The sequence below is a fragment of the Carcharhinus amblyrhynchos genome, chromosome 22 (assembly GCF_965287045.1).
Source record: "Carcharhinus amblyrhynchos chromosome 22, sCarAmb.v2.hapA, whole genome shotgun sequence".
NCBI classification, from domain to species: domain Eukaryota; kingdom Metazoa; phylum Chordata; class Chondrichthyes; order Carcharhiniformes; family Carcharhinidae; genus Carcharhinus; species Carcharhinus amblyrhynchos.
The window spans coordinates 37,604,885-37,749,063 of record NC_137345.1 but is presented as its reverse complement, the minus strand read 5'-3'; the positions used below and the strand labels follow the sequence as shown (position 1 = coordinate 37,749,063).

At 45.7% G+C, this 144,179-nt stretch overlaps 2 protein-coding genes across 3 annotated transcripts; one reads left to right on the top strand and one right to left on the bottom strand.

Annotated features, from left to right (window-relative positions):
* Positions 1-21,640: 21,640 nt before the first annotated feature.
* Positions 21,641-37,143, bottom strand: LOC145357067 (putative methyltransferase YdaC). Of its 2 annotated transcripts, none has more exons than XM_080210151.1 (2): positions 36,621-37,143; positions 21,641-22,367 (listed from the first exon to the last, which is right to left on the bottom strand). In XM_080210151.1, exons 1-2 carry the CDS (start codon positions 37,060-37,062, stop codon positions 22,168-22,170), a joined length of 642 nt encoding a protein of 213 aa, XP_080066277.1. In that variant the 5' UTR covers positions 37,063-37,143; the 3' UTR covers positions 21,641-22,167. The 2 variants fall into 2 exon arrangements, with proteins under 2 accessions (XP_080066277.1, XP_080066276.1); XM_080210150.1 differs by lacking the exon at positions 36,621-37,143 and adding an exon at positions 25,221-30,025.
* Positions 37,144-59,685: 22,542 nt separating this feature from the next.
* Positions 59,686-122,273, top strand: LOC145356865 (transcription factor ETV7-like). Its single transcript, XM_080209823.1, has 9 exons — positions 59,686-60,130; positions 64,341-64,473; positions 78,874-79,038; positions 82,868-82,999; positions 95,339-95,512; positions 102,150-102,377; positions 112,346-112,488; positions 117,966-118,066; positions 121,874-122,273. Exons 1-9 carry the CDS (start codon positions 60,095-60,097, stop codon positions 121,986-121,988), a joined length of 1,227 nt encoding a protein of 408 aa, XP_080065949.1. The 5' UTR covers positions 59,686-60,094; the 3' UTR covers positions 121,989-122,273.
* The last annotated feature ends 21,906 nt before the right edge of the window (positions 122,274-144,179 follow it).

The window sequence follows — 144,179 nt, the reverse complement described above, 5'->3', positions numbered from 1 at the left end:
GAAGTCTTACAACACCAGGTTAAAATCCAACAGGTTTATTTGGTAGCACTAACTTTCGAAGTCTCAGGTTCCTTCATCAGGTCCTTCATCAGCTGAGACTCCGAAAACTACTGCTGCCAAAATAAACCTGTTGGACTTTAACTTGGTGTTGTGAGACTTCTTACTGTCCTTCCACTCAGCCAGTTCCTTAAACAAGCCAATGATTTGCCTTCAGTTCCATAAACTTCAAAAGTTCCTTACGAAGGACTTTATCACACGCATTGTAGAAGTCCATATTACATTTAATCATATTCATCAGGTCCCTCACAAATCCATGCTGATTCTCTGAAAATTTTCAAGATAAAAACGGAACAAGAAGATGGAATTTTTGATCATCCTATTCTTAATTCTAGATTCTAGCAATGTCCCCAACAGCATGCTAAGGCTATCTGGACTACGATTCCTTGGTTACCTCTACCACCCTTCTTAAGAGTGAGATTGATTTTTTTTGATTGAAAGGAAAAGTTCAGAAATTGAGAGAACTTGAAGCATTGCTAAGGACATCGATGATGTTCTCACCTAGTTATTTTAAAACTCTGATTCAATAATAGCTTCCTTGGGATGTTTAGCATGTTGACCTCTTCCTCTATTATCAATAGCAAAACAAACAAGCATTCACATGTTGTCTCATTGACAACATCATTTGTTATCAGTTTCAAAAGGCTCTTTTTCCAAATCCAATTGTGGATTTTGATATCCCTTGAACATAGTTAAAACAAAATTCAATAAAAACCACAGATCAATTACTATTTATATTAAGGAATATATCTACCCTACTATAATAATGACAAGATTCTTGCATCATTAAAATATAAAATGAAGCATAAACTCCCCAGTTGTATTTTTAATTAAATAGTTCATTTGTCACTGATTATTTGCCCACATAGAAGCCAGTAAATTCTAAGTATAATGTTACAAATGTTCCTCATGATGATAGCCAATGTGTATTTGAGGCTCAACTTTGCAGAGTTCTCGTGAACACCCGCAATAGTTTCACGGATTTTAGGAGCAGGAAGCGGTCCATCAGCATTCGAACTGATAAATCAATTCTTGTGTGCAGAAAAAAAATGTGATGAAGGAAAGGCAGCGGTCAGCGGCGATTCACCCATCCTGTTCAAAGGCAAATGTTTTTTTCCATTATTGAACCCACCTCACATTCTGCTAGTTGTGCTTGGCTAGCACCCCCGCCTCTCTGTTTCTAGATTAATTAAGTTGTGACCGTTAGTGTAGTAGAGTTTCCATGAGTTTGTTGTGCATAAAGTTTCTGCGCCAAACTCAGTTCAGATCACCCAAAATGGCGCCCTGGCCAGAAACGGAGGACTGCTTCCCGCCAGCCGGGCCCCGGCACTGCGCGTGCGCACCCCGGGCCGGGGCAGTGGTTTGAAAAGCTCGCGCCCGCGAGGCTCTTCAACCGTCAACGCTCCATTGATCTCTGACCAGCAACAAGAGTTGGTGCTAACGTGACAGCATCTGCTGGGAGAGAGAGCATAGAGTTACCATTTCGAGTCTGGATGACCCTTCCTCAGAGCTTCTAAATTTTTTTTTCATTCAATATGAAAATGAGAGAGGCTGTTTGGCTGACACTCAGGAGTCACCCAGTTGGATAATGAGTCTTTTAGCTCTCCAATTGTTGTTGGTATCACAAGGATGGATGTTTTGATTGATTGTTAGCTGGCGCATGGTGAGTATGTTGTATGAGGAAACCTCAGTTGGCAGGCCTATCAGCAATTGGTAATAGGTTATGACAACCGTTTCGTTTCATCTTTCAAGCACACAAAATCTTCCACCACATTGAGCTCGGAGCTGCTGCTTGTGGATTTGCAATAAAGAGAAATTTATCCCTTCAAACCTCAACCCCAATTTTTTTCCACTTTTTTTTTCCTTAGCGCAGCACCCTTATCCATAGTTTTGTTCTCCAATTACTTTAGCTGCTCTTGTTACCCGGATTTTTCATCTCTTCTATGCCTTAATTGTGTTTATCTGCTCAGCCAAGGAAGTCCAGCTTGCACCCTTGTGGAAATATTTTCAATGTTTTCCCCAAGGAGAACAACCTCAGCTCCTGACCTAACCTTATAGCAAAAATCCCTCTTCACTGGAACTATTCTCCTCTGGACTTTTTCAGGACCTTGCATCCTTCCTAAAGTGTGGTGACCAGAACTGATTGCAATATTTTGGCAGTAATCCAATCAAATAAAGGTTCAGCATTCCTTCTCTTACTTTTGTTGAAGTGCAGACTCAATGGGCTGAAGGGCCTTTTCTACATTGTATGACTCTATATTCTATATTCAATACCTCCATTTATAAAGCCCAAGACTCCATAAGATTTGCTATTCAATATGTCTGCCAACTTCAAAAATCTATGCAGATACACCCCAGGTGCTTCCATATCTGCAAAATATTTAAAACTGTACCAGTAAAGTCTAAGTTGCCTCTCCCTATCCTGCCACCTCAGTTTTTTATAATCCTTCTGCATCCTGATCTGCTTATTTTGCTAGTTTAAGTTTATTTGAGTGTCACAAGTAGGCTTACATTAACAGTGCAATTAAGTTACTGTGAAAAATTCCCTAGTCGCCAGCCTGTTCTGGTACACCGAGGGAGAATTTAGCATAGCCGATGCACCTAACCAGCATGTTTTTGGAACCATAGGAGGAAACCCACGCAGACACGGAGAACGTGCAAACTCCACACAGACAATGACCCAAGCCGGGAATCAAACCTGTGTTCCTGGCACTGTGGCAGCAATGCTAAGCACTGTGACATCTTACCGACTGAATAGTTTTGGTGAATTCTGCTAGCCAGTGTTGCTGATTATTGTTATTTCCCTCACTGTTCGACACACCTCTATTGAGAAGTTTTGAAATTGTACTCTATTTTAACTTCTAAATCATTTGTATGTATTTAAGAAGTACTGACCTGTGGATTCCTCCAGTCTGAAAACAACCATTTATCATAACTCATTGTTTTCTGTTCCTACGCCAATTTTTTAAGTCCAAGTTGACATTGACCTTCCTATGTGGTGTTTTGTCAAACTTAGTTAAAATCGTAGAGATAATGTTCACTGCATTCCCTTTATCAATCTTCTCTTCAAAAAATTGAATTAGTTCAATCAAGACAACGTGCCTTTTACAAATCTACGTTTAACTCAAACCATACCTGTTTTTTTTCCCTCCTGATTATTGTTTCTAAAATCTTATCCACATTGATGTTAAAATATCTGGCCTGTAGATCCTCATCCCTTCTTGAACATAAGTATCACATTTCCAACCCTACAGCATCTCTCCTGTATCTGGGGAAGATATGGTAAGCACATCCATTATCTCCAGCCCTACTTCCCTTAACAACCTGGAATATAAGCCTTTTGGGCTGGGTGACTCATCCACTCTAAGCATAACAAACCTTTCCAGTACATTTTTCCTATTAATTGTCACCCCAGCCACTACCTCTGCCATCTCAACTTCTACCTATATTTTGTCAATATTCTTTCCTTGGTAAACATTAATACAAGGTACTTATTGAGTATTCTTGCCATGTCTTGCAGCTCTAACTATATTACTATCTTTGTCTCCAACGGACCCGGCCATAACTTTTACTACCTGCTTACTACTACAAGGTGGTAGAATATTTTTGGGTTTCCTTGTATGTTAACTGCCATCTTATTCTCATATTGTGTCTTTCCCAGTATTTCTTTCCACTTCACTTTCTCACTCAATTTATTCTATTAGTTCTGACTTGAAGAATTTGCCCAGCAAACATACATCCTCCTTTTTGTTTCATCATATTCTCTTTCTCCTTCATCATCCAGAGTCCTGGCTTTGATTCCACTGCTTTTCTCTCTTGTCAGTGTAAACCTAGCCTGTACCGAAACATCTCATCCTTAAAGATCATGCATTGTTCCACTAAGGTCAAAGTTTGGTTTTATTTCACCCTAGCTGGGTCCACAATCATTCATTGAAGTGAGCCCTCTCCCGTTTCAGAAGTTCTAATTTAGATTATTCCTTATTTGCTCTCTCCTTTTTCTCACCACCAACATTTTCAAGGACAATTAGGGGTAGGCAATAAATTATGGGCTAGCCAGCAACATCCATATCCTGTAAACTAATTCTTTAAAACTCTCTTTTTCTTGTTTTTTTTCCCATGTTACATTGGGTCACCCGCAATCTGTCGATCAACTTTCATATCAACCATAATTTTTGAATTTGGCAGGTCATTTTATAGCCAGTTCCCTTTCTGCCACTAACCCTCTCCTGTGCTTGGGCTGGGCAGTATTGTACATGCTGGATTGTTCTTCATCAGTTGCTGGGTTCTTTTGTAGGCAACAAACCCTAGAGTAGGACCTGAACCCGGAGCATTTCAGCTCAGGGGTGCTAATGCTTTGAACCACAGTGGCTCTCTCCGAGCTAATCCATTACTAATCTGAACCTCATGATGTGATGATCACTTGCACCCAAGTGTTCTGCCTCTTGGGGTAGAATTGGCACAGCAGATGGGAAAAACAGCAAAAGATCTGCCAGTGCCAAAGGCAGCTTCCTTGTCGTATCTTTTGACACATTGCTGGTGGGGGAGTCTGCAACACCAGCTACGTCATTTTTAGAAGATCAGGAAGGTGCCCCAAGACAGAAAATATAGAACCACCACCGCCTTCCCCATCTCCCACCTGAGTGTCTCTGGCGGGTTCTGCTCACCTGGTGCATGTCATGGACGAACTGTCGTGAATGGGCAATCTAATAGGAGGGGACTATCAAGTTTAAAGTCCTGATAGTTATATTTAAATATATTCAAGCAGCTTAGAGTTATATAGACTTGATTTATTATTGTCATGTGTATTAGTATACAGTGAAAAGTATTGTTTCTTGCATGCTATACAGACAAAGCATGCTGTACATAGGGAAGGAAAGGAGAGAGTGCAGAATGTAGTGTTACGGTCATGGCTAGGGTGGAGAGAAAGATCAAATCAATGCAAGGTAGGTCCATTCAAGAATCTGATGGCAGCAGGGAAGAAGCTGTTCTTGAGTCAGTTGGTATGTGAGCTCAGACTTTTGAATCTTTGCCTCGATAGGAAAAGGTGGAAGAGAGTATGTCCGGGGTGAATGGGATCCTTAATTGTGCTGGCTGCTTTTCCGAGGCAGTGGGAAGTGTAGACAGAGTCAACGAATGGGACTGGTTTGAGTGATGGACTGGGTTTCGTTCATGACCCTGATGGTCTTGGGCAGAGCAGGAGTCACACCAAGCTGTGATTCAACCAGAAAGAATGGTGAATCTATAAAAATTGGTGAGACTTGTAGTGGACGTGCCAAATTTCCTTAGTCTTCTGCGAAAGTCGAGGTGTTGATGGGCTTTCTTAATTATAGCATTGGCATGGAGGAACCCGGACAGGTTGTTGGCAATCTGGACACCTAAAAACCTGAAGCTCATGACCATTTTTACTTCATCCCCATTGATGTAGACAGGGACATTTCCTCCACTACACTTCCAGATGTTGATGACTATCTCCTTTTTTTGTTGACATTGAGGAAAAGATTATTGTCATCACACCCCCAATTCACCAGATTACCTGCCTCTTTCCTGTACTCTATATCATTATTGTTTGAGACCCCGAACCACTAGGTTGTTATCAGCAAACTTAAAATTCGAATTAGAGGGGAATTTAGCCACACAATCATAGGTGGATAAGGAATAAAGTAAGGGTCGGAGGACGCAGCCTTGTGGGGCACCTTTACTTGGCAAAATGTCCAAGCCTCTTAACAAGAGTGTTATCAATGAAAAGAAAATTAACAACTTGCCACAGAAAGAGATATCAGGGCAAATGACTACTAGCTTGGTCAAAGAGGAGACAGAGACAGAAAGATTTAGGGATGGAGCTTGTAAATAAGAGCTGTCACTGGATCACAAAATGGCAGAAGGGGATGAAGCATGATAGTTGCAATTAGTGAGCCTGCGATGGTTTGTGCATTGATTGATGTGTATCATTATTTTTGGGCATTCAAATTAGTTATGCCTAATTCTGACTGAACAATTTATTATGATCTCAGTATCTGGGGTGCAGTCAGATTGGTATTTAATGATGGAATTTTTGTGCAGCGATGGGTGAACTTTTACATGTAATATCTGAAGCGTAAATGAAATGTTTCCTTATCAAATAATTTTGGATGTTGAGAATTTTAAAGTCAAAACATTGTTTAACTTGGAGCTGATATAGGTCAGCAAGCAGAGGGTTGATAAGGGAACAGGGATATGCTGTGGATTAAGACACAGACAGAAGAGTTTTGGGTGACCACAAGTTAACAAAGGGCAGAATGTGGCAGACCAGCCAGGAGTATGTTACAATAATTGAGTTCAGAGGTAATGAGGGTTTCAGCAGCAGATGAGCCAAGACGGGAGCAAAGTCGAGCAATGTTATGGAGGTGGAAATAGGTGGCCTTAGTGATGGCATGAATATGAGGTTGAATGCTCATCTTGAGACACCAATGTTGCAACCAGACTGATTTAATCTTAGACTCAGTTGCCAGAGAGAGGGATGAATTGGATAGTTAGAGAGTGGAGTTTGGAGCGGTGACTGAAAGCAATATTTTACCAATATTTAACTGGAGGAAATTTCAGCTCATCCAGCACTGGATGTTGGTTAAGCAGTTGAAAAATTGAACAATGGAAGTAGAACCGGATGCCATCAGAATAAGTTTGAAAACTAATCCATTGCCTTTCGATGGTGTTGCCTAGAGGCAGCAAGTAGATGAAAAGTAGCAAGGAAATTTGTTTTAGAAGCAGCAGTATTTTAGTATCAAATCTCAAGTCAGTTTGCACCAGTGATCAGATATTGGGGAAAAAATTAGAAAAAAGGGTGCCAGCAGATTCAAAATAAATTTCAAATAATAAACTGAATTGCCCTGATGCCTCAAAATGCATTTTCATGGCTCCTATATTGATAAGGGGCAAGATCTGTGGGATTTCAGCCTGGTAAAAAGTCTCATAACACCAGGTTAAAGTCCAACCAGTTTATTTGATAGTAAACCCACAAGCTTTCGGAAACACTGTTCCTTTGTCAGGTGTGATCAGAACTTTCCACGCACCTGATGAAGGAACAGTGTTTCCGAAAGCTTGTGGGTTTACTATCAAATAAACTGGTTGGACTTTAACCTGGTGTTGTGAGACTTTTTACTGTTTACCCCAGTCCAACGGCGGCATCTCCACATCAGGACTTCAGCCTGCCAGGAACACAACACTCTTCAGGACAGTGAAATTTCCTTGTGAAGTTCTGAAGAAAAGTAATCCCTCTGATTGCTTTTTTCTATCTATTTTCCCCTGGGAAATGCCATGATTATGATGAGATCGGTAGGAGTTACTATAGATTGGGGATGTGTGTGGGGATTTAATGCTCATTTTCTGGAGTCTAATTGATTTTTCTCTCAGGTAATGTTGGCAATACCGTGGACATTGGCAGGCAACTACAGCAAATCGGTGACCAACTAAATAACAATTATAATCGTAATGAGCAATTCATTGAACAAGCTCTCCTCGGCATCAATGAATTTGTAAGTATAAAGGTTTATGTCCTTGTCAACAGATCTGTTTAATTTGTGTTTTGAACATTTAAATCCTACAACTGGGAGGTAATTCAGAGGCAAAATTATGTATCTCAGAAATAGGGGATCAAACAAGAAGGAGATGACTTCATTTGTTAATCTTTTCAAAGAAAATTGCTGACAGAACTATATTGGAAAAACTGCACATTGTTTCTGTTCAAATAATCATCTAATGCCTTTTTGAATGCTTTGGTTGAACTTGCCTTCACCACATTCCAAATAGTGCATCCCAGTCCCGAACCACTCAATTTTTTTCTCACATCACATTTGCTTCTTTTGCAAATCCCATTAAATCTGTGCCCTCTTGTTCTTGATCTTTTTACAAAGGGGAACAGCTTCTCCCTATCTACTGTCCATTCCCCTTATGCTTTTGAACATCTCTATCAAATCTCCTCTTGGCCTTTGTCTCTCCAAGGAGAAAAGTCCCAACCTCTCCAAACTATCCTCATAACTGAAATTATAATAAATTTCCCATTACATAATGTATGAATTTTAATAGCACCAGAAATTTGAATTACATCAGTTGGTTTTTCGTCCTTTCCTTTCACTGTCACCTTTATCATTTTCCTTATCTACATGCTGTGCCATAGTGTTTTTATCCATGGCAAAGGGTCAGCTTTCATGTCTAGTCATGAAACATAGCTTTATCTTGTGACTTTAACCCTTTAACTCTTGACTTTAATCATCACCTGTGTGATGTCAGACTGATGGTCTGATATCAAGTCAAGGATGAGTCACAATTTTCCGCAACTGAAAGACCATCACAAACCTAAATGCCTTGTCATTGATTTCAATACCCATCCATGGCCTCTGACATTGATGGAATCGGACTCAAATTTTGTAACCTAAATCCAAATTGAATCAAACATCTACTCCACATCCTCTCCTTTAACAATCTACTTATTTTCACCTTCCTATGCTAGTTTCCATACCTCTGCCTGAACCTCAATCTTTCCACCACCTAAATGTTGTCCATAAGAACATAAGAAATAGGAGCAGGAGTAGGCCATCTAGCCCTTCGAGCCTGCCCCGCCATTCAATGGCTGATCAATGGCTGATCTGTTGTGGCTCAGTTCCACATTCCCGCCCTCTCCCCATAACCCTTAATCCCCTCGCTTATCAAAAACCCATCAACCCGTGTCTTAAAAATATTTAGCGAGGCAGCCTCCACCACTTCAACGGGCAGGGAATTCCAGAGATTCACCACCCTTTGAGAGAAGAAGTTCCTCCTCAACTCCGTTCTAAACCGCCCCCCCTTTATCTCGAGGCTGTGCCCCCTCGTCCTACTGTCCTTTCTGAGCGGGAAGAGTCTCTCCACCTCTATCCTATCCATCCCATTCATCATCTTATATGTCTCAATGAGATCTCCCCTCATTCTTCTAAACTCTAACGAGTACAAGCCTAGTTTATTCAGCCTCTCCTCATAGCTCAACCCCCTCAACTCCAGTATCAGCCTAGTAAACCTCCTCTACACTCCCTCCAAGGCCAAAATATCCTTGCACAAGTGCGGCGACCAAAACTGCACACAGTACTCCAGCTGCGGCCTCACCAATGCCCTATACAGCTGCAGCAAGACCTCCCTACTTTTATATTCAATCCCCCTCGCTATGAAGGCCAGCATCCCATTCGCCTTCCTGACCACCTGCTGCACCTGCAGGCTGGGTTTTTGCGACTCATGCACAAGGACCCAGATTCTTTTGGTCCAGTGTTCTTTACTGTGGCCTTGCTGTTTCTACACTCCATAAATTCCAACTGGTCCAAATCACACCGATTTACATCTGGCCCACTCTTAGTCTGCATTGGCTTTTTGCTTCCAGTGAATGTTCTAGTTCTCATCTTCAATCCTTTCATGCCCTCAATTCAGCTTATTTTTCCAACCTCCTGCAAATTTATCTACTGAACACTCTTCCAATTGAAATGTCATATTAATGACAAAAACTTTGGGGAGCAATTTCAAAATCCGATGACAGTCCAAAGGTATTGCAAACTGTGAAGAGGATAGTGTTAAACTTCAAAATGACACAGACAGGTTGAGGGAATGGTTAGACAACTGGCAGACGAAAATTAATTCAAAGAATTGTGAAGTGATTCATTTTGAAAGGAACATTGAGCGACAACATAAAATAAAGGTTAGTTCTGGGGAGATATTGTGACACAAATAAATAAACTTTAAACTCAGCTCATAAAGATAAGAATCCCAGAACCTTAGTTATCCACTAGTCCAGCCACTTTCAGGGATCTGTGGGCATACACTCCCTATACTTCTCAGTATCCTACCATTTATTGTATATTCTTTTGCCTTGTTAGCTTCCCCCAAATGCATTATCTCACACTCATCTGCTACTCTTCAACCTGGTGTCGTCTTGTAGTCTACAGCTTTCTTCTTTAACCACAGCCAATTTTGTGGTATTGAGTCCTATGGAACTCCCTTGGAAACAGGCCTACAATCGCAGAAAGTACCGATCAATCATTACTCTTTACTTCCTGCTTCTGAGCCAATTTTGGATTTAACTTTCCACCCTTGAATCTCATGGACTTGTATTTTTGTAACTGGTGTACCATGTTGGATCTAAAGCCTTGCAAAATTACTAAGACTATCTCAAAGAGATACATCAGCCTTCAATATTCTGACAACTTGAACTCGTACATTCAACCTCTAATTCCAGTGAAAAAATTACCTTTTGGTAACATATTGATCCAATTGAAAAACTCTGGGTATTTATGTACACCAGATATTGTCGAGTACATGATTATCAGGGGAATGAATTTTGTGTACGTTTAATAGAACTGAACTCAGTTGAACACTTTGACATTTCATATATCCTTGTAATCTGACAGGGTCATCGAGAAAGCATTATATTTGTTGCCAATTTGGTAAGGAATCTGCTTGCATTGGCTGGAATTCCAGTTGTTAGACTTCAGCCTCAAAGACCTCGATCAGTTTGGAGGACCTTGATGAGAATGGGGTTAGTGATTCTGGAAGAATTGCTTTATACATAGAAGCTTCAACTGTCCAGTTATTGCTGTGTCTTGTGAAAAGAGATGAACATTTATGAATAATGAATTTCAGGTTACTCGATCACTTGTAATTAATTTGCAATGTTCATTCCCTTGTTAAACACCAAGATCTGATTATTCAGAAAATTTGAAAGTGACGTTTATGGCGAGTTAGAATGGCACTGCACTCCTGTTTTCTGAAATGGACTATGTCACAGTTCATTACGTTATTAAGCTTGCAAGTGCTGCTGCAATGCAATACTTGGCTGATCAGTCAGTAAGTATTTCCTTTTTCAGTGTGGATTTACTGCATTTTTCTTTGTTTGCACATGAGAACAAAACAAGTTAGTGGCAGGATAGGCCCCTCGAAGCTTTCTCTGCCATTCAGTAAGATCATGTAAAAATTGCTTTACTATTTCTCTGCTGCTGTGGTGTCAGACAGCATACAACTACAGTAAACAGAGGGTTAACTCCAACCCTGATGAGGAGAGTTGTGTCCTGTGGTTAACTACTTTTAATATTCAGGAACCTTAGAAACTAGCCAGATTTATTCAAGATTTGAGTGGGGATGCAGTCTATTTCTGAGTGATTTATAGCTCCTGCTACTTTATCTAAGTATGCGCTATATTAGTTACAAGGCAATCTGTTCAATCCACCAGGCCAATGGTCTCAGGAAACACCAAGTGAGCAGAAACCGATCAAGATTGTCCCATGAATTCGGCCTTTACAATTTCCTGTTGTAAATCTAGCTAATGCCTGATTGTATGTGAATTTCAAACGTTTGTGTTAAACTTCAATGCAATTTTCCTAATTTCTTCAAGCTGTTCTCAAGTTATAAAAGGAGATGGAAATAATTACCTGAAATTTAATGATTTGCTCAATGTAAACAGAGGGTACAGTTTTTGGAATCACCCTGGAATAGGACTATGATAAAATGGACCAAAAACATGTGGGAGGGAGCCTTTGAAAATTGTCTAGGCTGGGCAGTTTTTCAAGGATTGCATTCACACCACAACTACAGCATCAATACATCATGGTTTCAATTTGCACCAATGCTGTAATTATAGTTTCAACTGCATGGAGCAAATCAGTATTAATTCTGTCAATTGATTTATTCTGTTTACCTTTCAATTCTGGAAGTTGATGTATTTGTGACATTTCCAGAGAATATTTATTTATTTTACTATAGATCTTATATTTATGATTAATGGCATATTTTCAAATTATTATTTGAAATTAATAAACCCTTTATATTGAAACAATTGTTCCAGCTCTTTATTTCTTCTGAAATAGCAGGCTGGAGTGACTGACATTGCCAGGCATGACTTTTAGTGATTTATGTTGTGTCAATGCAATAACTAACGTTGTCTATATGAAGTTGGTGGAGAGAGGAAACTTTATAGGAACTCTTTACTCAGGCTAATAAAATTAGGATGCAAGGCAACAACAGAAACTCTAACTGAATAAATAACTACAATCTCAGACTGGGAATGTTGTTGGAACCATGTGGCTGATAACTATGGAAATGACAGAAAATGTAGTACAGCAGCATATCAAAATAGGGCACGGAATCAGGACATCTGTCTTTTATTCAGCAAAGGTTTGGGATAGAAGCAGGTATATGCCTTGATCTGGTTGTGTTTTGTCATAGTTCCAGTGTAGATCCAGTAGCAAACATCAAACTGAATAAGGACCAGAAGAGTGCAATAGAAGCCAACCAAAATTAATTGCCTCATCTGCTGATAACATGGCTTTTGTCTGGAGAATTATACAACCAGATCATTGAAAAGAATAATGCAGGAATTCTCCAACCTCGCCTGTGGCTGGGATTCTCTGTGCTGCTGCAGTGAATGGAGTTTTGACTAAGCACCAAATTCTCCATTCTTTCTGGCAGTGGGGGTGGGACCAATGAGATAGGATTAAGTTTCCCCTTTCATTCAAACATTGGCATTTCAATGACAAATGAGTAAATCAATGTAACATCAGTGTGAAAATACAAGATTGGAGCGTTTTCCACCACCTTCATCCAGAAGTGCTGAATGGTTAATCCATCTTGGTCTCTGGCTAAGCCTCGCATTACTAGTTTACTCTCATTACCAATACACCACTTCACCAATGACCTTTCCTCTATCACTAGGACGGCATTGTAGCACAGTGGTTAGCACTGCTGCTTCACAGTTCCAGGGACCTGGGTTTGATTCCTGGCTTAGGTCACTGTCTGCATGAAGTTTGCACATTCTCCTCATGTCTGCGTAGGTTTCCTTCAGGTGTTCTGGTTTCCTCCCATTATCCAAAGATGTGCGGGTTTGGTTGATTGGCCATGCTAAAATTGCCCCTTAGTGTCCTGAGATGCATAGGTTAGAGGGATTAGTGGGTAAATGTGTAGGGATATGGGGGAAGGGCCTGAGTGGGATTGTGGTCGGTACAGACCCGATGGGCCAGATGGCCCCTCTCTGCACTGTAGGGTTTCTATGATTCTATGAAGGTCAGAATGGGAATGTTCACTAATGATTGTACAATTTTCAACATCGTTCGTGACTCCTCAGATACTGATATTGAAGGAAGCAAGAATTCAGCAAGATCTGGACAACATTCAGGCTTGAACTGATAAACGACAAGTAACCTTCACGCCAAACAAGTGTCAGGCAATGACCATCTACAATAAAAGAACATCCATCCATCTCCTCCTAACATTCAATGGCATTATCATCACTAAATCCTCCCATCATTCACATTCTGGGGGTTACCATTGACCAGAAACTGTCATATAAAAAAGAGGCTGTGAATTCTGTGCTGAATAACTCACCTCCTGGCTCCCCTAAGGCCTATCCATGACCTATAAAGCACAAGTCCGGAGTGTAATGGAACTTTCTTTGCCTGGATGAATGCAACTCCAACAAAACTCAAGAAGCTCAGGACAAGGCAATCCATTTGATTGGCACCCCACTCCTACCTTCACTTAACATTCACTCCATCACCAATGCACAGTAGCAGCAATGTGTATAGTCTACAAGATGCCCTGAACAACTCACCATGGCTCCTTCAACAGCACCTTCCAAACCTATGACCGCTATCAACTAGTAGAACAAGGGTAGCAAATGCAAGGGAATACCAACACCTTCAAATTCCCCTGGAAGCTGCACACCATCCTGACTTGGAACCATCTTGCCATTCCTTCACTATTGTTGGGTCAAAATCCTGGAACTCCTTTCCTGAGCAAAGTGGCTCCACTGCAGTGGTTCAGGGAGATAGCTCACCCCTACCTTCAAGGGTAATTAGGAATTGGCAATAAAGCTGGTTAAGTCAGTGATGCCCACGTTCCATGAAATAATAAAATGATGTCAGCTTTCTGGTTCAATATGAACTCAACAAGAGTTCTGCTGCATTGAAGATGACAACTTCGATGCACTTGTGGATGCTTAGAAACCTTTCACACATGGAAATGCTTGCAATCATTATTAAAACAACATGGAGGAGTCTGGCATCAGTGGTGCCTCACAGTGCCAGACAGCTGTGTTCAATTCTTGCTTTGGATGACTGTGTGGAGTTTACACATTCTCTGTGTTTGCATGAGTTTCCTCCCACAGTCCAAAGATGTGCAGGTTAGTTGGATTGGCCATGCTAAATTGTCCATGGTGAGCAGAACTTTACTGGCACATCTGTCCCAGTTTCTTACAATCCAGCCTGAGGCCAATGGAGAATGTCGTTCTCTGAGCCTCATCTGGCCCCTGGAATTGGGATGGGCGTGCTGGTAAAATTCTGGCCAGTGTCTCAAGATATGTAGATTAGGGGGATTAGTGGGGTAAACACATGGGGTTATGGAAATGTGGAGAGTCGGTGCAGACTTGATGGGGCAAATGGCCTCCTGCATTGTGGGATTCTATGATTCTAACTTGGCATCAAGGTTTGCACAGTGTTTAAACCCTATCCTTACCAGTGTGTAAATGATGGGCAATTTTATGAGAACACCTGTGGACTCAACTATAATGCAGTTATAATGGGCCCAATTATAGTGCAGAGTTTGATAGTCAATTTTTTAATTCTTATTGCCATGCAAGCAGAAGTTATTGAACATCTGAGTGCAACAGTGGATGTTATGGCTGCTCAGCTTGCTGCTGTCCCGTCTCAGTCCGCTGCCAGCGTGACTGTGGACACCAGTGGTCAAGGGGCTTTCAGCATTTCTCAACAGTCCAGCACTTCATCCTCCAGCGCATTGCTGGCATTAACTGAGGGGCTGGTAATGACTTTGTGGAGCACAGACCTTTAAAGTTATTCATTCATGGGATGTGGGCATTGCAGGTTACGTTGGCATTTATTGCCCATCCATAATTGCCCTTGAGAGATGGTGGTGAACTACCTTGTAGATGGTGGATAGGGAGTCAGGTGAGTTGTTCACTGTAGGATTCCCAGCCTCTAACCTGCTCCTGTATTCACAGTATTTATATGGCTAGTCCAGTTCTGTTTCTGGTAACCCCCAGGAAGTTGAGAGAGAAAATGTTTGCTGGAGCATTGTGATCAAAAGTGGCACAACTGGTGTCCAAACAGCATAATCTGCCTACTCTGCATGCTTATGATGCACATTCCTAACACCTGGCATAGCCTGAGGCAGAAGTGTGTTCACTCAGCACAGGAAGACAAAGCAGCATCCATGGCTCCAGGAAAGCAGGCTAAATTGTACAGCCCAAGCTACTCATGATGTGCATACAGGCTGGTTAGAGTAGCTCCATAATCCACTTGTGCCAACTTGGTCTCCATGCGTGCTGAACCATTGCACATATTTTTAAAGTTTACTAGTCACAAGTAAGCTTACATCAACACTGCAATGAAATTACTGTGAAAATCCCCTAATTGCTACACTCTGGTACCTGTTTTGTCATGCTAAATTCTCCCTCACTGTACCCAATGTACCTAACCAGCGCGTCTTTCAGACTATGGGAAGAAACTGGAGCATCCGGAGGAAACACACATAGATACTTGGAGAATGTGCAGAGTCCACACAGTGACCCAAGCTGGGAATCGAACCCGGGCCCCTGGCATTATGAGGCAGCAGTGTTAACTAGTGTGCTGCACGTAGAGAAGAGATCACCTGTGATGGATTATGTGGGGACGTTCTGATCTCCAGAAACTTTACCAATGTCTTTTTTTTGTTGTTTTTCATGATTTAAAAGTTTCAACTTCTGACCACAAACTGACATCTTCTGTAGTTGAACAGGGACTATCTAGAGGAGTTACAGTCCCTGTAATGGTGCAAAAACCAAAAATTGCATCAGAGTTATGCGCAATGTTTGCTGAGCTATAATTGCAACATATGAATAGGACGATGGGGCAATAACAAATACAACTCTATCTCAGATCAGTTTCCGACCCACAGAGGAACTTAGGCCTCTCTTCTCCATTTAAAGTTTTTCTAAAATAAAGTTTATCTATTAATGTCTCAAGTAGGCTTATATTAACACCGCAATGAAGTTACTGTGAAATCCCCTAGTTGCCACACTGGCACGTGTTTGGGTACACTAAGGGAGAATTTAGCATAGCCAGTGCATCTAACCAGCAAGTCTCTCGGACAGTGGGGAGGAAACCAGAGCACCTGGAGGAAACCCACGCAGACCCGGTGAACGTGCAGACTCCGCACAGACAATGACCCAAGCCAGGAATCGAACCTGGGTCCCTGGCGCTGTGAGATAGCAATGCTAACTACTGTGCCACCGTGCTGTGTTGCTCTGCATCTCGTGACGATCGTGATGTGGAGATGCCGGCGTTGGACTGGGGTAAGCACAGTAAGAAGTCTCACAACACCCAGGTTAAAGCCCAATAGATTTATTTGGCAACACTAGCTTTCGGACCCTCAAGCTCCCTCATCAGGTAGTGAGGACTTGTGTTCACAAATAGGGCATATAGAGACAAAACTCAATTTCTAAGATAAAGGTTGGAATGCAGGTCTTTACAGGTAATTAAGTCTTAAAGGTACAGACAATGTGAGTGGAGAGAGGGCCAAGCACAGGTTAAAGAGATGTGTATTGTTTCCAACTAGGACAGTTAGTGAGATTTTGCAAGCCCAGGCAAGTTTTGGGGGTTACAGATAGCATAACGTGAACCTGAGATCCTGGTTCAGCCCATTCTCGTGTGCGATTCTGCATTGTCGTGTGTCATGAAGGCCACCTTGGAGAACACTTATCCGAAGATCAGGGGCCGAATGTCCATGACTGCTGAATTGTTCCCCAACAGGAAGAAAACTAGTGCAGTCAGCATAGAGTAAGGGGATTGGTACACCTGGTGTACCAATGCCTGGTGATTGTCAAGCAATGTTCATTTATGGTAGGGTCTGCATGGGCTCCCCAAAGTACCATACCTCGGGACTTCCTTTCCTACAGCGTATCACGTAGACAACGTTGGCCGAGTCGCAAGAGTATGTACTGTGTACCTGGTGGATGGTGTTCTCACATGAGATCTTGGTATCCATGTTGATGATCCAGTACATCTTGCAGAGGTTGCTGTGGCAGGGTTGTGTGGTGTCGTGGTCACTGTTCTCCTGAACACTGTGTATTTTGCTGTGGACAATGGTTTGTTTGAAGGCAAGAAGTGGGGGTGTGGGGATGGGCTTGGCGAGATGTTCGTCTTCATTGATGACACGGGATCTTGGGTTCATGTCACACTATCTGTAATCTCCATAACTTGCCTGGGCTTGCAAAATCTCACTAACTGTCCTGGCTGGAGACAATACACATCTCTTTAACCTGTGCTTAATTCTCTCTCCACTCAAATTGTCTGTACCTTTAAGACTTGATTATCTGTAAAGACTTGCATTCCAACCATTATCTTGTAAATTGAATTTGTGTATGCCCTGTTTGTGAACACAACTCCTCACTCACCTGAAGAAGGAGTGACACTCGGAAAGCTTGTGCTACCAAATAAACCTGTTGGTGTTGTGACACTTCTTACTATGCTTACCCCTGTCCAATGCTAGCATCTCCACATCATGGCTCCAGTTAAAGCCCAGAGATTTGACAAAGGCTGCTGCAGGCACTGTGGTGTACCAATCCCCTTACTCTATGCTGACTGCACAGCATTTTGCATCATTCAAAACTCCTCAGATACTGAAACATGCAGCAGGGCATGGATGAGATCAGACTTGGACTGAGAAATGACAACAGTCATACTGCACCCAAGCCATCATTACCATCCACAATTTCCCCTCAAGTCCATGGCATTATCATTGCCAAAATTCCTAACATCAACTTCTTGGGTTCACCACTGACTAGAAATGGGTCTCGATAGATCACATAAATAGCATTAATATTACAGCAGGTTATAGACTCGGCTCACTCCTGGCTCCTCAAAACCTCTCTACTGACAACACACAAGTTAGGGGTTTAATGGATAATTCGCCACTTGACTGGATATGAAGCTTGATATCATCCAGGACAAAGCAGTCTGCTTGAGATTTGATAACATTTAGATATCTCAGTGAAAATAAATCCTAGTGAAATATATTAGCAAGTTATTTGTCCACTTGTTTCTGAGGAAGGTGTTAGGATGGAGCTGCAGTTTTGGGATTGATAAAAGTTGCCAATATTGTATTGTAGACTTTGTTGCTCTTAATATCTGGATGGACACAAACTTTAGCATAGATGAGATACTGAAAACGGTTGGCAATGCCTTTCAATGTTGTCTGGAATACAGTCCTTACAAATCCTTCCTTTGCTCAGTGATCATGCAGTTCCTCTTTGATTGCCATCTTGAGTAGAGAAAGCGCTTGCATTTCTTTTGCAAACTTAGGATCCAAAAGCTTCTCAATTAAATATATTTGAAGTGTAGTCGCTATTGTAATGTAGGAAATGCACAGCAAGGTTCCAGAAATCAATTTGTGATAATGATCAGGATTGATACCTTTAGTGATATTGGTTCAGAGATAAATACTGGCTAATTAATAAATAAAGTTCTGTGGAAAAATGTCATGTTCCCCTCGGGACCCTTTTGTATCTCTCTCTTCTTACCTTAAACCTATGCCTCCTGTTTTAGACTTCCCTACCTTTGGGAAAAGATATTGACTATCTACCTTATCTATGCCCCTTATTATTTTTATAGATCTCATCTCTGACAGTGCAGCGTTTCCTCAGTGCTGCATTATTGTAGTACTCCCTCTGTACTGTGTTACAGTGTCACACTAGATTTTTCTGCTCAAACATCTGGAGTTGAACTTGTAGCCACAATCCACTGACTCAGAGGCAGGAGTGTTAGCACTGTATCCCAGCTATCACAGATAGACAAGGAACAGGCAGCCTTTTGATTTTCCTTGCTAAAGCTTCCATACAGAGAACGGAGCTCAAAACGACTGAGAAACATCATGCTTCCTCCAAGTCACATGGCTCACATCTACAGCTGCTGATTGGTTGGGATGGATGTTCTTAAAAAGCAAAGTTTCATCTCATTGTCATCCGTCCCAATTTCTTACAACCAACTGCGTCACACTACAGAGTTGCTCAATCATTAAAATGAAAGCTTAATATGGGTTCAAAATAAAGACTCTAAATCACATTTACAAACTCCAAATGTACTTTTAATACAATTGTTAATAAAATTGTTAAAATTATAGCATGTTAAGGCACAGAAATAGAGCATTTGGCTCATCAAAGCTATGGAGGCTTTTTTTTCCATTAAATCAACTAATTTAATCCTTAATTCTAAATCATATGATGCCCTAGGACATACGGAACAGATAAAGACCATTCAGCCCAAACAGTCACTGCCATTAAAGCTCCACTCGAATATTTCCCATCTTACCTCATATGAATCTATCTCTGTAACCGTCTATTCCCATCTCCCTCAAATGCCTGTCTAGCTTCCCACAAATGTATCTTTATTATTCACTTCACTCATTCTCTGGTAGTGAGTTCATGTTCTCAACACTCTATGGGAAAGTGGTTTCTTTTCAACTCTCTGTCAGATTTCTTGACCTTTTGGTTATGCTGTTCCCCATAAGAGGAGACATTCTCTCTGTCAGAACCTTTCATCGTTTTACAAATCTTGAATCGGTCACCCCTCCAACTCTTTTGTTCAAGAGAACAGAGACCCAGACTGTCCATCCTTTCCTGATGAATATACCCATGTTTTTCTGGACCATTCTTTTAAATCTTTTCTGTACCCTCTCCAGTGCCTTACATCCTGCCTCTAATATGGTGACCAGAACTGCATGCGAAATGTGGGCTAATGTTCATTCCTGGTTTACCATAACTTCCCAACTTTTCAATTCTATCTCTCTAGAAATTAAATCTAGCACTTAGTTGTGTTTTTTTTTATGGCATTGCTAACTGGTGACACAACTTTTAGTGAACTTTGCACTTGTACTCCAAGATTCCTTTATTCTCCTATGCCAGCTCAGCTGCATTCTCCAAGTAGGACAGATGGAACATTCTTTATCCAAAACTCTTATGCCCAGTGTATTTTGGGTTCAGATCATTTCAGTTTCGAGATACCATAAAAAGACCAGGATTTTCCAGATGCACTTGCTCCAAGGTCCGAAATACCCGCCTGAGATCAATGGACCTTCTTCCCAAGGTGAGTAAGACTGGAAAATTCTACCCATAAACTTACATTACATTGGCCTAAGCCTCAACTAGCTACATGTAAAATGGCTAGAAAAATAAGATGTATCACCAAATAATAAATACAGGGTTCCTGTAAAAAGTTTATTTTTGACATGTTGCCATAATAGTGACAAGGTAAACAATGCAAGGTAAACAAACAGTTAGAGGTCAGTAAAGGTCGTTGAGGTTCATGGAAAGCACGGTTTTTGGATGAGTTTGATTCTGGGATTTATGGATAAAGGATACTTGACCTGTAAGTGACCCTGTTCCTCTTCGTGCCAAAATACGCTCCTCGCATTTATCTGTGTTGAACGTCGTTTGCTAATTATTTATGTTTATTCATGTCCTCTTGTAATTTAAATAAATGTTAATATTATTATCCCCAACTTCACCCCCACCCTCCTCTCTCAAATTCAGTTTTCCTCTATTAACTTGTTTTTCTTGTCATTAGTGGCATTTGAAGGCATTTATATTATATTTTCTCACTATTGCCTACATGTTCCTCTACCGTTACTTCTCTCACTTGCTTTATATCATTCCTCATTGCTTGATCCAATAGGGAATCTCCCTTTATTTTTCTTATATCTTGGGCAGAATCTTACCATTTTTTCCCAAGGCTGAAATTTTCTGGCCATTCATGCCAGAGGGATTCCTTGGTACCGGCGTGGTGAATGGAGATTTGGCAGAGCGCCAAATTCTGCCTTCTCGGTTGCAGCTGCAGCAGGGCATAAATGATCAGATAATTCCAGCCCAATTATCAAACTCTGGCTGAAATTTGGCATGTAGCTGTCCGGCTACATAGACCAGATTTCTCTCCAGATTTTGAGACTCTCTGAGTAAAAAGGTGAATGGAGATGGGATTTACGCTGTTACTCTGACAAGGCGGGGCCTGATAGAGATGGCAAGGCCTGCTCCACATATTCAACTCGCTTACTTGAACATACTCCCCAGAGACTGAGACGCCGAACTTCATCACTCTGTTGTAAGCTTGGCGAGGTTCCAATATTCAGTGAGAGTGGACCAAGAGGCGGCGAGGGCAAGCCTGGATAATAATATTAACATTTATTTAAATCCACTAAAATATGGTTCTTACTCTTTGTGGGCATGAACATTGTGATGTCACCAGGAAGGGGCATGGAAAATCAGGAAACCTGATGTCTCCGGACAGAATCGCATTTCCTGATTTTCTCTGGATTTTCCGCCCGTATCAGTGATCCTGCGGACTGCTAATACAGGCTCAGAATGGCTTCCCGGGTTCGAAAATAATTCTGTCCACATTGCAGGAATTCCATTTTGTTATCCCTTTAGCTCCCCCTTCTATCTGATTAATATCAAGGTGATTGAAATCCCCAATAATAACTATCCAGATTTTTACTCAATTCCTGAATTTATTTGCATCTTTATTTCCACACCTTTAGTGTGATTATCTTTTTATTGCTATCCATATGGATTTGATTTTTGTTTTGCTGACAGCTGTGTCTCTTTTCTCTATTCGATTATATTCTCCAGAATAAGTAGAGTTATTCCCCCTTTCCCATTTTTACAAAATCGGCCATATCGTGCAATGTTTAACTTTCCAAAGGAGCAGCAGAGTCTTTAGTAAAATTATTCTCCTGATCTGATGTTTCTAAACCTGTCTGGGCTAAATGGAATATAACTGATATAAGTGATTGTATCCCCATTTAATTTTACATATAATAAAACAGCTTTAACAAATTATTCAGCCATAAAAGCAAATTACTGCGGATCCTGGAATCTGAAACAAAAACAGAAAATGCAGGAAAATCTCAGCAGGCCTGACAGCACCTGTGAAGAGAGAATGGAGTCAACATTTTGCATCTGGATGACACTTCGACAGAGCTGCTCTGACAAAGACTCATGCAGACTCGAAACGTAGGGTCTATTTTCTCTCCATAGATGCTATCAGATCTGCTGAAATTTTCCAGCATTTTCCACAAATTATTCAACCATTAGGCCTTGTTTGCTGTGGCAAAGATGGCCTGAAATGTTCTTCCCTTGTCTTGTTTGTCCACCATACGCACATCAACAAATCCTGTGTCTCGGAGAACTTTCATGTATGGTTCAGGTGGCCATTGTGTACCCTTTAACACTCCAGCAGCAACAATCTTCTCCAGAGCTTCCAGGTTGAGAGTGGTAACCATCAGCCCGCCTGTTGAATGAAAAATAAATACCCAGTTCTCTGATGTAAGATTACATTGGAAGGTATTTGAAGAAATAATCTCAGTGTCAATAGAATGAGAAAGTAATGCCAGTGGAAAAGGGATGGCACAATTTTGGAAGCAGACACATGGGGATGGATGTTCCATTGCAGCAAACTGAGATTGTCAAGAAACAGACACTGGGCAGGATTTTCCAGCCGTGCTTGCCCCAAGACTGGAAATCCCACCTGAGGTCAATGGACCTTTGTATGGTCCTGTCCAGTCCTCTATAATTCATGTGGAGGGGTGGGATGGGAAATTATACCCAGTGATTGGGATTTTCATGAAAATATCCTGGAGATATTAAAAAAATTAAAAACATTGCAGGATCAGATCGCATGATTTGATTGTGATATCATTAGGGTGTTGCAGGCTGCTGTTTTACTTTCAGATTTTCAGATGTAAATTGCAGAGGACATTTCTTTCAATAAACCTGTTGTATGTTAGTTTGAATCTGCATACACAAGCCTCACCTTTTCTTTTTGTCCAAAACTCACAACACTATTCATTTATTCATTTATAGAATGGGCCAGCATTTATTGTCCGTCCCTAATTGCCCTCCATTTCAGAGGGTAGTTGAGAGTCAACCACATTAATGTGGCTCTGGAGTCACATTTAGGTCAGACCAACTATGGTCAGCAGATTTCCTTCCCTAAAACTCATTAGTCAACCAGATGGGGTTTTTTCACAGTTGGCAATGGCTCCATGGTCTTCAGTAGATTCTTAATTCCAGATTTTTAGTGATTCACATTTCACCTTCTGCCATTGTGGGATTTGAACCTGGGTCCCAGAACATTAGCTGAGTTTCTGGGTTACTAATTCAGTGACAATTACACTATGTCCCTGCCTTCCCTTAACCCCTATCATAGTTGCAGCATTACAAGAGGCATTCTGCTCTCCAACTTTTGCGAATCTTTAATTTAATTCAGCAGCCAGGCCACTACACTGCCTGGGGTTTCCAGGGGGAGGGGATCCCTCTTCAGTGTGCCTGACCTATGACTGCTGTTGTCCCAGGCTGGCCTTTCTGGTGCACTAGACCCCTTAGCCTGCCACTGGGTGCCCACCTTCAGGCACCCAAACTGACCCATACTGGTCTGGGAACCTGGAGACACGGTCCAAAAATGGTGGGGCGGTTGCGAATGGTGCAAATTTTGGGGGTCTGGGCTCATTGTCCTAAATGGAGCTCTCATCATTGCCCAGCCCGAGCAACCAGAGTATCAGACCAGGAAGGTAGGTTTTAAAACCATCAGAACTGTTATTTCCCGGTTTTTCAAAAAGCCTGTCAGGAACATATGAAGCTGCCCAAAGGTCTTTCCTGCTCTCAGCAAATAGCCATTTTTTTTTAAATTAACTTCAGTTAAACTGTCAACGAGCAAAAGGATTGATTCCAGTCACAAAACCTGTGAAGAAATCCTTCAGGAAGAACAGGGTATACTGGTCAATATTGATGGGTGTAGTGGCGTGAGGGGGACTCAAAGGCAGTGGTCAGGAGCAGCAAGCCCAGGTTCCTGCCATGTGTGAATGGGAATTAACCGTCAGCAAGGTAAACTGGCTTTGTCTAGGCACTTTCTTATTGGGATAGAGGGAAAGGACCTTGTGGTTTGACAGACAATTACATGTTTTTGGGATCTCAGGTGATCTGATAAGTGCCAAACCTGGCTGCACTTCCAAACTGGTCAGCTATTGGAGAAGGCACACTATCCTCTTTGACATAACCTCACAGACATGAACAACACCACATATCAGAGGCCTAAATAAATAAGTCTGAAAGAGTTTTGGGGGTAGGGTGTCAATTACGCAGGGATTTTACTCCTGTTTCTCTAATGCCCATTTGTCTCTGCATGTCTTCCCCCTCCCAAAAACAATTCTACATGTCAAACCGCAGCCTGCAAAACATAAACAAATTCAGGGTGGAATTCTCCAAATAAACGGTGTCAACTTTTGACTGTTTTTCTCCAGATCTTCTGACACTATCAAAAAAGGCAGGGTAGGATGAATATGGAGAAGCAATATAAAACAAAGAGGGAAACTTTAAAGGAGATACAGGGACACCGGTGTAAAAGTACATAAGACATTGAAGATGGCAGGGCACATTGAGAGAGCAGTTAATAAAGCATATAGTATTGTAGGCACTGAGTACAAGAGTAAGGAGGTCATGTTGAACTTGTATAAGACACGAGTTATGTCTCATCTAGAGTGTAGCACCCAGTTCTGGGAGGTAAACTGGAGGAAGGATGTAAAGGGTTGGAGAGAGCATAGGGAAGATTCGTAAGAACGATTCCAGGGATAACTGCAGCTATGAAGATAGACTGGAAAGGTTGGAACTGTTTTCCTTGGAGAAAAGAAGGCTGAGAGAAGATTTGATAGAGGGATTCAAGATCCTGAGGATATGGACAGAGTAAATAGAGAGAGACTCACTCAAGAGCGTCTCAAGAACAGACAGCACAGATTCAAAATAATGGGCACAAAGAGTGAAAGTGATGTGAGGAAAAATGTTTCACTGAAATGGAGATTGGTTCAACCAAGGTATTCAGGAAAGAATTGACTTGCTATCTGAAAAGAGAGAATGTGCAAGGTTACAGGGATAAAGCAGAGGAGTGGGACGTGATAGAATGCTCTTTTAAGAGAGTCTGTGCAGACCCAAAGGGCCAAATGGCTTCCTTCTATGTAAAGATTTGGTGATAATCAGTGAAAAGTCAGGAAATGGTTTGTGTGCCTGAACGATTATGCGCTCATCATTACGATGCTGACATTCACAATTCCGACCCTCTCGAGCCTCAACATTTATATTCACCAAACTGTACCTGGTTTCATGACTCTGTGGATCTCTTTGCTCCCAGCATGTAGATCAGGCCAGTAGTAGTAACAGTTACAGTGAAACACTCTGCTCACCACACTGTCTTCTAGAGGGATCTGTTCCACACTTCCGAAAAACAGGGTCACCTTCCCTGTCTGAATGTCAGCCTGTAACCTCCTGCTGGCTATACTATGCATGTAGTCTGAGTAATCTATACCATAGAGTTTCCCTTTGGGGTGGGTGAGATATTTCACAGCTTCCTCCAGCCCGAGACCTGGTCCAAAGCCCAATTCCAGCACTGTATTCTCAGGCTGGATGTCACACAGTCTGACAGCATTCAGCTCCAGAAATCTGTTCTTATTCTCCAAGAACCTAGTCACCAGCCATCCCCACAGACCCTGGCTCGGTTTCCCGAGCTGCTGGGTTAGATGTTGAACAAGCTTATTCATCATTAAATGGCATTAAAGTGGCTCCTCCTGCTATTACACAGTCAGAGCTATAACTTTACCCCCTGTCATATGATTGACAGCATTGTCAGCCATCCAGGGAAGTGCAGTCCAAACATTAGTGAACCAATCAAGCTGGGTTGTGCCCATTATGACATTACAATAAGAGGTGGAACACTCAGTGTCACATCGACTAAGAGAGAGAGACAGGGAGCTAAAGGATATGGACACGTTACCAGAGGTTGTATTACATTAGTATGTGAACACTCACCATCCCTATTACAGAATGCTGTCTGACACATTAATGTTACTTCAACTCATATCAACTAAACGTTCACTAAGACAGGAAAGCAGATCTCCAACCTCTTGTGCCTGTGACGGAAAGAGAAACCTCAAAATATTGCAGGGAGGAGGGAGGGAGGTCACAGAGACTATCAAACAGGGGAGGAAGGCACTGAGAATGATAGAACAGCTACAACAAAGAGGAAAGACATTAGCCTGTCAATGATGCTAGCCCTCTGAAGGAGCAATTTACTTAGTGCCACTCTCCTTACTTTTCTGAGTCATCCCAGATTTTTCTATTTGTCAAGAAATGATTCACTTTTGAAAGCCGCAGCTCATGCTGCCTTTGCCATGCTCTCAGACAGTACATCCCAGAACCTAACACTCATTGTATGAATCTGTCTCTACCACACTGCCAGATCGTGCATTCCAGATCCTAACCACTCATTTGTGAATCTGCCTCTGCCATACCCTCAGATAGTGCATTCCTGATCCTAAGAATTCACTGTTTGAATTGGTCTCCATCTCTCAGACAGTGCATTTCAGATCCTAACCACTTACTGTGTGATTCTGAGTCCAGCACACTGTCAGACAGTGCATCCCAGATCCTCACCACTTGCTGTGCGAATCTATCCACCACACTCTCAGACAGTGCATTCTTGATCCTAATCACTCACTGTGTACATCGGTCTCCATCACACTCTCAGACAGTGCGTTCCAGATCCTAACCACTCACTGTGTGATACTGATTTCACCGCATTCTCAGACCATGCATTCCTGATCCAAATCACTCGCTGTGTGAATCTGCCTCCTCCAAACTCTCAGGGAGTGCATTCTTGATCCAACAACTCACTGTGGGAACTTATCTTCACCACACTCTCAGACAGTAACTTCCAGAGCCTAAGCACTCACTGTGTGCGTCAGTCTCCATCATGCTCTCAGACAGTACATTTCAGATCCTAACCACTCACTGTGTGAATCTGACTCCATCACACTCTCAGACAGTGCATTCCTGATCTGAATCACTCGCTGTGTGAATCTGTCTCCACCGCACTCTCAGACAGTACATTCGAGAGCCTAATCAGTCACTGTGTGAATTGATCTCCACTGCACTCTCAGACAGTGCATTCCAGATCCTAACCACTCACTGTGTGAATCTGTCTCCACCGTACTCTCAGACAGTGCATCCCAGATCCTAATCAATCACTGTGTGAATCTGACTCCACCACACTGATAAACAGTACATTTCAGATCCTAATCACTCACTGTATGAATCTGTCTTCATCGCACTTTCAGACAGTGCATTCCTGATCCTAATCACTCGCTGAATATGAATCTATCTCCACCGCACTGATAAATAGTACATTCTTGATCCTAACAACTTGCTGTGTGAATCTATCTCCACCACACTCTTAGACAGTACACATTCCAGAGCCTAATCTCTCACTGTGTGAATTGACCTCCACCACACTGTCAGACAGTGCATTCCAGATCCTAACCACTCACTGTGTGAATCTGTCTCCACCGCATTCTCAGGCAGTGCATCCTAGATCCTAATCACTCACTGTGTGAATCTGTCTCTACCATACTGGTAAACAGTGCATTCCAGATCCTAATCACTTGCTTACGAATCTATCTCCACTGCACTCTCAGACAGTGCATCCCAGATCTTAATCATTCGCTGTGTGAATCTGTCTCCACCTCACTGATAAACAGTACATTCCTGATCCTTATCTCTCGTTGTGCGAATCTGCCTCTTCCAAACTCTCAGGCAGTGCATTCTTGATCCTAATAACTTCCTGTGTGAATCTGTCTCCTTCACACTCTCAGACAGTACATTCGAGATCCTAACCATTCACTATGTGAATCTGTCTCCACCACGTTCTCAGATGGTTCATTCGAGATTCTAACCATTCGCTGTGTGAATCTGTCTCCACCATGCTCTCAGACAGTGCATCCCAGATCCTAATCACTCACTGTATGAATCTGTCTCCACCACACTCTCAGACAGTACATTCCTGATCCTAATCACTTGCTGTGTGAATCTGCCTCCAGCACTCTCAGACAATGCATTCTGGACCCTAATCATTTACTGTGTGAATCTGTCTCCACCACACTCTCAGACGATGCATCCCAGATCCTAACCACTCACTGTGTGAATCTGCGTCCTCCATACTCTCAGACAGAGCATTCCAGATCCTAACCACTCACTGTGTGAATCTGCTTCCTCAACACTCAGATACTGCATTCCTGATCCTAACTACTCACTGTGTGAATCTGTCTCTGCCAAACTCTCAGACTTTAGATAGGTGAGATATTGAAAACTGTTCTCAATACCTTTCGATGTCCTCTGGAATACAGCCCTTACAAATTCTTCCTTTGCTCATTGATTGTGCAGTTCTCTTTGATTGCCATCTCAAGTAAAGAAAGCGCTTGCATTTCGTTTGCAACCTTAGGACCAAATGCTTCTCAATTAAATATATTTGAAATGTAGCTACTGTTGTAATGTAGGAATTGCAGTGACCAGTATGTGCACAGCAAGATTCCAGAAATCAATTTGTGATAATGATCAGGATTGAAAACTTCAGTGACGTTGGTTCGGAGATAACTATTGGCCAAAGCTTTGTGGGGAAATGTCATGTTCCTCTTGGAAAAGTACCATGCTTTTACATCCCGGTGAGAGCAGAGAGCTTAACATCTCATAGAGTCATGGAGGCTTACAGCATGAACACAGGCCCTTCAGCCCAACTTGTCTATGCCGCCTAGCTTTTAACCGCTAAACTAGTCCTAATTGCCCATATTTGGCCCTTATCCCTCTATACCCATCTTACCCATGCTTTTGATTTGATTTGTTTGATTTGATTTGATTTATTATTGTCACATGTATTAATATACAGTGAAAAGTATTGTTTCTTGCATGCTATACAGACAAAGCATACCATTCATAAAGAAGAAAAAGAGATCGTGCAGAATGTTGTGTTACAGCCATAACTAGGGTGTAGAGAAAGATCAACTTAATGCAAGGTAAGTCTTCAAAAGTCTGACAGCAGCAGGGAAGAAGCTGTTCTTGAGTCAGTTGGTACATGACCTCAGACTTTCATGGTCTTTTTCCTGAGATAATGTCCAGGGTGCGTGCAGGCCTTAATTATGCTGGCTGCTTTGCCAAGGCAGCGGGAAGTGTAGACAGAGTCAATGGATGGGAGGCTGGTTTGTGTGATGGATTGGGCTACATTCACAGCTTTTTGTAGTTCCTTGATGTCTTGAGCAGAGCAGGAGCCATACCAAGCTGTGATGCAACCAGAGAGAATGCTTCCTATGGTGCATCTGTAAAAGTTGCTGAAGAGTCGTAGCTGTCATGCCAAATTTCCTTAGTCTTCTGAGAAAGTGGAGGTGTTGGTAGGCTTTCTTAACTCTAGTGTCAGCATGGGGGGACCAGGACAGGTTGCTGGTGATCTGGACACCTAGAAACCTGAAGCTCTTGACCTTTTCTACTTCATCCCCAATGATGTAGACAGGGGCATGTTCTCTTTTATGCTTCCTGAAATCAATGACAATTTCCTTCGTTTTGTTGACATTGAGGGAGAGATTATTGTTGCCGCACCAGTTCACCAGATTCTCTATTTTATTTCTGTACTCTGTCTTGTCATTGTTTGAGATCCGAGTGGTGTTGTCAGCAAACTCGAAAATTGAATTGGAGGGGAATTTGGCCACACAGTCATAGGTGTGTAAGGAATATAGTAGGGGGCTGAGAACACAGTCCTGGGGGGCACCAGTGTTGAGGGTGATAGTGGAGGAGGTGTTGTTGCCTATCCTTACTGATTGTGATCTGTGAGTTAGGAAGTTCAGGATCCAGTCACAGAAGGAGGTGCCAAGGCCCAGGCCACGGAGTTTGGAGATGAGTTTTGTGGGAATAATGGTGTTGAAGGCTGAGCTGTAGTCAATAAATAGGAGTCTGACATAGGTGTCCTTGTTATCTAGGTGTTCCAGGATTGAGTGCAATTTGAAAATTACCTGGGATCCTACTTACTAATTAGTAGAGACCACAACAAATGATTCTTCTCTTTAGATAGGGGATACAGGTAGTGTGACATGAACCCAAGATCCCGACTGAGGCTGTCCTCATGTATATGGAACTTGGTTATCAGTTTTTTCTCAGTGATTCTGTATTGTTGTATGTCGACACACAACAACACAGAATTACGGAGCAAAAGCTGATAGCCAAGTTTTGCAAACATGAGGACAGATTAAACCAGGATCTTAGGTTCATGTCACATTATCTGTAATCCCTATGACTTGCCTGGGCTTGCAAAATCTCACTAACTGTCCTAGCTGGAGACAATACACATCTCTTTAACCTGTGCTTAACCCTCTCTCCACTCACATTGTCTGTACCTTTAAGACTTGATTACCTGTAAAGACTCGCCTTCCAACCATTATCTTGTAAATTGAGTTTGTAGTTATATATGCCCTGATTTGAACAGAACTGCCACTCACCTGATGAAGGGGCAGTGCTCCGAAAGCTTGAGGCTTGTATTGCCAAATAAACCTGTTGAACTTTAACCTGGTATTGTGAGATTTCTTACTGTGCTTCTCCAAGTAGTACTGGTGAAGCATCCTTTATCCAAAATCCTTTGGCCAATTGGATTTTGGATTCAGATCAGTTCATTTCCAGATACCACAGATAGAGGGCGATTCTGCCATTCATCATGTTAATGTTTTAGTTCTGGCAGGCCAGAAGAATCGCGTGTTGGTCGATTCACGCGTGCATTCCCACGCACACACATCTCCCGTCGCCAGATATCCAGCACAGTTGGAACCACACTGGAAATCGGAGGGAACAACAAAGTCACTTAAATCTATTTTTAATCCGATTTAAATGTGGTTATGAGGCCTGGAACTGAAGTCTCTGAGCCGTCTAGCATCTCCCACTCCGCCATTACAATTTCATTCTGGTGGGGTTCAGACTTGCTTCTCACTTTCGGGGAACTAGCAGCCTGATCCCACTGGAGTGAAGGGGGAGCAATCAGGGGCCCACCAGAGAGTAGGGCAGTTGGTGGTGAAGCCCCTTGGGCATGGGTACCCTGGCAATGCTAGCCTGTGTCCTCTGGCACTGCCCAAGAGGCAAAATGCCCATGTCCAGGGAGCACCTTGGCATTCCCATTAGGCATGGGGCAGTGCCAAGGGGGAGGAGCCAACTGGGGCGTGGTCTAGAGGTGACATGTTTTGGGGGGGTGGGGGGATTGTGGGTCCCGCTGCCACTCTGGATTGGGATAAATCAGGGCTGGAGGGAGGCCTGCGATTGGGGTGGCCGGGAGAGTGGGAGGTGCGTCTGCTGGGTAGTGGGGTCTGCCGGGATCGGGGGGGGGTCTGCTGAGATGGGAGAGTCTGCGTCCCTCCCCAGGGAGAGGGTGATTTGGCCGGGGTTGGGATTGGGGGATGGAGATCAGGGTGTTCCTGGATGGGGGGGGGGGGGGGGGGGGGGTGCCCGGTGTGATGGTCGGGGCTGATTCAGGAATGCTCGAGGAGGTGCCACAATTGGCTGGAGGAGAGGAGGGCAACACTGCAGGGTCCTGGGCTGGCCAATAATCAAGCTGGTCAATAATAACTGTCAGACTTTGGCATGAATAGGCCCTGCTCCCCACAACCTTTTAATTACATTCACGATTGTGACCTCTGCATTGCACACACTGAGGGACATTTGTATGTGAACTCCCACTGAAAAAGCAATCGTGATTTACACCAATTTTCCTGCAAATTCAGCACTGAGAACTTTTTGTGAGAGCCGCCCATGATTTTCCAGACCCCCCACCCTAAAAGTCTAGAAAATCCCGCCTGAGGTCAGTGAACCTTTGTGTGGTCCTGTCTGGTGCTCTACAATTTCCATGGGGGTTGGGATGGGAAAATTATACCCACTGATTGGGATTTTCATGGAGATATTAAAAATTTAGAAAAGTTGCAGGTCAGATCACATAAGATCAGATCACATGATTTGATTGGGATGTCATTAGGGTGTTGCAGGCTGCTGTTTTATTTCAGTTTTCAGTCTGTAAATTGCAGAGGACATCTCTTTCAATAAACCTGTTCTATGTTAGTTTGAATCTACATGCGCAAGTCACATCTTTTCTTTTTGTCCAAAACCACAACCCTATTAATTCATTTATGGGACATGGGCATTGCTGGATAGGCCAACATTTATTGCCCATCCATAACTGCCCTCCATTTTAGAGGGCAGTTGAGAGTCTACCACATTACTGTGGCTCTGGAGTCACATGTAGGCCAGACCAGGTAAGGATAGCAGATTTCCTTCCCTAAAGAACATTAGTCAACCAGATGGGTTTTTCTGACAATGGTGGCATAGTGGACAGTGAAGAAAGTTATCGGGATCTTGATCAATTGGGCCAGTGGGCTGACAAATGGCAGATGGAATTTAATTTAGATAATGCAAGGTGATGCATTTTGGTAGATTGAACCAGAGCATGACTTACTTAGTTAATAGTCGGGCGTTGGGGAGAGTTACAGAACAAAGAGATCAAGGGCACATGTTCATAGCTCCTTGAAAGTGGAGTTACAGGTGGACAGAGTGGTGAAGAAGGCATTTAGCATGCTTGGTTTCATTGGTCAGAACATTGAATACAGGAGTTGGAACGTCTTGTTGAAGTTGTACAAGACATTGGTAAGGCCACACTTGGAGTACTGGCCACCCTATTACAGAAAGGATATTATTAAACTAGAAAGAGTACAGAAAAGATTTACTCTGACGGCACTGGAATTTGATGGTTTGAGTTATAAGGAGAAGCTGGATAGACTGGGACTTTTTTGTCTGGAGCACAGAAGGCTGAGGGGTGATCTTATAGAGGTCTATAAAATAATGAGGGGCACAGATCAGCTAGATAGTCAATATCTTTTCCTAAAGGTAGGGGAGTCTAAAACTAGAAAGCATAGGTTTAAGGTGAGGGGGAGAGATACAAAAGGGTCCAGAGGGACAATTTTTTTACACAGAAGGTGGTGAGTGTCTGGAACAAGCTGTCAGAGGTAGTAGTAGAGGCGGGTACAATTTTGTCTTTTAAAAAGCATTTAGATAGTTACTTGGGTAAGATGAGTATAGAGGATATGGCCAAATGCAGGCAACTGGGATTAGTTTAGGGGTTTAAAAAAAGGGCGGCCTGTTTCAATGCTGTAAACTTCTATGACTCTATGACTATGGTTTCATGGTCATCAGTAGATTCTTAATTCTAGATTTTTATTGATTCATATTTCACCATCTGCAGTTGCGGGATTTGGACCTGGGTCCCAAAAACATTAGCTGAGTTTCTGGATTACTAATTCAGTGACAATTATACTACACCACTGCCTTCCTTTAACCCCTAACATAGTTGTGACATTACAGAAGGCATTCTGTCTCCAACTTTTGCAAATCTTTAATTCAGCAGCCAGGCCACATTCTCTTAAGGTTAATGTGCAAGTTCAGCTGGCAGTTAAAAAGATAAATTTTATATTAGCATTCAATTCTAGAGGGCTAGAATACAAGAGCAGGAATGTATTGCTGAGGCTGTATAAGGTTCCTGTCAGACACCATTTGGACTATTGTGAGCAGTTTGGGCTCCATACCTAAGGAAGGATGAGCTGGCCTTGGAGAGGGTCCAGAGGAAGTTCACAAGAATGATTCTCGGAATTAAAGATTTGTCATATGAGGAGCAGTTGCAGTCTATTCTCGATGGAGTTTAGAAGAATGAGGGGGGATCTAATTGAAACTCACAGAATATTGAGAAGTCTCGATAGAGTGAAAGTGGAGAGGATGTTTCCACTAGTGGGATACACTAGAACTCAAAAGCACAACCTCAGAGTGAAAGGACTGAACTGAGGAGGACCATCTTCAGCCAGAAGCTGATGAATCTGTGGAACTCATTGCCACAGATGGCTATAGAGGCCAGGTTATTGGGTGTCTTTAAGACAGAGATAGGTAGGTTCTTAATTAATAAGGGATCAAGGGTTATAGGCAGTAGGCAGGAGAATGGGGATGAGAATCATATAAGCCATGATTGAATGGTGGAGCAGACTCTGCTCCTATATCTCATGAACTTATGGTGTTAGGGTCACACTGGGTATGGGTTGCAGGGGGAAGGGTCCCTCATCTGGGTGCCCTATTGCTGATCTTGTCCCAAGCTGGCCTTTCTGGTGCACTGGACCCCTTAGCCTATGACTGGGTGCCCGCCTTCAGGCACCCAAACTGACCCATGCTGGTGTGGGAACCTGGAGACACAGTTCAAGAACAGTGAGGCAATTGCAAATGGTGCAAATTTTGGGGGACCTGGGCTCATTGACCTAAATGGCGCTCTCATCATTGTCCAGACTGAGCAGGCAGAATATCAGACCAGGCTTTAAAAACATTGGAACTATCATTTCCTGGTTTTTCAAAAAGCCTGTCAGGAACACATGAAGCTGGCTAAATGTTTTTCCTGCTCCCAGCAAATTGCAGTGCTTTAATTAACTTCAGTTAAACTGTCAACGAGCAAAAGGATTGATGAAACTTGTGAAGAAATCCTTCAGGAAGAACAGGGTATACTGGTCAATATTGATGGGTGTAGTGGCGTGAGGGAGACTCAAAGGCAGTGGTCAGGAGCAGCAAGCCCAGATTCTGGCCATACATGATGGGAATTAACCATCAGCAGGATAAACTGGCTTTGTCTAGGCACTTTCTCACTGGGATAGAGGGAAAGGAGCTTGTGGTTTGACAGGAGGTCCTGTGGTTGAGACAATTACATGTTTTTGGGATGTCAGGTGATCTAATAAGTGCCAAACCTGGCTGCACTTCCAAACTGGTCAGCTGCTGAAGAAGGCACACTATCCGCTTTGACATAACCTCACAGACACATATCAGAGGCCTAAATAAATAAGTCTGAATGGGGTTCAGGGGTGGGGTGTCAACTACGCAGGGATTTTACCCCTGTTTCTCTAAGGCCCATTTGTCTCTGCATGTCTTCCCCCTCCCAAAAACAATAGTACATGTTAAACCACAGCCTGCAAAACATAAGCAAATTCAGGGTGGAATTCTCCAAATAAATGGCAAAGTGTCAGCTTTTGACTGAAAACCATATGTTTCTCTCCAGATCTTCTGACACTGTCAAAAAAAGCATGTAGGATGAATATGGAGAAACAGTATAAAGCAAAGAGGGAAACTCTAAAGGAGATGCAGGGACATCAGTGTAAAAGTACATAAGACATTGAAGAAGGCAGGGCACGTTGAGAGAGCATATTGTATTGTAGGCACGAGTAAAAGAGTAAGGATGTCATGTTGAACTTGTATGAGACACGAGTTAGGCCTCATCTAGAGTATAGCACCCAGTTCTATAAAGGGTTGGAGAGAGCACAAAGAAGATTCACAAGAATGATTCCAGAGATAAGGAATTGTAGTAGCTATCAGGATAGACTAGAGAGGTTGGAACTGTTTTCCTTGGAGAAAAGAAGGCTGAGATAAGATTTGATAGAGGGATTCAAGATCCTGGGGGATATGGACAGGGTAAATAGTGACAGACTCACTCAAGAGCACATCAAGAACAGAGAGCACAGATTCAAATAATGGGCACAAAGAGTAAAAGTGATGTGAGAGAACATGTTTCAACCAGAGGGGTGGGGTTGGAGTCTGAAATTAACTTCATGAGAAGGAGACTGGTTCAATCGAGATATTCAGAAAATAATTGGCTTTCTATCTGAAAAGAGGGAATGTGCAAGGTTACGGGAATAAAGCAGGGGAGTGGGACTAGATAGAATGCTCTTTTAAGAGAGTCTGTACAGACTTGAAGGGCCAAATGGCCTCCTTCTGTACAGTAAGGATTTGGCAATAATCATAGAGTCGTAGAGCTTTACAGCCTAGAAACAGGGCCTTTGGCCCAACTTGTCCATACTACCCTTTTTTTTAAAAACCCCAAAACCAATCCGAATTGCCTGCATTTGGCCCATATCCCTCTATACCCATTGTACCCATGTAACTATCTAAATGCTTTTTAAAAGATAAAATTGTACCCTCCTCTACTACCACCTCTGGCAGCTTGTTCCAGACCCTCTTTGTGAAAAAATTATCCCTCTGGACATTTTTGTATCTCTCCTCTCTTATTCCTTATCTCTCTGGGGTGTGGAATTCCAAACACTAACCGCTCTCTAAGAAATAAACCCAACATATGTGGGAATTTATTCTGCTCTGATTTACTTTACGTCTGACGTAGTTTTAAAATACGGCACCTAATTACTCCCTGGCACAATATTAAGAAATTCTAGACCCTCTCTTTCTTAATTTAGCAACCTGACCCTCAGAAATCTCTATTTAAACAAATATGGGATATGAATGTGGTGTGGATAGATTATGATTATATTATTAACACGATTACAGATTTAATTTTTCTCTTAGACTTTGCCTTAAGGCATCCCAGGGCCAAGGTAAAGAATAAAAGAAAAGGCAATGCAACAATTAAATACATATGTGGTGTACTGCATTGGTTGGGGGGGGGGAGTCTCCTAGTTCTGGCCCTATCGAGTTGGTTGGAACACACTGATGTCCTGAAACAAATCAGTGAAAAGTCAGGAAATAGTTTGTGTGCCGAACCATTATGTGCTTATCATCACGATGCCAACATTCCCAATTCCAACCCTCTCAAGCCTCGACATTTATATTCACCAAACTGTACCTGGCTTCATGACTCTGTGGATCTCTTTGCTCCCAGCATGTAGATCAGGCCAGAAGTAGTAACAGTTACAGTGAAACACTCTGTCCACCACGTTGTCTTCCAGAGGGATCTGTTCCACACTTCCCAGGAACAGGGTCACCTTCCCTGTCCGAATGTCAGCCTGTAACCTCCTGCTGGCTACATTATGCATGTAGTCTGAGTAATCTATACCATAGAGTTTCCCTTTGGGATGGGTGAGATATTTCACAGCTTCCTCCAGCCCAAGGCCTGGTCCAAAACCCAATTCCAGCACTGTATTCTCAGGCTGGATGTCACACAGTCTGACAGCATTCAGCTCCAGCAATCTGTTCTTATTCTCCAAGAACCTATTCACCAGCCATCCCCACAGACCCTGGCTCGGTTTCCCAAGTTGCTGGGTTAGACGTTGAAGAAGCTTATTCATGATTGAACAGCATTAAAGTGGCTCCTGCTGCTATTACACAGTCGGAACTGTAACTTTACCTCCTGTCATATGATTGACAGCACTGTTAGCCATCCAGGGAAAGTGCAATTCAAACATGAATGAACCAATCAAGCTGGGTTGTGCCCATTATGACGTTGCAGTAAGAGGTGAAACACTGCCAAGAATACAGAATCACAGTGGCTGAAAGAGAGAGAGAGAGAGAGAGAAAGGGAGCTAAAGGATAAAGACACATTACCAGAGGCTGTGTTACATTGGTGTGTGAACACTCACCATCCCTATTACAGAATGCTGGCTGACACATTAATGTTATCTCAACTCACATCAACTAAACTCTCTCTAAGACAGGAAAGCAGATCTCCAACCTCTCGTGTCTTTGATAGAAAGAGAAACCTCAAAATATTGCAGGGAGCAGGGAGGTCACAGAGCCTATCAGACAGGGGAGGAAGGCACTGAGAATGATAGAACAGCTACAACAAAGAAGAAAGACATTAGCCTATCAATGATGCTAGCCCTCTGAAGGGTCAATTCACTTAGTGCCACTCCCCTTACTTTTTTGCGTAATCCCAGATTTTTCTATTTGTCAGGAAATGATTCACTTCTGAAAGCGCAGCTAATGCTGCCTCCGGCATACTCTCAAACAGTGCATCTCAGATCCTAATCACTCACTTGTGAATTTGTTCCCACCTCACTGTTAGACAGTACATCCCACATCCTAATCACTAACTGTGTGAATCTAATTACACCACTCTCTCAATCAGTGCATTCCTGATCCTCACCATTCGCTGTGTGAATCTGTCTACAGCACACTGTCAGACATTGCATCCCAGATCCTAACCACTCACTGTGTGAATCTGACTCCAGCCCACTGCCAGACAGTTCATTCTGATCCTAACCACTCACTGTGTGAATCTGACTGCAGCACATTGTCAGACAATGCATCCCAGATCCTAACCATTCATTGCGTGAATCTGATTATACCGCTCTCTCAGGCAGGGCATTCCAGACCTAGCTACTTACTGAGTGAATCTGTCTCCGCCTCACTGTCAGGCAGTGCATTCTGGATTGTAACTACTCACTGTGTGAATCTGCCTCCACCACTCTCTCAGACAGTGCATTCCAGATTCTAATCACTTATATAGAAAAAAGGCCTTTCCTCATTAGGCATTGTCTCTTCTGTCTACTGCCTGAAATCTGCTTCTCGATCTACACTAGGGAGTGGGATGGGTGATGGCCTAGTGGTATTATTACTAAACTATTAACTCAGAAACTCAGCTAATGCATGGCAGATGATGGAATTTGAATTCAATAACAAATATCTGGAATTAAGAATTTACTGATGACCATGAAACTATTGTCAATTGTCAGGACAACCCATCTGGTTCACTAATGCCCTTTCGGAAAGGAAATCTTCCATGGTTACCTGGTCTGGCCTACACGTGACTCCAGAGCCACAGCAATGAGGTTGCCTGTCAGCTGCCCCCTGAAGAAAGACAACAAGAGATGGCCAATAAATGCTGGCCACTCAGCGATGCCCATGTCTCACTCATAAAAGCTGGCTCCTTTAATGGACAGGCATCAGAAGGGTCATAACCTGATCACCCAATGGGGAATGAGCATAGAGTTCTTGATGCAGAGTGCAGCCAGAATAGATTTTAGAGCTGGAAGTGTTAACGTTGTGAAAGCATTCTGTATATTTATCTGCTTGTAAATAAACTGTTACAGTTCGTTATTTTAACTGGTGGTTGCCAACCCTTCTGATTGCTACATGATCTTTGCACCAATGGAATGGTTTCTCCCTGTCCACTCTGTCTGGACAACTCATTGGGGGGGGGAGGTGGGAGCGGCGATTCTCCTAGCCCAGGAGACATAAGCAGAGGCCGTGTAGTGGGCTTCCCGCTAGCCACTATGGCCTCCTTGGGTCTCCAGCCGTCGGATTTCCAGTGTTGTCAGCTCTGCACCAGAAATCGCCAAGGGCCAAAGTGGAAAGTGGGGCACCTTGGCACTGTCCACTGGGCAGCGGCAGTGCCAAGGAGATGGGGCCTTTTTGGGGTGGGGCATATTGTGGGTGATCGTGGGGGTAGGGGGTCCCGCTGCTACTCTGCAGTCAGGATCGGTGACGGAGGAAGGAAAAGGCTGATCGTCGGGTGAGGGATTGAGATGGGTGCAGAGAGGGGGTTTGGCGAGGCTGGCTTGGACCTGTCTGGGAGAGCAATGATCGAAGGGTGGGGGTGCCAACAATGTGGGTCATGGTGTTGGCCAGTGATTGGGAGGCTGGCAGTGTGAGGCTGCTGTCCATACACTGATCTCGGCTCTGACAGATTGGTGCATGCGCAGTGACCCACTCAGCGCTATGCTGCTGGCCTCTCCACCGGGAAAAGGCCCTGCTTCTTGATTTTTATCGAGCTTCACGCTAGTGCAGTCAGCAGTGCAGGGAGTTTGGGAGATCCATTTTGAAAATCCAGCTGAAAAAATCAGCAGGATTTACTCCAGGTTAAACACAAATTTAGCACTTAGAATTTTTTTGCAAGAATCTTGGCCAATGATTCTGATCACCTCTATCAAATCTCCTCTCAACTTTCATTTCTTCAAAGTTCCAACTACTCCATCTTTTTACACAGCTTTTTCTCATTCATTTATAGGATGAGAGCATCGCTGGCTGGCTAGCATTTATTGCCCATCCCCAGTTTTCTTTCACAAAGGGGTTGGTGAGCTGCCTTCTTGAACCGCTGAAGTCCATGAGGTGTAGGTACACTCACAGTGCTGTTCGGGAGGGAGTTCCAGGATTTTGACTCACTGAAGGAATGGTGATATGTTTCCAAATCAGGATGGTGAGTGGCTTGGAGGAAAACCTCCAGGTGGTGGTGTTCCCAGGAATCTGCTGCACTTGTCCTTCTAGATGGTGGCAGTCGTGGGTTTTGAAGGTGCTGCCTAAGGAGCCTTGGTGAGTTGCTGCAGTGCATCTTGTAGATGGAACACACAGCTGTCACTGTATATCAGCAAAGGAGGAATTGAATGTTTGTGGGAGTGGTAGCAATCGAGTGGGCTGCTTTATCCTGGATGGAGCCATACTCATCCAGGCAAGCGGAGAGTATTCCATGTTGGGGAGGCAGTGATGTAGTGGTGTTGTCACTAGACTAGCAATCCAAAGACCCAGGGAAATGCTCTAGGGACTCAGGTTCGAAGCCTGCCACAGCAGATGGTGAAATTTGAATGGCTTCATGGTCATCATTAGACTTTTAATTCCAAATTTTGGAATTAAAAATTGGAATTAAAAGTCTAATGATGACCATGAAGCCATTCTAAAAACCCATCTGGTTCACTAATGTCCTTTAGGGAAGGAAATCTGCTAACCTTACTTGGTCTGGCCTACCTTTGACTCCAGAACCACAGCAATGTGGTTGAATCTTAACTGAAGGGGAAGTAAGGATGGTCAATACAACAATTACAATTGTTGAGAATGTTTATTTTTTGAACATGGAAATTCTAAAGGGGAGCCTCACACACACCTCCCTGATTATCCTCCAGGTGGTGCTGCTGGCCACAGATTTCTGAAATCTGCCACAAGTGAATCACCTTAAAGGGACAGTCCTCCTTTCTAACTGGATCTGTTTTAAAGATACAAGAAATAATTCGAGAAAAATGCTTATGCAAATTTCCACTTTTAAGATTATTATCTGGAATATCCCGACAGTTGATGTGAGTACCAGAGCACGGGTCAGTCTTCAGTTGAAGCTGAAATACCTTAAGAAGTCCCACAGCCCCAGGTTAAAGACCAGCAGGTTTATTTGGCAGCTTTTGGAGTCTAGCTCCTTGGAGAATGCTTATCTGAAGATCAGAGGCTGAATTCTGCTCAGATGAGGAGGATTGCAACAGACACCTAGATGCTGAGAGATGCCCTCATAAGAACAGGATATGGTGCTCAACTCATCGATTGATAGTTCCGACGTGCCACAGCGAAAAACCGCACCAACCTCCTCAGAAGACAAACGGGACACGGCGGACAGAGTACCCTTCATTGTCCAGTACTTCCCTGGAGCGGAGAAGCGACGACATCTTCTCCGGAGCATTCAACATGTCATCGATGAAGACGAACATCTCACCAAGGCCATCCCCATATCCCCACTTCTTGCGTTCAAACAACTGCACAACCTCAAACAGATCATGGTACACCGCAAACTATCCAGCCTTCAGGAGAACAGTGACCACAACACCACACAACCCTGCCGCAGCAACCTCTGCAAGACATACTGGATCATCGACATGGATGCCATCATCTTACGTGAGAACATTATTCGCCAGTGTACCTGGTACACGGTACATACTCTTGCGACTCAGCCAACGTTGGCTACCTGGGCAGCAAGTTGTCTGAGTGAGTGCTGGGCAGAGAACTGTGTGAGTGCTGGGCACAGACCTGTCTGAGTGAGCGCTGGGCAGAGAGGTGTCTGAGTGAGCGCTGGGCAGAGACCTGTCTGAGTGAGTGCTGGGCAGAGACCTGTCTGAGTGAGTGCTGGGCAGAGACCTGTCTGAGCGAGTGCTGGACAGAGAGCTGTCTGAGTGAGTGCTGGGCAGAGACCTGTCTGAGTGAGCGCTGGGCAGAGACCTGTCTGAGTGAGTGCTGGGCAGAGACCTGTCTGAGCGAGTGCTGGACAGAGAGCTGTCTGAGTGAGTGCTGGGCAGAGACCTGTCTGAGTGAGTGCTGGGCAGAGAGTTGTCTGAGTGAGTGCTGGGCACAGACCTGTCTGAGTGTGTGCTGGGCAGGGAGCTGTCTGAGTGAGTGCTGGGCAGAGACCTGTCTGAGTAAGTGCTGGGCAGGGAGCTGTCTGAGTGAGTGCTGGGCAGAGACCTGTCTGAGTGAGTGCTGGTCAGGGAGCTGTCTGAGTAAGTGCTGGTCAGGGAGCTGTCTGAGTAAGTGCTGGGCAGAGACCTGTCTGAGTGAGTGCTGGGCAGAGAGTTGTCTGAGTGAGTGCTGGGCACAGACCTGTCTGAGTATGTGCTGGGCAGGGAGCTGTCTGAGTGAGTGCTGGGCAGAGACCTGTCTGAGTAAGTGCTGGTCAGGGAGCTGTCTGAGTAAGTGCTGGGCAGAGAGCTGTCTGAGTGAGTGCTAGTCAGAGACCTGTCTGAGTGAGTGCTGGGCAGAGAGCTGTCTGAGTGAGTGCTGGGCAGAGAGCTGTCTGAGTGAGTGCTGGGCAGAGAACGGTCTGAGTGAGTGCTGGGCACAGACCTGTCTGAGTGAGTGCTGGGCACAGACCTGTCTGAGTGAGTGCTGGGCACAGACCTGTCTGATTGAGTGCTGGGCAGAGACCTGTCTGAGTGGTGGGCAGGGAGCTGTCTGTGTGAGTGCTGATGTGGATGTGCCGGCATTGGACTGGGGTAAACACAGTAAACGTCTGACAACACCAGGTTTTAGTCCAACCGATTTATTTGATAGTAAACGCACAAGCTTTCGGGTTAGTCCCTTCGTCAGGTGAATGGAGAGTTTTGGCCTCGGACAGAGCATATAAAGCACAGACAGTTTAGAGATTACTGATTAGAATGCGAATCTTTACACCTAACCTGCTGTTCAAGTCTTGAAGTGGCTGACAATGTGTGTGGAAGGAGCACTGATCACAGGTTAAATAGATGTGTATTGTCTCCAGACAGTACAGTGAGTGAGGTTTTGCAAACCCAGGCAAGTGTTGGGGGTTACAGATAGTGTGACATGAACCCAAGATCCTTGTTGAGACCGTCCTCATGTGTGTGGAACTTGGCTATCAGTCTCTGCTCAGCGACTCTGCGCTGTCGTGTGTCGTGAAGGCCGCTTTGGAGAATGCTTACCCGAAGGTCAGAGGCTGAATGCCCGTGACCACTGAAGTGTTCGCCAACAGGAAGGGAACAGTCTTGCCTGGTGATTGTCGAGCGATGTTCATTCATCCGTTGTCGTAGCGTCTGCATGGTCTCCCCAATGTACCATGCTTCGGGACATCCTTTCTTGCAACGTATCAGGTAGACAATGTTGGCCGAGTTGCAAGAGTATTTACTGTGTACCTGGTGGATGGTATTCTCATGTGTGATGATGGTATCCGTGTCGATGATCCGGCATGTCTTGCAGAGGTTGCTGTGGCAGGGTTGTGTGGTATTGTGGTCACTGTTCTCCTGAAGACTGGGTAGTTTGCTGCGAACAATGGTCTGTTTGAGGTTGTGTGGTTGTCTGAAGGCAAGAAGTGTGGGTGTGGGGATGGCCCTGGCGAGATGTTCGTCTTCATCAATGATATGTTGAAGACTCCGGAGAAGATGTCGTAGCTTCTCCGCTCCAGGGAAGTACTGGGCGACGAAGGGTACTCTGTCCACTGTGTCCCGTGTTTCCTTCCACACACATTGTCGGCCACTTCAATACTTGAACAGCAGGTTAGGTGTAAAGATTCGCATTCTAATCAGTAATCTCTGAACTGTCTGTGCTTTATATGCTCTGTCTGAGGCCTGACGAAGAGACTAACCCAAAAGCTTGTGCGTTTACTATCAAATAAATCGGTTGGACTAAAACCTGGTGTTGTCAGACTTTTTACTGAGTGAATGCTGGGCAGAGACCTGTCTGAGTGAGCGCTGGGCAGGGAGCTGTCTGAGTGAGTGCTGGGCAGGGAGGTGTCTGAGTGAGCGCTGGGCAGGGAGGTGTCTGAGTGAGTGCTGGGCAGAGACCTGTCTGAGTAAATGCTGGTCAGAGAGCTGTCTAAGTGAGTGCTGGGCAGGGAGGTGTCTGAGTGAGTGCTGGGCAGGGAGGTGTCTGAGTGAGCGCTGGGCAGGGAGGTGTCTGAGTGAGTGCTGGGCAGGGAGGTGTCTGAGTGAGTGCTGGGCAGGGAGGTGTCTGAGTGAGTGCTGGGCAGGGAGGTGTCTGAGTGAGTGCTGGTCAGGGAGCTGTCTGAGTGAGTGCTGGGCAGGGAGCTGTCTGAGTGAGTGCTGGGCAGAGACCTGTCTGAGTAAATGCTGGTCAGAGAGCTGTCTGAGTGAGCGCTGGGCAGGGAGGTGTCTAATTGAGTGCTGGGCAGAGACCTGTCTGAGTGAGCGCTGGGCAGGGAGGTGTCTGAGTGAGTGCTGGGCAGGGAGTTGTCTGAGTGAGTGCTGGGCAGAGACCTGTCTGAGTAAATGCTGGTCAGAGAGCTGTCTGAGTGAGCGCTGGGCAGGGAGGTGTCTAATTGAGTGCTGGGCAGAGACCTGTCTGAGTAAATGCTGGTCAGAGAGCTGTCTGAGTGAGTGCTGGGCAGAGACCTGTCTGAGTGAGTGCTGGGCAGGGAGTTGTCTGAGTGAGTGCTGGGCAGAGACCTGTCTGAGTGAGTGCTGGGCAGGGAGTTGTCTGAGTGAGTGCTGGGCAGAGACCTGTCTGAGTAAATGCTGGTCAGAGAGCTGTCTGAGTGAGTGCTGGGCAGAGACCTGTCTGAGTGAGTGCTGGGCAGAGACCTGTCTGAGTGAGCGCTGGGCAGAGAGGTGTCTGAGTGAGTGCTGGGCAGGGAGGTGTCTGAGTGAGTGCTGGGCAGGGAGGTGTCTGAGTGTGTGCTGGGCAGAGACCTGTCTGAGTGAGTGCTGGGCAGAGACCTGTCTGAGTGAGTGCTGGGCAGAGACCTGTCTGAGTGAGTGCTGGTCAGAGAGCTGTCTGAGTGAGTGCTGATGTGGAAATGCGGCATTGGACTGGGGTAAACACAGTAAGAAGTCTCATAACGCCAGGTTAAAGTCCAACAGGTTTATTTGGTAGCAAAGCCACTAGGTTTTGGAGCGCTGCCCCTTCATCAGGTGAGTGGGAGGTCTATTCACAAACAGGGCATATAAAGATACAAACTTAATTTTCAAAATAATGATTCAGTAATAATAAGTGAGCACTGGGCAGATTGTGGGAGGAAACCGGAGCACCCAGAGGAAAAACCCACAGACACGGAGAGAACATGCAGATTCCACACAGACAGTGAAAGAGCCGGGAATTGAACCTGGGTCCCTGACTGCTGGGCACGGATTTGTTTGAGTGAATGCGGAGCTGGGCATGGAGCAGCTTATAAGCAAATGGGTAAATCAGGATTGTGAATTTGGGAATGGGATAGGGATGATCCTGAGACTATTAAAGATATCCAAGCTGGGAATTATTGTTGTGTGATACAATTCAACATACATGAGCACAGAGACCAAGATGTGGGAAAATGTGTAAAGATTTTCTAACATGGGTGTATTGAAAATTTCTTTGCAGAATCACAGAATGTCTGCAGTGCAGAAAGAGGCCATTCAGCCCATTGTACCTTCACCTGAATGAGCAATTCACCAAGTCTCGTAACCCTGCACACTCCACTTTTTCAGAATGTAATCTGATTTTGAGTGCTTCAATTGAACCTCCTTTCAAGCCAGAACTCCAGGAGAGTCAGGGGGAACAGGTGAGAATAGTGGCCGTCACTAAAGAGAAGGTTCTGGGGAATCTGAAAGGTCTGAAGGTGGATAAATCAGCTGGACCGGATGGACTACACCCTAGGATTCTAAAAGAAATAGCTGAGGAAATTGCGGAGGCATTGGTGATGATCTTTCAGGAATCACTGGAGGCAGGGAGGGAACCAGAGGACTGGAAAGTAGCTAATGTAACACCGCTGTTTAAGAAGGGAGGGAGGCAGTAGATGGAAATTATAGGTTGGTTAGTCAGACTTCGGTCATTGGCAAGGTTTTAGAGTCCATTATTAAAGATGATATTGCAGAGTACTTTGAAGTGCATGATAAAATAGGACTGAATAAGCACGGCCTTGTCAAGGGGAGGTCATGTCTGACAAATCTGTTAAAGTTGTTTGAGGAGGTAACAAGAAAATTAGATAAAGGAGAGCTCGTGGATGTGATTTATTTAGATTTCCAGAAGGTCTTTGACAAAGTGCCACATAAGAGACTGTTAAATAAGTGCCCATGGTGTTAAGGGTAAGATCCTGGTATGGATAGAGGATTAGCAGACTAGCAGAAGGCAGAGAGTGGGGATAAAGAGGTCTTTCTCGGGATGGCAGCGTGTGACTAGTGTTGTGCCTCAAGGGTCAGTGCTGGGACTACAACTTTTCACAATATACATTAACGATTTAGAGGAAGGAACTGAAGGCACAGTTGCTAAGTTTGCAGGTGATACAAAGATATGTAAAGGGACAGGTACTATTGAGGAAGCGGGGGGCTGCAGAAGGACTTGGACAGGTTAGGAGAGTTAGGTTAGAAATCTAAATAAATCACGTCCACGAGCTCTCCTTTATCTAATTTTCTTGTGGGCAAAGAAATGGCAGATGGAATACAATGTGGAAAAGTGTGAGGTTATGCACTTTGCAAGGAGGAATGGAGGCATAGATTATTTTCTAAATGGGAAAATGCTTAGGAAATCAGAAACACAAAGGGACTTGGGAGTCATTGTTCAAGATTCTCTTCTGGTTAATGTGCAGGTTTAGTCAGCAGTTAGGAAGGCAAATGCAATCTTAGCATTCATGTTGAGAGGGCTAGAATACTAGAGCAGGGATGTACTCCTGAGACTGTATAAGGCTCTGGTCAGACCCCAAATGGAGTATTGAGAGCAGTTTTGGGCACCTTATCTAAGGAAGGATGTGCTGGCCTTGAAAAGGGTCCAAAGGAGGGTCACAAGAATAATATCTAGAATGAAGTGCTTGTCGTATGAGGAATGGTTGAGGACTCTAGGTCTGCATTTGTTGGAGTTTAGAAGGATGAGGACGGATCTTATTGAAACTTACAGGATACTGCCAGGCCTGGATAGAGTGTACATGGAGAGGATGTTTCCACTAGTCGGAAAAACTAGAACCAGCGGGCTCAACCTCAAGCTGCAGGGATGATCCTTTAAAACAGAGATGAGGAGGAATTTCTTCAACCAGAGAGTGGTGAATCTGTGGAACTCTTTGCCACAGAAAGCAATGGAGGCCAGGTCATTGAGTGTCTTTAAGACAGAGATAGATAGGTTCTTGATTAATAAGGGGGTCAGGGGTTATGGAGAAAAGACAAGAGAATGGGGATGAGAAAAATATCAGTCATGATTGAACGGCGGAGCAGACTCGAAGGGCCGCATGGCCTAATTCTGCTCCTGTGTCTTATGGTCTTTACCACACTCTCGGGCAGTGTATTCTAGACCATAATCACTCGCTGGGTGAAAAAGCTTTTTCTCAAATCACTTCTGCTTCTTTGACAATTATTTTAAATCTGTGCCCTCTCATTCTTGATTCTTTTACAATGGGGGACAGCTTCTCCCTATCTACTCTGCCCAGGCCCCTCATGATTGTGAACATCTCAATTAAATCTCCTCTTAGGTGATCCAAGGAGAACAACCCCAACCTCTCCAATCTGTCCTCATAACTGAAGTTCCTCACCCCTGGAATCATTGTAAATGATATAAATCATTTCTGCATTCTTTCAAATTGGGCATCACTGAGCAGGTGCTGCTTGGTAGCACTATTGATAACCCCTTCCATCACTTCACTGATGATCGAGCATAGACTGATTGGATTTGTCTTGCTTTTTGTGTACAGGACATATCTGGGCAATTTTCCTGGGTAGATGCCAGTGTTGTAACTGTACTGGAAGACCTTGGCTAGGGGAGCTGCAAGTTCTGCAGCATGAGTCTTCAGGACTATTGCCAGAATGTTATCAGGGCCCATTGCCTTTGCAGTATCTTGTGCCTTCAACCGTTCTTGGTATCATGTGGAGTGAACTGAGTTGGCTAGAGACTGGTATCTGTGATGCTGGGGACCTGCAGAGGAGGACAAGATGGATCATCCAGTTCTGACTGAAGATTGTTGTGAATGCTTCAGTCTTATCTTTTGCACTGATGTGCTGGACTCCTCCATCATTGAGGATGGGGATATTTGTGGAGCCCCCTCCAGTGAGTTGTTTAATTGTCCACCACCATTCACAATATAATGTTGTGACTGCAGAGCTTGGATCTGATCTGTTGGTTGTGAGACTGTTTAGCTCTATCACATACTGTTTATACTGTTTGGCAAATAAGTAATCCTGTGTGTAGCTTCACCAGGTTGATACCTCATTTTTAAGTATTTTGTAAGAGAACTTTTCTGAGGTGTCCCACTGGAGTATCTTGTACTCAGTCGATCTCACACAACCAATATATAGATTATGAAACACAGCATGTAGTTAAAAGATGAAAAGGAGTTTTATTTGCTAATACATGCATCAGGAGAGAGAAAATAGTTAATGACGGTTGACTATCCTCTCTCACATAATAATAAAAATGTGAGATTGATAACTCTTCTAACATTTCAATATCCCACCCAATCTGTCACCCAAACTGGAGGGTCCAATTACAATATTACACAGTATTACCTTAGCCAATAACGTTCCACCTGTCAATAATAGGAGCTCAATGATCCATGGCACCTAAAGGCCCTTCTGTCATTACTAGAAAACCTAATCACGTAAAACCCAGTAGATTCAAGGATATTGCTAATATCTACATTTTAATTGGTAAAAGGAGTCATTCTTTTGCCCCTTTCTGGCCTCTCTTATCAGTTTAAGAGACTGCACTAGCATTGCTACTCAGGAGTGAATATACACTCATTCTTTCCAGACCTCTGATTAACTTGCAGCTGCCTAACCCAGGGTGATGAGAACAAATTGCTCATTATGCTTCATTGTCTCAAAAAATGAGGCATGTCTGCTGCCATCTACTTCCCATCATGCTGAACAATCAGATTATTGTTTGGCCAAAGTTCACAGATACATTCAAAACTACACTTTAATTACAATACTTGTTTAAAAATTCATTACTGATTGATTATATGTGATTAATAGACAATACCTTTGCCTATATTGTATTCAGCACACAATGAATCCTTATTCTATATATAAAGCATTTTATAATTACCTTAACCTGGTCTACTTATTGAAGTAAATCTAAAATGAAGGCCTTTATACTAAGAATTCTATACTACCTCCATACATGCCGTCCTGCACTCTCCATTGAACTAGGTTGACCCCCTGACTTGATGGTAATGGTTGAGTAGGGGATATGCCGGTTGCAGATAGTGCTGGAGTACAGTTCTGCTGCTGTTAGTGGCCCACAGCGCCTCAATTTTGAATTGCTAGATCTGTTCAAAGTCTGTCCCATTTAGCACGGTGATAGTGCCAAACAACACGTTGGGGATATTCTCAATGTGACGACGGGACTTTGTCTCCACAAGAAGTGTACAGTGGTCACTCTTATCGATACTGTCATGGACAGATGCATCTGCAGCAGGCAGATTGGTAAGAATGAGATCAAGTATGTTTTTCCCTTTTGTTGGTTCCCTCACCACTTGTCCCAGTCTCGCAGTTATATCCTTTAGGACCCGACCAGCTCGGTCTGTGGTGTTATTACCGAGCCACTCTTAGTGATAGACATTGAACTATCACCCAGAGTACATTCTGCGCCCTTACCACCCTCAGTGCTTTCTCCAAGTGATGTGCAGCAGGGAGGAGTACTGATCTATCAGCAGAGGGGGACAGTACTTGGTAATCAACAGGAGGATTCCTTGCCCATGTTTAACCTGAAGCCATGAGACTTCACAGGGTCCAGATTCAATACTGAGGACACCCAGGGCAACTCCCTTCTGATTGTAAAGCACTATGCCGCCATCTCTGCTGGCTCTGTCCTACCAGACACGACATACCCAGGGATGGCAATGGTGGTGTCTGGGGTGTTTTCTGTAAGGTATGATTCTGTGAGAATGACTATGTCACACCGTTGCTTGAGTAATCTGTGAGACAGTTCTCCCAATTTTGACACAGACCCCTGGATGTTTGTAAGCAGAATTTTGCAGGTCAACAGGGCAGGGTTTACCATTATCTTTTCCGCTGCCTAGATCGATGCGAAGTGGTCTTTGCGTTTCATTGCATGTCCAATTTTCTCTAATGGTTTGATACAGCTGAGTGTCTCACTCGGCCATTACAGTGGATAGTTAAGAGCCAACCACACTGCTGTGGCTCTGGAGACACATATAGGCCAGACCAGGTAAGGACAGCGCATTTCCATCCCTAAAAGACATTAGTGAACTGGATGGATTTTGATGACAATTGACAATGGTTTCATGGTCATTTAATTCTAGATTTTTATTGAATTCAAATTTCATCATCTGCCATGATGGGATTCAAATCCGGGTCCCCCAGGTCTCTGGATTCCTAGCCCAGTGACAATACCACTGTGCCACTGCCTATCCTAAATGATGGTTCTATTTTATAAAGGTGTCTCATATTTCTACCAAAACACTTCTCCTTCTTCACTTCATTCGTTGCAGGATGTGTTATCCAGCTGCTATTGCTATTGTTGCTGAAATAGATATCCCTCTCCAGGGATTCTCACAGTTTTTCGCTCTCTCTGAGCTAATAGAGATTGTTGGCACAGTTTCTGCTGAAATGACCTATTTGGCAGCTTGGTGTATAGTTTCTCTTTGATGCTGCTTTGTTTATTTTCACTAGGTTCAGAAACAGGCTATAAAACTGCCCAATATATCCACATAACCAGAGATATCCGGGTTCCTTTACCACACTGACGCTGCTGTCTGTGTTTCACACAGACAGAAATTGTCAGAAATTGTCCTGCGTTTTTGAAATGTGTGCAGAGTTATGGATAGAGTGGACAATTTGCATTGACATAGTGCCTGTAATACAGCAAAATCCCCCAGAGTGCTTCACAGGAGTCATTCTCAAATCAAATCTGATTTGAGATGAAGAGACCAAGATTAAAACAGCGTCTTAAAGAGAGATAAGTGCCCCATTCCTCCCACACGCCCCCAACCCCATACATTCCCACTCCCCAACCCTACACACTCCCACCCCACTCCCACACCCCACATGCATCCCCCACATCACCCCACCACTCCAGCCCCCACACCACTGCCAGCCCCTCACACCATTCCACATTCTTCACTATTCAGAACCCAATAATTATTTATTCTAATGTCTAAGTGGTTTCAGACATCATTATTCATTTATGGTATGTGGGTGTCGCTGGCTAGGCCAGCATTCATTGCCCATCCCCAACTGCCTTCAGAAAGTGGGTGAACTGTCTTCCTGAACTGCTGCAGTCTCTGAAGTGTAGGTACACCCATAGTGCTGTTAGGAAGGAAATTCCAGGATCTTGACCCAGCAACAGCAAAAGAATGGTGATATACTTCCAAGTCAGGATGGTGAGTGACTTAAAACTTTAAGTTTATTTATTAGTCATAAGTAAGGCTTACATTAACACTGCAATGAAATTACCGTGAAATTCCCCTAGTCGCCATGCTCCGGTGCCTGTTCGGGTCAATGCACCTAACCAGCAGACTTGTAGGGGAACCTTCAGGTGCCGATGTTCCCATATATCTGCTGCCCTTGTCCTTCTAGCTGGTTATGGTCATGGGTTTGGAAGGTGCTTCCGAAGGAGCCTTGGTGAGTTCCCGCAGTGCCTTTTGTAAATGATACACACGGCTGCCACTGTTCATCAGTGGTGGAGAGAGTGAATGTTTGTGTATAGGATGCCAATCAAGTAGGGCTGCTTTGTCCTGGATGGTGTCGAGCTTTTTGAATATTGTTGGAGCTGCACTCATCCAGACAAGTAGAGTATTCCATCACACTTCCAACTTGTGCCTTGTAGACGGTGGACAGGTTTTGGGGAATTAGGAGGTGAATTACTCACTGTAGGATTCCCAGCCTCTGACCTGCTCTGATAGCCACAGTATTAATTTGGCTAGTTCAGTTTCTGGTATATGTTGACACCCAGGATGTTGATAATGGGGGGTTCAGCGATGGTAATGCCACTGAATGTCAAAGGGCAATGATTAGACCTTCTCTAGTGGGATACAGTCATTGCCTGGCACTTGTGTGGCATGTATGTTCCAACCCACAAGATGCAAATCTATAATCAGTCAGTCACTGTAATTTTTAAAACTGCCCTCTGACATCCCCTTTCCCCCATCCTCCTCGTGGGTCTAAACTTCCTGCTGGCCAGTCTGCACTGCAATGCTGAAGGAACCCTATGTCCATTGGCAACATCGCACAGCAAGCCCAAACTCCCACCACTGCTCCTCAATAGGTCATCATTCCTCCAATCAGGAAGTTTTATTCCCAAAAACCCATGCGCATGTCACTATCTGAAAGAAAACCCCAAAATGCAGAAATACTCCACAGGTCTGGCAGTGTCTGTGGAAGCCACAATGTCTTCACCTTCAACAACCAGTCCTTCATCCAGACGCATGGGACAGCAATGGGGACCAAATTCGCACCTCAATATGCCAACATCTTCATGCACAGGTTCAAACAAGACTTCTTCACTGCATAGGACCTTCAACCGATGCTATACACTAGATACATCAATGACATTTTCTTCCTTTGGACTCATGGTGAACAATCACTGAAACAACTATATTTTGACATCAACAAGTTCCATTCCACCATCAGACTCACCAGGGACTCCTCTCCAGAATCGGTTGCATTCTTGGACACATGCATCTCCATCAAGAACGGTCACCTCAGCACTCCACTGTACCGCAAGCCCTCAGATAACCTCATGATGCTCCACTTCTCCAGCTTCCGCCCCAAACTCGTTAAAGAAGCCATCCCCTACAGACAAGCCCTCCAGATACACAGGATCTGCTCAGATGAGTAGGATTGCAACAGACACCTACAGATGCTGAAAGATGCCCTCATAAGAATAGGATACGGCGCTCAACTCATCGATCAACAGTTCCGATGTGCCTCAATGAAAAACTGCACTAACCTCCTCAGAAGACAAACACGGGACATAGTGGACAGAGTACCCTTTGTCGTCCAGTACTTCCCTGAAACGGAAAAGCTACGACATTTTCTCCGGAGTCTTCAACATGTCATCGATGAAGACAAACATCTCGCCAAGGCCATCGCTACACCCCCACTTCTTGTCTTCAAAGAACCACGCAACCTCAAACAGACCATTGTCCGCAGCAAACTGCCCAGCCTTCAGAAGAACAGTAACACGATGCACACAACCCTGCCACAACAACCTCTGCAAGACGTGCCAGATCATCGATATGGATGTCATCATCTCACATGACAACACCATCCACCAGCACACGGTACATACTCTTGCGACTCAGCCAACGTTGTCTACCTGATATGCTGCGGGAAAGAATGCCCCAAGGCATGGTACATTGGTGAAACCATGCAGATGCCATGACAATGGATGAATGAACACTGCTTGACAATCACCAGGCAGGAGTGTTCCCTTCCGTCGGGGAACACTTCAGCAGTCATGGGCATTCAGCTTCTGATCTTCAGGTAAGAGTTCTCCAAAGCAGCCTTCATGACACACAACAATGCAGAATTGGTGAGCAGAAACTGATAACCAAGTTTCACACACATGAAGATGGCCTCAACCAGGATCTTGGGTTCATGTCACACGATCTGTAATCCCCCATGACTTGCCTGAGCTTGCAAAATCTCACTAACTGTCCAGGCTGGAGACAATACACACCTCTTTAACCTGTGCTTAACCCTCTCTACACTCACATTGTCTGTACCTTTAAGACTTACCTGTGAAGACTCGCATTCCAACCATTACCTTGTAAATTGAGTTTATGTCTATATATGCCTTGTGAACACAACTCCCACTCGCCTGATGAAGGGGCAGTGCTCTGAAAGCTTGTGCTGCCAAATTTATCTGTTCGACATTAACCTGGTGTTGTGAGACTTCTTTTACTGTATCTGTGGAGTAAGAGACAGAGTGATGTTTGGGCTGGGATTAACATACAGATTGTTTAATCGGTGATGACACACAGTTTTCACAGCAGTACCACAATATACAATAGTATATTACAATATACTACATTCTCCTCATTTACAAAAGAATTCAAACAATTAATACCACACAATTGTTTTTCTTATTTTAAGTGTAGTAGGACATGTACGTTATTTCCCAGAATAGAACATAACTAAACCGATATCAGCAATTCCTGAAATCTAGCAGTTAGGGATGTTGTAATCACAGCTCACACAGACACATACACTCACACACACACACACATACACACATGCACATACACACACACACATACAAACCATTATTACCAGAGTCATTTAGCTGTTAAAAATAAGTTGTTTTTGCTTGACACCACTAATTTCTGAGGCAGACAGTGAGTGTCATTAGTTTAGTTTATTAGTGTCACAAGTAGACTTACATTAACACTGCAATGTTTCAGAACGGAGTTGAGGAGGAACTTCTTCACTCAAAGGGTGGTGAATCTCTGGAATTCTCTGCCCGTTGAAGTGGTGGAGGCTACCTCGCTAAATATATTTAAGTCACGGGTAGATAGGTTTTTGACAGACAAGGGAATTAAGGGTTATGGGGAGAGAGTGGGAAAGTGGAACTGATCCACTTCAGATCAGCCATGATCTTATTGAATGACGGGGCAGGCTCGAGGGGCTAGATGGCCTACTCCTGCTCCTATTTCTTACGTTCTTATGTTCTATGAAAATCCCTTAGTCGTCACACTCTGGCTCCTGTTCGGGAACACTGAGGGAGATTTTAGCGTGGCCAATGCACCTATCCAGCACATCTTTCAGACAGTGGGAGGAAACCAGAGCACCGAGCAGAAACCCATGCAGACAAGGGGAGAACTTGCAGACTCCATACAGACAGTGAGCCAAGCCAGGAATCAAACCTGGGTCCTTGGTGCTGTGAGGCAGCAGTGCCTCTGTGCCACCTGTGCAGGCACGGTGTATAGAAATAGCATATAGAAATGAATTCACAGTCAACATAGTGACTGAGATTGAATCAGTCTCCATGGGAAATCCTGTGGGAAATGTCCACATGGGTATACTCTTAGGCCATTAAGATTAACATCCCTGTGTGAAACCATGCTGACACCATGGGGGGTATCCCCATCTTTGACCCCATTCTGATTGTAAGATCAGTTAATAAAGTGAATCTCCTCCCGTTCAGATAAATGTGGAACTTAATAACTCCAAGTATGATGGTGGTGTCTCCTTCTCAACCTGTCAGTACTGTTGCTCCAACTTCTTTAACATATGCGAAACATTTGTCATGAGACTCTCCACACTGTCTCCCCGCAGGCCTCCCTCCCCACCTCCTCCCCACAAACCTCTCTCTCCCCTCCTCCTCCCCACAGACCTCTCTCCCCACCTCCTCCCCACAGGCCTCTCTCCCCACCTCCTCCCTACAGGCCTCTTCCCACCCCAACAGGCCTCTCTCCCCACCACCACCCCACAGGCCTATCTCTCCACCACCTCCCCACAGGCCTCTCTCCCCACCTCCTCCCTACAGGCCTCTTCCCACCCCAACAGGCCTCTCTCCACACCACCACCCCACAGGTCTCTCTCTACATCACCTCCCCACAGGCCTCTTTCCCCACCTCCTCCCCACAGGCCTCTTCCCCCCCCAACAGGCCTCTCTCCACACCAACCCCCACAAGCTTCTCTCCACACTACCCCCCCACAGGCCCCTCTGATACCAACTCTCTATAGGCTTCTCTCCCCTCAATCCTCTCACAGCCTCTCTCCATATGACCTCCCCAAGGCCTCTCTCCACACCACCTCCCCACAGGCCTCTCTCCCCACCCCCTCCCCACAGGCCTCTCCCTCCCCCCTACAGGCCTCGCTCTACACTACCTCCTCACAGGCCCTTCTCCACACCACCCTGTCACAGGCCCCTCTCCACACCATCTCCCCACAGGCCTCTCTCCCCACCACCTCCCCATAGGCCTCTCTGCCCCCAATCCCACCACAGGCCTGTCTCCGCACCACATCCTCACAGTCCTCTCTCCACAACGCCTCCCCACAGGCCTCTCACTACACCACCTCCCCACAGGCCTCTCTGCGCACCATCCTTCCACAGGCCTTTCTCCCCGTCACCCTCTCACAAGCCTCTCTCCACACCACCTCCCTACAGGCCTCTCTCCACACCATCCTTCCACAGGCCTTTCTCCGTATCACCCTCTCACAAGCCTCTCTCCTGATTACCTCCCCACAGGCCTCTCTGCCCCCAATCCCACCACAGGCCTTTCTCCACATGACCTCCTCACAGGCCTCTCTCCACACCATCTCCCACAGGCCTCTCTCCCCTTCTCCTTCCCACAGGCTTCTCTCCCCACCACCACCCTCAGGCTTCTCTCCCATCACCCCCCCCCCCCCACCCCCCAGGCCTCTCTCCACACCACATCCTCACAGGGCTCTCTCCACACCATCTCCCCACAGGCCTCTCTCCACACCATCTCTTCACAGGCCTCTCTCCACACCATCTCTCTACAGGCCTCTCTCCCCATCACCTCCTCACAGGCCTCTCTCCACACCACCTCCCCACAGGCCTCTCTCTACACCACCTCCCCGCAGGCTTCTCTGCACACCATTCTTCCACAGGCCTTTCTCCCCATTACCCTTTCACAAGCCTCTCTCCACACCACCTCCCCACAGGCCTTTCTCCCCATCTGCCTTTGAATCAGATACCGAACCAAAACGGAGTTACTAGTCAGCACTTCCTTCACTCCTTCAAATGCCTTTTGGCACTCCACCGACCATTCCCAAGCTGTTTCATCCACAACCTCGACCTGATGCTTGGTGATTAGATGGTTCTTGGCTACCATGGCAATGATTATAATTTGCATGTGTACTTGGCTGTTGTAGTCTGGGTCCCACTGAAAGCTGTGGGTGGCACATTGGTTAGTACTGCTGCCTCATGGTGCCAGGGACCCAAGTTCAATTCCGGCCTTGGGTGGCTATCTGTCTGGAGTTTGCATGTACTCCCAGTGTCTGCATGGATTTCCTCCCATGCAGACATGGACATGCATGATTGGCCATGATCAATGCGAGGGCATATGAGGATAGGGCCTAGGTAAAATGCTCTTTCAGAGAGTCAGTGCAGTTATGATGAGCTGAATGGCCTCTGTGTTTCTTTGCAATTTCCTATCTCAGCCTTACATACATTCATTGATGGATTCACCGTCTATGAATGTATGTGAGGCTGAGATAGGCTTATTATTGCTTTGACTGGGAATTTCTGGATGCAGGAAGTGGGTGAGAAAATAGAGTTGAAGTCCAAATCAGCCATGACTCCATTACAATCTGCAACTATTGCTTTCTACCATTTCTATCTCAAGCCTCCTTCCAGCTCAGCTTATAGCTTTTACTCAAAAGCTTAACCTGGATTGCATTGTTCTTTAAGTCTCCTATGAACATGTCTGTAAGGCCAACTACTCACAGAGACAAGTTGCTACAACTCAAGGTTATAATCCATTACAGTCTCACTCACCAACTGTTTCCACTGATGGAATGTGCAACCTCATTTTCAATGCTGCCGTAACAGGAGATCAGAATCTCTTTAATTTTATTGTAATGTGGTCTGTGTGGTTAAACACTACAAAGGCTCCGAGCCCCATCACACTGAGGAAAGCCTTATCTTCATTATCTATTTGATTTGTTTTCACCCAAATGTTAAGTCTTTCAGACTTATCTATTGGAATGAATTTCCCCATTGGCCCCAAATAAACATTTTGCTTACACAGCACTCAGTCTAAATTCATTTCTGATCACATAGAATACAATCATAAAATAGAATCCATCTGGTGTAGAAGGAGACCATTCGAGCCTGCACTGACAATAGTTCCACCCAGGTTCTATTCCTGTAACCCCACATATTTACCCTGCTAGTTCCCCCTGACACTATGGGCCAATTTAGCATGGCCAATCAACCTAACCTGCACATTTTTGGATTGTGGGAGGAAGCTGGAACACCCAGAGGAAACCCATGCAGACATGGGGAGAACATGCAAATTCCACACAGACAGTGACCCAAGTTGGGAATTGAACCCGGGTCCCTGGTGCTGTGAGGTGGCTGTGCTGACCACTGTGCCGCTATGCTGCCTACAATTCATGCAGTTGTACTGCACAAAAGCAATCGTTTCCACACCACTTACTGCCTGCTGACTCAGTGAATTATTCAGAAAATGTGATACATGGATTTGGAGAAATCTTTTGAAATGCTCAAATCATCCTCAGATTTAACTTTAGAAGTTCCAAAAAATGTGGAACCTTTCCACGGCATTGTCCCACTCAAAAGGAGCAACAGCTCCCCCTGTACCGCCTCCCTCCTCGCTATCCAAGGCTCCAAACACTCCTTTCAAGTTAAGTGGCGTTTCACTTCAATTTGATCAATTATATTGGCTGTTCCCAGTACAGTCTCTTTTATATCAACGAGACTAAGTACAGACTAGGGTGACTGCTATGCGGAACATCTTTGCTTGGTCTGCAAGCATGACACCAACCTTCATGACACCAACTTAACTCAGCATCTCGCCCTGCTGTCCATGTGTCTGCCCTTGTCGTGCTGTAATGTTCCAGAGAAGCCCAGCACAAACTGGAGGAACAGCACCTCATCTCCTGATTGGGCACTTTACAGCCCTCAGGACTCAAAACTGAGTTCAACAACTGTAGTCTGTGACCTTTCCCCTCTCTCTTGACCCCCCACCCCATTTTTCATAACCTGCCCCTCCCCTGCATGCTCACATATCCCTTGTTCAATGTTGCTCCCAGCTGCGTACTGACATTTGTTCTCCTATTAACACATTCCACTGTCTTTCCTTTTGCCATTATTCGCATTCTTCAGTTAATGAACCATTAACACTCCCTTTGTCTTATGTCCATGACATCTTTGTCAATCTCCCTGTCGCTCTGACCTAGCCCTGACCTTCCATTCAGCCCCACCCCCTTTCCACTATATCATTTATCATATCTAGTTTCCTCTTCATTTCTGGGGAAGGGTCATTCCATAATTAAGGATCTCACACACTCTGGACATTGTCTCTTCCATCTTCCTCGGGAAAAAGGTACAAAAATCTGAGATCACCTACCAACCGACTGAAGAACAGCTTCTTCCCTGCTGCCGTCAGACTTTTGAATGGACCCACCTTGCACTAAGCTGATCTTTCTCTACACCCTAGCTATGACTACAACACTGCATTCTGCACTCTCTCCTTTCCTTCTCTATGAATGGTATGCTTTGCCTGCATAGCAGGCAAGAAACAATACTTTTCACTGTATATTAATACATGTGACAATAATAAATAAAATCAAATAAGAACTGTTTTAACTCTGAATTAACTGTTTCTCCTCACAAACACTGTCAGACCTGCTGAGTTTATCCAGTTTTTTCCATTTCCAATTCAGATTCGCAGCATCCATAATATTTTGCTTTTATTCATCCAAATACTATAGAACCATAGAACATTACAGCACAGAAACAGGCCTTTTGGTCTTTCTTGGCTGTGCCGAACCATTTTTCTGCCTACTCCCACTGACCTGCACCTGGACCATAACCTGAATGATAGATGTGGGGAGATATGACAGGTTACAGAACTGGAACATTAACTCTGTTTCTCTCTGCACAGACGCTGCCAGACCTGCTGAGTATTTCCAGCCGCCGCTGTTATTTTGCTGCACTTGTGGCTGATTCACCTCTTGCCCTCTCAGAGGGTGCCCAGTTTGAAGAGGTTCTGCTCTTATCTCTCGATCCTGAGGAAAGATCAGGGACCTAAAAGGTTAACTCTGTCTCTCTCTCACACACACACAGATATTGCAGAGTCTTTTCCTGTTCTGTCCAGGTGGGAGCAGTTTCCCTGTTTCTATGTGGAGTTGGTGCAGTCACTGCTGTTTAACATTGAATCCTCCCCTTAGCTCTGGGAAGGTGTGTGTCCCTGTGAGAACTAACTCAGCAATAAGCTGTTCAGAAACGGCTGCCAGCCTGGGACTTTCACCTTTAACTCTGTGTCAATGCAGACAATTCCTTCCTGAAGTGTAAGGTGTCAGTGTGTCAGGGTTGAGCTGGGCAGTTCTACCTGTTTCAGTGCCGATCCCTGGAAGTGTCCCTCCCTCTCGCATCTCCTCCAGATCCGCTGCTTTCGTTTCTGTTTCCCGGAAGAATTCCGATGGGCGAAGTGAGCGCACTCCGAGCCTGCAACTTCCCTCCTCCCGGGGCTGCAAATCCGCACAACTTTCCGCAAGTGCCGGCCTGAACTTTAGGAGAGAGAGCATGGCAGATTGTCAGGGGCATTCCAGCCTGCAGCAGGTAAGTGGAGCGGATGCTGCCATTCTCAACCCCAATCAGAAACGCTCAGCAAACCCGACAGCGCCTGTGGAGACACATAGAGAGAGAGAGGGACAGAGAGGGAGGGAGGGAAGAGGGGGGAAGGGGGACGGTCGTGGGGGGGGGGGGGGCGCAGGGAGACGGGGACAGGAGAGAGACAGAGGGGAAAAGGGAGAGAGAGGGAGAGACGGACAGGGACGAGGGAGAGAGAGAGACAGACAGATAGAGAGAGGGGTTGAGAGAGGCAGGGTGAAAGTTTCAGCTCTCCAGCTTTTCCATCCGAGCTGGACATATCTCATTTTCCCAGTGAGAACCCTCACCCCCTGACCTCCCCCGTCCCCAAACCCCTGTCCCCTGGGGCAGCACGGGTGGCACGGTGGTTGGCACTGCTGTCTCACCGTGTCAGGGACCCGAATTCAATTCACAGCTTGAGTCACTTTCTTTGTGGAGTTTGCACGTTTTCCCAGTGTCTGTGTGGGTCTCCTCTGGGTGCTCTGGCTTCCTCCCACAGTCCAAAAGACATGTTGGTTGGGTACTTTGACCATGCTAAATCCTCCCTCGGTGTATCCGAACAGGAGCTGGTGATTAGGGGATTTTCAAAGTAACTTTATTGCAGTGTTAATGTAAATCTAATGTAAAACTAACAAATAAACTTAAAACTTAAAAAAACTGACCCCCCGACCCCCCCCCCCCACCTCCAGACCCTTCCCCAGTCCCTGATCCCCTAGTCTGCTTGTTCATTGACCCTGTGTCCCCAAATCCTCTCCCAACTCCCTCTTCCATCTCCCTGAACCCCGTGTGGTTCCCCCTTCCTTCCACCATCCTCTGGCTCCAGGTCCTTATCCATCCCCGGAACCTCTTTCCCATCTCCCTCACCCTGTGTTCTCATTACCCTCTGCCCCGGATCCCACCCCTCAGCACTTGAGATCTTCAATCTCAGAACCACCCCCCCTACCACCACCACAAGGCCCATCGCCCACCCCACCCCGGACTCCATGAGTCCCAAGGAAATGACACTTGAATCTGAACTAGATGCACCAAATCACTGAAGCTTAGAATGATCACATGTAAACCCATGTTATGAATTGTAATGTAATTGGAAGGAAGGTGGTCCGTGTGCCGTTCGTGATATTCTGCTTTTAAACAGGATATGGAAGTGAATTCATGCAGTCTCAGTGAAGCTTGCAGTGGGAAGTCCCGAGCTCAGCATTTTACTGGGTCAGAATCAAACAGGACGGATGGGGAAGTGGCAGGGCTGGTGTTCAAGGAACTGGGCACTTCCTATCAGGGTCGGAGCCTGCAACAGGGACTGTTCTGGTGACTCAATCCGAGAGAACAGGAACTGAGCCGGAACATCCGTCTCCTCTACATCTGCAGAAGCTGAGGCCAACACCAGATTAATCACCAATCTCATTACCTGCACTCTCCCAACGACACTGTACAATGTCCCTGCTTTGAGGTGTATTCCTCCTGTATATAACTCTGTACATTTACTCTAACCTGCCTGTCAAACAGAACGAGGTACTGATAGATTGCAGAGGATTTCTTGATGTGATGGATCCCATAAACACTAAAATCCTGAAAACTCCCTTACTTATAGAGATATACAGCACAGACACAGGCCCTTCAGCCCAGCTCATCTATACCGACCAAATTTCCTAAACAGAACATTGCTGGTATTTGGCCCATATTCCTCTAAACCTTTATCATCCGTGCACTTGTCCAAATGTCTTTTAAATGTTGTAATTGTACCCACCTCTATCACCTCCTCGGCAGCTCATTCCATACACGTACTACCTTCTGTGTGAAAAAGTTACCCCCCAGGTCCCTTTTAAATCTTTCCCATCTCACTTTGAACCTATGCCATCTAGTTTTGAACTCCCCTACCCTGGGGAAAAGACCTTGGCTATTCACCTTATCTATGCCCCTCATGATTTTATAAACCTCTGTAAGGTCAGCCCTCATCCTCCTACATTCCAGCCTATCCAGCTGTCATTGACCCACAGGACCTGGAGGGCTTTGCAGTTGAGTTGCTCTGATGAACAAGCCTCAGATTTCAATGCAATGCTGATGAACTGTTGCATTGTGGGAGGCCCTGCTACTTAGCTCAGTCACTCAGTCAAGCCCCTGTCTGCCTGTTCGTGTACAAACATTAGATTGGCTATCTGAGGGTAAGACGGGGAAGTCTCCTCATGCCCCGCTTAACATTCCTTCCTAGCCAACACCATGAACTGATTATCTAGTGTGTCAGCTCATTCGGGGTTGTGGGATCTTTCTGTGTAAAATAAATTAATTGCTGCACTTTCCTAAACAACACCAAAAATTCCAATTGAAAGAGAAGATATTGTTAGCAGCACAGCATCTTCGGATGTCTTGAGAATGTGAAAGGTGCTATATGAATGCAATTTGATTTGTTCTTTTGCATTGTCACAATGTCATTTAGAAAAAAATCCTTTCACAGGGTGTGACCAGCCTAGCATTTATTGCCCATCTCTAATTATCCTTCACTAGGTAATAGTGAACTGCCTTTTTGAACTGCTGGAGTTCATATGGTGCACCCACAGTGCTGTTAGGGAGGGTATTCCAGAATTTTGACCAGTGACTGCGAAAGAACAGCCGATATATCTCCAAGTCAGGAGAACTTCCAAGTGGTGGTAATCCCAGGTATCTGCTGCCCTTGTCCTTCTAGATGGTAGTGGTCATGGGTTTGGGAGGCACTGTCTAAGGAACCTTGGTGAGTTCCTGCAGTGCATCTTGTAGGTGTTGCACGTAGCTGTTACTGTGAGTTGGTCATGGAGGGAGTAAATGCTCGTGCTTAGGATGACAATCAAGTGTCCTGGATGGTTTTGAACTCCTCGAGTGTTGTTGCAGCTGCACCCATCCAGGCAAGTGGAGAGTATTCCTTTACACTCCTGGCTTGTGCCTCGGAGATAGTGGACAGGTTTTTGGAGGAGGTGAGTTACTCGTCACAGGATCGCTAACTCTTGTAGCCACAGTATTTATGTGACTAGTGCAGTTCAGTTTTTCGTCAATGGTAGTCCCCAGGATGTTGATAGTGGGGGTATTCAATGATGGTAATGCCATTGAGTGTCATGGGAAGATGATTAGATTCTCTCTTGCCGGTGATGATCATTGCCTGGTACTTGTGTGGCGTGAATATTGTTTAGAAGTTATCACTTCAAAATCTGCTTTTACAAACTCTGGCAGAGGTTTCAGGATTTGTGATACTGTATCCACATTATTTTGGTGATTATTCTTGTGTTGAGGTGACTCACCCTAATGACCTTTCAGTTCCTCAGCCAGAGTTGCTGCACTCTAAACCACAATGGACCAAACCTGCAAGAAGGTGGCTCAGGGCAATTAGGGATGGGGAGCAAATACTGGTCTGTTCAAGGAGGCTCATGCCCTCTGAAAGAAAGTTTAACAAAAAGGGAACACCCAATGGTCCTGAAAAGGTCAGCTTATTTCCCATTTCTCTGGTCAAGAGCAGTGAGGTCAGTTACAAAACTGGAGCTAGGAACATTAAAGTTGGGAACAGGAATATGCTATTTGGCCCAACAAGCATGCTCTACCATTTAGTACGATCATGTTCTGTCCCATGGTGTTGTTATGCATTAGTCATTAAATTAAGGGCGGTACAGTGGTTCCCACTGCTGCCTCACAGTGCCAAGGACCTGGGTCCGATTCCCAGCTTGGAGTCTGCACATTGTCCCTGTGTCTGCATGGGTTTCTCCGGGTGCTCCAGTTTTCTCCCACAGTCTAAAGATATGCAGGTTAGGTGGATTGGACATACTAAATTGCCCTTTAGTGTCAGGGGAACTAGCTAGGGTAAATGCATGGGGTTAAGGGGATAGGATTGTGGTTGGTGTAGGCTCAATGGGCTGAATGGCCTTCTCCTGCACTGTAGAATTCTATGAATCTGAATGGAAGAAGCCCTGTTAATTTGATTGACAGGTACTGATGTCAGACAGAATTGCAATAACTTCACTTGTTAAGGAATGAAAATTGTACATTGTCAGATAGTGTTGATGACTTCACTCTTTGTGGGTGATTTGTTTTCATTCACAGAGGGCTAACAGTTAACCATGCCACGTTCTACATGCAGTCTGGCTGTGATTGGATTGGTCAGCGCTGAAGCACTGGTCTCACTTTTAATGAAACTATCATCAGCTTTGGATTTCTGTCTCCACAGCAAGGGCAAGTGTGTGAAGTGCCAATCCACGGCCCAATGCCAACGGCAGTCTCTCCCTCAATTCAGCCGAAACCAGTTCCCAACGCCGATAGTCGCTCTCAGGGCGAGTTCAGCTACTTGCCCAGGAAGTTAAGTGAGTATTGGTTGCATCAGCGTTGAGTGTGCATGTCTTTCACCGATTGTAAAACTTGACCTCGTGTTCCAGTTGCCACAGTGTCCCAGTCTAAAAACTGACCCAAGTCCTCCTGAAGCTATTGCATCTGGCCAATATCACCACATATACAGCATGTATGTTATATGTACAGAAATGTGTACCCCCATGTGTTGTAATCTGTTCACACATATGTACTCCCCCTGTGTGTTGTATAGGCATCTTTGTTTCATATTGGTTCCTGGAATGTGGGTGTCACTGATTAGGCCAGCATTATTGCTCTAAGTGTCCCTGAACTGAGTGTCTCGCTCAACTGTTTCAGAGGCCAGTTATTGCCTGGGTGATTGCTGCCTGGTGTGCTATGCAGTAAATAAGCCCAAGGTTTTATATCTTTATTATAACACAACATCATCTACATAGGCATAGTTCCAAAATTGGTAACCATATAGCTTACAGAGGGTGATTTTACTACTGTCTCAGTAGTCGACCACATTGCTGTGGCTGTGGAGTCACATTAAGCCAGACCAGGTCAGGACGGCAGATTTCCTTCCTTAAAGGACATTAGTGAACCAGATGGGTTTTTCTAACAATTGACAGTGGTTTCATGGTCATCATTGGATTTTTAATTCCAGATTTTAATTGAATTAAAATTTCACCATCTGCCATGGTGGTGTTCAAACCCAGGTCACTTGGCTCTGTCTATCACTTGCTGCTTATGCTGTTTGGCATGCAAGAGGTCTCTGTTGCTGCTTCAGCAGGTTGACACCTCACTTTTAGGTGTACCTCGTGTTGCACCCTGACCCTCCCAGCCACTGTCCATCCTGCTCCAGGATCTGGATGCTGCTGGCTCGCGGGCTGTGATTTTAAAATAATTCTGTGGGACATGAGTGCCACTGACTGTGTATGCAGGTGTGTACTCCCGTGTGCAGTAATGTGTATGCAGGCGTGTACTCCCGTGTGCAGTAATGTGTATGCAGTTGTGTATTCCCATGTGCAGTAATGTGTATGCAGGCGTGTATTCCCATGTGCAGTAATGTGTATGCAGGCGTGTATTCCCATGTGCAGTAATGTGTATGTAGGCGTGTATTCCCGTGTGCAGTAATGTGTATGCAGTTGTGTATTCCCATGTGCAGTAATGTGTATGCAGGCGTGTATTCCCATGTGCAGTAATGTGTATGCAGGTGTGTATTCCCATGTGCAGTAATGTGTATGCAGGTGTGTATTCCCGTGTGCAGTAATATGTATGCAGGTGTCTATTCCCATGTGCAGTAATGTGTATGCAGGTGTGTATTCCCATGTGCAGTAATGTGTATGCAGGTGTGTATTCCCATGTGCAGTAATGTGTATGCAGGTGTGTATTCCCATGTGCAGTAATGTGTATGCAGGTGTGTATTCCCGTGTGCAGTAATGTGTATGCAGGTGTGTATTCCCATGTCCAGTAATATGTATGCAGGTGTGTATTCCCATGTGCAGTAATGTGTATGCAGGTGTGTATTCCCATGTGCAGTAATGTGTATGCAGGTGTGTATTCCCATGTACAGGAATGTGTATGCAGGTGTGTATCCCCATGTCCAGTAATATGTATGCAGGTGTGTATTCCCATGTGCAGTAATGTGTATGCAGGTGTGTATTCCCATGTGCAGTAATGTATATGCAGGCACGTATTCCCATTTGCTATAATGTGTATGTAGGCGTGTACGCTTACCTTATTTCTTAGTGTCACAAGTACGCTTACATTAAGTTACCGTGAAAAACCCCCAGTTGCCACACTCCACACATCTTTTCGGCTACACTGAGGGAAAATTTAGCACGGCCAATTCACCTAACCAGCAAGTCAGACTGTGGAAGGAAACCGGAGCTCCCAGAGGAAACCCTCGCAGACATGGGGAGAACGTGCAGACTCTGCTCAGACAGTGACTTAAACCAGGAATTGAACCTGGTATATGCAGTCATGTGTATGCAGGTGTGTACTCACATGTGCACTGATGTGCATGCAGGGGGGAATTCCAATGTGCAGTATTTAGTGTGACTTTGAGAGGAGAATCTTCCCAATCAGGAGCAGAAGGATTGTTTTCTAGGGATTTACCAGGATGGTGATTCCGAAGAAGTTGAGTTTTCATTGGATGTGAACAGCTCCACCTGATTAACAATTCAGCTTTTAATGCTGCTATTTGCTACACACGTGGTTTGTTCTCTTGTCTCTGTCATCACCTCCCAGAATCTCTGATCAGCTTCCAGCCTGGCTGCTCTGCTTTATTTTTGTAGTAACTGATCTTTTGTGTACATTAAGGAAGTTTCCAAGAATGTTGATCCCCATCTCAAGCCTGCACAACTTTACATATTTCTCACTTTCCTTGCAGTACATTACCTCCCATAGAATGAACTGGTTATGCCTGTTCTTCATATCCACTTGCCCGGGTAATGTCAGCGTTACTCATGGATGATTAATGGGGAACTGCATTTGGCTCCAACTGCCCACAGTAGGATGGAGGGAATGGGCCAGATTACTCTTCCCTGTATGTTATCCAAAGATCTCTGCTGGAAAGGGGCTGTGGGGGCACGGTACAGTTCAACAACCCATCACGATTTTTGACAAAAACTACACATGACAAATGGACACTGACATGAGAGATGTAAAGGTGTCAGACACATGTGACTGGTATCCTAGCAACACGTCAACACTTGCACGGGAGGAGTGAGAGGAAAACAAACTGACCAGAGGACCTGTAGTGGCAGCAGTGTGTACCATTTACACTGACGCACAGTGGCAGCAGTGTGTATTATATACACTGATGCACAGTGGCAGCAGTTGTACCAAATACACTGGGGCACAGTGGCAGCAGTGTGTATCATATACACTGACGCACAGTGGCAGCAGTGTGTATTATATACACTGATGCACAGTGGCAGCAGTTGTACCAAATACACTGGGGCACAGTGGCAGCAGTGTGTATCATATACACTGGGGCAGTGTGACAGCAGTGTGTACCATATACTCTGGGGCACAGTGGCAGCGGTGTGTACCAAATACACTGGGGCACAGTGGCAGCAGTGTGTACCAAATACACTGGGGCACAGTGCAGCAGCGTGTATCATATACACTGATGCACAGTGGCAGCAGTGTGTACCATATACACTGGGGCACAGTGGCAGCAGTGTGTACCAAATACACTGGGGCACAGTGCAGCAGTGCGTATCATATCCACTGATGCACAGTGGCAGCAGTGTGTACCATATGCACTGGGGCACAGTGCAGCAGTGTGTATCATATACACTGATGCACAGTGGCAGCAATGTGTACCATATACACTAATGCACAGTGGCAGCAGTGTGTACCACATACACTGACGCACAATCGCAGCAGTGTGTACCATATACACTGATGCACAGTGGCAGCAGTTGTACCAAATACACTGGGGCACAGTGGCAGCAATGTGTATCATATACACTGATGCACAGTGGCAGCAGTGTGTACCATATACACTGGGGCACAGTGGCAGCAGTGTGTACCAAATACACTGGGGCACAGTGCAGCAGCGTGTATCATATACACTGATGCACAGTGGCAGCAGTGTGTACCATATACACTGGGGCACAGTGGCAGCAGTGTGTACCAAATACACTGGGGCACAGTGCAGCAGTGCGTATCATATACACTGATGCACAGTGGCAGCAGTGTGTACCATATGCACTGGGGCACAGTGGCAGCAGTGTGTACCAAATACACTGGGGCACAGTGCAGCAGCGTGTATCATATACACTGATGCACAGTGGCAGCAGTGTGTACCATATACACTGGGGCACAGTGGCAGCAGTGTGTACCAAATACACTGGGGCACAGTGCAGCAGTGCGTATCATATACACTGATGCACAGTGGCAGCAGTGTGTACCATATGCACTGGGGCACAGTGCAGCAGTGTGTATCATATACACTGATGCACAGTGGCAGCAGTGTGTACCATATACACTAACGCACAGTGGCAGCAGTGTGTACCATATACACTGATGCACATTGGCAGCAGTTTTACCAAATACACTGGGGCACAGTGGCAGCAGTGTGTACCAAATACACTGGGGCACAGTGCAGCAGTGTGTATCATATACACTGATGCACAGTGGCAGCAGTGTGTACCATATACACTGATGCACAGTGGCAGCAGTGAGTACCATGTACAGTGGGGCACAGTGGCAGCAGTGTGTACCATATACACTGGGGCACAGTGGCAGCAGTGTGTACCATATACCCTGATGCACAGTGGCAGCAGTGTGTACCATATACACTGATGCACAGTGGCAGCAGTGTGTACCATATACACTGACGCACAGTGGCAGCAGTGTGTACCATATACACTGACGCACAGTGGCAGCAGTGTGTACCATATACACTGACGCACAGTCGCAGCGATGTGTACCATATACACTGACGCACAGTGGCAGCAGTGTGTATCATATACACTGATGCACAGTGGCAGCAGTGTGTATCATATACACTGATGCACAGTGGCAGCAGTGTGTATCATATACACTGATGCACAGTGGCAGCAGTGTCTACCAAATACACTGGGGCACAGAGGCAGCAGTGTGTATCATATACACTGATGCACAGTGGCAGCAGTGTCTACCAAATACACTGGGGCACAAAGGCAGCAGTGTGTATCATATATACTGATGCACAGTGGCAGCAGTGTGTACCATATACACTGATGCACAGTGGTAGCAGTGTGTACCAAATACACTGGGGCACAGTGGCAGCAGTGTGTATCATATACACTGATGCACAGTGCAGCAGTGTGTACCATATACACTGATGCACAGTGGCAGCAGTGTGTACCAAATACACTGGGGCACAGAAGCAGCAGTGTGTACCATATACACTGGGGCACAGAAGCAGCAGTGTGTACCATATACACTGGGGCACAGAAGCAGCATGGTGTACCATTTGAATTGCTGCCCATCCAAATTACAATCAGGACACAGGATCCTCATCAATCATTGTTGGAAAAACCTATCTGCTTCATTGATGCCCTTTAGGGAAGGAAATCTGCCATCCTTACCTGGTATGGTCTATGTGACTCCAGAGCGAAGGCAACGTGGTTGATTCTTAACTCCCCTCTGAAATGGCCAAGCAAATCACTTAGATCAAAGGCAACTGGGGAATAAAAAAGTATTTCATATCTACATCTGATATCTTTCCCCAAATGTCATACATATACCTCTGTTATATATATTGTCTTATACATATACCTATCTGTCATATATATATCCATAATCTCTTGCCTATCTATCTATATAATCAGACTAATGTATCTTTATATCATACTTATAGATAGTATTACAGACATGGGAACCAAAGAAATTGATATTTATCATGTAATTTTGAAATTTGAAATCATCTCCTTTATAAAAGCATTTATTCAGGACTTTTACAATTTACTGTTGAAGGTATTCCGTTCTTGGCCAAAATACTGTGTTTGTCAGAGAGTGTCAGAATACGAAGATAATTAATTGCTGTGTCATTACTCGAACTTAGTATTAAGTAGTCGCCGTATATGTGATGCATTTATATTCCTGTAACATGGGTGCACAACATTGTTTAACAGTCAAACTTGGAAATGTTTCAAGCAGGAAGTTGCTGCAATCGGCAGAAGACCTTTTAGTCAGAATCATAAATTCCACCTGCCTTAGATGAAGGAGCTTGTAGAGGCACAGACGCTCTGTAATGTACCAGGAATTGGCCCTGGCTCTCAGTAACACTGGCTTCTAAATGCACACAGGCTCACAGTTTAAAAGTTTATTTATCAGTGTCACAAACATTAACACTACAATGAAGTTAGTGTGAAAATCATCCAGTCGCCATACTCCAGCGCCTGTTTGGATACACTGAAGGAGAATTTAGCATGACCAATCCACCTAACCAGCATGTCTTTCAGACTGTGGGAGGAAACTGGAGCACCCGGAGGAAACCCTCAGAGACACGGGGAGAATGTGCAGACTCCACATAGTCAGTGATCCAAGCTGCGAATCGAACCTGGGTCACTGGAACTGTGAAGCAGCTGTGCTAACTACTATGCTACCACGCCACAGATGGACACTGGTTCACATCTAGTCATCAGCTGAAGCATTAGCATTGACAGTGCTAAGTCACAGTGATGCAAACAGTTTCAATCAACAACACTACTTTGCAGATGGACTGATCACTGGTGAGGACACTGGCTCATACAGTGTCACTGGCAGTGACTCACACAGTGACACTGGCTCACGCAGTGTTACTGGCACGTGCTGTGTCGCAGGCACTGGCTCATGCTGTGCTGCAGGTGCTAGCACTCGCCGTGTAGGGGGCTCGCGCCATGTCACGGATTCAAAAAACATTTTGAAAGTTTGTCATTGACTGGAAATTTTTTTGGGAATTCCATGTTCCTCTGAAGCGTGTTCTACTTACTCATTTCCATTTTTGAGTGGTTTGTAAACTAGGGCCTTTACCTGAATAGTGCTGCTTTCATTTTTATTTTAGCGCATTTGTCAAGAAACACACTGTCCTTGCACATGCTCAGTCTTTGTTTGAACAAACAACAAAACAGCAATCCATTGACCCCTCTCTGTACTTGAAAACTACATCCCATCTTCAACATCCCTTTCCTATCCCAACTCTTACATCATGATTCTGCTTCCTAAATCTATCCGTCTTTTCTGGAACTCCATTTCTGAATCCATGTAATCAGATTTTTGTCCCTGCCGCACTATCAAAATGGCTCTTATCAAATTTACAAACTGGATGCAAGGTGACTGTGACCCTGATAAACTATTCTTCCTTTTCCCTCTCAACCTGGCTTCAGCCTTTGACCATACTAACCTTGACCATCCTCTCCACTGTTGTCCAGCTGGATGGGAGCACATGTGCTTGTTTCCGTTCTAACTGATCTAACCATAGTCACAGTGTCTCTTGCACATTTCTGCATTGTTATCTCTGGTGTTTCCGAGGATCTATTGTTGGCCTTCTCCTCTTCCTCATTTATAGGCTGCCCCTCGGCCACATCCAAAGGTGTAGCATTAATTTCCACATGTGGTTGATGACCTAGCTCAACCTCGCCAGTATCTTTCTCACTCCCCCAGCATTACTAAATTGATCAGAATGCTTATCTGGCATCCAGTATTTGATCAGCAAAAAAATTCCTCCAGCAAATATTGGGAAGACCAAAGCCATTATATTCAGTCTTGCTCTGTACATCTCAATACCATCCCATCCCTCTGTATATCATCTCTCCATCCCTCTCACCATCACTCCGTCCCTCTCACCATCGCCCCGGCCCTCTCACCATCGCCCCGGCCCTCTCACCATCGCCCTGTCTCTCTCACCATCACCCTGCCCTCTCACCATCGCCCCGATCCTCTCACCATCGCCTCCTCCCTCTCACCATCACCCTGCCCTCTCACCACTGTGCCTCCCTCTCTATACCAACTGTCTGAGACTGAACCATATTGCTTGTAACCTTGAAGTCATATTTGACCAGATCTCCACATTAATGCTGTCAAATTCCATCTCGGTTACGTTGCTTGAGTGCACGCTGGCCCAGCTCATCGGCTGCAGAAATCCTCGCCCAAATCTTTGTTCCTTCCATATTTGGGCAACCAGCTGCTCTCCGGTGCTAATTTCCCACATTCTCTCCTCCATAAACTTCAGCCCTGCAAAACACTGCTGCCTGTGCCCTATCTCACACCAAACCCCACTCACCCACACTCCTGTGCCCTATCTCACACCAAACCCCACTCACCCACACTCCTGTGCCCTATCTCACACCAAACCCCACTCACTCATCACTCCTGTGCCCTAACTCACACCAAACCCCACTCACCCACACTCCTGTGAACTAACTCACACCAAACCCCACTCACCCACACTCCTGTGCCCTAACTCACACCAAACCCCACTCACCCACACTCATGTGAACTAACTCACACCAAACCCCACTCATCCACACTCCTGTGAACTAACTCACACCAAACCCCACTCACCCACACTCCTGTGCCCTATGTCACACCAAACCCCACTCACTCATCACTCCTGAGAACTAACTCACACCAAACCCCACTCACCCACACTCCTGTGAACTAACTCACACCAAACCCCACTCACCCACACTCCTGTGAACTAACTCACACCAAACCCCACTCACCCACACTCCTGTGAACTAACTCACACCAAACCCCACTCACCCACACTCCTGTGCCCTAACTCACACCAAACCCCACTCACCCACACTCCTGTGAACTAACTCACACCAAACCCCACTCACCCACACTCCTGTGAACTACCTCACACCAAACCCCACTCACCCACACTCCTGTGAACTAACTCACACCAAACCCCACTCACCCACACTCCTGTGAACTAACTCACACCAAACCCCACTCACCCACACTCCTGTGAACTAACTCACACCAAACCCCACTCACCCACACTCCTGTGCCGTAACTCACACCAAACCCCACTCACCCACACTCCTGTGAACTAACTCACACCAAACCCCACTCACCCACACTCCTGTGCCCTAACTCACACCAAACCTCACTCACCCACACTCCTGTGCCCTAACTCACACCAAACCCCACTCACCCACACTCCTGTGCCCTAACTCACACCAAACCCCACTCACCCACACTCCTGTGCCCTAACTCACACCAAACCCCACTCACCCACACTCCTGTGAACTAACTCACACCAAACCACTCACCCACACTCCTGTGAACTAACTCACACCAAACCCCACTCACCCACACTCCTGTGCCCTAACTCACACCAAACCTCACTCACCCACACTCCTGTGCCGTAACTCACACCAAACCCCACTCACCCACACTCCTGTAAACTACCTCACACCAAACCCCACTCACCCACACTCCTGTGAACTAACTCACACCAATCCCCACTCACTCACACTCCTGTGAACTAACTCACACCAAACCCCACTCACCCACACTCCTGTGAACTACCTCACACCAAACCCCACTCACCCACACTCCTGTGCCGTAACTCACACCAAACCCCACTCACACACACTCCTGTGAACTAACTCACACCAAACCCCACTCACCCACACTCCTGTGAACTAACTCACACCAAACCCCACTCACCCACACTCCTGTGAACTAACTCACACCAAACCCCACTCACCCACACTCCTGTGCCGTAACTCACACCAAACCCCACTCACCCACACTCCTGTGAACTACCTCACACCAAACCCCACTCACCCACACTCCTGTGAACTAACTCACACCAAACCCCACTCACCCACACTCCTGTGAACTAACTCACACCAAACCCCACCCACCCACACTCCTGTGAACTAACTCACACCAAACCCCACTCACCCACACTCCTGTGAACTAACTCACACCAAACCCCACTCACACACACTCCTGTGAACTAACTCACACCAAACCCCACTCACTCACACTCCTGGGAACTAACTCACACCAAACCCCACTCACTCACACTCCTGTGAACTAACTCACACCAAACCCCACTCACCCACACTCCTGTGCCCTATCTCACACCAAACCCCACTCACCCACACTCCTCTCCCCTCAAACCAAACCCCACTCACTCATCACTCCTGTGAACTAACTCACACCAAACCCCACTCACCAACACTCCTGTGAACTAACTCACACCAAACCCCACTCACCCACACTCCTGTGCCCTAACTCACACCAAACCCCACTCACCCACACTCCTGTGTCCTAACTCACACCAAACCCCACTCACCCACACTCCTGTGAACTAACTCACACCAATCCCCACTCACCCACACTCCTGTGCCCTAACTCACACCAAACCCCACTCACCCACACTCCTGTGAACTAACTCACACCAAACCCCACTCACCCACACTCCTGTGCCCTAACTCACACCAATCCCCACTCACCCACACTCATGTGAACTAACTCACACCAATCCCCACTCACTCATCACTCCTGTGCCCTAACTCACACCAAACCCCACTCACCCACACTCCTCTGCCCTAACTCACACCAAACCCCACTCACCCACACTCCTGTGCTCGCTGACCTACATTGGCTCCGAGATAAGCAATGCATCAATGTTGAAATTCTCATCCTCATTCTCAATTCTCTCCATGGCTGTGCCTGTCCTGTCTTCGCAATCTCCTCCATCCAATGAACCCTCTGAGCTGTGTGTTCATTTGAGAATTTCGAATACTAATCATTCGACTATTGGTGACTGTGCTTTCCACTGTAAGGACATTAAATTCTGGAATTCACTCCGTAAACCTCTCCGCCTCTCTTTAATCCTTGCTCCTCCAACCCTACCTCTTTGATCAATCTTTCTGAATATCTCCTTGTTTAGCTTAGTGTCCAATGTTGCTTTATAACTCTGCTGTGAAGCATTTGTGAGTGTTTGCTATTACAGTCACAGTCAGAAACATCCATAGAATTAATAGAATCCCTACAGTACAGAAAGAGGCCATTCGGCCCATCGAGTCTGCACCGACCACAATCCCACCCAGGCCCTATCCCCATATCCCTATATATTTAACCCACTAATCCCTCTAACCTACTCATCTCAGGGCACTAAGGGGCAATTTTTGTTTAGCATGGCCAATCAACCTAACCCGCACATGTTTGGACTATAGGAGGAAACCGGAGCACCCGGAGGAAACCCACGCAAACACGAGGAGAATGTGCAAACTCCACACAGACAGTGACCCAAGCCAGGAATCAAACCTGGGTCCCTGGCGCTGTGAAGCAGCAGTGCTAACCACTGTGCTACCATGCCACCCATACTTCATAAATCTATTCCAGGCCTGTGGGAGTTGATTTTATTTTATTATTTTCACATATATTGAGATACAGTGAAAAGTATTGTTTCTTGCAAGCTATAAAGGCAAAACATATAGTACTTTGAGTACATTGGAGAGAGGGAAAGGATAGCGTTCAGAATATAGTGTCACAGTTGTAGCTAGGGTGTAGAGAAACATCAGGTTAATATAAGATAAGTCCATTCAAGAGTCTGATGGCAGCAGGGAAGAAGCTATCCTTGAGTTGGTTGGTATGTGTTCTCAGAGTTTTGTCTCAATGGGAGAAGGTAGAAGAGAGTATGTTCGGGATGCGTAACGTCCTTGATTATCTTGGCTGCTTTTCCGAGGCAGTGGGATGTATAGACAGAGTCAATGGATGGGAGGCTGGTTTGTGAAATCGACTGGGCTATGTTCACAACCCTTCATAGTTTCTTGAGGTTTTGGACAGAGCAGGAGCCATACCAAGCTGTGATACATTCAAAAAGGGTGCTTTGTATGGTGCATCTGTAAAAGTTGGTGACAGTTGTAGTGGACATGCTGAATTTCCTTAGCCTCCTGAGAAAGCAGAGGCTTTGGTGAGTTTTCTTAACAAAGCGTTAGCATGGAGGGACCAGGACAGATCGTTAGTCATCTGGACACCTAGAACTTTGAAGCTCTCAATCATTTCCACTTCATCCCTATTGATGTAGAGAGGGTTATATCCTCCACTTCGCTTCCTGAAGTCAATGACTATCTCCTTCATTTTACTGACATTGAGGGAGAGACTATTGTCACACAGTTCACCAGATTCTCTATCTCTTTCTTGTACTCTGTCTCATCATTGTTTGAGATCTGACCCAATGCAGTGGTGTCATCAGCAAACTTGAAAATGGAGTTGGTTGGGAATTTGGCCACATAGTCATAGGCATATAAGGAGAATAGTAAGGGGTTGAAGACACAACTTTGGGTTTTCTTAAACCTTCTATAGTCCCAAGAAAAGAAGGACAGGGATCCAGACAGCAACCCATTGTCAACCTCCAATCAGTGTACAATGTGACATGCTTGTGGACTCATTCAATAACTGTCGTGCTACGAATTTTTAATCTTTATTCTCTTCTTAGCCATAGAGCCCATACTGTGCAGAAGGAGGCCACTCAACCCATCAAGTCTGCACTGACTAAATAAAAAGAAAGTCTCACGTTTTAGACAATTGGAATGGGCCCATGTCCAGCTTGATTAGCTTCTTCCCCATTCCTGTCAGTAAATAGATACTCATTTTCAAACTTATCCTCCTTGGCCCCCTTCTCAATCTGGATTGATTGCCTCTGGCTGGATGCTTGCTATCTGCTCCAGGACCTCTGCCAGCACTGATAGCACTTGGAGTCATTCGATCTGATTCATTCTACTTTTCTTTTCCTTTCACTGGTTTGTGAGTTTGTCTCTTGCTCACAAGATGACTCTTCAATGGACAGTTTACTGCATTGAGTTTCATTATAAAAACTGTTGTTCCCACACTATATACCTAACAATTTCACTTCAAGTTATTTCAGTGGCTTATATGTAGAGAAAGCTATTTTTTAAAGACTCCTTAAGGAGTGCTGGATACACCCAAAGGATCGGGAGTTTCCTGCTTGAATCAGGTAAATGACCAGTTGGGTTTGTGCCAAGCACTGACATTTACTTGGCTAGCTGAGAGCATTGCATCATTGAGGCAGCAAAAGATTAACCAAGCCAGCCCTTTGAAATAGGCCAAACCCTCCTTACACAGCCAGGAAATATATAGGCGGAGAGACATTACAATCAAAATGAATGGCATGTGTCTGATTATAGGCCAGTTACTCTTACTTCAGTGGTCAGTAAGTTAATGGAAAGGGTCCTGAGAGATAGGATTTATGACCATTTGGAAAGATGCAGTTTAATCTGGGATAGTCAGCACGGTTTCATGAGGGGTAAGTCCTGCCTCACAAATTTGATTGAATTCTTTGAGGAGGTAACTAAGTGTGTAGACGAAGGTAGAGCAGTTGATGTCATATACATGGATTTTAGTAAGGCGTTTGATAAGGTTGCCCATGGTAGGCTCATGAAGAAGATAAGGAGGTGTGGGATAGAAGGAAATTTGGCTGATTGGATAAGTAACTGGCTGTTTCATAGAAGACAGAGGGTGGTGGTGGAGGGAAAATTTTCAGACTGGAGGCCAGTTACCAGCGTGTACCACAGGGGTCAGTGCTGGGTCCTCTGCTATTTGTGATTTTTATCAATGACTTGGAAGAGGGGGCTGAAGGGTGGGTTAGTAAATTTGCTGATGACACCAAGATTGGCGGAGTAGCAGATGAGGTGGAGGGCTCTTGCAGGCTGCAAAGAGACATTGATAGGACGCAGAGCTGGGCCAAAAAGTGGCAGATGGAGTTTAACCCTGATAAATGTGAGGTGATTCATTTTGGTAGGACAAACTTGAATACAGATTACAGGATCAATGGCAGAGTTCTAAGGAATGCGGAGGAACAGAGAGATCTTGGGGTTCGTATCCACAGATCTCTGAAGGTTGCCACTCAAGTGAATAGAGAAGTGAAGAAGGCGTATAGTATGTTAGCATTTAGTAACAGGGGGTTTGAGTTTAAGAGCTGTGGGGCTATGCTGCAACTATACAGGAAGTTGGTGAGACCACATTTGGAATATTGTGTTCAGTTCTGGTCACCTCACTATAAGAAGGATGTGGAAGCATTGGAGAGAGTGCAGAGGAGATTTACCAGGATGCTGCCTGGTTTGGAGGGTAGGTCTTATGAGGAAAGGTTGAGGGAGCTGGGGCTTTTCTCTTTGGAGCGGAGGAGGATGAGAGGCGACTTAATAGAGGTTTACAAGATGATGAGAATGATTGATAGAGTGGATGTGCAGAGACTATTTCCTTGGGTGGTTGTAGCTGTTACTAGGGGGCATAACTATAAGGTTCATGGTGGGGGATGTAGGAAGGATGCCAGAGGTAGATTCTTCACTCAGAGAGTGGTTGGGGTGTGGAATAGACTGCCTGCTGCGATAGTGGAGTCAGACACTTCAGGGACTTTCAAGTGGTTATTGAATGGGCACATGGAGCACACCAGAATTATAGGGAGGGGATAGCTTATCTTGGGATTGGACATAGCTCGGCACAACATTGAGGGCCGAAGGGCCTGTACTGTTCGTAATGTTCTATGTTCTATGATCCATGAACCCAAAGCTCGTTGGGCCAAATGGCCTCCTTCTGCACTGTAGGGACTCTCCGATTAGAAGAGGATTTTGATGGTTGACGGGACCCGGTATGATGTTGAGTGATCGGTCAGGTTCTTTTTAGATTGTTTTGTAGAGGGTATGACACAACTGAGTTACTGTCCAAGCCTTTTCAGAAAGAGCTTAATAGTCTGAATCACATGAAGGCCAGACAGAGTAAGGACAGCAGATTTCCTTCACTAAAGGATGTTAGTGAAGCAGGTGAGATTTTAACAATTTCGTAGTTTCTTGGTTACCAGAAGTGAGTGTGTTTTAAAGGCTGGTGGTAGTGTCAATACAGGCTGGGTATTCCTGTAACACTGGATGTGTTTTGATCTGTAACAGAAACTCAGCCTTCTCTGTGGAGCAAGGCAGATGTTATGCAGTGGCTGAAGTGGGCGGAGAGAGAATATTCCCTGCGATTTATTGAGGAAAACAAGTTTGAAATGAATGGAAAGGCCCTCTGTCTGCTTACTAAAGACGACTTCCGGTACCGGTCGCCCAGTTCAGGTGAGAACTACACAAACTTTCACTGGGAATTTGTTGCAATTGTTTGCTGCTTGGGATATATTGAAAATGGGGGGAGTAACACAATGTACCAGCCTGGGGTGTATGAGGGAATATCAGGTATATGGAGAGAATAGGTATATGGAGAGAAATGTGTGCCAGTCTGGGATATATCGGCTATAAGGGGAGAGAAGCACAGTGTATCAATCTGGGATATATCAGGATATGGGGAGAGAAGCACACTGTATCAGTCTGGGATATACCGGGTATTTGGGGAGAGAAGCATAGTGTATCGATCTGGGATATACCAGGTACATGGAGAAAGTAGTACAGTGCACCAGTCTGGGATATATCAGGTAAATGGGGAACATAGCACAGTGTACCAATCTGGGATATATTGAGTAAATGACGAGAGTAGCACAGTGTACGAGTCTGGGATATACTGGGTATACGGGGAGAGTAGCACAATGTACCAATCTGGGATATATCGGGTATATGGGGAGAGAAGCACAATTCACTGATCTGGGATATATCGAGTAAATGGGGAAAGTAATATAGTGTATCAGAATGGGATATACATGGGGAAAACAGCACAGTGTACCAGTCTGAGGTATATGGAGAGAGTAGCACAATGTCCCAGTGTGGGGTGTATGGGAAAAGTAGCACAGAGTACCAGTGTGGGATATACCAGGTATATGGGGAGAGTAGCACAGTGTACAGATCTGGGATATATCGAATATATGGAGAGAGTAGTACAGTATACCAGTCTGGGATATACCTGGTAGATGGGGAGGGTAGCATAGTGTACCAGTCTGGGATATATTGAGTAGGTATGTAGTGTGAAGATCGCAAGTGGCAGGAGGTTGGCAGGGGACGGCGAGGTTGGTGAGTGGCAGGAGTTGGCAAGTGGTGGTGTGGCAGGGTGGCGAGGATCATGAGTGCTGATGGTCAGATAGTACTCTTGATGTAGAATAGAAGTTGACTCATAGAATCATAGAATCTGATAGTGCAGAAAGAGGCCCTTCGGCCCATCAAGTCTGCACTGAACACATTCCCACCAAGGCCCTACCCCCATATCCCTACATATTTTACCAACTAATCCTTCTAACCTACACATCTCAGGACACTAAGGGGCATGATTGATAATGTTGCCAAAGTGGAGCATGTAAGTGAGAATGAGAAGGGGGATCTCTTAGATTTCCAAGGTGATCTTCTGATCTGGGAAGAAAATCCATTAATAGAAATATTCTGTTGTACAATGAGATCAGAAAGAATGGGCCCAGGTGAGTGCAGACCACCAAAAGGTTGGTGAGTTCGGACATTGGGAGTTTGCCATGAATATGTAGAGATTAAGGGTGGAATTTTGTGAGATTTTTTCTAAGTGATAAGCTGGCGTGAAAATGGGGGAGTCCCCGATCTGATTTTTCATCCCCAATCTTATGCACTCCATCAGTCACAAAATGATCTGGACAGTTTCCAGTGGATTGGCTTAATTTGTCAGCCTTCCTGTAGAGACCTCTGATCCTGCACACGCTCGATATGAAGCGCAGAGTCTGACATAGAGAGAGAGCTGTGAGGCACCTGTTACTGCAGGCAGCTTCAATCAGTTCTCCCCACACCACAATCACGGGGCCCATGGCCCTACAACGCATGGGCATCTAAACCCCCTGTCATCCAAATTGCCCCACCCTCACGTTCCGACCGATTGGGTCCCCCCACCCCTGCGATCAAATCCCTTTGCAGAGTGTGCAGTGGATCCCCTCTTCCACCTCCTCGAAACTACCTCGCCCCAACACTGCCCAAGAGGCAGTGCCAAGATGCCTACTGGGCATTGCCCAGGAGCTAAGCTGGCAGCGCCAACATGCCAGGCTGGTGGTGCCAGGGTGGCAGTAACCCCCCTTGCCCTCAGCATCCCCGGACAGACTCAATGCCCTTTGGTTCCAACACTACTGTTCACTGTCCTTGGAGAGCAGGTGTTTTCGTTGCTGAAGAAAACCTCTCCTGGCAAAGCCATAAAGGCAAGTGAGTGCCGGCCTCACTAAACACACGGAAATTAACATTTAAATATACCTAAATAAATTATTCAGATCATCCAGAAATGGACAAGAAGCTGACCTTGCCGGAAATCTGGCTTTCATAAAATCGAGAGCCGAGAAATTGGGCCTGATCCTACTTTCTTGCCTCTTGTGCGATTTTATTGGTTTGCTATGTCCATTGTTGGGTGGGGCGAGCTGGTAAATTTCTGCCCAAAGTCACATTACAAAAAATGTCATTGATGAATTTAGGCAGAGATCTTTCAATACCAGATTGGAGTGATTCAAACCATATTGATAGGAACTCAGTGTGAGACTCTGATATGTCTTGTATTGAAAAATGGGTGCTGTTTGTAACAACCTGAGATACTCCATACTGATGGGGCTAGGAACTCTAAACCTCTATAAAGCAGTACCATTGAACACTCACCCTGATAACCAAGGGAAGAATAGAAGGGGGCTCATTGCAACTGACCCTGTGCCTCCACCAATGACTGGCTCCTAGAGCTAAAACAGTGGGGGTAATGTAAATGGATATGGTATGATAATAATGTTTTTTCTCTTTTCATTCACAGGTTTTAAGTCGGTCCACCTCGTGTCCAACGAGGGACATACACACGATGGGTCGTACTGGGGCTGCTCTTGGTTGTTCGAGATTGGCCTAGTGCTTCATGTCGTTAGTGTGTGCCTAAACTGGACCAGATACTGGGCAAGACGACAGCTCAGTGACTATCACTGATTGCTGTGCAGACACATGGATTTGGGCCGGTGTCTGTGGGAGTTTGCGCATTCTCCCCGTGCTTGCGTGGGTTTTCTCCGGGTGCTCCGGTTTCCTCCCACACCCCAAAGATGTGCTGTTAGGCTGATTGGCAGGAATAAATTGTCCCTAAATCAGATTCCCTCAATCTGGATGGCCATAAAACATTAGACAAGGGTCGTGGGTGGAGTAGGGGGACTGGTGGTGTTGAGATGGTGGCGCGGGCTCATTGGGCCGAAGGGCCTGTTTCCTGGGCTGATTTTGTTCTTTGTTCTTTGTTTGTTCTTTGGAAATCTGGGAACAGCTCACCTGTTTATCCATGGGATTGGGAATGTGGTTAGGGATGGGGCGGGGACTGGGATGGGGAATGTGATTGAGAACAGGATGAGGAATGGGAGGAAAGGAGGGATAGTTCTTTACTCTGTACCAAAGTAAACCATAATATATCAAAGGTCTATCTGTTTATAATTCTGAAAACCTCTAAGCGTGTGTCAGTGGGCAGGAATGAACTGGCACAGTGGTTAGCACTGCTGCCTTATGATGCCTGGGACCAAGTTCGATTTCCGGTTTCCTGTCCCATTGCGAAAGATGTGCTGGTTAGGTGCATTAGCCATGCTAAATTCTCCATCAGTGAACCTAACAGACACTGGAGTGTGAAAACTAGGAGATTTTCACAGTAACTTCATTTGTGTTAATGTTAAGTCTCCTTGTGACACTCATAAATAAACTTAAACTATAAACCTGGCTGTTGTTTGATGCCATGCTTCCACAGCTCTCTGGCATGTTAGCCAAGGGTTATTCTTCATGTGAATCTTGATAACATATCTCCAGGCTCTTTGTCTATGAAGGCTGGAGCAGAAGGACAGAGATTGGTTCAGTCTGCAATCGAGACCAGCAATGCTTGCCCTGACTTTGAATCCATAGTCTTTAAAGGCTTCCCTTGCACACACCAGCTGCCAACACTGAGACAATCCTTGCAATGATGTTGGTAAAATCCCGAAATCCTTGAATAAAAAGGATTTGTTTTGCTTTCTCTTTTCAGGGGATGTACTGTATGAAATACTTCAACAGATTAATAACTACAGGAGCTTTGCACAAAGGAATTTCATGAAGAACCCAGCAGCAGAACAGGCTCCGCACACCCCACATGTAGCTCTGCACAGAGCCTTCGAAGGTAGGATCAATGTCCTTTGGGTACCTTTTTCCCCCGACTCTACTCCACCCCCCACCTCCCCCCCAACCCCAAGTCATCCCGACTCGAATGACAGCATCACAAAATCTAAATGTACAACATTAGCCAGCTTCATTTTCTTTCATAAGATGTGAGTGTCATCCCTCATTACCCTGGAACTGAAGTTAACAGTTAACCACGTTGCTGTGGGTCCTGATCTTTATGAATTTGAATTTAACATTCTAGTGGCTGCCATGGTGGGATTTAAACGTCTCGACTAGGTGACATTACCCCAACACCTCCCAATCAATATGCTTAATGGCTCACTCATCCCCAGTAACTATGAACAAGAGGACTGGAATCTGATGAGATTCCTCCATGGATTCTGTGGGAAGAAATCACAGTAATTATTCTGTGAAGTTATATTGAGAGTTCTACATGCCAGAGTTTGGGAGAATGAGCTTTGTATATTGATATAGGGTGAGCACAGGTAATTACAGGCCAGTTAGTTCAAATTCTCTGTCAGGAACATTTTTTGGATCTTTAATTAAAGATAGAAATTCATAAGTCCTTGATGAATGAAAAATAGTTTGGAGCAGCCAATACAGTTCAAAGTGAAAGATTATGATCTATAGATCTGAGAGACTCTGTGAGGATGTGCTAGATATAGTAAACAGGGAAAATGATAAATATGGATTACAGTCACTCTTTGCCAAGGTATAACACAGGAAACTCCTCGAGAAGATAACATAAGAACATAAGAAATAGGAGCAGGAGTAGGCCATCCAGCCCTTCGAGCCTGCCCCGCCATTCAATAAGATCATGGCTGATCTGTCGTGGCTCAGTTCCACTTTCCCGCCCTCTCCCCATAACCCTTAATCCCCTCTCTTATCAAAAACCCATCAACCCGCTTCTTAAAAATATTTAGCGAGGCAGCCTCCACCACTTCAACGGGCAGAGAATTCCAGAGGTTCACCACCCTTTGAGTGAAGAAGTTCCTCCTCAACTCCGTTCTAAACTGCCCCCCCTTTATCTTGAGGTTGTGCCCCCTAGTCCTACTGTCTTTTTTGAGCGGGAAGAGTCTCTCCACCTCTATCCTATCCATCCCATTCATCATCTTATACGTCTCAATGAGATCTCCCCTCATTCTTCTAAACTCTAACGAGTACAAGCCTAGTTTATTCAGCCTCTCCTCATAGCTCAACCCCCTCAACTCCGGTATCAGCCTAGTAAACCTCCTCTGCACTCCTGATGGGAATCTGGATTTAATTTGATTTATTATTGTCACGTGTATTAGTATACAATGAAAGTATTGTTTCTTGTGCGCTATACAGACAGTGCATACCATACATAGAGAAGGAAAGGAGAGGGTGCAGAATGTAGTGTTAGAGTCATAGCTAGGGCATAGAGAAAATCAGCCTAATGCGAGGTAGGTCTATTCGAGAGTCTGATGGCAGCAGGGAAGAAGCTGTTCTTGAGTCGATTGGTACGTGACCTCAGACATTTGTATCTTTTTCCCAACGGAAGAAGGTGGAAGAGAGAATGTCTGGGTGTGTGAGATCCTTAATTATGCTTAAGTTAGGAAGGAAGTAGCAAATTGGTTTGAGAAGTTGATTAGAATGTCAGAAACAGACTACAAGTTAAGATTACTTTCTGCATAATTTGAAGTGTGCAGTGACCCACAGGATTGAAGAAGTGGGGATGTTACATTTTAGAGGAAGTCGTTTGATGTTCAAAGATATTTGTGGCTCAGGTTCACCAAGGCACAAAAGACAGTCCCTCAAGTGGATCAGGCCATAAAGAAACCTAATGGAATCATGGGTGTTGGAGCAGCACAATGACACAGTGATTCACGCTGCTGCCTCACAGCGCCAGGGACCCGAGTTCATTTCTGGCCTTGGGTGACTGTCTGTGTGGAGTTCTCCCCGTGTCTGCATGGGTTTCCTCTGGATGCTCCCGTTTCCTCCCACAAAGATGGTTTAAGGTTAAGTAGATTGGCCGTGCTAAATTGCCTCTTAGCTTTTTTTTATTCATTCATGGGACACTGGCATTGCTGGCTGGCCCATCTCTAGTCCAAGTGGCTTGCTCGGCCATTTCAGAGGGCAGTTGAGAATCAATTACATTGCTGTGGTTCTGTGTCATACGTATACCAGACCAGGTAAGGATGGCAGATTTCCTTCCCTAAAGGACATTAGAGAATCAGATAGATTTTTCTGACAATCGACAATGGTTTCATGGTCATCAGTAGATTTTTAATTCCAGATAATTTTTATTGAATTCAAATTCCACCATTTGCTGTGCTGGGATTCAAACCTGGGAGCCCAAAACATTAGCTGAGGTTCTGGATTAATAGTCTAGAGATAATACTATTAGGTCATCACCTTCCTTAGCGTCCCAAGATGTGTAGATTAGGTGGGTTGGCCACGGTAAATGCATAGAGTTATGGAGATAGAGTGAAGGGGTGGGCGTGACTGGAGGTGGGCGTGACCCTCTTTTGGAGGGTTGATGGGCTGAATGGCCTCTTTCTGCACTGTAGGTTTTCTATGGTTTTATTGTAAGGAGTATATTAATACATGAATATTAATGCCAATGTGTAAAGTTTAATTAAGTTTCAGTAAACCACATTTGGGCAGTTTTGGACTTGACACTATAGGAAGGATGTGAAAGTATTAGAGAAAATAATTTCGAGATTCACTCGGATGCTGCCTGCTATCAGGAGAGATGAAATGGATCTGTTTCATTAAATGGGACAAAATATGAGACGATTGATTAGCTAAAATTAAATTACCAACGACTGACCGAGGGGCTTAGGAAAAGATGTCTTCTTCTTAATGCCATTTAAAACTCTCCATACTGCACTGGGATTTCTCGTAATATCCTTCTTTCGAATCATTCAAATTTAGATTGTCTAATCTTTCCTTCTGCTTATTTCTGTTACATTGGAGATCAGTTGCATTGCTAGTTTGTGGAGCCTATTAAATAAATGCATTTCCCTTTTTAACTGTGGTGACAAAAATTAGAGTTTAGTACACGCATATTTGGCACCTGCCATTTAAAACAGTAACTGGCCAGACCAGACCACCACCTCCCCTGACACTGCACCATTTCCAATCTCCCCCACCCTTCCTAGCTGAGGTGATGATGAGGGTCGGGTGGTTTTAAAATCAATGATGTCAAAGTGAATGGTAGGAATAACAGCAAAATGGACTATTATTTAAATCGTAAAAAATTGCAGCATGCTGCTGTGCAGAGGGACCTGGATGTCCTTGTGCATGAATTACAAAAAGTTGGTTTGCAGGTGCAGCAGGTAATTAAGAAGGCAAATGGAATTTTGTCCTTCATTGCTCAAGAGATGGAGTTTAAAAACAGCAAGATTATGTTGCAGCTGGATAAGATGCTGGTGAGGCCACGCGTGCAGTACCGTGTATAGCTTTGGTCTCCTTACTTGTAAAAGGATATACTGGCACTGGAGGGGGTGCAGAGGAGATTCACTAGGTTGATTCCGGAGTTGAAGGGTTGGCTTATGAGGAGAGACTGAGTAGATTGGGGCTATACTCATTGGAATTCAGAAGAATGAGGGGAGATCTTATAGAAACATATAAGATTATGAAGGGGATAGATAAGATAGAAGCAGGGAAGTTGTTTCCACTGGCAGGTGAAAACCAGAATTAGGGGGCATGGCCTCAAAGTAAGGGAGAGCAGGTTTAGGACTGAGTTGAGGAGGAACTTCTTCACCCAGAAGATTGTGAATCTGTGGGATTTGCTGCCCAGTGAAGCAGTTGAGGGTATCTCATTGAATGTTTTTAAGGCAAGGATAGATAAATTTTGAACAGTAAAGGTATTAAGGGTTATGGTGAGCAGGTACGTGGAGCTGAGTCCATGATCAGCCATGATCTTATTGGCCTACTCCTGCTCCTAGTTCTTAAGTTCTTATCTGCCACAAAGGCAGATAAGTTGTTGCTTGCAGCTTACCTCGAGATCAGAGACTAGGAATCCTGCAGTGAGTAACTCACCTCCTGACTCCCCAAAGCTTGTCCACCATCTACAAGGCACAAGTCAGAAGTGTGATAGAATACTCTTCACTTGCCTGGATGAGTGCAGCTCCAACAACACTCAAGAAGTTCAACACCATCCAGCGCAAATCAGCCCACTTGATTGGCACCCCAGCCACAAACATTCGTCTCCTCCACCACTGATGTTCAGTGGCAGCAGTGTGTATCATCTAGATACACTGCAGCAAGGCTCCTTCAACAGCACGTTCCAAATCCACAACCTCTATTAACTAGAAGGACAAGGGCAGGCGATGCACGGGAACACCACCACCAGCAAGTTCCCCATCAAATCACTCACCATCCTGACTTGGAAATGTAACACCGTTCCTTCACTATCACTGGGTCAAAATCCTGGAACTCCCTTCCTAACAGCACCACATCAACTGCAGCGGTTGAGGAAGGCGGATGACCACCACCTTCTAAAGGGCAATTAGGGATGAGCGATAAATGCTGCTTTGCAAAGCATACCCACATCCCATGAAAGAATTTTAAAACAAACCATATCGGGACAGCTTTATCTCTCAGTAGCAGACTTACTGCATTGTTGTTGGAGTTAAATGAAGCTATCAATCTGATGAGAGGCTGCTTTCAAACAAAGGCATAAATAAAGGCTGAGACTTTCCTCTCAAAGCCCCTGCAGAGAACCATGAGGTAACTTTCCACGTTATGTGAGGAATTTTAATTGATTTTTACTTCAAAAACCCCTTCACCTTAAATTCATACAAAGTCCTTGTAACTTGGAGTTGAGTAAGTCTTGTACCCACACAGAAGTGACAGACACACTGACAGAGAGAATGAACACATTGAGAAAAGGATCAAACCTCTTCTCCACCAAGTCCCTGAGATTCTAGTGGCTGCCCAGAAAAATTGGAAATCAGTCCAATCAAAAATTGGCTGCAGTTTTCACCATTTCCTGAAACAGACAAGTCTGGAACAGATTTCGGACACAATTTTGAGCAAGAGGTCAGTAAGAACGTATCCTCCAGCCTGGAAACCCTGGATGAGCCTGTATCTGGGGTCACCATTGCAGATGTCAGAGCAGCCTTCTCAAAGGTCAGCTTGTCCAGATGGGGTATCTGGACGTGGACTCAGATCCTGCGTGGATCAGCTGGCAGGGGTATTCACAGACATCCTCAACCTCTCACTACAACAATCTGAGGTCCCTATCTGCTTCAAGAAGATGACCATTATCCCAGTACCAAAGAAAAACCAAGCAGCGTGCCTTAAAGACTATCATCTGGTGTCTCTGACATCCATCATCATGAAGTGCTTCAAAAGGTTAGTCATGGCATGAATCAATTCCAGCCTCTCGGACTATCTGGATCCACTACAGTTTGCCTAATGCTGCAACAGGTCCACAGCAGGTGCCATCTCCCTGGCCCTGCACTCAACCCTGGAATACCTAGATAACAAGGACATCTTTGTCAGAGTCCTATTTCTTGACTATAGCTCAGCCTCCAACACTATTATTCCCATGAAACTTATCTCTAAGCTCCGTGGCCTGGGCCTCGGCACCTCCCTCATTGACTGGATCCTGAACTTCTAACTCACAGACCACAATCAGTAAGGATAGGCATCAACACCTCCTCCATGATCATCCTCAACACCGGTGCCCCTCAAGGCTGTGTTCTCAGCCCCCTACTATACTCCCTGTGTGCCAATGACTATGTGGCCAAATTCCCCTCCAATTCAATTTTCAAGTTTGCTGACAACATCACCGTAGTAGGTCGGATCTAAAACAATGACGAGACACAGTAGAGGAATGAGATAGAGAATCTGGTGAACTGGTGCGGCAACAATAATCTCTCCCTCAATTCAACAAAACAAAGGAGATTGTCATCGACTTCAGGAAATGTAAAGGAGAACATGCCCCTGTCTACATCAACGGGGAGGAGAGCTTCAGATTTTTAGGTGTCCAGCTCACCAACAACCTGTCCTGGTCCCCCCGTGCTGACACTGTAGTTAAGAAAGCCCACCAACACCTCTATTTTCTCAGAAGACTAAGGAAATTTGGCAGCCTCGTCTCTCACCAACTTTTACAGATGCACCACAGGAAGCATTCTTTCTGGTTGTATCACAGCTTGGTATGGCTCCTGCAGTGCCCAAGACAACAAAGAACTACAAAAGGTCATGAATGTAGCCCAATCCATCACGCAAACCAGCATCCCATCCATTGACTCTGTCTACACTTCCAGCATAATTAAGGACCCTACATATCCTGGACATTCTCTCTTCCATCGAGAAAAAGATACAAAAGTCTGGGGTCAGGTACCAACCGACTCAAGAACAGCTTCTTCAGACTTTCGAATGGACTTACCTTGCATTAAATTGACCTTTCTTTACACCTTATCTATGACTGTAACACTATATTGTGCACTCTCTCATTTCCTTCTCTATGAATGGTATGTTTTGTCTGTATAGCACACAAGAAACAATAGCTTTCACTGTATGTTAATATATGTGACAATTGATTTGATTTATTATTATTTGCTTGTGTGGAATTCTCATTAAGATCTCAGTACTCACTAGCCTTACGTTCCTTTGTATTCAACCTGTGAGTGCACTATAAATAATGTACTGTGCTTGTTTAAAGTGGCACAATGCCAGGGTTCGCTGTAGTAAACTGATGACTGAATTGGAAAATATACAGCGAGAATACTCCTGGGAAAACAAGTTAGAGCTGTTTGATACAGGGAATTTTAGAAAGTTTCCAACTGGTTTGTGTGTCACTCAATGGAATGGACTCTAACCCGGGTTATTGTGCAGAAAAATTAGTGTGACACACCTCAACCTGGCAGCCAATAGTGTCCATAACATTGCTTGCCAGAGAGCTTTGTGTTGTCAGTTAAACATGAAAAAATATACAACCCTACTTATCATCTGCTCTGTATTGATATTGCAAAGATCCTAAGTCCAGGAATTGTTGTTCACTGCCAGAAAACACAGAGTATCTCGGAAATGCAAAAGAAAATTTTTCTTATCAAGTAGTAGTGTTTTAACACAATTCCTGTGTCATTTCCTCTCGTACAGTTTCCCTGCTAGAAGAGGATTATTATTTGACCTATTAGCCAGTGCGTTACTGCTGACTCTACATGAGCAATCACTTCTCACATTGCTTCTCCATATGAGTCAGTGCATTTCCCTGTTACTGATTTCTCCTAGTTCCCATCAGCCACCCGCCTCACATCTATCTCCACATCTGATCCGACCAGTTCTGCTCTTCCCCACAATAGCCAGTGACAGTTGCAGCTTCAGCAGGAAGTAGAGATTGTTGTCAGGGTGACTCACTCAGTAATGTAACAAAATGAGGATAGAATAAGCTCCATCTTGTTCTTTTACAGAACCTGTTTTAATCAGAACAATAGATCACCGAGAGGAACGTCATGCCTGCTTCGATGGAGCTTTTCCCCAGAGCCCAGCATTTTTACCCTTTGATTATTTCTCCAATTCTCTTTTGAATGTTGTCACTGAAACTGCTTCCTTTACCTTCCAGGCAGCACGTTCCAGATCAGAGCAACTTGATGTGTAAAAAAGATCCTTCATGTTTGTTGCCACTGGCTCTTTCGTCAATTACTTTGATCAGTGTCTCCTTGTCATGAATCCTCTATCGGCAGGCTCTATCTCCCTTACTTACACGATTGAAAGCCTTCATGATATTGAACACCCCAACCTAATCTCCCCTTTTCCATAAGACTATAAGAAATAGGGACAAGAGGAGGCCATTCAGCCCTACGAACCTGCTCCCATTTAATAAGGTCAGGGCTAATCTAACACTCACCAAATCCACTTTCCTGCCTTCTCTCCATAACCCTTAATTCCCAACTGATTAAAAACCTATCAATCTCAGCATTAAAAATGTCCAAGGACTCGGCCAATCTCAATATTTTGAAGAGCTTTTTGAATGTAACACTATGACTGTAACCGCCCCTGTATCGACCTTCATCCTGGGTGATCTGCATTTACCAGCGCGGTTATCTCTATTGGGGGATTTTACATATCTGGACCTGGTTTCAAGTGAATGATTCAGATCCCCTGCCGGGCTCCTTATCCAATTTCTTCTAGGAAGTTACCTTTTTATTGTACTTTCTGTACTGGTTGCTTCGCTCTGCACCATACTTTTAAATAAACTTCTCTGTTGCAGCTGAAACACACACTTGGTGCACTGGAAAACTTTTTAGGAGTGTAGAAAAACACGCTCCAGCCCTTACTGTTGCACTCCCTGTCTCAGGCTCTGCTGCACCCACTCCTGGACTGTTATTTACAATAGCTGTTTGCTGTGTGGCATACCTTGCAATCGCTTACACCCTGGTCAGTGCATTCATTGGGCCAGCCCCACAGCATTTCATAAGAGATTTTGGTCTCAGCCAGTAACTACTTTTGTATGATTAGGTTGTTTATCCCAGCCTAGGACCCTAGCACTGCCCACCAGGCACCAGTCAGTGCTAAGGGGACAGGGCAGAGGCCTGAAGGGGAGGCAGCACATGGGAGCTGTGCTCTCTGCATTGAGGATTGCTGGGGCGGTGATTGACTTGGGGCAGGGGGAGAAATGAATGGGGACAGTGATCAGCCGGAAAAAGCTGAATGAGAGCGGTGATCAGCTGGGGGTAGCTGTGATCGGGGGTGGCAATCAGTTAGGGGCACATTCAGGGGGTGGGGGTGCAATGTCCACAAAGGGTGAGAGGAGTGACAATCTCCCAGTGCACTGTGCATTCTTGATCAGCACTTTAGGAGATCAGGGTGCATGTGTAATAGCACATCCTAGCAACTGGCAGCTGACTTCCTGCCATGAATACTCTGAATCCACTTCCCCTACTGGTGAAAATCACACTGAGTCCAATGTTTTTTCAAAGTGTCATACAATGTGATTTCTTTCTCTCACTGAACACGTTTGAAAGACTCCTGTTTTCGCACTTGTTCAGCACTTAGAATTTTTTTGGTAAGATTATCCCCTGTGTCCGGAGCTTCTCATTAAACTGTAGGTCTGTGAGCAACAGACTGTGAGCAAAATAACCTTTCGCTTTTCTCCAACTGTTATTTCGTTCGCTACAGAGAAATAACATTGCCTTTCTATAAACTGTCTCCTGTTTTCCATTTCTGAGTCAAATGATTAAGTTTTTCCAATTAAAGACTCTTTAATGTTTATATGTACCTTACTATTACTTATTCTCAATGCTCAAGCCTCCTCCTCCTCTAGCAGGACACTGACGATTTTGAAAGTTTTTCCTCATTCCCAATGTAACAAATCAAGGGTGACTCGATGTGGTTCGAAGTAACAAAGGATTTTTGCCAACAATAAATAATTATATACAACTAAACGTCAGATAGAATCAACTTTGCTACTGAACATCTCTCGTCTCAGGCTCCAGCTACACACCTCCTCGATCCAGGGGGCACACCCTCACACCTGATTGGCTCAGCTTCCCACCTTGACAATCTATTGGGCCCAATGTGATCACATGGCCCTCAGATAATGCTCCTTAAAGGGCCACACTACTACAGTATCCATAATATCCAGTACTGTATACTACAGTATACACTATCCCTTTAATCTGAATGCTCTGTGCCTTTGCTAACAGTTAGGGGGATTTATATGAATAGGCTAATTCAGCCTGCTCAGGAACACTGATGTCTTTCCTTTGGAGTATAGGACCACAATTTTATGGGGTAGGCATTTAACAGTATGTGGATGCCCAAAGTTGGGAACATTGGATGGGAGTCCTGTATTCTGGGAACACTGGGGCAGATGCAGGGATCACCAGAGGAAAGGTCCTGGAATTGGAGAACATTAGAGCTAGTTCAGGGATCCAGTAGGAGAAGTGTGCTGTGACCTGGGGAAGGAGATCCCAGGATCTGGGACTGTGGGGTAAAAAGCCTGGGAATGCAATATTGGAGTCCATCAGGACTGGGGAGGATAGTTGGCATTATCAAGGTGGTTGCAGGATCCAACAGCTTCAAGTGGGTGTCATCCTGATGAAGATCATCCAAACTGCCTTTGAACCTTCTTGTACAATGGAAATTTCTATTCATCATTCAAAAAATCACAGAGCACAAAAAGAGGCCATTCAGCCCATCAGGCTGGTGATTCACTGTGGCTTCAGTGACAAAGGGTTTTTTAACTAATATAAATATATACAGGATAAGGATCTGACAGAAACACTTACACAAATCTACTCTGTTCTCCTCCCTGCCTCCCACTGCAGGACACACACCCACATTCCCGATTGGCCAGGCTTCCCACACATCATCTCCATTGGGTCTGGCCCAGTCACATGACCTGCGACAAATTAAAGGGGCCTTGTTCTCACGGTGCCTGTATTTCCTCTTTTTAAGAGTGAGCTTTTTAGCCCCTGTTCTTTCTCTGTGACTTGCAATTTTTCCTTTTTAAATATTATAGAATTCAATCTGCTTCCATCATCTGTTCAGGTCGTAACCGCTCACCTGCATCAAGAATGATTGGACACAAAGGCCTGGATTTACACTCCCGAGGTGGTTATGGAGATTGGCGAAATCTCCCAGCTTGCCACTCCTGCCTCAGGGAAGTGCCCCGAATGGTGGGATCTCTGTTCCTGGATCACAGATCAGCAGATCAGAGGCACCCACAGGGTTGCCAAATACCAAAGCAGAGTGCTTAATAGACCTGCTTAGGTTGCTTAGGACTTCAGAGCAATTGTTAAACATTAGGCCGTCTAGCCCACACACCCACTGTCCACGCTGATACATGCCAACCGAAGCTAACTCATGATCCCTCACCCACCCACTGGACCCTTATAGCCTCAATGCCAAATTGGTACCCACTCAGGCCAATAGATGTCCCACTCACTCCCCTTATTGCCCATGCTAATGCTAATTTTATGCCAATTCATGCCCTCCTCCACCCCATGACCTCTAATAGCCCCCATACCAACCTAGTGCAAACTCATTCTCCTACCCACCCCTATTGTCCCTTATGTCCCCGTGCCAACTCATTTCCCCACCCTGTGCCCTTACACTATCCATGCCAACTCAACCAGTATCCACTATAGGCTGATACCAGATGAAATAAAATATTTTAAATATCTACTGCAAACTTGACTATTTAAAAAACATTCATTCATGAAAGCCCACTCAATAATTTAACTCACCTCAGGTATTTAATCCCTTATGAAAAAACAAATATTTATATTTGTAGCCCCACATCAAAGACAGCTAATCTGTAATAACCTCTTTGAGCTGTCAATCAAACTGTCAACTCATAGATTCCCCCATTGTGATAATACTAGGTTGTGGAAGGCAATCAAGCAGTAATAACGCTATAACACTGGATCCCTTATGGTTTGTGATTTATAAAGAATATAGATGAGAATTTGGGGGAATGATATGCAAGCTTGCGAATGACATGAAGATTGACAGGGTAGTTAACAGTGAGAAAGAAGGTCTTAGGTTACAGGAAGATATTGCTGGGTTGGGCAGATCAGTGGTAGATGGAATTTAACCCTAAAAAGTGTGAGGTGATGCACTTTGGAAGGAGTAACAAGACATGGGAATTCTCAGTGAATGGCAGGGCACTAGGAAGTTCAGAGGAACAGAGAGGGATATAGTGCTTGTCCATAGATCCCTGAAGATGGCAGGACAGATGAATAGGATAGTTAAGATGGCATATAGGACATTTGCCTTTTTCAGTTGTGCCATAGATTATAAGAGAAGTGAGATTATGTTGGAGCTGTACAAAACTTTGGTGAGGCCGCTGCCTGGGATGGAGCATTTGAGCTATGAAGAGAGGCTGGATAGGCTCAGGTTGTTTTCTTTGGAACAGAGAAGGCTGAGGTGGAACCTGATTGAGGTGTATAAGATTATGAGGGGTAAGAAGCAGCTGTTCCCTTAGTTGAAGGGTCAGTAATGAGGAGACATAATTTTAAGGTGAGGGGCAGGAGGTATAGAGGGGATTTGAGGAAAGATCCTTTTCATTCAGAGGGTGGGGGGGGAGTCTGGAATGCATTGCCTGGGAAGATAGTAGAGGCAGGAAATCTCACAACCTTTAAAAAGATGAATGTCATACCATTCAAATCTAAGTGCCAGGAAGTGGTTTAAGTGTAGTTTTGTCAGTGCATACTCAGTGGGCCGAAAGACCTCTTCTGTACTGTATCATTCGATGACTCTATGATAGCACTTAGGGATACTTAAACGGTTGTTAAAACTTTTTTTTTAATTCAGACACAGGCAGACCTTTTCATATTTTAAAGGGCAGGCTACTTAAATAACTTCTAAATAACTTTAGCTGTCATATTCACTGACATGGGCTTGGATTTTGTAGGTATCCAAGAACCGGCACCAATATTCCTATCATCTCGCTATGTGTCCAGCAGGCCTGTCCAGTCGCAGAGAAACACCTCTCCAATGCAGCCTCCAGTGCGATCAGGCAGAGTAATGCTGGATGGAAGAGAAAAGACCAGCATGGGACCATTTCCGAGGTTCCCGTTGCACACAGGTAGGCCGTGAAGTGCATGGTCACGAAGAGAATGGTTATCAAGGGCATGGTCACCGAGGGCATGGTCACTGAGGGCATGGTCACTGAGGGAATGGTCACCAAGGGCATGGTCACCATAGGCATGGTTACCAAGAGCAAGATCACGAAGGGCATGGTCACTGAGGGCATGGTCACCAAGGGCATGGTCACCAAGGGAATGGTCACCAAGGGCATGGTCACTATGGGCATGGTCACCGTAGGCATGGTTACCAAGAGCAAGATCACCAAGGGCATGGTCACCGTGGACAGTAAGGGCATGGTCACTGTGTGTATAGTCACTGTGGGCATGTTCACTGTGGGCATGGTCACCATGGGCATGGTCACTGTAGGCATGGTCACCAAGGGCAAAATCACCAAGGGAATGGTCACCAAGGGCATGGTCACTATGGGCATAGTCACTATGGGCATGGTCACTATGGGTATGGTCACTGTGAACATGGTCACTGTGGGCATGGTCACCAAGGGCATGGTCACTGTGGACATGGGTCACTGTGGGCATGGTCACTGTGGGTATGGTCACCATAGGTATGGCTACCATATGCATGGTTGGACAAATCAACCAACACCACTGAAGCTGTTGCTGAGATTCATACAAATACTTGAAATTACTGTAATCATTTTCATACTCATACTGACAACTCATACAAAAGGGGAGATGGTGGTGTAGTGATATTGTCACTGGACTAGTAATCCAGAGACCCAGGGAAATATCTAAGGACCTGGTTTTGAATCCCATCATGGCAGGTGGCAAAATTTGAATTCCATAAAATCTGGAATGAAAAGTCTATTGATGACGATGGAAGCATTGCTGATTGTTGTAAAAACCATCCAGTTCACTCATGCCCTTCAGAGAAGGAAATCTGCTGTCCTTACCCAGTCTGGTCTATATGTGACACCAGAGCCACAGCAATGTGGTGAACTCTCAACTGCCCCCTGAAGTGCAGGACAGTTAAAGATGGGCAATAAATGCTGGCCCAAAGAAAGAGAATTAAGGTTTTGGGTTGATGACCTTTTGTTAGGTGAAACAGCTGGAAAGAAACTGTTTCTTTCTCCACAGTGGCCGACACTCAATAGCTACATTCAGTTGGGCTGTGGAAAATTCACAGAGGAAATAAATTTCTAATTCACTCAGATTCATTTTGATCTGTTATTTCTTGTTGCCCATTGGCTATAAGCTGGAGAACTGTTCCATTCTCCAGCATCCTTCACTCAAACAAAAGTCCCTCTGAGGATGCAATCTCCTCAGGCCTCCATCATCAATCTATGTCACTTGCTCAGATCCCGAGAGTGAGACTTCCTCTTCACGTTGTTTGACACAACAGCTGAAAATGAAAGTAAGATTGACATTGAGGCCTATTGCTACGTCTGTATCCATACCAGCAGCAGAGAGCTAGGCAATTCGAACACACGGTATGCACCAAACCCAGGGAGAGGGGAAAAGCCCTGGGCCAGTGATAGTCCCCTGAAACCTCTTTGGGAGGGAGGAGTCCCGGGAATGGTCAGCTGACTGTCTCCTCAGCTTAGCTCTGCGAGCCATTCCTGTGTTAGTCTTTGGTTTGCTCTGAGACATGACAGTAAACTTCCTGTCAGACCTCCGTGGCTCTGACTCCCCCACTAATTACACCCTCACTTTTTAACAGCATCCTTGAATCCTTGAGATTTCCCCTTTTATGGCAGTGATCTCACTGGGTGTGCACTCAGCACATGGACAATTACACAGAACAATTCTTATTGGCAGTGGTGAGAGGGCAAGTTCAAATCAGAAGAGGCAGCTGCCATCCTGAAACAATGATGGAAACACACCACAATCACCAGCCAATGGTGAAGCCCTCTATAAAAGGGATCACGGATGGTGAGACTCTGTAAAAGGGGTCTCTCTCTGATGGGGAGACTTTCTCTATAAAAGGATTTCCCAGTGGTGAGACTCTCTATAAAAGGAATCTCTCTGTAAAGGGACAGCATTGCAGTGCTTAGCACTGCTGCCTCACAGCACCAGGGACTCGGGTTTGATTCCTGCTTGGGTCACTGTCTGTGTGGAGGCTGTACATTCTCCCAGTGTCTGTGTGGGTTTCCTCCAGGTGCTCCAATTTCTTCCCACAGTTCAAAGATGTGCTGGTTAGGTTGACTGGCCATGCTAAATTGGCCTTTAGTGTCAGGGGGAGTGAGCAGGATAAATGTGTGGGGTTGTGGAAATACAGCCTGAGTGAGGTTGCAGTCAGTATAGATTCGATGGGCTGAATGGCCTCCCTCTGTATTGTAGGGATCCCATGATTCTATGAAAAAGGGGTCCCCGATGATGAGACTGTCTCTATAAAAGGGGTCCCCGATGGTGAGACTCTCTCTATAAAAGGGGTCCCCGATGGTGAGACTCTCTCTATAAAAGGGGTCTTCAATGGTGAGACTCTCCCTATAAAAGGGGTCTCTGATGGTGAGACTCTCTCTATAAAAGGGGTCTTCGATGGTGAGACTCTCCCTATAAAAGGGATCTCTGATAGTGAGATCCTCTTTTCTGCTTTTTTAATGATATTTTGGTAGTCATACTGATACTTTTAGTGACCGTATACCTGTACCCATAGATCCCTTTATTCCTGTAGCTCATTATTTCCAATGAGTTTGTGATCTCTTTGACAGGCCATGATCTCACACTATCTACATTAGAGTTAATTTGCCTATTGCCTTCCCATTCTGTAAGCTTATTAATGTCATTCTGTATTTTGTTGCAGTTCTCTGTATTAATCACACTTGTCAATTGTAATTGCCTTTAAGTCCTACTTGTCCATTGAGTAGCCTGCTTCAATTCTGCTACTTCCTCCAACACCACCCCGACTCCACATGTTCTGACCTTGCCTCAGAGCCTGTCTGGAAATGCAAATCTACTGCCTATCCTTCATTCTCCTCATTCATTCTTCCTGTTGTTCCAATTTAGAAAGATTGGTCACGCATAGTCTCCCCTTTTGGTAATGTTCTGACTATTCTTTATTGTATTTTCAAGTTCTCCATAACATCTTTTATTAAGGATTCTTTCCCACCACTTGTTTTAGCAGATTGGTGTACAGTTTATTTGGGCTTGTTCTATGTCATTTCCTATACATAGGTTTCACATGTTTGCTGATCCTCTGGTACTCTTCCCTTTATTAATTCTTTTCTGCAAATGTATAATAATGTTTCTCTCAGCTCTTGGTAGTTACTTTTGAGACACAGGTTTTCAGATCCAATCCCACTCCAGAGCTTGAGTACAAAACTGAAGCTGATACTCCAGCGCATTACTGAGGGAGTGCCACATTTTTGGACGAGACGTAAATCAAGGCCTTATCTGTCTGCTTGGGTGAAAGTAAGAGATCACATGGCACTGCTTGTAAGAAGAATTGTCCCTGGTGTCCTCTTCAATACTTATCCCTCATTCAACATCACAAAACCAGATTTTCTGTTCATGATCACATTGTTGTTTGTAGGAGCTTTTTGTGTACAAATTGGCTGCTATGTTTATGACCTTACAGCAACAACTGCTCTTCAAAAGTCCTCATTGGCTGTGAAGTGTTGGAAATGCCCCATGAAAGCTCAAAGTGTATTATAAATGCAAGTCTTTTTTCTCAATTATTTAATATTTGTGTCATTTTTCTGTCAGTATCTATGAGTTTATCATTTAAATCTCTTAGTGAGCTCCTACCAAGTGAGCTATCCTAACTTTTCTTTTGTTGTTTATATATCTGTAGATGTATTATTACATTCATGATCATTTAATTTTGTAGTTTCTCTTTGTCTTCCTAATTGCTTTCTTGACTTTTTTCCTAACAATTTCCTTTTGTCAAGCTTTCCCTTGTTATCTATGCATTTAGTATATATCTTTTTCTTTTGTTTCAATTTTGCCCTTTTTAAAAAATTTATCCATTGTTTTCAGTCTGTTTTTCAGTTGGATATAATGCCTTTGGCCTTTATTGATCACTGTTAAATGTTGCTTGTCCTGCCCATGTTTGTCAGGCAATCTTTCCTTTCATGAGTGGCTCAGGCTTGAAGGGTCGAAGGATGTGTTGATGTGCTGTACCTTTTTTTTGTTCTCTATCCTTAGTTTATTTTCCCTAATTTCATTCTTATCCCTTTGAAATCAGTTTCTTTCCCCTTGAACTTAAAAATTTGGTCTTTGTCTTGTGCCCTTTCAAATCCTTATCTTAAACCTTCATATGTTGTGATCACTATTGCCGAGATGTCTTCCTACACTGACTTCTGTAATCTCTTTGGGTTCTGCAGTGCCTCCTCTCTCTGGTTGGGTTTTCACTTCCTTGGTAAGAAAGGAATCCTGTCCATTATCTGTGCCCCATTCACTACCTCATATTGCCAATTATTTGGGGATAGTTAAAATCTTTTATTAATTTCCTATGTCTTTACTAATTTCACACATTTTTCTATGTATTTCTGCTTCCAGCTCCTTTCCCCTATGAGATGGAATTTTGTAATATACCTATATTAGCATAACCAATCCCTTATCTTTAATTTTCATCAAGATGGAATCTGTTTTGAATCTGCTGTAGTTTTTTCTTTACAGCCATTATATTATCCTGAATGAGTACAGCTACCCTGCTCCCTCTTTCCTTCCCCTCCCTTCTTGATCAGATTAATATAGGAAATATTTTGCTACCAATAAACTCTGTTTCAGTTACTGGTTTCTTGCTGTGTATTATTGCCTGCAGTTCCTCTGTTTATTTTGGCTGTTGTGTACATTTCTGCACTGGAAGTTTAATTCATCTTTCGTCATTGTTTGTTTTATTTTAACAGTCCTTTTATATTCCTGTTTTATAACTTGGCCGCCTTTGTTCCTTTGTCTGAGTTTCACTCCTAATTTTCTGCTTTCAGATTTATTTCATTTTACCACCTCCACTATAATATCCAACATTCTCCTCCCTCTTGCTAACCTCCATCTTATTCATAGCCCTATTTATGTTTTCACCAGGACCCCAAGGGTCACCCAAGGTATATTCCCCTCATGTCACATTATTAGTATCAGTGTCTCCTAACATGGAATCCCTCCTTTCCACATCTTTCCTTTAATCCTGTGGCCTCTCTCTTGTCCTGTTGGTCTCCATTCTAGCCAGTTTGTAGTTTGGGTAATAATAGAGATTACCATTTTCAAGGTTCTGTTTTTACAATTAACTCCTCAGTTATTCCTCCTCCTTTTCCCTCCCAGTGTCATTGGTCCCAACATGGATAATCCCTCTCACTTTCTAAGTTCCTTTCCAGATGTGAAGGAAATACACCCTCTGGGGCTCTTGGCCATGGTTGCAAAGGATGCATAGTATCTCCCCGCGTATTGAATCCCTATAACTATATTCTCTATATTCTGTCGCTCTCAGCTTTGAACAGCTCTGTGTTCTGTGTAGCTGGATCAGCATCATTCTTGTCCTCCCAGCAATCTACCTCCTTTACTCTCTATCAGTTCCATTATACGTGTTTGTTAGTAGCCAGTGTCTTCCTTCCCTAGCTCCTAACCCTTACCCTACTGACTGACAGTCACATTCTCCCACTGATGTGGTTGTGCTTGTCTTTGAGGTGTGACTCTACCTGGGAGATTCATCCAGAGGTTCTCTCCCACCCCATGTGTCGGAGTGTTTCTACTCCATAATCTAGCTTTGAGCCAGAGCTTCCTAATCATTTACTGAAGATGTGTTAACCTTGGACTGTCTGTCTGAGCACAGGCTGCCACAGATTACAGTCCAGTACATTGCTCCTTCTAATTCATTTATTTATTGGTCTTATTTCTGTTCTATATATGATTACTTGAGGTATAAATTGTATCTAGATATTAGGGTTCAGATTAATTTGTTGGTAATTACCTCTTTTAATTTAGTTTTATTAGTTATTCATGTCAGATTTTAAATTGATGAAGATTCAGAAACCTTCAATGATTGTATCCTCGATTTAGTTAAGTTTATTTTTATTCTCCTTAGATCTGATTAATTAATTAAATAGAACTTAATTATATCATAAATTAAACACTTGATAAGCTCTTGATTTGACAACATAAACTAAACACCTAATTTGATTATAAAAGTGATTTTCTGATTGGACGTCTCTTTTTAAAAAGTTGCTCATTTCTTCACTTTGTTTGCAAGTGTTACAGGTTTGGTTTGAACATTCTCAGACGCAGGACTGGAGGTTGCAGTGTGGTGGTGACAGGTTCAGTTGAGGCATTTGAGAGGGCATTGATGATTATTTGAATAGAAACAGTGTGCAGGGTTATGGGGGAAAATCAGGGGAATGGTACTACATCTGGACAGCCTGTGCAGCCATGATGGACCAACTAGTCTCATTCTGCACCATAACAATTCTGTCATTCTGACTGGCAGCTCTCCAAATATTTATAATCTTGATTGGCTGATTAGATCACTGCTGTATCACAAGGTACAGCAATAAACATGAGTAATTTGAGGTGAGAACAGAAATCCCCAGCCACGTTCCCAACTGGAGTATCAAGGTGACTCCATGAGATATAGAAGAGAAAAAATGTCCCATTTTCCAAAATGTCCACCTTTGAGGAGTGTGACTGTTCTATCATCACTTCACTCCCTTTTAGGAGGTTACATTCAGAGTGTTCTTTTCCTTTTAGATGGGGCAATGCCTCAAATCATGAACATGGTGCAGTGTCAGAAGTCTCTCAGTGCGATGAACACAGCTATGCGACTCTCCTTCGGCAAGATGAACAACACAGAACTATGCAGAAATGGCCATGGGGAGGAACCCCTAAACCTCTCCAACAGGTCAACGGGCAAGAGGAGTGTTGTGACGTGCTCACCACCTTCTGCATGGCAAACTCCAGCCAATGGGAAAATAGCAGGTGAGAGTTTGAACAATGAGGCGGGGCTTCTGAATAACACACGAGGAACAACTTAATGTCCACAAGATTAGAAGAATGGTATTAATAGTCTCTGATGTGCTCCTACTAACTTTATTTATTGTGTTTTCCTGAGGGTGGAGCTTAGTTTCCCCAAGGGTAGAAACGTGATCTAATAGCGACCTGGATGATGCAGCTTCAGTCTCCACTCCTGTATTGTTAGCTGATCTCAATCAGGCTGAGACTGGCATTAGCTTCAACTATTCTAAAGCATGTACTGCCCAGAAAAACCACTGAAAGATGTGACTGAGCTAACTATTCAGCCAATATCTGGGGATTGGCAATCTTCAGTCCTGGTGAGTTGTGGCTCAGTGGACCACTCTCACCTCTGAGTCAGAGTGTTGCAGGTTCAAGTCCCACTCCAGGGGAATACAAAACCTGGCCCAGTAACCCAATGCAGGACTGGGGAAGTGCTGTGCTGTCAGAGGTGTGTTCATTTGGATCTGAAGCTCCACTCTCAGTACTTTCCGTGCAGCTGTCATTAACGGAAGATCTTAATTGGTTAGTGATCACCTTGCTGCTGCTGGGATCTTGCTGAACTCACACTGCCTGCCACATTTGCTACATCACAACTGTCACAACATTTCGGATGTCCTGGGGTGATACACGGTGCTACATAAGTGCAAGTTTGTTCTTCCCTCCAGTGTCCCTGTGCTAGGCAGGTCAAGATGTGGAGATGCTGGCGTTGGACTAGGGTAAGCACAGTAAGAAGTCTCACAACACCAGATTAAGGTCCAACAGGTTTATTTGGCAGCACAAGCTTTGGGAGTCTCGCTCCTTCTTCAGGTGAGTGAGGACTTGTGTTCACAAACAGGGCATATACAGACACAAACTCAATTTACAAGATAATGGTTGGAATGTGAGTCTTTACAGGAATCAAGTCTTAAAGATACAGACAATGTGAGTGGAGAGAGGATTAAGCACAGGTTAAAGAGATGTGTATTGTCTTCAGACAGGACAGTTAGTGAGATTTTGCAAGCCCAGGCAAGTCATGGGGGTTACAGATAGTGTGACATGAACCCAAGATCCCGGTTGAGGTTGTCCTCATGCGTGCAGAACTTGGCTATCAGTTTCTGCTCAGCGACTCTGCACTGTCATGTATCATGAAGGCTGCCTTGGAGAACGCTTACCCGAAGATCAGGAGACTGATTGCCTGTGACCGCTGAAGTGTTCCTCGACAGGAGGAGAACACTCCTGCCTGGTGATTGTCGAGCGGTGTTCATTCATCCATTGTCGTAGCGTCTGCATGGTCTCTCCAATGTACCATGATTCAGGGCATCCTTTCCTGCAGTCTATCAGGTAGACAATATTGGCTGAGTCGCAAGAGTGTACTTGGTGGATGGTGTTCTCACATGAGATGATGGCATCCGTGTCGATGATCCGGCATGTCTTGCAGAGGTTGCTGTGGCAGGGTTGTGTGGTTCGTGGTCCCTGTTCTCCTGAGGGCTGGGTAGTTTGCTGCAGACAATTGTCTTTGAGGTTATGCGGTTGTTTGAAGGCAAGAAATGGAGGTGTGGGGATGGCCTTGGTGAGATGTTCATCTTCATCGATGTATTCATGAAGGCTCCAGAGAAGATGTCATAGCTTCTCCACTCCGGGGAAGTACTGGACGACAAAGGGTACTCTAACCGCCGTGTCCCGTGTTTGTCTTCTGAGGAAGTTGGTGCAGTTTTTTGCTGTGGCACGTTGGAACTGTCGATCGATGAGCTGAGTGCCATATCTTGTTCTTATGAGGGCATCTTTCAGCGTCTGGAGGTGTCTGTTGTGATCCTCCTTATCTCACCAAATCCTGTGTGTATGGAGGGCTTGTCGATAGGGGATGGTTTCTTTAACATGTTTAGAGTGGAAACTGGAGAAGTGGAGCACCATGAGGTTATCCATGGGCTTGTGGTACAGTGAGGTGCTGAGGTAACTGTTCTTAATGGAGATGCATGTGTCCAAGAATGCAACCGATTCCGGACAGGAGTCCATAGTGAGTCTGATGGTGGGATGGAACTTGTTGATGTCATCATATCGTTGTTTCAGTAATTGTTCACCACGAGTCCAAAGGAAAAAAATTTTATCAACATACCTACTGTGTAGCATTGGTTGAAGATCCTGTGCGGTGAAGAGGCCTTGTTTGAACCTGTGCATGAAGATGTTGGCATATTGAGGTGCAAATTTGGTCCCCATGGCTGTTCCGTGTGTCTGAATGAGGAACTGGTTGTTGAAGGTGAAGACATTGTAGTCCGGGATGAAGGGGATGAATTGCAGAATTGTATCTGGAGAATGGTAGTTGTCGGTGGTGAGTACTGAGCCAGTTGCAGCAATGCTATTGTCATGGGGGATGTTGGTGTAGAGCGCCGAGACATCCATTGTGACGAGGAGAGCTCCTGGTTCAACTGCTTCACGTGTACTGAGTGTCTGTAGGAAATCCATAGTGTCGCGACAAAAGCTGGGGGTTCTTTGTACAAGGGGTTTCAGGATGCCCTCGACATAGCCAGAGAGGTTCTCACACAGGGTCCCATTGCCCGATACGATGGGATGGCTGGGTGTGTTGGCCTTGTGTATCTTCGGGAGGCAGTAGAGAAATCCAATGCAGGGAGTACATGGGATGAGAGCACAGACGGTGCTCTGAAGGTCCAGATCAAAGGTCTTGATCAGTCTGTTGAGTTGACAGGTATGTTTTTTGGTCGGATTTGTGGGTAACCGTCTGCAGTGTTCCTCGTTGTTCAGTTGTCGGTACACCTCTTTGCAGTAATCCATTCTGTTCAGTATGACAGTTTATCTGCTGGATTGATGACAATGTTGCAGTCAGTCTTGAGAGCGCAGACGGTATTGTGTTGCACTTGGGTGACGTTCGGGGCTGTCTTGTGAGTGCAGTTGATGAATCTGGTATTGACGAACCTCCTGACGACTTGGGCATACATGTCGGGTTGAGGGCAGCGGCCTTCCGGAGGAATCCAATTGGACTCTTTCCTCTTTGGTTGCTGCACTGCGATCTCTTTGTCGGCTGTCTCATTGGGTTCACTGTTGGCCTCTTGGAGTTTGTGAGTTCCTCTGTGTCCGCTGCGAGAATGATGGGGTCCATTTTGGTGGTGGGGCAGAAATTGAGCCCTCGGCTGAGAACTTCGATTTCATCTGGTTGAAGTGTGTAGCCCAACAAGTTGACAATGGGCTTCCCTGCGGTGTACTGTTTTCTACTGTGGTACCGGGGGATGCTTGGTTGCTGCTGGTGGTGATGCCGAGTTTCTCAAGTTTCCTGTTCTTGGTGTGCATGTAGATGGTGTAGTTTCTTTGACTCGTCTGCTTGGCAGTCTTTCGCAGCTGGTCTGCATCCTGAGTGCAAGTTGAGAATCTGGACTCTATCTTGGTTTCCAGGATGTGGCGTTTGCTGTAGAACTGGTGTATGAGGTGTTTGAGGAGTGAGAGAGAGGTGTGACGGCAAAGCCTTTCAGCGTAGTCTATGTTATAGGTTGACCTGAGTGTGTTCGTGATCTGTAGTCCTTTGGGTATCTTGTCTGCTTTCTTGCATCTTTGGAGAAACTTGATGTCTGTGTCGATATGCGCAATCTTCCTGGAGATCCTCTCCACTTGGAGCCAGCAGTTTGTGGTGTCGATGGTAGCCATGATGTGGAAATGCAGGCATTGGATGGGCTAAGCACAGTAAGAAGCCTCAATAACCAGTTCTTCATCCAGACACATGGAACAGCCATGCAGACCAAATTCACACCTCAATATGCTAACATCTTCATGCACAGGTTCAAACAAGACCTGTTCACCACACAGGACCTTCAACCAATGCTATACACTAGATACATCAATGACATTTTTTTCCTTTGGACTCATGGTGAACAATCATTGAAACAACTATATGATGACAGCAACAAGTCCCATCCCACCATCAGACTCACCAGGGACTACTGTCTACTCTCTGGAGTCAGTTGCATCCTTGGACACATGCATCTCCATCAAGGACGGTCATCTTAGTACTTCACTGCACCACAAGCCCATGGATAACCTCATGATGCTCCACTTCTCCAGCTTCCACCTTAAACACGTTAAAGAAGCCATCTGTATGCACAGGATCTGCTCAGATGAGGAGCTTCACAATAAACACCTATAGATGCTAAAAGACGCCCTCATAAGAACAGGATATGGCACTCAACTCATCGATCGACAGTTCCAACGCGCCACAGCGAGAAACTGCACCAACCTCCTCAGAATATAAATACAGGACATGGCGGACAGAGTACCCGTCGTCGTCCAGTACTTCCCCGGAGCAGAGAAGCTACGACATCTTCTCCAGAGTCTTCAACATGTCATCGTTGAAGACAAACATTTCACCAAGGCCATCGCCACACTCCCACTTCTTCTTGCCTTCAAGCAACAGCACAACCTCAAACAGACCATTGTCCACAGCAAACTACCCAGCCTTCGGGAGAACAGTGACCACGATACCACACAACCCTGCCACAGCAACCTCTGCAAGATGTGCCGGGTCATCGACATGGATGCTACCACCTCACATAAGAACACCATCCACCAGGTACACGGTACATATTCTTGCAACTTGGCCAACATTGTCCAACTGATAAGCTGCAGGAAAGGATGCCCCGAAGCATGGTTCATTGGGGAGACCATGCAGACGCTACGACAACGGATGAATGAACATCGCTCGACAATCACCAGGCAAGAGTGTCCTTCCTGTGGAGAAACACTTCAGCGGTCACGGGCATTCGGCCTCTGATCTTCGGGTAAACGTTCTCCAACACGACCTTCACAACACACGCAGAATTGCTGAGCAGAGACTGATAGCCAAGTTCCGCACACATGAGGACAGCCTCAACAGGGATCTTGGGTTCATGTCACACTGTCTGTAACCCCCACGACTTGCCTTGGCTTGTAAAATCTCACCAACTGTCCTGTCTGGAGACAATACACATCTCTTTAACCTGTGCTTAACCCTCTCTCCACTCACATTGTCTGTACCTTTAAGACTTGATTACCTGTAAAGACTCGCATTCCAACCATTATTTTGTAAATTGAGTTTGTGTCTGTATATGCCCTGTTTGTGAACACAAGTCCTCACTCACCTGAAGAAGGAGCGAGACTCCAAAAGCTAATGCTGCCACATAAAGCTGTTGGGCTTTAACTTGGTGTTGTGAGATTTCTTACCAGGCAGGATAAGCCAGTCAGCATTATTACAAACATTTCTCGCTTCCTGTATGACTCAAACTGACATTTGTCTCTGCAACTTCCTCACTCAATTTCTCTCACTACTTCTCACACTCTCTCAGATTAATATTTTGGCTCCTGTTTTCTATATGATGTGATCTGACACATTTTCAGTAACAGAAACCATTTTTCTGACCTCATTCCACCCCCGATGGAACACTGCTGTGAGTGAAACATTGAGAAATACAAAAGCATTGCCTAAGATTCGCATCCCAATATCCACCCCTTCACCATCAATATCTACCCCTTCACCCCAATATCCACCCCTTCATCATCAATATCCACCCCTTCATCATCAATATCCACCCATTCATCATCAATATCCACCCCTTCATCATCAATATCCACCCCTTCATCATCAATATCCACCCATTCATCATCAATATCCACCCCTTCACCCCAATATCCACCCCTTCATCATCAATATCTACCCCTTCACCCCAATATCCACCCCTTCATCATCAATATCCACCCATTCATCATCAATATCCACCCATTCATCATCAATATCCACCCCTTCACCCCAATATCCACCCCTTCATCATCAATATCCACCCCTTCATCATCAATATCCACCCATTCATCATCAATATCCACCCCTTCACCCCAATATCCACCCCTTCATCATCAATATCTACCCCTTCACCCCAATATCCACCCCTTCATCATCAATATCCACCCATTCATCATCAATATCTACCCCTTCACCCCAATATCCACCCCTTCACCACAATATCCACCCCTTCATCATCAATATCTACCCCTTCACCCCAATATCCACCCCTTCATCATCAATATCCACCCATTCATCATCAATATCCACCCCTTCACCCCAATATCCACCCCTTCATCATCAATATCCACCCATTCATCATCAATATCCACCCCTTCACCCCAATATCCACCCCTTCACCATCAATATCCACCCCTTCACCCCAATATCCACCCCTTCACCATCAATATCCACCCCTTCACCATCAATATCCACCCATTCACCCCAATATCCACCCCTTCACCATCAATATCCACCCCTTCACCATCAATATCCACCCATTCACCCCAATATCCACCCCTTCACCATCAATATCCACCCATTCACCCCAATATCCACCCCTTCACCATCAATATCCACCACTTCACCATCAATATCCACCCCTTCACCATCAATATCCACCCCTTCACCAGCAACATCCACCCCTTCACCCCAATATCCACTACTTCACCCCAATATCCACCACTTCACCATTACCCACCCCTTCACCATCAATATCCACCCCTTCACCATCAATATCCACCCCTTCACCATCAATATCCACCCCTTCACCATCAATATCCACCCCTTCACCATCAATATCCACCCCTTCACCATCAATACCCACCCCTTCACCATCAATATCCACCCCTTCACCATCAATATCTACCCCTTCACCCCAATATCCACCCCTTCACCATCAATATCCACCCCTTCACCATCAATATCCACCCCTTCACCCCAATATCCACCCCTTCACCATCAATATCCACCCCTTCACCATCAATATCCACCCCTTCACCCCAATATCCGCCCCTTCACCATCAATATCCACCCCTTCACCCCAATATCCACCCCCACCATCAATAACCACCCCTTCACCATCAATAGCCACCCCTTCACTCTCAATATCCACCCCTTCACCCCAATATCCACCACTTCACCATCAATATCCACCCCTTCACCCCAATATCCACCCCTTCACCCCAATATCCACCCCTTCACCCCAATATCCACCCATTCACCATCAACATCCACCCCTTCACCATCAATATCCACCCCTTCACCCCAATATCCACCACTTCACCCCGATATCCACCCCTTCACCATCAATATCCACCCCTTCACCATCAATATCCACCCCTTCACCCCAATATCCACCCCTTCACCATCAATATCCACCCCTTCACCCCAATATCCACCCCTTCACCCCAATATCCACCCCTTCACCCCAATATCCACCCCTTCATCATCAATATCCACCCCTTCACCATCAATATCCACCCCTACACCATCAATATCCACCCCTTCACCCCAATATCCACCCCTTCACCATCAATATCCACCCCTTCATCATCAATATCCACCCCTTCACCCCAATATCCACCCCTTCACCCCAATATCCACCCCTTCACCATCAATATCCACCCCTTCACCATCAATATCCACCCTTTCACCAGCAACATCCACCCCTTCACCCCAATATCCACCCCTTCACCATCAATATCCACCCCTTCACCATCAACATCCACCCCTTCACCCCAATATCCACCCCTTCACCATCAATATCTACCCCTTCACCATCAACATCCACCCCTTCACCCCATTATCCACCCCTTCACCATCAACATCCACCCCTTCACCCCAATATCCACCCCTTCACCATCAATATCCACCCCTTCACCATCAACATCCACCCCTTCACCCCAATATCCACCCCTTCACCATCAATATCCACCCCTTCACCCCAATATCCACCCCTTCACCCCAATATCCACCCCTTCACCATCAATATCCACCCCTTCACCATCAATATCCACCCCTTCACCATCAACATCCACCCCTTCACCCCAATATCCACCCCTTCACCCCAATATCCACCCCTTCACCACAATATCCACCCCTTCACCCCAATATCCGCCTCTTCACCCCAATATCCACCCCTTCACCATCAATATCCACCCCTTCACCATCAATATCCACCCCTTCACCCCAATATCCACCCCTTCACCATCAATATCCACCCCTTCACCCCAATATCCACCCCTTCACCCCAATATCCACCCCTTCACCACAATATCCACCCCTTCACCCCAATATCCGCCTCTTCACCCCAATATCCACCCCTTCACCATCAATATCCACCCCTTCACCATCAACATCCACCCCTTCACCCCAATATCCACCCCTTCACCATCAATATCCACCCCTTCACCATCAACATCCACCCCTTCACCATCAATATCCACCCCTTCACCCCAATATCCACCCCTTCACCACAATATCCACCCCTTCACCCCAATATCCACCTCTTCACCCCAATATCCACCCCTTCACCATCAACATCCACCCCTTCACTATCAATATCCACCCCTTCATCATCATCTCAACCCCCTCACCATTAACCCAATCCCCTCACCATCAACTCAATCCCCTCATCGTCAACTCGATCCCCTCACCGTCAACTTGACCCCCTCACTATCAATTCGACCCCCTCACCATCAACCCGACCCCATCAACCCGACCCCTCACTGTCAACCCGACCCCCTCGCCATCAACTCGACCCCTCGCCTTCAATTCGACCCCCTCACCGTCAACTCGATCCCCTCACCGTCAACCTGATCCCCTCACCATCAACTTGATCCCCTCAGCATCAACTCGATCCCCTCGCTATCAACTCGATCCCCTCGCTATCAACCCGATCCCCTCACCATCAACTTGACCCCCTCACCTTCAACCCGATCCCTTCACCATTAACCGGATGCCCTCACCATCAACTCAATCCCCTCATTGTCAACTCGATCCCTCACTGTTAACCCGATCCCCTCACCGTTAACTCAATCCCCTCATCATCAACTCGATCCCCTCACCATCAACTCAATCCCCTCATCGTCAACTCAATCCCCTCACCATTAACTCGATCCCCTCACTGTTAAGCCAATCCTCTCACTGTCAACTCGATCCCTCACCATCAACTCGATCCCTCACCACCAGTTCGATCCCTCACCACCAGTTCGATCCCTCACCACCGGTTCGATCCCTCTCACTGGCAACTATCAGACATTGAACCAGATTGTTTTCAAACTTAGCACCATATTTGACCTTAGTCTAAGCTTCTGACCACACTCTGCGCCATCGCTGAGAGCTGCTATTTTTGTAACTCCATCTGGACCCTCCCCTCTCTCAGCTGCTGAAACCCTCCTCTGTGCCCTCATTGCATTGAGACTCGACTGTTTCAACACACTCCTGGCTGCTCTCCTAACCTCTACACTTGAGATCATTCAAAACTCTACTTCCTGCTTCTTACCTTGTGCCAGCTTCCTGTCATCCATCATCCCTGTGCTGTATGGCTTCTGATGAAACAACACTTGTTTTCAAATCCCTTGTTGGCCTAACCTATCTCGGAAATATCCTCCAGGCTCTAAAACCACTCTTCAATTCCGCGCAGCCCAGTTTTAATCACTTCACCATTAGCAGCCAGGCCCTCAGTTGCTGAGGCCGTAAGCTCTGGGATTCCCTCCCTTATTGAATGGCGGGGCAGGCTCGAAGGGCTAGATGGCCTACTCCTGCTCCTATTTCTTATGTTCTTATGTTCTTAAACCCTTCTATTCTCAAAGTCTTTCTCCTCTTTTAAGATAATCCTTAAAATCAACTCCATTTGCCAAACATTTGTTGGCTGGCTCTGTTTAAATTGGGTCTGAATTGTAAAAGCCCCCAAGTCCCGTGACAGAGGGTTATCAAATAATGAAGAATGAAAAAGACAAGATAAGTCGATAAGAGAAGAGTTAATATTTAGATTTTGAAAGGTTAAAGGTGAGAAATTCCGGTGTTCTGCTTCTGGATGGAAATGAACAAGATAAATAAATGGAGCAATGAGATTGGTTTCATCAGGCGTAGGGATTGTGATCTAATCAGAATTGCTAATGGAGTGATTCCTATACAGACTGCAGGCTGCTCTGGGATTACGTTTATCAACTTCTGTCGGACAGTCGATATGAGCAGTACATCAGGTGGGAAGATAAAGATTCAAAGATCTTCCGAGTGGTGGATCCCAATGGACTGGCACGTCTCTGGGGGAATCATAAGGTGAGCAGATATTTGATTCTTGGGGAACAATGACATCTACATGAGGACTGTGTTCTCTGTGACAGACAGACAATCAACTTTTTATTTGAAATGATAAATCCTGATTGATAAATCTTGCCAGCTTCACATTCTATCCCATGAGCCTTTTCAGCAAATACTGTCCACTGTGCACCATCTTGTTAATTAGAGGTTTCCCCAACAACAACAGCCAAGGTAGCTGCTGCAGGTAACACCAGAAAAGTAGTTCCCATTCACCTGTCGGGTCTGCTCTGCCATTCCACTAAATCACTGATTGCCCACCACTAATTGCCCTTCAGAAGGTGGTGGTGAGCTGCCTTCTTCAACTGCTGCGGTCCACGTGGTGCAGGTACACCCACAGTGCTTTTAGGGAGGGAGTGCCAAGATTTTGACCCAGTGACTGTGAAGGAACGGTGATATATTTTCAATTCAGTATGGTGAGTGACTCAAAGAGGAATTTGCAGGTAGTGAGTTCCCAGGCATCTGCTGCCCTTGTCCTTCTAGATTGTAGAAGTTGTGGGTTTGGAAAGTGCTTTCGAAGGAGCTTTGGAGATTTACTGCAATGTGTCTTATGGTAAACACCATGCACTACTGAATGTACATTTAAGGTGATGAATGCAGTGCAGATCTAGCAGAATGGTTTTTCTTGGATGGTCTCAAGCTTCTTGAGTGTTGTTGGAGCTGCACTTATCCAGGCAAATGGAGAGTCTTCTATCACACTCCTGACTTGTGTCTTGTAGATGGTGGACAGGCTTTGGGGAGTCAGGAGGGGCACAGAATTCCCAGCCTCAGACCTGCTCTGGTAGCTACAGTATTTATATGGTTAGTCCAGTTAATTTCCCCCCAAGGATGGTGATGGAGAATTCAGCAATTGAGTTTGTGTTTTTATATGCCCTGTTTGTGAACAGAACTCCCATTTACCTGACAAAGGAGAAATGTTCTGAAAGCCAGTGGACTTTGCTACCAAATAAACCTGTTGGACTTTAACCTGGTGTTGTGAGACTTCTTACTGTGTTTACCCCAGGCCAACGCCAGCATCTCACATTATGTGTATTTGACGTACCTGGGCAATTTTCCACATTGTTGGGTAGATGCCAGTGTTGTAACCGTACTGGAAGAGCTTGATTAGGGGAGCGGCAAGTTCTGGAGCACAAGTCTTAGGATTATTGCTGGAATATTGTCAAGGTAAGAAGTCTCACAACACCAGGTTAAAGTCCAACAGGTTTATTTGGGAGCAAAAGCCACTAACTTTAGGAGTGCTGTTCCTTCATCGGGTGAGTGGGAGTTCTATTCACAAACAGGGTATATAAAGACACAAACTCAATTTACAAAATAATGGTTGGAATGAGAGTCTTTACAGGTAATCAAGTCTTAAAGATATAGACAATGTGAGTGGAGAGAGGGTTAAACACAGGTTAAAGAGATGTGTATTGTCTCCAGCCAGGACAGTTAGTGAGATTTTGCAAGCTCAGGCAAGTTGTGGAGATTACAGATAGTGTGACATGAAACCAAAATCCCGGTTGAGGCCGACCTCACGTGCGGAACTTGGCTATCGGTCTCTGCCCAGCGACTCTGTGTTGTTGTGTGTCGTGAAGGCCGCCTTGGAGAATAATTACCCGAAGATCAGAAGGTGAATGCCTGTGACCACTGAAGTGTTCCCCAACAAGAAGAGAACACTCTTGCCTGGTGATTGTTGAGCGGTGTTCATTCATCCATTGTCATAGCGTCTGCATGGTCTCCCCAGTGTACCACGTCTCGGGACATCCTTTCCTGCAGCGTATCAGGTAGACAATGTTGGCCGAGTTGCAAGAGTGTGTACCGTGTACCTGGTGGATGGTGTTCTCATGTGAGGTGATGGCATCCATGTCAATGATCCGGCTACACAGGATCTGCTTAGATGAGGAGGATCACAACAGACACCTCCAGATGCTAAAAGATGCCCTCATAAGAACAGGATATGGCATTCGACTCATCGATCGACAGTTCCGACGTGCCACAGCGAAAAACTGCACCAACCTCCTCAGAAGACAAACACAGGATACAGTGGACAGAGTACCCTTCGTCGTCCAGTACTTCCCCGGAGCGATAAAGCTACGATACCTTCTCCGGAGCCTCCAACCTGTCATTGATGAAGATGAACATCTCGCAAGGCCATCCCCACACCCCCACTACATGCCTTCAAACAACCGCACAACCTCAAACAGACCATTGTCCACAGCAAACTACCCAGCCTTCCGGAGAACAGTAACCACAACACCACACAACCCTGCCACAGCAACCTCTGCAAGACATGCCAGATCATCAACATGGATGCCATCATCTCATGTGAGAACACCATCCACCGGGTACACATAATCTTGCAACTTGGCCAATGTTGTCTACCTGATATGCTGCAGGAAAGGATGTCCCGAGACATGGTACACTGGGGAGACCATGCAGACGCTACAACAATGGATGAATGAACATCGCTCAACAATCACCAGGCAAGAGTGTTCTCTTCCTGTTGGAGAACACTTCAGCGGTCATGGGCATTCGGCCTCTGATCTTCTGGTAAGAATTCTCCAAGGCGGCCTTCACAGCACACAACAACGCAGAGTCGCTGAGCAGAGACTGATAGCCAAGTTCCGCACACATGGGGATGGCCTCAACCGGGATCTTGGGTTCATGTCACACTATCTGTAACCCCCACAACTTGCCTGGCTTGCAAAATCTCACTAACTGTCCTGTCTGGAGACAGTACATATCTCTTTAACCTGTGTTTAACCCTCTCTATACTCACATTGTCTGTACCTTTAAGGCTTGATCAAATGTAAAGACTCACATTTGAACCATTATTTTGTAAATTGAGTTTGTGTCTTTATATGCCCTGTTTGTGAACAGAGCTCCCACTCGCCTGAGGAAGGGGCAGCGCTCCAAAAGCAAGTGACTTGTGCTACCAAGTAAACCTGTTGGACTTTAACCTGGTGTTGTGAGACTTCTTACTGAATTTACCCCAGTCCAATGCCGTCATCTCCACATATTATCAGGGCCCAGAGCCTTTGCAGCATCAGTAGTTTTCCTCTTGTTCATTGCCTCACTATTTGCCACAGTCCCAGTCTGGCAGCTAATCTCTTTATGACTCAGTCAGCTTGACCAGTAATGGTGTTACCAAGGCATTCTTGGTGATGAACATTGGGAAAAATTTAAAAATCAACAAAGAATGACTAAGAAGGTGATAAAGAAAGGAAAGATTGACTATGAAGCTAAACTAGCACTAAGTATAAAAACATTTTTACAAATATATAAAGAAGAGGAGGCTGGCTAGAGTGAATGTTAGACCGTTAGAGGATGAGAGGGGGGATTTAGCGGTGGGCGATGAGGAAATGGCTGAGGCTTTAAATAAGTTTTTTGCCTCAGTCTTCATGGAGGAGGACATGAATAGTTTGCCGGATATTAAAGATAGAAGGATGGTAGGAGTTGAGGGCCTGAATGCGATTACTGTCACTAGAGAGGTAGTGCTTGATAGACTAATGGGACTGAAGGTGGACAAGTCCCCAGGACCGGATGGAATGCATCCCAGGGTTCTGAAAGAAATGGCAGAGGTGATAGTGGATGCCTTAGTAATTATTTACCAAAATTCACTGGATTCCGGGGAAGTGCCAGAAGATTGGAAAACAGCTAATCTTACGCCACTTTTTAAAAAAGGTAGCAGACAAAAGGCAGGGAATTATAGGCCGATTAGTTTAACGTCTGTAGTTGGAAAAATGCTTGAATCTGTCATCAAAGAAGAAACAGCAAGGCACCTAGAAAAGAATGGTTTGACCGAGCAGACGCAGCACGGATTCGTTAAGGGGAAGTCGTGTTTGACAAATTTATTGGATTTCTATGAGGATGTGACTAGTGCGGTAGACAGAGGGGAACCAGTGGATGTGGTGTTTTTAGATTTCCAAAAGGCGTTTGATAAGGTGCCTCATAAAAGGTTGCTACAGAAGGTTAGGGAGCGTGGAGTTGGGGGTAAGGTGTTAGCGTGGATAGAGGATTGGCTGTCTAATAGGAAGCAGAGAGTTGGTATCCGTGGGTGCTATTCTGATTGGCGGTTGGTGACTAGTGGAGTGTCGCAGGGATCGGTGCTGGGGCCTCAGCTATTTACCATTTATATAGACGATCTGGAGGAGGGGGCTGAGTGTAGGGTGACGAAATTTGCTGATGACACGAAGATGAGTGGAAAAGCAAATTGCATGGAGGGTGTGGAAACTCTGCAGTGGGATCTGGATAGGCTAAGTGAGTGGGCAAGGACCTGGCAGATGGAGTATAATGTTGGCAAGTGTGAGATTATCCACTTTGGCAGAAATAATAGTAGGAGGGATTATTATTTAAAAAGCAAAAAGCTGCAGCATGCTACGGTGCAGAGGGACCTGGGGGTCCTTGTGCACAAGTTGCAAAAATCCAGTCTGCAGGTGCAGCAGGTGATTAAGAAGGCGAATGAAATGTTGGCCTTTATAGCGAGGGGGATAGAATGTAAAAGTAGGGAAGTCTTGCTGCAACTGTACAGGGTACTGGTGAGGCCGCAGCTGGAGTACTGTGTGCAGTTTTGGTCGCCGCACTTGCGGAAGGATATATTGGCCTTGGAGGGAGTGCAGAGAAGGTTCACCAGGCTGACACCGGAGATGAGGGGGTTGGCCTATGAAGAGAGACTAAATAGACTGGGTCTGTACTCGTTGGAGTTTAGAAGGATGAGGGGGGATCTTATAGAGACGTATAAGATAATGAAGGGGATGGATAGGGTAGAGATAGAGAGGTTCTTCCCGCTTAGAAAGGATAGCAGGACTCGAGGGCACAGCCTCAAGATAAGGAGGGGGGGCAGTTTAGATCAGAGTTGACGAGGAACTTCTTCTCTCAGAGGGTAGTGAATCTCTGGAATTGTCTGCCCATTGAAGTGGTGGAGGCTACCTTGTTGAATATGTTTAAGTCACAGATAGATAGATTTCTGATAGACAAGGGAATTAAGGGTTATGGGGAGAGAACGAGAAAGTGGAACTGATCCACTTCAGATCAGCCATGATCTTGTTGAATGGTGGGGCAGGCTCGAAGGGCTAGATGGCCTACTCCTGCTCCTACTTCTTATGTTCTTATGTCCCCACCCAGAGTACATTTACCACTCACAGTGCTTTCTCCAAGTAATGTTTAACATGGAGGAGTACCGATTCATCAGCTGAGGGGGGTGAGGTAGTACGTGGTAATCAGCAGGAGGTTTCCTTGCCCATGTTTAACCTGGTAGCTTTAGGACTCCCACATCCCTCACTCCAGACTCTATGTGCTGCCTCTGGTGGTTGGTGTCAGCTGGAGAAAGAGTCCATACATTGAGAAACCAGATTAAATAGGTGGCGGGAGAGTATGATGGGTGGATTCTACATCGGCTGAAATCGATTCATCCCTGTTTCTGATTTTGAAAAAGATTTTCTCTTTTTGCTTCCACCCAGAACCGAGTAAACATGACGTACGAGAAGATGTCACGAGCTCTACGGCACTATTACAAACTGAACATCATAAAAAAAGAACCCGGCCAGAAACTGGTCTTCAGGTGAGTGAGACCAAGACACCTGGCCCACACTGTCAGGGTCACAGTTATGGTCAGAGTTATGGGCCACAGTTACAGTCAGAGTTATGGGTCACAGTTACGGTCAGAGTTATGGGCCACAGTTACAGTCAGAGTTATGGGTCACAGTTACAGTCAGGGTCATGGGTCACAGTTACGGTCAGAGTTATGGGTCACAGTTACAGTCAGGGTCATGGGTCACAGTTACGGTCAGAGTTATGGGTCACGGTTACAGTCAGGGTCATGGGTCACAGTTACGGTCAGAGTTATGGGTCACAGTTACAGTCAGGGTCATGGGTCACAGTTACGGTCAGAGTCATGGGTCACAGTTACAGTCATAGTCATGGGTCACAGTTACAGTCAGGGTCCTGGGTTACTGTCAGGGTCATGGGTCACAGTTACAGTCAGGGTCAGGACTATTACTTACGTGGCGAAAAACTGCAGCAGGCGACGGTGCAGAGGGACCTCGGGGTCCTTGTGCATGAGTCGCAAAAACCCAGCTTGCAGGTGCAGCAGGTGGTCAGGAAGGCGAATGGGATGCTGGCCTTCATAGCGAAGGGGATTGAATATAAAAGTAGGGAGGTCTTGCTGCAGCTGTATAGGGCATTGGTGAGGCCGCAGCTGGAGTACTGTGTGCAGTTTTGGGCACCGCATCTGCGCAAGGATATTTTGGCCCTGGAGGGAGTGCAGAGGAGGTTTACTAGGCTGATACCGGAGTTGAGGGGATTGAGCTATGAGGAGAGGCTGAATAAACTAGGCTTGTACTCGTTAGAGTTTAGAAGAATGAGGGGAGATCTCATTGAGACGTATAAGATGATGAATGGGATGGATAGGATAGAGGTGGAGAGACTCTTCCCGCTCAAAAAAGACAGTAGGACTAGGGGGCACAGCCTCAAGATAAAGAGGAGGCGGTTTAGAACGGAGTTGAGGAGGAACTTCTTCACTCAAAGGGTGGTGAATCTCTGGAATTCTCTGCCCGTTGAAGTGGTGGAGGCTGCCTCGCTAAATATTTTTAAGAAGCGGGTTGATGGGTTCTTGATAAGAGAGGGGATTAAGGGTTATGGGGAGAGGGCGGGAAAGTGGAACTGAGCCACGACAGATCAGCCATGATCTTATTGAATGGCGGGGCAGGCTCGAAGGGCTAGATGGCCTACTCCTGCTCCTATTTCTTATGTTCTTATGTTCTTATGTCATGGGTCACAGTTACAGTCAGGGTCGTGGGCCACAGTTACAGTCAGGGTCCTGGGTTACTGTCAGGGTCATGGGTCACGGTTATGGTCAGGGTCCTGGGTCACAGTTACGGTCAGGTCCTGGGTCACAGTTACAGTCAGGGTTGTGGGTCATGGTTACGGTCAGGGTCGTGGGTCACTGTTATGGTCAGGTTCGTGAGCCACAGTTCTGGTTAGGGTTGTGGGTTATGGTCAGGTCGTGTGTCACAGTTATGGCCATGGTTACAGTCAGAGTCATGGGTCAGAGTTATGGTCAGAGTCATGGGTCATGGTTATGGTCAGGGCTGTGGGTCACGGTTAGGGTCAGGGTTGTGGGTCATGGTTACAGTCAGGGTTGTGGGTCATGGTTACAGTCAGGGTTGTGGGTCACGGTTACAGTCAGGGTTGTGGGTCACAGTTGCTGAATCCCACTCAGTGGAGATTTGAACATTCTCCTACATCATGGACTGGGTGTTAATGACATTGACAAAGCAGTCTGCATAATTCATAAGGCCCGGCCTGCACCATGGGAAGACAGCAAAGCTCTGGGTGGGAAGGGGAGAGACTGCTCCTTACTCCTTGTTTCTTCAGCAAACGCAGCATGTCTCAAAACCCTTTCCAGCCAATGAAGTGCTTTTGATGTGTAGTTACTGGTGAAATACAGGAAACATCGTAGCCAATTTACACACAACAAGATCGCACAAATAGCAAAGTGATAATCTGTTTTTGTGATGTTGATTTAGGGATAAATATTGACCAGGAGACCAGGAATAATCCCCCAGCTCTTCAAAATAGTGCCATGTAGGTTATTACATCCACCCCCGGCTTAACATCTCATCCGAAAGATGGCTCCTGTGACAGTGCAGCACCCCCTCAGTGCACCCTCCCTGCACTGGAATGCCAGCTTTGATTATCATGCACAACCTTGAGTTAGAAGTTAGAGTTCTCCCACCATAGTCTGAGCTGATGGAGAGGATTGTCTAAACTCAGTCGCACGCCACTGCCCCCAGTCAGGCAGCAGTTATTATGATACCGCATGGTGAGCTTTCTAATCTTCAAACAGCATTGGGCAAGGTTATAAAACCATCATCACCTTGAAACACTGGAGAGACAGCTACTTCCAGCTACCGATGGAATTATTCAGGGTTTTCTAATCAAGTGACCCTCCTGCATCTCTGGTGGGATCCTGGAGCTGGGATTATATACTGCTGCTTTAGCCCTGTTAAAGGGTTGTAGATTTTACCCAGCTACCTGCCTCCTGATTCAGCAGGTTAACTCTTGCTGGGATATCGAGTGAGTTTTTTGGCTGTGCTCCCAGAACAGTGTTACCCACTGATATAAGACATGAATGCAGCTACCTAGACAATCAATTTAATATTAATTTGAAAACAAATGGGTGAGAAATTATGAGCCAAAAACAGAAAATGCTGGCAAAACTCAGCAGGTCTGGCAGTGGCTGTGGAGAGACAGAAACAGAGTTAACGTTTCCAGTCCGTATGACTCCACCGATTTGAAATGTTGACTCTGTTTCTTTCTCCACAGATGCCGCCAGACCTGCTGAATTTTTTCAGCATATTCCAGTCTTTATTTTAGATTTGCAGCACCTGCAGTATTTTGTTCTAACTGTAGTGAAACCTTCTGAACTCAGTGCGTGCAGTTTCCCGATGCGTGCTCCAGGTGGGAACAATTCGTACAAGGAATAGGAAAAATGCACCCAATAATCCCACAGGCACCTTTCAGATCTTCAGCTGTGAGGTTACAGTCAGGAGCATTTGAAAGTGATTAGGGTCAGAGATGGTATAACTGCCTGAACTAAACCACAAAGGAACAAAGTGAACAGTGAAACATTTGTTAGTTTATTTGACAGTAAGTAAGAGTACGTGTAAAGGATATCCTGCTCAGCATTGCAGCGCTTGTGTTCTAAGAGGAATTGACTTTGAAAGCCCTGTCCTGAAGATTGTCAGATGCGTCCCTGGATTTGGAATCACGCTTGATGGGAAGGTTGTCTCCAGCGTGATGGATCTGGGGTTACCCAGGGGTATGATATTGGGAGTAAAAAAATTAAAAACACAACCTCCCCAATGGGATCTTTACACAGATAGACAGATTTTTAATTAGTAATGGGCTTGAATGGTTATAGAAAACGGGCAGGAAAATGGAGTTGAGGTCGATAGAAGATTAGCCGTGATCTTATTGAATGTTGGAGCAGGCTCGAGGGGCTGAATGACCTACTCCTGCCCCTAGTTCTTTCTAGAAGGTCACTTAAGTGAAACTCAATACCATTTGTTCAATGCCTCTCTCAATAAGTGAGATTTGGGGCTTTGCGGGAGATTAAATGGGCCGATCGTGGCCACAATAGGGTAGAGTCTACATGACATTGGAGGCAGCAGGATTGATGGGCTGAATGATATTTTATGTTCCTCTGTTCTGACTGCGAACCTTTCTATGATCATTACCACCGGAGGTTGAATTTTCTGTCCTCCCGGATGGTGTCACAGCCTCGGAGCCGATCCCTCCCTGATCTTACTTTAGCTGGAGTTTTAAATGTCACAGCATAATCCCTAAGCGGATCCCGTTTGCACAGGTTCCTGAAGACTCCGGACGAAATGATCCACAAACCAGATAAATTGGAGCAACTGGAGTTACAGGAACAGGAAGGAGCAGATTTCAAAGAGGACACATTTCAACTATCACCATGACAATGATATAAAAACGGCACGTAGCTGAACTCTGAGCCTGACCACTTCCTGCTGTACACACTGACACTTGTCAATCGGGGCTTCACCAATCCAAAACAAACTCTCTCTCTTTTCCAAATGGTACCAATGTGAAATCTTCCTGTTTTTATGTGGGTTTGTGACTTTGATTTGGTGACAATAGCACTACATTTGATGTATGCACTGCTGAACTGTAAGATATACTAAGAAGCTTGCTGTGAAAATTCTGAAGGGAAATTGTGAATAAATTCTGAATACTTTGCACCATTTCTAATTCTGCCACATTCTTTGTGTTTGTCCGTCTCGTTCAATGTGACAGACCAGAATACTGGAACTGAGTACTTGTGTTACAAGCCAGAGGGTTTCATTGCTGACTCCTAGGGCACTGAGTGGCTGTGTGTTGATTGGGTGCCCAATGTGGGTTTGAACAGGCCCCACTCTCCAGCCAGTTTTGAGACCTCATTTGAACTTGGCAGATGAACTGCAGGGATTCCAACAACTGTCTGGGCATGGAGTTGTCAGGACTGACTGGAGCTGGTTAACCTGCAGTAGGAGGGTGGATGTCTAAAGCTTCCTTCAACAGCACCTTCCAAACTGTGACCTCACCCATCTAGAGGGACGAGGGCAACAGATACCTGGGAATAGCTCCACCTGTAAGTTTCCCTCCGAGTCACTCACCATCCTGACTTGGGAATATATCACTGTTACTCCACTGTCATTCAGTCAAAATCCTGGAACATCCTCCCTAACTGCAATCTGGGTGTACCTACACAAGATGTACTGCAGCAGTTCAAGAAGGCAATCACACAGTAGTGGGGTGAGCTGAAAGTTACTCTCCAGATTGTAATAGAGCTACCAGACACCAGTGCAAAAAATGTAAAAATACTGCACATTGAAATAAAGCAGCCAAAAGAAAGAATGTTACTCATCACCAAATCTTCAGGGGAGAATGGGGATGGAAGACAAATGGTTTTCTAGTGACAGCCTTATATACATCAAGTAAATGAACTAAAACTAAATCCCGATGATTGCAGACATAGACAGTGACCTGTCTCAGTGTAAAAACAGGTTTAAAATGGGAACTGATCAAAACTGACCAGGCAGTGCCCACCTGGGATTGCCCAGCAGACACCCTGGCAGTGGACATCAGGCACCACTGATGTGCTGGGGCAGTGCCAGGGTGACCAGGGGGATTAGGCATGGGGGGGGGGGTGCAATGATGGGAGGGGGGTCTATGCAGGAGGGTCATGCAGAGGTGGATCACACAGGGAGTCCTGATGGGAGGTGGTATGTCGGGGTCAACAGGGGACCCATCAGGAGGCCCCTGATCCCACGTGCTGGCTGCCGCATCAGGATGGACATGGTGGGGCAGGGGGTGGAGTGACAACATGCTTGTGGCAGGGTGGGGGAGGGTTCAGTGTTCATAGTGGATGGAAGGGGGTTCTCCCAATGCACTATGAGATTGGGGCCGCCTTACGACATGGCAGCTGAGCGCTCTGATGGTGGTTTTACGGTGAGTTTACACTCCCCCCCCCCCCCCCCCCCCCGCCTCACGCCCCCACCCCAAGTACCAAATTCCCAACTCTCCAGAGAAGTGTGAGTGTCGAAAGATTGCAATGTAGAGCTCACCCGAGAGATTAGCCCTGATCACTCCTCTTTTCCCAAGGTTACGACACTTAGAATGTTTTGGGGGAAAGTTCTGCCCTGTATAACGGAAGGAATTCAGACAGCCCAGGTTTTATCAGGTGACAGTAGTTGCAGATTGTTAAAACAAAGCCCTCTTGTTGAAAGCGTTGTGTGAGAACGCTTTGGGCAGAAATTTCCGGCTGCGCTCACCGAGGTCAAAGGATCTTTACGTGGTCCTGCCCCACCCACTACAATCCCTGTGGCGGGCAGGACGGGGAAATTCCGCCTGTAAAACTTTGACCATTGGCACCATCATTAGAGATTAGGAGCTGCAAAGGTTGGCTTTTGTTGGAAGCTGGCTGGTGCACACAGACTGTCTGCTGGACCATCATGCTGGCTAGACTGGAATGTTTACACTACATCCCAGACATTTGGGAAGTAAACCTTTGTTCACTTTGAAATGATTCAGAAGCTTCTGGAAGCCAGTTTGTGACCAGCTGGAGCCATCTTGTCTGAGCACTAACTGTCTACTTTGAAAAGCACAAAAAAAATGACGTCATGGGTACAGCAACTAAAAAATTTATATTTATTTATTTTTCTTCACATCTCCACCATCACACTTGGCATCTGCAAGTTTCATTCGAATGCAGCAAGATTGGCATTAAATGTTTGGAAAATCTGGGCTAGAATGTTCTGCGCTTTTCACTGAACTAAATGTCGATTGACACGATGATGGATAAGGTTCACATAAACAGGGTTAGTTCGTTTATCAATCAGTGTGAATCCACCTGTATCTCCTGGGCAGAGGCAGGGCAGCTCAATACACTAATGCACAATAAGTGGCTTATAATATGATTCCCATTTACTGGTCTTTACTTATTGTCCCGAGTTTAATCAATATACATTGTTCTCATTTTCATGTCTGGTCGAGTCATATTTTAGGGTGTTCTTGTTGAGGGAAGGGGGCGTTGTGGATTATCACACTACCCTTGCGCATATCGATTCAGTCCAGAACGGTGAGACAAAAACCTATTTGTTGGGGTGTGGGAGGCCCAGATGGTTGTATTAGTGTGAATCCAGTGCCAGCACCGGTTGGTTAAAGTTGTGAGTGTTTGCGCTGTAATGTGGCCCTTTAAGAAGGGGGGGAGGGGTGGGGAATCCTTGAGGGCCACATGATCAGGCTGGACCCTTTGAAGAGGCAGCAAAGCAAGACAAGCCAATTGGGAGCAAGGGCATGCGTCCCGGATCAGGGAGGAACCTCAGTTAGAGCCAGGGATGAGAAGAGAGTGGGTGTGTATTATAGTTCTGTTAGAGCTTTGGTTGTACATATATAAATGTTAATGAATCAGTTATAACTTGAAGCCAGGAGTTGCCTTTGCAGCTATTACCATTTGATGTTCAGAGCGTTCCAGTGCCTGCTGGTCACATTGTTCCAGTCCAATAAGAAAGTGTTTAGAGGGCAAGTTCGAGAGCCCCTTGCTGGAGAGCTTCAAATACTGGCACTGGAACTCACACGGTTGACACATTTATCAAACTGAAGACAAGACTTCTAAAACAGCAGCAGAATCACAGGACTAAAATCATCAGTAATGTAAGGAAGTGACAATTAGCCGAATGTGATGTATGTTTATTTACGATTCACCAACAATGTCAATACAGGCACCTGCCTAAACTGCAGGCTGACCATTGTAACAACAATCATCAAATGTTATCCACTTTATTATTGCCTTCCTTGATGTTCATTCTATTGCCCCTGTAAAACCTCAGATACTTCCGACCAGTTTATTTACGCAAAAGTTTACCCAGGTATCTTTATTTGCAAGATGGACAAAGGACAAACACAAGTAAAGGTTCAAAATATGAATTAGTAATAACACTATTAACCTTTAAATTACCCACATAAAAACAAGAGGATTCAAGTAGATCACCTGCAAAGAAGGTTTGATTAAACTGCAGGATCAATTCTCTGAGTCCCTCTGGTCTGTCGTCACAAAGAACAAAAAAAATTACAGCGCAGGAACATGCCCTTCGGCCCTCCAAGCCTGCACCAACCACAAAGGTGAGTCTCGATGGTAGCTTCTTCCTTCCTTCTCTGGTCGGTCTTCCTGATGGTCAAAGTCATCTCCCTTGTCGAGCCTTCGCTGCGGTGTGTCTGAGATGCATACCTTTGTCCCCCTGCTTACCTGCCTTTCCAGAAACTTCTCTGGCTTCCAGCCAATGAGGTTCCGGGACGGGTTCCCAATACCCAGTGGGTTTCTTGATGTCTGCTTGACAGGACAATGAGCACTGAGCCCGCACCCCCTCCCCCCCGCACCCCCACCCCAACCCCACCCCAGATGTCCAACTCGTACATGTAACCTGTAACCAGATAACTGCAGGAACTTTAAGTGACGGAAAGTCTGGCTGGATCTGGGCTTCTAACAATAGTAAGAAGCCTCACAATACCAGGTTAAAGTCCAACAGGTTTATTTGGTAGTAAATGCCACTAGCTTTTGGAGCGCTATTCCTTCATCAGGTGAGTGGGGAGTTCTGATCACAAACAGGGCATATAAAGGCACACACAGTTTACAGAATACTGATTAGAATGTGAGTCTTTACACCTAATCAGCTAATCAGCAGACATGGGAGGGGCCATCATCACCACATCACTTCTAACAATAGGTCGGTGCCTTTCAATGGGGTGCGATGATCTCCTGCTGGGTCTCAGTAGAGTGTAAAGATCTTTGAATATAAGAACATAAGAACATAAGAAATAGGAGCAAGAGTTGGCCATCTAGCCCTTCGAGCCTGCCCCGCCATTCAATAAGATCATGGCTGATCTGAAGTGGCTCAGTTCCACTTTCCCGCTTTCTCCCCATAAACCTTAATTCCCTTGTCTATCAGAAATCTATCTACCCATGACTTACATATATTCAGCGAGGCAGCCTCCACCACTTCAACGGGCAGAGAATTCCAGAGATTCACCACCCTTTGAGTGAAGAAGTTCCTCCTCAACTCCGTTCTAAACTGCGCCCTCCCCTTCTTATTTTGAGGCTGTGCCCTCTAGTTCTGCTATCCTTTCTAAGCAGGAAGAATCTCTCTACCTCTATCCTATCCATCCCCTTCATTATCTTGTAAGTCTCTATAACATTCCCCCCTCAGCCTTCTAAACTCTAACAATACAGGCCCAGTGTATTCAATCTCTCTTCATAAGCTGACCCCCTCATCTCTGGTATCAGCCTGGTGAACCTTCTCTGTACTCCCTCCAAGGCCAATATATCCTTTCGCAAATAAGGAGACCAAAACTGCACACAGTACTCCAGCTGCGGCCTCACCAGTGCCCTGTACGGTTGCAGCAAGACCTCCCTGCTTTTATATTCTATCCCCCTCGCTATAAAGGCCAACATTCCATTCGCCTTCTTGATCACCTGCTGCACCTGCAGACTGGGTTTTTGCGATTCGTGCACAAGGACCCCCAGGTCCCTCTGCACCGTAGCATGCTGCAACTTTTCGCCCTTTAAATAATAATCCCTTCTACTATTATTTCTACCAAAGTGGATAACCTCACATTTGTTAACGTTATACTCCATCTGCCAGGTCCTCGCCCACTCACTCAGCCTATCCAGATCTCTCTGCAGACTTTCCACTCCCTCCACGCAATTCTCTTTTCCACTCATCTTCGTGTCATCAGCAAATTTTGTTACCCTACACTCAGCCCCCTCCTCCAGATCGTCTATGTAAATGGTAAACAGTTGAGGCCCCAGCACTGATCCCTGCGGCACTCCACTAGTCACCAACTGCCAACCAGGAAAGCACCCATTGATTCCAACTCTCTGCTTCCTTTGTTTGAACAGAGGGGAGTATGGTAGGATGAGAGAAGAATTGGCGAATGTGGACTGGGGGAGCGCGTTGGAAGGTAGGTCTGCTGAGGAGCAGTGGAGGATCTTTAAGGAGATCTTTCTTGGTGCTCAGCAGAAATTTATTCCGATGGTCAAAAAGGACAGTAGGAGGAGAGGTAATAAGCCGTGGATAACGAAGGAGGTGAAGGAAAGTGTTAAATTAAAAGCGGAGGAATTTAGAGTAGCTAAGAGCAGTGGGCGAGAAGAGGATTGGGAAAGGTTTAAATGTCAACAAAGATTGACAAAGAAGTTGATAAAGGAGGGTAGGAGAAGCTATGAAGCTGGGCTAGCGCTTAATATAAAAAAGGATAGCAAGAGTTTTTATAAATATATAAAAAGGAAGAGGCTGGCTAGGGTGAACGTTGGTCCTTTAGAGGATGAGAAAGGGGACCTAGTGGTAGGGGATGGGGATATGGCTAAGGTATTGAATAACTTTTTTGTTTCTGTCTTCACGGAGGAGGACGTGAATAATTTGCCGGGTGTTAGCGATGGAAAGGTGGTAGGACTGGAGGGTCTTAATGACATTACTGTTACTAGAGAGGTGGTGCTCGACAGACTGGAGGGGCTGATTGTGGACAAGTCCCCAGGACCGGATGGAATGCATCCGAGGGTTCTGAAAGAAATGGCGGAGGTTATAGTGGATGCCTTGGTGGTTATTTTCCAGACGTCGCTGGATTCCGGGGAAGTGCCGGAAGATTGGAAAACGGCTAATGTTACGCCGTTGTTTAAGAAGGGTGCCAGGCAAAAGGCAGGGAATTATAGGCCGGTTAGTTTAACGTCTGTGGTAGGTAAAATGTTGGAATCCGTCATTAAGGAGGAAATTGCGAGGCATCTTGAAGGGAATTGCTTGATAGGGCAGACGCAACACGGTTTCATTAGAGGGAAGTCGTGTCTGACAAATTTACTGGAGTTCTATGAGGATGTGTCTAGGGCAGTGGATAGAGGAGAGCCGGTGGATGTGGTCTTTCTGGATTTTCAGAAGGCGTTTGACAAGGTACCTCACAAGAGGTTATTGCAGAAGGTCAGGGGACATGGAGTTGGGGGTAGGGTGTTAGCGTGGATAGAGGATTGGTTGTCAAATAGGAGGCAGAGAGTGGGGGTCAATGGGTGCTATTCGGATTGGCGGATGGTGACTAGTGGAGTGCCCCAGGGGTCGGTGCTGGGGCCTCAGCTATTTACCATTTATATAGATGATCTGGAGGAGGGAACCGAGTGCAGGGTGTCGAAATTTGCTGATGACACCAAGATTGGGGGAAAGGCAAATTGTGCGGAGGGTGTGGAGAGTCTGCAGAAGGATCTAGATAGGCTGGGCGAATGGGCCAGGAAATGGCAAATGGAATTTAATGTTGGCAAGTGTGAGGTGGTCCACTTTGGTAGGAAGAATGGTAGGAAGGACTATTACTTACGTGGCGAAAAACTGCAGCAGGCGACGGTGCAGAGGGACCTCGGGGTCCTTGTGCATGAGACGCAAAAACCCAGCTTGCAGGTGCAGCAGGTGGTCAGGAAGGCGAATGGGATGTTGGCCTTCATAGCGAGGGGGATTGAATATAAAAGTAGGGAGGTCTTGCTGCAGCTGTATAGGGCATTGGTGAGGCCGCAGCTGGAGTACTGTGTGCAGTTTTGGGCACCGCACCTGCGCAAGGATATTTTGGCCCTGGAGGGAGTGCAGAGGAGGTTTACTAGGCTGATACCGGAGTTGAGGGGATTGAGCTATGAGGAGAGGCTGAATAAACTAGGCTTGTACTCGTTAGAGTTTAGAAGAATGAGGGGAGATCTCATTGAGACGTATAAGATGATGAATGGGATGGATAGGATAGAGGTGGAGAGACTCTTCCCGCTCAAAAAAGACAGTAGGACTAGGGGGCACAGCCTCAAGATAAAGGGGAGGCGGTTTAGAACGGAGTTGAGGAGGAACTTCTTCACTCAAAGGGTGGTGAATCTCTGGAATTCTCTGCCCGTTGAAGTGGTGGAGGCTGCCTCGCTAAATATTTTTAAGAAGCAGGTTGATGGGTTCTTGATAAGAGAGGGGATTAAGGGTTATGGGGAGAGGGCGGGAAAGTGGAACTGAGCCACGACAGATCAGCCATGATCGTACTGAATGGCGGGGCAGGCTCGAAGGGCTAGATGGCCTACTCCTGCTCCTATTTCTTATGTTCTTATGTTCCTGTTAGATAACCAATCCTCAATCTTCGATCCTGAATTGGATTGAGTGATGGGTGATTGATGTGCCAGGCCCAAACATGTTTCTGGTGTATTTGTATATTTGATCTTAGTCGAGTCTGGCCTGCTCGAAGTTTGACTGTGTTTGATTTTAATATGCCCAATTCTTTAATTTAGGATATCCAATTTAATCAGCCTTAAAACTAGACCCTGATTATGTTAGCACAATTCCTTAAAATATAAATACAAATCAGGCACCAAATAAGCAAGTCATTGAAGAAGATAATCCCCAAAACAGAGACCTGTATTCCCATTAAATTAAAACCATCAATTTATATATTTATCGCACAAAGTAAACCCCTATTGAAAGATTATTAATCTTCTTGTAGAAGATTTAGAGGACATTTAGTGGAGGAGTTTGAGGTTCTGTACAAGTACGAATAGGGAAAGATTATTTCCACTGTTTGGAGGCTCAATAACCACAAACTATAAAATCATTGGTCAGATATGGAGGGTTTTGTTACACAGTGAGTACTGATATTAAATGCATTGCCTGAAAGGGGAAGCAGGTTCTATAATAGCTCTCAACAGAAATTAGCTCTTCAATGCAACAGGAAACATTAGTGGGGCAGTGGGGTAAAAGCGGGGGAGCGACACCGTTGAGAATCAATATATACCCAATCAGCTGAATGGGACCTCCTTCCTATTAGTCTGTAATCCTTGTTTCAGTGATGTTGATTGAGGGATCAATGTTGGCCTGGACACCAGGAGAACTCTCCTATTCAATGAAAAGTCTGCTTGGATTTTTTTTAATGCCCTCGTTGGTTTATTTATTCACAAACCCAAGTTCTGCACTTACTGCCTTCAGAGTGTTTATATTTCTAACTCACCAGTTAGGGACATTCTAACACAGAATAGAAAAATCTGTTAATGTCTTTGACAGAAATGCAAGTCTCCCTGCTTTTCTAATTCACTTGTCCTCGATTAACCCATTCCTTTCTCAACATTTATTTATTCTATTTTGAAAAGGTCGTTCATCGTTGGACATCATTAACAAACTCACCAAGCCAGTGATTTGCCCCATTTCACCGTAAAGGCCTTTGCCATTGCGAGCTCTGTTTGGCACTCAGTTTCTGACTGTGAAATCCATTCTCAGTTTCAGGAAGTTACCGCCAAATGGAAGTTATCCATTCTCAGTTTCAGGTAAGCAGTGGAAATAATCTTTCCTTATTCGTACTTGTACAGAACCTCAAACTCCTCCACTAAATGTCCTCTAAATCTTCTACAAGAAGATTAATAATCTTTCAATAGGGGTTTACTTTGTGCGATAAATATATAAATTGATGGTTTTAATGCCCTGTGCCCACCAGATCTTCAACCTTTGGCACCACTTAGTATCAGCTGGTCAGAAACAGCCGGTGAAAGCTCAGGCTGCCCAGGCCTCATCTTCACCCTCATCCACAGAGGCAGAAACCCTTGTTAGGCAGACCTGTGTTTGAAATGGAGGAGATTTAAAGGCAGCAGGGTGGCGCAGTGATTAGCACTGCTGCCTCACAGAGCCAGGGACCCAGGTTCAATTCTGCCCTCGGATCACTGACTGTGCTGAGCTTGCATGTTCTCCCCGTATCTGCTTGGGTTTCCTCCGGGTGCTCCGGTTTCCTCCCACAGTCCAAAGATGTGTGGGTTAGGTTGATTGGCCATGCTAAATTGTTCCTTAGCGTCAAAGGGATTAGCAGGGTAAATATGTGGGGTTACAGGGAAAGGGCCTGTGTGAGAGGGTGGTCAGTGCAGGCTCGGTGGTCTCTCTTTGCTGAGGCAGTGGTAAAGGCAGGGTAGACAGAGTTAATGAATGGGAGGCTGGTTTGTGTGATAGATTGGGCTACATTCAACCCTTTTAATAGCTTCTTGCAATCTTGGGCAGAGCAGGAGCCATAGCAAGCTGTGATACAACCAGAAAGAATGCTTTCTATAGTTACACAACAAAGTAGTATTCATATGTGGAGGTTTGCACTCTCTGCACACACTGTCAATATCGATTTGCTGAATTTTATCAAGATGAGGCCATTTATTTCTCATTGTTCACCATGAGAAGAGTCCTGGACACACTTCTCAGTTCATTATGGTGCAATTACAATTAAAAAAACATTCTGCAAATGAATCAGCATGTTTTGACACAGTGTAGGAAGGTTACACTGTGCTGTGTATGTAAATAGTGTAAGAAGTCTAACAACACCAGGTTAAATTCCAACAGGTTTATTTGGTAGCAAAAGCCACTAGCTTTCAGAGCGCTGCCTCTTCATCAGGTGAGTGGGATTTCAGTTCACAAACAGGGCATGTAAAGATACAAACTCAGTTTACAAAGTAATGGTTTACAAATAATCAAGTCCAAAAGATATAGACAATGTGAGTGGAGAGAAGGTTAAGCATAGATTAAAGAGATGTATACTGTCTCCAGCCAGGACAGTTAGTGAGATTTGCAAGCCTTCACTAACTGTACCTTTAAGACTTGATTACCAGATCAGAGCTCTGCCCCGCAGGACAGCATGCAGCTATTGAAAATATTTTTTCAAACATTAAAGAGCGAAGTGAATTGGAAAGTATCCATTGACTGGGAGGATACAGGGCCAATATTTGGGTAGTCCATATATCACTATCAGAGAGCCACATTAAAGGGAGAATTATGTGTGGCCTGGTAAAGGTGGGAGTGGGGTGGGTCCAACTGAGCATTTAGGTTTTTATTAGTTCTTGCTCTCTGGTTGCCTGCTGTGGCAAATTGAATTCCTCAGCATCATTATCAATAAAATGACAACTTACATTTATACAAAGATGGAATTCCTACAGTGCAGAAGAGGCCATTTGGGCCATCAAGTCTGAACTGACTTTCTGAAAGAGCACCTTATCCAGGCCCTCTGCCCTACCCTATCCCTGCTCTATAGCATCTCGAATGCAGTTCGAGATTCCCCAGGGAATACAGACTTTGAGTTGTCATGCGAGACGTAATAGAGTTGACCAAATATCACCTTAGTGGAGACATGGCATTGTGGTATTGTCATTAGACTAGTAATTCAGAAGCCCAGGCTGGTTCCCTAGGATCCCACCAGGACAGCTGGTGGAATTTAAATTCCATTAATAAAGTCTGAAATTAAAGGATAGTTTCACTGTCACCATAACAGAGACTATCATGGATTGTTGTAAAAATCCATCTGGTTCACTTGTGTCCTTTTAAAGAAGGAAATCTGCCATCTTTACCTGATCTGCCTTACTGTAATGTGACTCCAGACCCCCAGCAATGTGGTTGACACTTAACTGCCCGGGGGCAGGGGGGCAGAGAATAAAAGGTGGGCCCATTGGCCTGTGAAGATCACAGTGCCAGAATTAGACAATAGGAATTTATAAATGAAAACAATAATTTTGAATTTGATGAGGTGATAAATACAAAGCTAATGGGGGGGTCGGGAGACAACATCCCCCATTAGCATGGCTAATCTGATTGTGACTTTAATTTCACATCCATCCCCCACCCCCACCCACCCCCACGCCCCACCCCTCCAAATACCCTCGACTCCTTGTTCATCAAAAATCTGTCTAACCCAGCCTTGAATATACTCAACGACACAGTCCCACTGCTCTCCGAGGGAGACAATTCCAAAGACTAACAACCCTCTGAGGGAAGACATTTCTCCTCATTGCTGCCTTCAGTGGGAGACCGCTTATTCTGAACCTGCCCCCCCACCCACCCCATTCCCAACACCAAGCTCTAATTCCCCCAGAGGGGAAACAACCTGTCAGCATCTGCCCTGTCAAACCCCCTCAGAATCTTCAATGGTTCAATAAGACCAGCTCTCATTCTTCCAATGATTATGGGTCAGATCTACTCAACATTTCCTTAAGAGAGACCTCAATGGATTCAGCCTAGCGAGCTTTCTCTGAACATCTTCCAATGTAGGTACATCCCTCCTTAAGCAAGGAGACTAGAACTGTACACAGTACTCGGGTGTGGTCTCAACAATGTCCTGTACAGTTTAGCAAGACTTCCCGACTTTTATATTACGCTCCTTTAGAATAAGAACTCACATTCCATTTGCCTTCCTAATTGCTTGCTGTACCTGCTCGCCAACTTTTTTGTGATTCCTGTACTCCATTCTTACCACAGAGACATGTCTGAGAGAGAGGCAGGACTGGCAGCTCAATATTCTGGGGTATAGCATCTTTGGCTGAGAGGGGAGTTGGGGGGTATAAAAGAGGAGGTGGATAATTACTGCACTGAGGAGGGATGATATCCTCAGGAGGCTCCTCTAATGAGACCATATGGGTGGAACTTAAAAACAAAAAGAGGCAATCAGTTTGCTGGGAGTGTACTATAATCCCCAAAGAGTCAAGGAGAGATAAAAGAGCAGATATGTAGGCAAATCTCAGAGATGTGTAAAACCAATTGAGGAATAATAGTAGAGGATTTCAATTTCCCCAGTATTAATTGGGACAGGAAAAGTGTGAAACAAGAGGGGGGGTGGAATTCCTAAACTGCATCCAGGAGAACATTTTGAGCTATCACATGAGAGAGGCTGGTAGTTGACCTGATTTTAGGCAATGAAGTCAGGCAGGTGTTATTGGGGGAGTACTTTGGTGATAGTGATCATAACTCGGTCAGATTCAAGGTAGTTATGGAAAGGATAAAAATGGACCAGAAATAAGGGCTCTGTATTGGAGGAAGGCTGATTTTACCATAGAACCCTACAGTGCAGAAAGAGGCCCTTCGGCCCATCGAGTCTGCACTGAACACAATCCCACCCAGGCCCTATTCCCATATCCCTACATATTATACCCACTAATCCCTCTAACCTATGCATCCCTGGATACTAAGGGACAATTTCTTAGCATGGCCAATCAACCTAACCAGTACATGTTTGGACTGTGGGAGGAAACCAGAGTATCTGGAGGAAACCCACACAGACATGAGGAGAATGTGCAAACTCCACACAGACAGTGACCCAAGCTAGGAATCGAACCCAGAACCCTGGAGCTGTGAAGCAGCAGTGCTAACCACTGTGCTACGGTGCTGCCCACGGATAAGACAGGATCTGGCCAAAGTGGATTACTTGTAGGAAAAACCACATCAGAACAGTGGGAGTCATTCAAAAAAGATATGGAGAGAGTACAAAGCCAACATGTTTCTGTAAAGATAAAGGGTGGGACCAACAAGTCCAGGAACATCCAGGGTTGTATAAAGAAAAGAAGCCTGGCTTATGGCAGATACAGGAATCAAAACAGTGAAAGCCCTAGAGTAGTGATAGAAAATGAATCCGGGTTCTTTGAAAAGAAATTAGGGGAGCAAAGAGGGGATATGGAAGATCCCAAGGTGTTTTATAAATATATTAGGGGCAAAAGGAAAAGAATAGGGCCATTAGGGACCAGAGTGCCAATCTATGTGGAGCCAAGAGACGCAGGTAAGGTATTAAATGAGTATTTTTCATCTGTGTTCATTAGGGAGAAAGACAATGTAGCTATAAAAAGCAGGATGGGGGGCTGAGATAGTATTGAGAGGGAAGAGGTGTTCGTACTTTTAGCAGGCTTAAGAGTGGATAAATCCCCAGGTCCAGATGCGATGTATCCTAGGCTACTGTGTGAAATGAGGGAGGAGATTGCAGGGACTCTGATGCTTATTTTCAAACACCCTCTGGCCACATTTCTGCCTTTCATTTCTATCTTTGTTTCCTTCTCTTGTGTCTCCCTGCTCAAGTTCCCATCATCTGTGACTCTAGTTTAAACCCGCCCCAACAGGACTAGCAAATATCCCTGCGAGGATATTGGTCCCAATCCTGCTGGGGTGCAAATCCAATTTGTACAGGTCTCATCTTCCCCAGTCCCAATGCCTTAGGAATCCAAATCCCTGCTCCAGCCAAGCATTCACCTGGTCCTATCACCTATTCCTGCTCTCACTAGGGCGTGGCACTGGGTCTAATCCTGAGATTACTACTTTTGAGGTCCTGCTTGTTAATTTATTTCCTCGCTCACTATATTCTGCTTTCAGGACCTCATCTCTCTTCTTACCTATACTGGTACCAATATAGATCACAACCTCCAGCTGCTCATAGAACATAGAACATAGAACATTACAGCGCGGAACAGGCCCTTCGGCCCACAATGTTGCGCCGACCAGTCTTATTTTTAAAAAAAAAACATTGACCCACTAATCTAAACCAATCCCTTTTCGTCCATAAACCTATCCACCAATCTCTTAAACGCCCCCAAACTAGGCACATTTACAACTGCAGCAGGCAGGGCATTCCAGTCCCTCACCACCCTCTGGGTAAAGAACCTGCCCCTGACATCCGTCCTATAACTACCCCCCCTTAATTTAAAGCCATGCCCCCTCGTGCTAGATTTCTCCATCCGAGGAAACAGGCTATCACTGTCCACCCTATCTAAACCTCTAATCATCTTATATGTTTCTATAAGATCCCCTCTTAGCCGCCTTCTTTCCAGTGAAAACAACCCCAAATCCCTCAGTCTCTCCTCATAGGACCTCCCCTGCATACCAGGCAACATCCTGGTAAACCTCCTCTGCACCCTCTCCAAAGCCTCCACATCCTTCCTGTAATGTGGGGACCAGAACTGCACACAGTACTCCAAGTGCGGCCGCACCAGAGTTGTGTACAGTTGCAACATCACTCTCCCCCTTCAGAATGTCCTGCAGCTGCTCTGTCACCCTGGCACCAGGGAGGCAACATACTGTCCTGGTGTCATGTCTGCAGCCACAGATATCTTTATATGTTCCTGTTATGCTAGAATTCTCTATCACTATTCCCCTTAAAATAGAATTCCCTATCACTATTCCCCTTAAAATAGAATTCCCTATCACTATTCCCCTTAAAATAGAATTCCCTATCACTATTCCCCTTAAAATAGAATTCCCTATCACTATTCCCCTTACAGTAGAATTGTTATCACTATTCCCTTTACAATAGAACCCCCTATCACTATTCCCTTTACAATAGAACCCCCTATCACTATTCCCTCTTACAATAGAACCCCCTATCACTATTCCCTTTACAATAGAACCCCCTATCACTATTCCCTCTTACAATAGAACCCCCTATCACTATTCCCTCTTACAATAGAACCCCCTATCACTATTCCCTCTTACAATAGAACCCCCTATCACTATTCCCTCTTACAATAGAACCCCCTATCACTATTCCCTCTTACAATAGAACCCCCTATCACTATTCCCTTTACAATAGAACCCCCTATCACTATTCCCTCTTACAATAGAACCCCCTATCACTATTCCCTTTACAATAGAACCCCCTATCACTATTCCCTCTTACAATAGAACCCCCTATCACTATTCCCTCTTACAATAGAACCCCCTATCACTATTCCCTCTTACAATAGAATCACCATCACTATTCCCTTTACAATAGAACCCCCTATCACTATTCCCTCTTACAATAGAACCCCCTATCACTATTCCCTTTACAATAGAACCCCCTATCACTATTCCCTCTTACAATAGAACCCCCTATCACTATTCCCCTTACAATAGAACCCCCTATCACTATTCCCCTTACAATAGAATCACCATCACTATTCCCCTTACACTCGAATCCTCTATCACGATTACTCCCCCATTCTTTTTTATCTCCCTCTCCCTGTACAGCTGAGCCGTTCTGCCATGGACTTGGCTGTTGCTGCGTTCCCCTGACAAACCCTGTCCCCAACAGTATCCAAAATTGAAAACCTGTTAGAGGGAGAGATGGACTCAGGGGACTCTGGCAGTATCTGCCAAGTGCTTTTGCTCTGTCTAGCAGTCAAACATTCCCTTTCTGCTTGTGCACTCTTTAGCTGAAGTGTGATTACCTCACTGTAGTTGCTGTTCACAAAGATCTCATCCTTGTGAATGTTCCACAGTGACTCCAATCACAGCTCCACCTCTGAAACACAGATTTTGAATGGCTGCAGCTGGAGACACTTCCTGTACATGTGGTCACCCCGAACACTGGAAGTATCCCTGACTTCCCACATCACAAAAGATGGCCAATCCACATTTCACTTGGCCGAGCTGCTGAGTCACGACTTACCTTAAATGAATCCCTTTACTCTTACTCCCTCTAGGTTAGCATATATTAAGGACTGGAGGAATACTCACCAGGTCCTACTTACCAAGGCTGCCACTCTTCTTTCTGAGGAACAACACAAAAGAAAGGATCACCAAACTCCCTCAGTCATTAAACTCCAACGTGAGTGCACCACCACAGTCCAAGGACACACTCCAGTGCAGACAAAGACAGCACTTTAAAATAGTCTACAGGACTTTGCCTCTGGAAAGCTGTTTAAGCCAGTTACCTGGTTAACTAGTTGGAGCTACAGCAGAACTAGAATCTGTTCTGTTTTAGAACTAAAACTGAAACTCTTCCAACACAAACATTTAGTTAATTGCTGAATTAAGACAAGACTTTAGATAGAAATTAACCCTAATTTATCCATTAAGTGGCCTCGGTCGCTAAACTCTACCTTCAGCTCTCGACTGTAGTCCAAAGCCACACTCCAGTGCTGACATCCTGAGATACGGGGGAAATGAAAGAAAATTACAAATATTTGTACCAGACTTTACAAAGTGAGGGGAGAGCATTGTGAGGATCGCATTAAGGGTCAGAGGCCACTGAGGGTCAGGGTACTGAATGAGGGTCAAAGTACAGAACAAGGGTCAGAGGTCACTGTGAGGGTCAGAAGGCATTGTGACGGTCAGAGTGCACTGTGAGGGTCAGAGTACAGAGTGAGGGTCAGAGGGCACTGTGAGGGTCAGAGTGCAGAGTGAGGGTCAGAGGGCACTGTGAGGGTCAGAGTACAGAGTGAGGGTCAGAGGGCACTGTGAGGATCAGAGTACAGAGTGAGGGTCAGAGGGCACTGTGAGGGTCAGAGGGCACTGTGAGGGTCAGAGTACAGAGTGAGGGTCAGAGGGCACTGTGAGGGTCAGAGGGCACTGTGAGGATCAGAGTACAGAGTGAGGGTCAGAGGGCACTGTGAGGGTCAGAGTACAGAGTGAGGGTCAGAGGGCACTGTGAGGGTCAGAGGGCACTGTGAGGGTCAGAGTACAGAGTGAGGGTCAGAGGGCACTGTGAGGATCAGAGTACAGAGTGAGGGTCAGAGGGCACTGTGAGGGTCAGAGGGCACTGTGAGGGTCAGAGTGCAGAGTGAGGGTCAGAGGGCACTGTGAGGGTCAGAGGGCACTGTGAGGGTCAGAGTACAGAGTGAGGGTCAGAGGGCACTGTGAGGGTCAGAGGGCACTGTGAGGGTCAGAGTACAGAGTGAGGGTCAGAGGGCACTGTGAGGGTCAGAGGGCACTGTGAGGGTCAGAGTACAGAGTGAGGGTCAGAGGGCACTGTGAGGGTCAGAGTACAGAGTGAGGGTCAGAGGGCACTGTGAGGGTCAGAGAGCACTGTGAGGGTCAGAGGGCACTGTGAGGGTCAGAGTACAGAGTGAGGGTCAGAGGGCACTGTGAGGGTCAGAGGGCACTGTGAGGATCAGAGTACAGAGTGAGGGTCAGAGGGCACTGTGAGGGTCAGAGTACAGAGTGAGGGTCAGAGGGCACTGTGAGGGTCAGAGGGCACTGTGAGGGTCAGAGTACAGAGTGAGGGTCAGAGGGCACTGTGAGGGTCAGAGTACAGAGTGAGGGTCAGAGGGCACTGTGAGGATCAGAGTACAGAGTGAGGGTCAGAGGGCACTGTGAGGGTCAGAGTACAGAGTGAGGGTCAGAGGGCACTGTGAGGGTCAGAGTACAGAGTGAGGGTCAGAGGGCACTGTGAGGGTCAGAGTACAGAGTGAGGGTCAGAGGGCACTGTGAGGGTCAGAGTACAGAGTGAGGGTCAGAGGGCACTGTGAGGGTCAGAGGGTACTGTGAGGGTCAGAGTACAGAGTGAGGGTCAGAGTACAGAGTGAGGGTCAGAGGGCACTATGAGGGTCAGAGTACAGAGTGAGGGTCAGAGGGCACTGTGAGGGTCAGAGGGCACTGTGAGGGTCAGAGTACAGAGTGAGGGTCAGAGGGCACTGTGAGGGTCAGAGTACAGAGTGAGGGTCAGAGGGCACTGTGAGGGTCAGAGTACAGAGTGAGGGTCAGAGGGCACTGTGAGGGTCAGAGTACAGAGTGAGGGTCAGAGTACAGAGTGAGGGTCAGAGGGCACTATGAGGGTCAGAGTACAGAGTGAGGGTCAGAGGGCACTGTGAGGGTCAGAGGGCACTGTGAGGGTCAGAGTACAGAGTGAGGGTCAGAGGGCACTGTGAGGGTCAGAGGGCACTGTGAGGATCAGAGTACAGAGTGAGGGTCAGAGGGCACTGTGAGGGTCAGAGTACAGAGTGAGGGTCAGAGGGCACTGTGAGGATCAGAGGGCACTGTGAGGATCAGAGTACAGAGTGAGGGTCAGAGGGCACTGTGAGGGTCAGAGGGCACTGTGAGGGTCAGAGTACAGAGTGAGGGTCAGAGTACAGAGTGAGGGTCAGAGGGCACTGTGAGGGTCAGAGGGCACTGTGAGGGTCAGAGTACAGAGTGAGGGTCAGAGGGCACTGTGAGGGTCAGAGGGCACTGTGAGGGTCAGAGTACAGAGTGAGGGTCAGAGGGCACTGTGAGGGTCAGAGTACAGAGTGAGGGTCAGAGGGCACTGTGAGGATCAGAGTACAGAGTGAGGGTCAGAGGGCACTGTGAGGGTCAGAGTACAGAGTGAGGGTCAGAGGGCACTGTGAGGATCAGAGTACAGAGTGAGGGTCAGAGGGCACTGTGAGGGTCAGAGTACAGAGTGAGGGTCAGAGGGCACTGTGAGGGTCAGAGTACAGAGTGAGGGTCAGAGGGCACTGTGAGGGTCAGAGTACAGAGTGAGGGTCAGAGGGCACTGTGAGGGTCAGAGTACAGAGTGAGGGTCAGAGGGCACTGTGAGGGTCAGAGTACAGAGTGAGGGTCAGAGGGCACTGTGAGGGTCAGAGGGCACTGTGAGGGTCAGAGTACAGAGTAAGGGTCAGAGTACAGAGTGAGGGTCAGAGGGCACTGTGAGGGTCAGAGTACAGAGTGAGGGTCAGAGGGCACTGTGAGGGTCAGAGTGCACTGTGAGAGTCAGAGTACAGAGTGAGGGTCAGAGTACAGAGTGAGGGTCAGAGGGCACTGTGAGGATCAGAGTACAGAGTGAGGGTCAGAGGGCACTGTGAGGGTCAGAGTACAGAGTGAGGGTCAGAGGGCACTGTGAGGATCAGAGGGCACTGTGAGGGTCAGAGTACAGAGTGAGGGTCAGAGGGCACTGTGAGGGTCAGAGTACAGAGTGAGGGTCAGAGGGCACTGTGAGGGTCAGAGGGCACTGTGTGGTTCAGAGGGCACTGTGAGGGTCAGAGGGCACTGTGAGGGTCAGAGTACAGAGTGAGGGTCAGAGGGCACTGTGAGGGTCAGAGTGCACTGTGAGGATCAGAGTACAGAGCCAGGTTGAGAGGGCACTGTGAGGGTCAGAGTACAGAGTGAGGGTCAGAGGGCACTGTGAGAGTCAGAGTACAGAGTGAGGGTCAGAGGGCACTGTGAGGGTCAGAGTACAGAGTGAGGGTCAGAGGGCACTGTGAGGGTCAGAGGGCACAGTGAGTGTCAGAGTGCAGAGTGAGGGTCAGAGGGCACTGTGAGGGTCAGAGTACAGAGTGAGGGTCAGAGGGCACTGTGAGGGTCAGAGTACAGAGTGAGGGTCAGAGGGCACTGTGAGGGTCAGAGTACAGAGTGAGGGTCAGAGGGCACTGTGAGGGTCAGAGTGCAGAGTGAGGGTCAGAGGGCACTGTGAGGGTCAGAGTACAGAGCCAGGTTGAGAGGGCACTGTGAGGGTCAGAGTGCAGAGTGAGGGTCAGAGGGCACTGTGAGGGTCAGAGTACAGAGCCAGGTTGAGAGAGCACTGTGAGGGTCAGAGTGCAGAGTGAGGGTCAGAGGGCACTGTGAGGGTCAGAGTACAGAGCCAGGTTGAGAGGGCACGGTGTAGTTTAGAGGGAAGTGCCAGTACAAGCTCTTTGAGCTGAGTGAGAATGCACAGCCCCAGCCCTGAGGCAGGTGAGTGAGGAAACAGGGAAGTCAGAGATGCTTCATTACCTGCCCTTCCCTTTCAGTAAACACAAAGCCTTGTGTCAACTCCCAACTGCGGAATTTGTCCTGGATTTTTGCCAAAAGTCAACTAATTTCCTTCTTTTCCAGGTCCCAGTGTCACAGAAAGCTAAAAAACTTCTCATCTTGCAAATAGCCACACAACAAAGCACCTTTCAGTCTGATCTGAGGAGCTCTCTCATTAGAACAGAGCTAACCTGACACAGCCTGATTCTGGCAATGAAGGAGTTCACCCAGTCAGCCTGTGAGAGCAGAGTTAATAACAGCTACTCAGAGTGTGGCCCGGATCCACAGAACTGCTGCAGGATGTCAGGAGGGAGAGAGAGAGACAGAGAGAGAGAGACAGGGTGGAGTGAGGCTGCAACCTGACTGAATCCCACTCGGGACATGTCAAAGACTACGTGCTGGGAGAAAGCACCATGCACCCCGGCCTCCCCTTCCTCCCTACACAGGGAGATGGATTGCTGGGGAAATTTCCAGCAGCCTCCTCAATGCTGCCATGAGATTCTCTTACAACAGCTGCTGCAGAGAGAAGTGTGAGATTCAGAGGCAACTCACCCCAGTGAGTGATCTGCATCTCCAACACAGCTCCTGGCTAGCCCCCACAGGCAGAGTATCAACCCCCACGCCCAGGGGAATAGACCCAACCCCACCCCCTGGGGGAGTAGACCCAACCCCACCCCCTGGGGTAATAGACCCAACCCCACCCCCTGGGGCAATAGACCCAACCCCATCCCCTGGGGAATAGACCCAACCCCACCCCCTGGGGTAATAGACCCAACCCCATCCCCTGGGGTAATAGACCCAACCCCACTCCCTGGGGGAGTAGACCCAACCCCATCCCCTGGGGTAATAGACCCAACCCCATCCCCTGGGGTAATAGACCCAACCCCATCCCCTGGGGTAATAGACCCAACCCCACCCCCTGGGGTAATAGACCCAACCCCATCCCCTGGGGTAATAGACCCAACCCCATCCCCTGGGGTAATAGACCCAACCCCACCCCCTGGGGTAATAGACCCAACCCCACCCCCTGGGGGAGTAGACCCAACCCCATCCCCTGGGGTAATAGACCCAACCCCACTCCCTGGGGCAGTAGACCCAACCCCACCCCCTGGGGCAATAGACCCAACCCCACCCCCTGGGGCAATAGACCCAACCCCACCCCCTGGGGAATAGACCCAACCCCACCCCCTGGGGCAATAGACCCAACCCCACCCCCTGGGGAATAGACCCAACCCCACCCCCTGGGGAATAGACCCAACCCCACCCCCTGGGGGAGTAGACCCAACCCCATCCCCTGGGGCAATAGACCCAACCCCACTCCCTGGGGCAGTAGACCCAACCCCACCCCCTGGGGCAATAGACCCAACCCCACCCCCTGGGGTAATAGACCCAACCCCACCCCCTGGGGTAATAGACCCAACCCCATCCCTGGGGGAGTAGACCCAACCCCACCCCCTGGGGCAATAGACCCAACCCCACCCCCTGGGGCAATAGACCCAACCCCACCCCCTGGGGCAATAGACCCAACCCCACCCCCTGGGGGAGTAGACCCAACCCCACCCCCTGGGGTAATAGACCCAACCCCATCCCTGGGGGAGTAGACCCAACCCCACCCCCTGGGGTAATAGACCCAACCCCACCCCCTGGGGGAGTAGACCCAACCCCACCCCCTGGGGCAATAGACCCAACCCCACCCCCTGGGGAATAGACCCAACCCCACCCCCTGGGGTAATAGACCCAACCCAACCCCCTGGGGCAATAGACCCAACCCCACCCCCTGGGGAATAGACCCAACCCCACCCCCTGGGGAATAGACCCAACCCAACCCCCTGGGGCAATAGACCCAACCCCACCCCCTGGGGCAATAGACCCAACCCCACCCCCTGGGGTAATAGACCCAACCCCACCCCCTGGGGGAGTAGACCCAACCCCACCCCCTGGGGTAATAGACACAACCCCACCCCCTGGGGTAACAGACTCAGCTCCACCCCCTGGGGGTAATAGACACAACCCCACCCCCTGGGGTAATAGACTTAGCCCCCAGTGCCCTGGGGAATAGATACAACACAGTAAGAAATCTCACAATACCAGGTTAAAGTCCAACACATTTATTTGTAGCAAACGCCGCGAGCTTTCAGAGCGCCGCTCCTTCATCAGGTGGGTTATAGACAAAGCCCCACCCCTCTGGGGTAATAGACACAACTCCACTCCCTGGAGCAGCCTGAATTGTTAGCAATGCAATTACCAGTTAGTTCTGATCTGGACATTCAGTATGGAAGGGTTACATTAATAACCGCAGAGAGTATGTTTTGGACAAGTTTATATTGGACATATTTCAATATCAGGATGAGAGAATAAAGCAGAAGAATATGAAAATGTGGAAATGAGAGG

Coding starts and splice junctions, on each gene's coding strand:
- LOC145357067 (XM_080210150.1), bottom strand. CDS start 25,665: ATGATGAATAAGCTTGTTCAACATCTAACCCAGCAGCTCGGGAAACCG. Junction 22,368..25,220: donor CCACAGAGTCATGAAACCAG/GTACAGTTTGGT, acceptor TTCATTCAACAG/GCGGGCTGATGGTTACCACT.
- LOC145356865 (XM_080209823.1), top strand. CDS start 60,095: ATGGCAGATTGTCAGGGGCATTCCAGCCTGCAGCAG. Junction 60,131..64,340: donor GGCATTCCAGCCTGCAGCAG/GTAAGTGGAGCG, acceptor CTGTCTCCACAG/CAAGGGCAAGTGTGTGAAGT. Junction 102,378..112,345: donor AGCCAATGGGAAAATAGCAG/GTGAGAGTTTGA, acceptor ATTCCTATACAG/ACTGCAGGCTGCTCTGGGAT.